The 123,762-nt window shown below is 41.8% G+C and overlaps 7 protein-coding genes across 15 annotated transcripts; 4 read left to right on the top strand and 3 right to left on the bottom strand.

Annotated features, from left to right (window-relative positions):
• Nucleotides 1-11,534: 11,534 nt before the first annotated feature.
• park7 (parkinson protein 7) lies at nucleotides 11,535-15,675 on the top strand. Of its 2 annotated transcripts, none has more exons than XM_085925168.1 (6): nucleotides 11,535-11,821; nucleotides 12,708-12,809; nucleotides 12,877-12,948; nucleotides 13,263-13,332; nucleotides 14,649-14,735; nucleotides 15,083-15,675. In XM_085925168.1, the coding sequence occupies exons 1-6, from the start codon at nucleotides 11,732-11,734 to the stop codon at nucleotides 15,241-15,243; spliced, it is 582 nt and encodes a 193-aa protein (XP_085781294.1). In that variant the 5' UTR covers nucleotides 11,535-11,731; the 3' UTR covers nucleotides 15,244-15,675. The 2 variants fall into 2 exon arrangements, with proteins under 2 accessions (XP_085781294.1, XP_085781295.1); XM_085925169.1 differs by having other exon boundaries at nucleotides 11,540-11,821; nucleotides 12,889-12,948.
• A 610-nt stretch (nucleotides 15,676-16,285) lies between these two features.
• Nucleotides 16,286-60,120, top strand: kcnab2a (potassium voltage-gated channel subfamily A regulatory beta subunit 2a). 4 transcript variants are annotated; one of them, XM_085923849.1, is made up of 18 exons: nucleotides 16,292-16,387; nucleotides 16,694-16,899; nucleotides 17,092-17,154; nucleotides 30,116-30,285; nucleotides 31,277-31,318; nucleotides 50,138-50,181; nucleotides 50,447-50,484; nucleotides 50,589-50,668; nucleotides 52,482-52,526; nucleotides 52,974-53,018; nucleotides 53,142-53,185; nucleotides 53,500-53,586; nucleotides 54,384-54,469; nucleotides 54,562-54,682; nucleotides 54,755-54,849; nucleotides 55,608-55,728; nucleotides 56,732-56,820; nucleotides 57,408-60,120. In XM_085923849.1, exons 4-18 carry the CDS (start codon nucleotides 30,209-30,211, stop codon nucleotides 57,495-57,497), a joined length of 1,104 nt encoding a protein of 367 aa, XP_085779975.1. In that variant the 5' UTR covers nucleotides 16,292-16,387; nucleotides 16,694-16,899; nucleotides 17,092-17,154; nucleotides 30,116-30,208; the 3' UTR covers nucleotides 57,498-60,120. The 4 variants fall into 4 exon arrangements, with proteins under 4 accessions (XP_085779974.1, XP_085779977.1, XP_085779975.1 ...); XM_085923848.1 differs by lacking the exons at nucleotides 16,694-16,899; nucleotides 17,092-17,154 and having other exon boundaries at nucleotides 16,286-16,387; nucleotides 57,408-60,119; XM_085923850.1 differs by lacking the exons at nucleotides 16,292-16,387; nucleotides 16,694-16,899; nucleotides 17,092-17,154 and adding an exon at nucleotides 20,131-20,349.
• Nucleotides 60,121-63,456: 3,336 nt separating this feature from the next.
• megf6b (multiple EGF-like-domains 6b) lies at nucleotides 63,457-97,298 on the bottom strand. Of its 3 annotated transcripts, XM_085923925.1 has the most exons (39): nucleotides 97,030-97,298; nucleotides 94,690-94,750; nucleotides 93,777-93,911; nucleotides 93,133-93,242; nucleotides 89,182-89,286; nucleotides 79,520-79,642; nucleotides 75,368-75,490; nucleotides 73,598-73,723; nucleotides 73,228-73,350; nucleotides 72,832-72,954; nucleotides 72,607-72,744; nucleotides 71,737-71,859; nucleotides 71,195-71,317; nucleotides 70,943-71,113; nucleotides 70,332-70,463; nucleotides 70,125-70,253; nucleotides 69,926-70,054; nucleotides 69,689-69,823; nucleotides 69,477-69,611; nucleotides 69,285-69,410; nucleotides 69,087-69,218; nucleotides 68,880-69,008; nucleotides 68,680-68,811; nucleotides 68,473-68,601; nucleotides 68,263-68,391; nucleotides 67,800-67,928; nucleotides 67,466-67,594; nucleotides 66,637-66,765; nucleotides 66,441-66,569; nucleotides 66,165-66,293; nucleotides 65,956-66,087; nucleotides 65,685-65,813; nucleotides 65,470-65,598; nucleotides 65,268-65,396; nucleotides 64,743-64,871; nucleotides 64,528-64,656; nucleotides 64,324-64,452; nucleotides 64,127-64,255; nucleotides 63,457-64,057 (listed from the first exon to the last, which is right to left on the bottom strand). In XM_085923925.1, coding segments are annotated over exons 1-39 (4,767 nt in total). In that variant the 5' UTR covers nucleotides 97,031-97,298; the 3' UTR covers nucleotides 63,457-63,992. The 3 variants fall into 3 exon arrangements, with proteins under 3 accessions (XP_085780051.1, XP_085780052.1, XP_085780049.1); XM_085923926.1 differs by lacking the exon at nucleotides 94,690-94,750; XM_085923923.1 differs by lacking the exon at nucleotides 97,030-97,298 and having other exon boundaries at nucleotides 94,690-94,952.
• On the top strand, nucleotides 96,222-99,150 carry akr7a3 (aldo-keto reductase family 7, member A3 (aflatoxin aldehyde reductase)). The gene is made up of 7 exons (XM_085923927.1): nucleotides 96,222-96,556; nucleotides 97,041-97,228; nucleotides 97,317-97,421; nucleotides 97,665-97,761; nucleotides 97,917-98,016; nucleotides 98,136-98,265; nucleotides 98,345-99,150. The coding sequence occupies exons 1-7, from the start codon at nucleotides 96,265-96,267 to the stop codon at nucleotides 98,504-98,506; spliced, it is 1,074 nt and encodes a 357-aa protein (XP_085780053.1). The 5' UTR covers nucleotides 96,222-96,264; the 3' UTR covers nucleotides 98,507-99,150.
• Nucleotides 98,738-101,551, bottom strand: mrto4 (MRT4 homolog, ribosome maturation factor). The gene is made up of 8 exons (XM_085923928.1): nucleotides 101,454-101,551; nucleotides 101,208-101,266; nucleotides 101,037-101,140; nucleotides 100,775-100,856; nucleotides 100,612-100,679; nucleotides 100,078-100,229; nucleotides 99,911-99,987; nucleotides 98,738-99,780 (listed from the first exon to the last, which is right to left on the bottom strand). The coding sequence occupies exons 1-8, from the start codon at nucleotides 101,479-101,481 to the stop codon at nucleotides 99,619-99,621; spliced, it is 732 nt and encodes a 243-aa protein (XP_085780054.1). The 5' UTR covers nucleotides 101,482-101,551; the 3' UTR covers nucleotides 98,738-99,618.
• Nucleotides 101,552-102,349: 798 nt separating this feature from the next.
• Nucleotides 102,350-117,170, top strand: iffo2b (intermediate filament family orphan 2b). Of its 3 annotated transcripts, none has more exons than XM_085924210.1 (8): nucleotides 102,350-103,108; nucleotides 112,424-112,484; nucleotides 113,243-113,338; nucleotides 114,230-114,400; nucleotides 114,584-114,723; nucleotides 115,039-115,255; nucleotides 115,326-115,424; nucleotides 115,765-117,170. In XM_085924210.1, the coding sequence occupies exons 1-8, from the start codon at nucleotides 102,639-102,641 to the stop codon at nucleotides 115,996-115,998; spliced, it is 1,488 nt and encodes a 495-aa protein (XP_085780336.1). In that variant the 5' UTR covers nucleotides 102,350-102,638; the 3' UTR covers nucleotides 115,999-117,170. The 3 variants fall into 3 exon arrangements, with proteins under 3 accessions (XP_085780336.1, XP_085780337.1, XP_085780335.1); XM_085924211.1 differs by having other exon boundaries at nucleotides 114,581-114,723; nucleotides 115,069-115,255; XM_085924209.1 differs by having other exon boundaries at nucleotides 114,581-114,723.
• Nucleotides 117,171-118,167: 997 nt separating this feature from the next.
• On the bottom strand, nucleotides 118,168-123,448 carry terf2ip (telomeric repeat binding factor 2, interacting protein). The gene is made up of 9 exons (XM_085924207.1): nucleotides 123,356-123,448; nucleotides 122,596-122,813; nucleotides 122,245-122,387; nucleotides 121,914-122,131; nucleotides 121,387-121,506; nucleotides 120,633-121,251; nucleotides 120,132-120,262; nucleotides 119,505-119,786; nucleotides 118,168-119,342 (listed from the first exon to the last, which is right to left on the bottom strand). The coding sequence occupies exons 2-9, from the start codon at nucleotides 122,811-122,813 to the stop codon at nucleotides 119,121-119,123; spliced, it is 1,953 nt and encodes a 650-aa protein (XP_085780333.1). The 5' UTR covers nucleotides 123,356-123,448; the 3' UTR covers nucleotides 118,168-119,120.
• Nucleotides 123,449-123,762: the final 314 nt, after the last annotated feature.

The following is a 123,762-nucleotide window of genomic DNA, read 5'->3' as shown; positions in this document are numbered from 1 at the left end:
TTTTTAATGCACTGCTGCCACTGCCAACATCCCCATCCTCATCATCCTCTTCATCATTATCCCCAACAGCCTCCTCATCCTCCATCACAAGAGCCTGCACGCAACTGTTCAATGGAAATTGAGAAATTAATATGAATCCAAGTGTACCTTAAAACATGTAGATACCTTAAAAAATAAATAAAATAATAACATATGACATTTATAAAAACATTTCATATAAACAAAAGAAAAAAAATCTCAAGAATTAAAAAGGTATTTATTATTAATTGTCCTAACACTAAGATTGAACATTTTAAATTACATATTTGAAAAAAAAAGACTAAAATTAAAACGTCCACATTATATTGGTGCATGAAATTAAGTCCGCATTCTAGGGCAAGGTAAAAATTGTGATTTTTTTTTTTTTGACCCGTCAATTATTGAGTACAATTTCAAAATGTAATTTTTATTCAATAAGGAAATGGCTAATTGCTACATTGACAAATCCAAGCTTGACTTTTCCCCGGAGAGTAATTGCTTCATAGTTGAATATATACATGTATAATTACGCTTTGTGATCGTGTGCGTGTGGGTAAGTTCGGGTGTTTGTGCACCACTATTTAGAGACGCCGTGTTGTGTAAGCCAATTGCCGTGCAGTTACTCCTGATGGAGGGCAAATTTCCACAAAAACATTTTTAGCCAGCGACAATTAGGGGAGTGTGCTGGGGGTGAAATGGCGATTTCACATATGCAGATGCAGCGTGAACCGAGGTGGGGAGGATGTAGGAGCCCCGTCTTGACCCTCCGAACTATGTTGCCCGAAGAGAGAAGGGAGGGGGGCTTAGCCAAGCATCAATCATGTGACAACCATACAACAGTGCTGTCATGGTGAGTTAATGTTGGTTTTACAAGGAATCAACACTTATATGTATGTTGTAAAAACATATTTACAGTATTACCTACTTTTCTTTTTAATGTTCAATATCCTACTACTTAGTATTTGCAACAATTGTGCAACACTTGTCCCCTGTTGTAAAAGTGTAAAAAGAAGCTAAATGCTGTTTGTAATCAAATGTAAAAACGACAATAAATGGTGTACTCACCATGATCGTGGTAATGTAAGAACATGTATGTTTTATATATATGTCATATTTTTATTATTATCTTGAAGAACTGATTTTACATAATTAAATGTCTAAAGTGAACATTTTGGAGTGTTTTTGTGCAAACTCTTGATTTGCAGGAGTCAAGAAATGTGTACAGTGTGTTGTTCAAATAATAATAATAAAAATGTATGAATATAATGACAAAGTGGAAGGAAGGCGTCCTTATTGTGCATTTCACAGTGTGCTACCAATGTTCCTTTCAAGTTCATCAATTCTTCAAGCATTCTTGAGCTTTGGAGTTCCTTGTAGTGTGATTGCGTCCACTAGTGGGCGACTGAATTTTTTTTTTTCTTCATCTTCCTCATGCACACAAACACTTTACAATCTTATCTTCATCTTCAAACGTTTCCGTCTTCTTATTTGCGTCACAGCAAATTAGCAAAGTTTCTTTTTATGCTTGTAGGTGTCATGTTTTATCTTCATAATGTTCGGTACAAAGCAAAGATGAAGAAAGACACCATGAAAAGACATCGCTTGGCTTTGTCTCCTTTGTGGGCAGATAAAAAAGGGTGGAGAGATTGTTTCAGTTTATTAACTGTCGTTCAAATGAAGGCAATGGTGGTTAATATAGAAATATTAAAAAAAATCAGTGGGATGATTACTCGGTGTGCTTCTGAGGTGAGTGTTTTCATAAAGACATGGCTCACTTTGAGGTGTAAATTTTAGAAGAAATTGACAATAAAGCAGACTTTGACTTTGACAATATGTAATTTGGAAGAAAAGTAAAACAATTGAGGACTGCATAATTTAGTTTAGACAAGAGCTGAACGATTAATCAAATTCTAAATCGACATCCTGGTTCATTTAGTTGTTTGGGAGGCTTTTCATGTGCTGTCCACATGTTTGATTGTTTCAAGTTGTAGTGATAAAGCCACAGATTTGTTTTCAATTTTGCATTATTGTTATAATCAAATTTATGACTTTCTGACTTGTTCGGTAGATTGACGTAGATGAGAAAAAAAAAAAGTCTTTCTTTTGTGTAATAATTTATCGCTTGTGTTTGTTAAATGGGAGGAGGACTTTGAAAAAAAATAATTGCATATTGAATCACAATTGTAATATTGAGGGGGAGGGGGAATATTGCAAATAGATCCAAAATTATCAAAAATTCTTCTGGACTATGAGGCAGACATGCTAACCACTAATGCAGTGTGCCGCTGCTAGGTCATAAACACTCAATGTTGCAATAATTCGCTTAATGTCCAATTCTATGGTATTAGTGTAGCATAGCAAGAAGCCCGCGTCCGCCCAAAAAAAACTAGTTTGAGTTTTGTCTTTATTTCAATGAATAGTTACCCTCAAGAGCTAATTCCATTTTTATGAAGGAGATAATTAGTGCTCCACATTGACAAGAAGAGATGGAGATGTGCTTAAAATATCACTTTGTAGCATTCCTCTAATAAGAGAGCACACTGTGGGAAATTGGCGCTCTTAAAAGACGAGACTGTGGCCCAGGTTTTTGGCGCTCTTCCGCAAACACGAGCACTAACAACCATACGATAGATAACGGCCAGACTCGTATGCACGTGTTGTGCTTTTAACTACCACTTCCTCTACATCCTTGTTAACTTGTTGAGACAACTTCACATCTGCTTGGAATTATCCATCACTTCCTTGTTGGAAATATTTTATCACGACATAAGGGAGAAGAGACGTACCAAGGAGAAATGTCACTTCGGGTTGTAATTGAATGAACGGGACATGATGGGAGTCGCGCAGGTGTGACGAGGGGGCCTAATGAGGGAAGCAATGATACGGACATTCCTCATTTGGAACACGTTAGCCTGTATCACTTGAGGTCAGTCGGGGTCAAAGCAAGGTTCACTCACTCTTTACGTACTGGCTAACTACCATATTGCTACCACCTGCATCATAAAATGACAAACGAGCAGAAACCACAGTGGAACCTCAATTTAACAAAGTAAGAATTAGTCTTTAAATGTATTGAATAAATATAAAAAAAAGTTTTAAAGTTGAATTTTATTCCGTCAAGCACCAGGAGAGAACAAAAAATCCTTGAGCCGTGCCTGTAGCCAACATGGCCGCCACCTTGACTTGTGTGGGAAAATTGTCCCTGCCAACATGGCCGCCCCGTTGGTCGACCTACATCTTTTACCATGTGTTCATCTTACTGTAAATCTGCGACAAAACATTTTGAGTGAACGAAACACTCTTTTCTGTCCATTAAATGCGGAAACTGTTTAATATAATTGAGATTCCGCTTTACGGCAGTAACTGACTGTGCCTCATGACCAAGTATTCTCCCACTGCTGTATAAACAATTTTATTGCATACCATTTAAGACGTGAAATTCCATTTGTCCAGACCGTCATAAATCAAGGAACCCCAATATGGAAAAATGTAGGAATACTATGTTCCATTTCCAGCGCTATGTTCATCATTATACATTATTACTCTTTTCTAATATCCTGTTGTGGGATCTCAAAAATAGAAAGACACACACAAAAAAAAAAAAAATTATCCATGCAGGTTTCAATGTTATAGGAGGAAAACCATGTATGAATAGGAAAAATATGCAAACAATAATTTTAAAGCTCTTCCTCTCAAACTGTTTGCAACAGTGTGTGGCCAAGGAGAAGGAACGACAGAAAGAGGTGTGAGGGAAAACAACATGTGCCAATTTGACATGTGAGTCTGCCATTTGACTTATGAGTGCAAAGTAGGGATGTCCATAACTCAAAGCGGTGATCAAACACAGTCAAAAGCTACTTAAGGGAGGGCAACTGCCTGCAGATCCCCAAGGAGAACAAAAAACGACAGAAAAATACAAGAAAACAGTTTCTCAACATTTTAAGAATATAACGTCAAACGGCTCGGATCTTTTGTTCCATGAATTCAGCTTTTGTAGTTTGAACTGACTTAACAGCGCCTCCGGTGGTTGCATATAAGTCATGCATTCATCCCGTTCAAAACGACAAAATTCTTATTTCAACGAATTGAATATTGTGCTAAAGCCTAATGAGTTTTTTTGTCAATACAGTTAGTGCAGGTGACATCAGCCGGTTGGGTGCAGGTGGGTCGGCCAGAACATTTGACACATCCTGCCGCTGTTCATTACGTGTGTCCATGTCCTAGCGAACAGGCCATGAGCACCATTCGGTGATGCAAAATGGAGGATCACGGGGGGAGGGGGGGGGGGGAAATGAAGTCTGATCTGCACCGGGAGGCAGCTGGAACCTAAAATGCTCCGACAAAACCATGCTCGGAGCATCCAATCAGAGTTTGCCAATGTGAACGTATGTCTTATGTGGAAGCCCGAAGGAATTAAAAGCTAACAAGTGGAAAATACAAGGCACATGATAAAGTTGTGATGACGATGGTCTGCTCTCGCTCCAAAAGAGCAACAACGCTCGTTAATGCCTCGCTAAAACAATGTTGTACAACTTGTTTATCTGTGTTGACATTTTTATTGAAATAGTCATGAGAGTCGAGTTTGATTCATAGTCCGACTGATCTTGTGTCTTTGATGATTCGCCTCACAAATGACAAAATGATCAAATATGAGTCATGGTCATCAAAATTGACCTCAAAGATCAGATGGCTGCATCTTCAGTGTCCTCAAATGGACCTGAGGAGTCGGGGGAAGCAAACAATTGGGTGTGGCAGTTAACCCCGTGTAGATCTCTTACAATGGAATAAATGACATTTGTCTCTATGTTCAACTGCAAAGGGTTATATTGATAACCATGGGAGAAGTGTCGGGGAACTTTTCCACTGGGAAAATCCCACTCTGGGCGCCATGCTCTTGTCTCATTCTCATTCAGTCACTCTTAATAGTACTGCGGGGAACTGCAATTACTTGAGACAAGATATACTAACAAGTGTGTAGATATGGAATTAGCCTTTTCTTGGATCAGTAGTGGGTTTGTTTGGAGAAGAATACTATGTGCGTACATGTCAATAGTGCTGACTCACAGCTCCAAACAATGACCTGTAGTCTTCCTCAGGGGTCACTGTTAGGCCCCTTGTTGTTTTTAATTTTGCGTAATGATCGGCGTATGATTTCAGAAATTCGACACTTTATTTGCCGATGATACAGGTATTCTGTTTTGCAGTAGAGTTGGGAAAAAATATTGGTGTGGTTAAAAAAAAAAAGGAAAATTTTGAAGGAATGGTTTCAAGCAAATTAATTGTCAATGTAAACAAATCTCAATAGGCCTATGTTATCTTTGCAAATTGTCCAGGTGATCATGACAGAAAATTGTCCTTTTTGTGTGAATAATAGCAAATGTAAGTTGGAAAAATATGTTGTGGACAAAATGATGTAAATCTCTCACAGTACCTTTTGAGTCTTATTTGTCGTTAAAAAGTTATTGAATGTGTGTGACTTGGCCACCAGTTGTGAAATTCTTCTTTGCTTGTATCTGTGTGTCTATATTACAGTATACTGCACCCTTAGTGGCCAAGTCACTCACATCTGGAACAAATAAAACAATCTGGAACAAATAATGCAATTTCTAGACTCATTCCAGTGTACCGAGAATGGTCACCTTTATGTTTACAATTGAAATGGTAATAGGAACAAAACACAAGACACGGTTCGGATCGGTCAAACCCGATCAGGATTGCGTTGAAACATTTCTAGACAGAATGTTATGCTGAAACAAAGACAATATGACAAGAATTGCTAAGTTTGAGGGCTGCACACGTTTTAGAAACCCTTCACTGTGATTGATAACAGAGTTAAGTACTTTGTAAACGTCATCAACTTTCAATAATTGTGTCGTGGCAGTTGATGCTTAACACAATCTGCCACTTTTGATCTTCATAAATGGTTTGGTTTTCCAGTTTCACAATTAGCAGATTCTATTATATTCCAATGAAAACAGTGCGAGCTAAATGTGACATGCCGCTAATAGATGTCGACTAAAGCGCATATTGTACGAGATTTGTAAAGAAGCTTTTGATTTGGTTATTACTTGGAGCATAATAAAATGTGTGACTAACTAAGTCCAAAGGGCGCTTTCCAGTGGCGGGTTTGAGGATGTACAATAGTTCTCTTATTCCTGTAATTGAATGAACACAATATATTGAAAGAAATCGACCTAAAAAAACTCGGGCACCATGTTTTTGTCAACGTTTACACTGATTGACTCAAAGATTGACTCCTGTCGAGCTCCTTGTTAAAAGGAAAACAATTTTGCTGGCATCAATCAAACACACAAGTTGCTCTTTTTTTTCAATAGTCATGAGAGGGGTCAAAAAGTTGCTGAATTAGCAACAATGACTGTTTTTGTAAATTAGCTCCACTTAGTTGGCAACCATTTTGTTAGCACAATCATAACAAGGATGACCTATAAACTCAAATGAATCAATAATGATTATCAACTAGTCTGCCTTATCAAAAGACATCCATTGCCTAGATGTCATCAATGTGCAAGTAATAAATCACTATTGCATTGTTGAGAGTATGTTTAAAGCACAAAATTGTGTTTTCAAGCTTTCCAACAGGCCTGAAATAACCATGGGGGCTTTAGACCATTAAAAATATACATTGGAGATCTTTGTATAAAAATGTCAAAGAGGAAGGTACAATGCTACTGCAACTCTCCAATTTGCATGTCAAACTACAAATATAAAAAAAAATACTGAGTTTCACTGGGGGTTTTCTGGCAACATTTTATTACAGCAGCTAGTGTAACAATCCATTTTACGCATCCAAGAATGTGCCTGCGTGTGTGTGTGTCATGTGACAGGGCCAAAATGTTTGGGTATCACGCTCTGATGTGCATGCCAAATCCAGTTGTCCTTTCACACAAGCTAGCAGTGTACTGCTTGGCTAGCAGAGGTTCAAGCAGAACACCGCTGGGATGGAGGTCACAACCTACCGCAGACGCTTTGGTTCTCGCACTGTTGCTGTGAGTTTCAATTCCACCTTCTGTATAGATGTTGAAGTTGAGATTGCAGTGAGAAGCTATGTATTGGGAAAAAAACAGATATTCGACTCAAATCAAGGGTTTCAACTCAGGGTTGGGGTTTTAGATTAAGTTAGTTTACAATTAGGATTTCAAAGTTATGTTTCAAAGTAGGGGATCGAGGGTTAGCATTTGAAGATAGGGTTTGAGTTTCAAGATAGGGTTGCCAGAACGGGTGTATATTTTGAGCCTTAGTCAGGGTTTCAAAAAAGGTTCAGGGTTTTAAAACAGGGTTACACTTTAAAAGTCACAGTCGAGGTTTTAAAGTAAGGTTTCAAAACAAGGTTAGGGTTGTCAGATGAGATAGGTGACGTTTGGGCCGTCATATTTTTGCCACTTTGTTTTGATTGACTGAGAAATGAGAGCACATGCTTTTCCATTCCCAAGAAAAAAAAAGTACATTTTTGCTTTAAGACTGCAAGGGTACGTACATTTTAGCACGAGGGAAAAATAAGTCTCTTTGTTAATGAAGATGAAAGTAATGTCACCATTTTGCATGCTATTACAATTAGTCTCACCACAACCATCTGAAAGATCCTTCTGGAGACGAGAGATCACTTGACCGCCCCCGCCTGTGACCATGCCCGTCTTTTTATTAGGTGCTCCCTGCGAGCAAAACATCTACCGAGCACTTGAGCTGGACACAGATGACAAGAGAAGATCGCAAGCCAGACATGTGATCAGTTTCTGTCAGTTTATGGCAAATTCCAGCTAGTTGGTTCCGTGTCCATAGAATTATGGTTCCATTGTATGCCCCGTATCACTTTTTTATTCTATTAATCCCAAATCAACTTAGTTTTCTTGGTTTCAAAGGAGCAAAAGTGGCAACAAAAACCAAAGGGTAAAGTTTGATGCACTCTCAAGGTGATGTTTGATCCAGTTAAATTTTAGGATGAACATTTCAGAATCAGACACAAATATTTTTGTACAAAAGTGTTAAAAAAACATTTGAATTTAACCGTTCCTCATAAAATGATTCTCCTTTTGTGGTTTTTTGGGGTCAATCAAAATAAACCTCAAGTAAAGGCACATTGAACATACTCGTTGCTATGAAAGCAATCAGTATTCTTCAGTGGCTTCACCAACTCTCCCGTTTGTCAGGCAAAACAATCAATTCAACACATTGGATGATCATTCAGAATGTGATGAGATTTACAGGAAAATGAAATGTATTGCTCTCTGGTTCCTTCTCTGGTTATTCATAGAGTGAGAAAAGCATGCCCACTGATTTTCTGTGATAATGTGCCTTAGAAAATGTGTTTGTTTGCTGTGGTGTAAGTAAGTGGTAACAATGAATAGCCGATTACCAAGGGAAGTTAAGTTAGTTCTTCAAATATTACGAGACCTTGGTCTACCTAAAGATCTTCGTTCCATCAAGAGAAGGCTTCCCGAATACACTCAAGTTAGCTAGCAAGCTGATTTGTGCTGGGTTTCTTTCATTGTTTTCTCTGTTTAAGCATAAACAGTTATTATTAGCGGCATCACAGATTTTCCAGTCTTGTCAGATGTGTTAAGATGTGCAAAAAGAAGTTATACTGTGAAGTGTACAAAGAATCTCTGGATGGATCGAACCAATATGATTCCCTCACAAATCTCTCGCTGCTTAACCACGTGGAAAGACAAACGGATGTCGAGAGTTTATATGTGAAGTGAGTAACTAAACCGGTATTGACATCTGAATGTTTTATTGATTTCATGTTTTCCTAGTAAAAGTGATTTTCATTTTGCTTATTTGGCCTTTGAGACTGCTGCTTACTTTCAAATATTGCCTGCTTTTCATTGTTTTATGTTGGAAATTTTTGAAGATTTGAACAAATAAGAGGCTGCCCAACAATCGATGAAACCAATACATAGCAACTTTGTTTTATTATTAAGAGTTCATGTAAATCTGTATAATAAGTAAACATAATGGAATTTACCACATCATATTCTAACATCAATCCGTCATAGTGTGATTTTCTTTTATTTATTTATTTATTTATTTATTTATTTATTTTGATATCCAAAGGAATATGACGTGACAGAGCCACAAGGGTTACAACAGGCACTTTGCTTTTTCCAAGTAAAATATCTGGTCATCTGAGCGTCCCTAACTGAGCTGTCACAGGCGATTAGCGAAGGAACAACTCTTATTGGTATCCCAAGGAGCATGGGGTACTCACGAGAGAGCTCTGGCCAAAGCTGGAATCAATGTCACCGTTCAGACCATCACGCATTGCAGATTCACCATGTAAGATGCATTTGGTGTGCTGCCTCGTCGTCTAAGGCCTCTATTCATTGGCAGATTTTTCTTTTTTTCCACAGAAACTTGGTCGGCCTGATAACGATACTTTTCCTCGGGGAACTTAGGCCCTTCCTTGCGGGCCCCGGAGTGTTGCCTGTGTCACGATGTTTGTCTGGTGCGCCAAAATGTTTTGCTGTTGCTAAACTCACCTTGTAATCTTGTTATTCCTTTTGGTTAAAATAATTAGACATATTCAAAATAATGTATAGTTTTTTTTTTTTATATTGTATCTTCTTTTTTGTATGGTTTGTTGAAGAAATGCTATGTCCAGTTGAGGATGGTGCTCTCAAAAGGCTTCTTCCTATGATGATATATATTCTGAGAAATCAATTAAAGAGTTTGGATGTATAATTGTAGAGGAACTGATTGATTGATACATCTATGTTCTATCTAATTGAGAGAAGCGGCGGTGGTTTTGTATGTAAACTATTGACTGGTCACATCATGGACAGGCAAACAATAGTGGAATAATGAGATTTAACACTCTGAATTTACACTCCTTGTCCAAGTGCCCAATTCTGATTCAATGCTTGTATCCAATATTTTTTAACTCTCTATTTCCATGTAAGTGGCTGTGGACAGTGACAGAATCAATAAGACAACTCATGCGCAATTGTTTCACAATACAAGAGTAAACAGTAAGATATAGTAGCTCTGTTTTCACAGAAGTTCTGATTTACAATGGCTGCTTTTTAATTGAATTGTATTTTCAGTTTGAGCAGATGTGGGCATATTCGATACAGATTTTTACAAATATATGGAAACGGCCTGATTCCAATCAAATTGAGTCACATCGTTGTATCTGAAGTTTTGGTGTCGTCTTAGTAAGACGTGAAAATAAAAACACAATAAAGCGGCACAAAATTCAATATAAAGATTTATATTTTATCATCCTGCTTGGCTATGTTTTTATATATCTGTCTCTACGGACAGCGGGATAGTTTGAGAATAACAAAAAAGGTCGCATCTCTTTGACTTCTCCTCACAGAAATTTGTTGTTGTCTCCACATACACAGAAGCGCATGCACACACACAGATGCAGAAGTACAAGGTTTACACAAGAGGAGTGTGAAATCAGCATGTTCCAAGACTGCGGGGGGAGCTCGTGGTGGGCACAAGTGTTGACATCAGGCACGCCGGTGACCCCTCTATTCACTGTCCTCAGCCTTATGAAAAAAAAAAGTGCCTTTCATTACCACCGAGTTTCTGGGAAGTGATTTAAAATGATATGTGCTGGTGATATAAGACAACACGAGGGGAATCAAAATGACTCAAAGGGTCCATGTTATATATTTAATACATTCCTCAGGGCCAAGGGTGGATTACCTTGCAACACTACTCAATTATATATTCATCAATGTATATTTCTGCTTTCCAGGAACCCAACCAGCACCACTGGACCGCAGGCATTTCCTATTGAGTACAAATTGACACTTTATGGACAATTGCCTCCAGCAATTAATTAATTAATATAGATACAAAAAAAAAAAGAAGAAGAAGGGTTTGTTTGTGAATACATGCAGGTACAAAATTTGCTCGCTGCATTTAACACATCACAGTTGTGAAACCCGTAAACACACTTTGCATGCAATGGAGCAGGGGTTAGGATGTCATTCCTGACCTGAAGGGGCCACTGCAGGACAACTGAGGACCATGGCTTTGGAATAGGAGGTGCTGAGGTTCATACAGACAATTTCGTTTTAATGCAGCCAATGGATCCACATAATCTACAAAAAGCAGCGACGTAAAAGAGATGTCACCATGCCTCCGCTGCATGGTGACGAATTGCAGTTGTACTACTAGGACACCATTCCATCCCGCTTCTTAAAAAGACCCTTAAAGCTCATTACCTCACTAATCATTAGGTAATGCCACCCTCTTGCGGATAAAATGTGTATCGCAATCACGTCTGACCCAAATATTTCACTTTTGTTTCCGTCTGCTTGCATATTTATAATGACTTTTGTTGTTTACTTATCAGTCCTTTTAAAAAACAACTTTTGCATGTTAAATATATTTTAACAGTGCACAAAAAACAAATGAACGCAATTTTCGTCCGTAGATAAAACGTGTCATAGAATAAAGGAATATGCTTGAATGATGCTAAAACAAGGCGTCTTTTTTTTTTTTTTTTTTTTTTAAATAAATTAGTGTACAATTTGTAATCAAGACTAGATATACTTGGTCACCATGTGACTTTATCCAAGGAAGAAAGGTTAAAAAAAAAAAAAAAGATCATGTTGACATCATAGAAAGGGGGATAGAGTGGCGTAAACTGGCAACCCTGCCCGAAGCTAACTTCGCACTGAAATTATCCTCCTTCCGTCGCGTCTTCTGTTGCACCTGACCAACTCCAAACGCAGTTATGTCCGGAAAAAGAGCCTTGGTCATCCTCTCCAAGGGTGCGGAGGAGATGGAGACTGTTATCCCGGTGGACATCATGCGAAGGGCCGGGGTTTGTGACTTTCAGGCTACTTTGATTCTTAGCTGTTAGCAAGCTAACGCTTGTATACGTATTCTGGAAGTTTTCCCGATTTGTAGCGTGACTACACTTGTAACAATGCACAGATTTGAACGTCTTGTCGTGTGTATCATTGCAACGCATATATTTTGCGTGCAAATGCCAGAGTTTACAGTGTCAAGTGCTTTCAAAAAATAAAGGACGGGTCAGCCAAAAATGTCAAAGGTGAACCACACGGCTGGAGCTATTTTACAGTCAACTGTCAAAAGTCTTAAATTACCATCCATGCACTACTGTGATTATTCAAACAAACGAGGGACTGTCACTTGATTTTATAATGCCACAGAGTCTGTGTATGCAAAATACTGTATATTAATATATCCATGCCACTTTTTGGTATTTACTGTAACAATGCTTTGAAGTCATATGTTCGATTATAATGCTGCGAAATCAGCGTAAGCCAGGGGTGCTCACACTTTTTCAGCATGCGAGCTACTTATAAAACAAGTCAAAATGATCTACCAACACGCCACAAAACTGCAAAACATAACTATTTTCAAATTTATTAAGGATTCTTTGTATGTACAATGTATGTTGATGTACTTTGCATAACTTAAATAGGCCAATATTGCACAACACACATAATGAATATTAAAAAATTTTGTAGTTATGTGATGACAGGCTGATAGTCGATCGCGATCGACCTAATGAGCACCCCTGGCGTAAGCCTATCCCATTCTAATAATGCCCTGGTCAGTGTATGCCACATAACAGTAGTAATGGGATGAACCCAGAAAGTTGATTTGTCACATATGTAACACTGAAGATGATAGTTGAAGCCACAGATGCCATTTATGATGTCTGCACAATACCATTGCAGATTACAGTGACGTTGGCAGGGCTGACGGGTAAAGACCCTGTGCAGTGCAGCAGAAATGTCATGATCTGTCCTGATGCAAGCTTGGAGGATGCCAGAAAACAGGTAAGACTGAATGATTTCCTTGATGGTGATGTGGAGACTTTTGAAACCTTGTTGAGTCTTATAGTAGTGTCTATCTCAGGGCCCCTTTGACGTGGTGCTTCTTCCAGGGGGAATGCCAGGGGCACAAAACCTTGCAGAGGTAAGAAATCTACAGAACCAAGGCATACGTGCACTTTTGATGGTGCATCAAATCCATTGAAGAACAATCAACAAAGAAATGTCTCAAACACAAACAAAAAGAAAAACAGTGAACACCAAATATCCACCAGATGGCGCCAAAATAATTACTTTACAAAAACTGCATTGACCAAATTCTTAGCAAATAAAAATAGCCCCCCTTAAAATATGTAAATATGTAAATTCACAAATGCTAAATTCACTAATTTAGCATATTTTGCCAGTGATTAACTGCATCTGCTTACTCCACTCATGCACTCTCGCTCTCTCTTGCAGTCTCCTGCTGTGAGCGAGGTGCTGAAGGACCAAGATGGCAGGAAAGGCCTTATTGCGGCCATCTGTGCAGGTGCAGTCAGCAAAAAAACAGATGAGAGTTACTCACACTCCTGCACATATCCCGCTAGTTTGTTGCTGTGTCAAAAGTCCTTACAAAATCTGCTGATTTGATTCCCGAACAGCTGCATAACTGTTGGATCAAATAAAATCAAGCAATCTATTTTTATATGCTATATTCAGGGGTGCACATAAGTGCGCACTTTAAACCAATTTAAATTGAATAATGTGCACCAGTTCAACTTTGTCACCGCGCTTTTCCTAAAAGTGACTGCTGAAGATGACAATCACTGTTTGAAACCATTCATGATCATATTTTGCAAGTTTCAAGTTTATATTATGCACAATATGGGCTTGCCCATTACAGTAGCAGAAATGGGCATTAAATCAGGACTGTGAACTTGGAGCAGCATTGTAAATCTAATATTTTATGGCTGTCTTTAAATGTTAAGAGGTTTTACTTGACTTGTGTTGAGAGAATAAGGACACCGGAAGGACATTATGACAAGAGACTACAGTGACCAATATTAAGGCAAAGTAGATTGAAGGATGTCCTAGAAAATGGCCGCAACACTCACAGGAACTGACAGTTTAATGAAGCTTGCCAGTAAGACGGTCCCTTGCCGGCATGTGGCCCTGACTTTAAAGATTTTTTTTTTTTTTCCTGCATGACCGATTATGTTTGCATCCATAAAAATTGTGATTATTCTAATGATAATGGCTCATCTCTCATGTCTGCCTTTTAGTAAGACTGAGTAAGTATTAGTCGTAATAAGAGTCGTTTGCAGTCTGCAGTCCTGCCAGGAGAAAGTAATAATTAGACTGCATGGGAAGGGCGCCAAGGGGCATAATCAATAACTTTCTATTTATTAACAGTTTTTCGATGAGCTCACTGCAGTGCTCGGCCTCTGCCAAAGGTAATGCAGCAGCATTCAGTGTCCTCCGCCACTCCCTTTTTTTGTTTTGTTTTTTATTGTCTCATTGTGGCAAGGCAGAAAAAAAGGGTATAGTAATTATATTTTGTTTGCCTTTTATTTCACTCAAGGTTTACAGGGTTAAAAAATGCAGAAATGAGCAATACAAGTATATCATGTTAGTTTTTATTTTTTATTTTATATATCAATCAGTGTGCTGTAATTGACTGTGTTGAATTTGGAGATTTGATTGTATTTGCATTCTTCAATCCGTACTTTCTGATTTTGTATTGTTATCCAAATGGCATTCGGACAAAACACTGGACCGATCACACATCACACAAATGACCCATGAGTCATTTTACAGCGGAACATTTCTGAAGCCTAACAGCCTTGCTTCCTCTTGGCGCCGCAGGTCCCACAGCTCTTTTGGCGCATGGCATCGGCTACGGCAGCACAGTGACCACACATCCGGCTATGAAGGACAAGATGATGGCTGGAGGTGAGATAAAAATCTAACCCAATTCCAAATGGCTAAAAAAAAAAGGGTGGCGAGTCATGCTAATATTTTTTTACATTTATACTTTTCACGTTGCTCAATATGTTTAGTTGAGAAAAGCTGAAACAGCAGGGGGCGCTGTCATACAGGTATACGCTATGGACCACTGAAGAGGTGAATTCAGTTGGAGAATTTTGACAGAAGACGGTAGTAAGAAACTAGGTTATTTGTTTTGGCATATGGCCACCCACCCTTTCAGTGTGGTGGTCTCCAGAACTTTTCGACCTGTTGCACGAGTTTCTCCCTCCCTTCCTCCTCATCCCAAGTGTTTCTCTTTTGTTTGTTTTTAGATCACTATAAATATTCTGAGGCTCGAGTGCAGAAGGATGGCCATTACATCACTAGCCGTGGGCCCGGAACCAGTTTCGAATTCGCCCTGGCAATCGTAGAAGAGCTTCTGGGGGCTGAGGTTGCCGCTCAAGTCAAGGCTCCGCTGGTTATGAAAGAGTGAGTGTAGCCGCTTCACATCCGCTCGCGGGCCGTAACTCTGGGCACGCCCGCGCAATCTGCTACAAGCTCTATTGTGAAATTCTGGCATTATTTTCCCATCCATTTTCTGCTACAGTTTACGGATACAAAAATGCTCAATTTGGGGTTTAATTGTTGCGGTTGTGCCCGACTGCTCTGCAACTTCCGTCTCCTACGAGTTCCCCTCCCATTCAGCTAATTTAGAGAACAGAGATGAGAAACCACTCTTAAGTTTGAGGACTTCATGAAAAAACTGAAATGGCTCCTAAAAGGGAAAAATATCCAGATTTACCCGATGATAGTGCTCCTCATTAAAACCAACATCAATTGTCTTTTCACTGTGAATTATGAGATGACTAATCACTGCACAGAACAGAATTTCTCAATAACCTTCAATAAAGTAGGTGTGACAGCATTTTGTTCCACATTGCTCATTCTTTATTTGGGTTACTCCAGAAGTGTTAAGTGTTTTGGGGGAAGAACACTTCCACAAATCCCGACCTGGTTGGTCGATACTCAAACCACAGCGACGAGGGAAAAAAAAAGTAAGCTCTGACTGAGAACATAAATGACATCATCAATCTAATTGACCCTGACCATGGGCAGAATTAAGGTAAATCCTCCCACCTATTTGTTTCATAAAATGCTTACCATTAAAGATTTGAACTGGATGAGTCATGCATTGCTTGTTTTTCTTGCAAACAAAAAGGAAATGAACAGTCAAGTTTTCAGAACACTCTACCTCTTATAACTTGATGTTTTGTATCGCTACAATAATACGATTGCCCTCTGCACACTGGAGGTCATCACGACTTGAGTTGTGAATTGCCTGCATTGGCCCACTGGCTGTTGACGCCTAAATATAGTCTGCAGAATGCAACGTATTGTGGGTCACCACTGAGAAACGCGGGAAGTGGAATCCGAATAGACTGACGTGGAGTACGATCAATAGCGAGCCTCGCTGTGGCTGCAGTCGTTCTCATAATGGCCAATGACTGCTCCCCCCGCAGCCTTAACCAGGCGGAGCTCTTCACAACGCGTGGTAGTTGTGTCAGGAGAGCAACACAAACCAGGAGCTCATCGTCACAGTGGGGCATAAAGACAAAAAAGGGATAATCTCGCCAAAGGTAAACACATTTAACTCATTTCTTCCTTATGCTGAGTGTTTTTTGTGCAATGCATGTAATGCTTGCATGTTTTGCTCCGCTGCAATACGCCATATGATTGAATTTACGCCGCGTTAATCACGGCAACAGAAACTGTCATGCCACTGTTCGGCAACTGTAAACATGGTACACGCGTGTTCGTGTCATTAAAACGACGATCGTTGCAGTCTGAAGTCTTTTTATTTTTTTTTGCTCCACCATTCCGTGATGAGCTCACCGTGTGGTTTCAAGTGGCCACATCGTCATCGTTTGACAACCTCTGCTCAGATCAGATGTGGGCAGACGGAGCGTAAACGGGAAAGCCTGAGGTGGCATCCACGTCCGTGAAACTAAAGGTGCTCTCGACGTGATGCCCCCCTCATTTCCCGTCAACCGTGTGTTACCGCGGGGGGAGAGTTGGCGTGCAGATGTGAACCGACGCGGAGACGTCAGCTTCGGGAGGTTTCAGTTCTCAGGACTGCAGAGAAGCCCAGGTGACCAGTTCAAACGTCACCTTGACAACCAGACAACGCGCCGTCCACGTTGTGCACCAAAGCAAAATAGCAGAAAATCTTTAGTGGATGAGTAAGATTTATATGATGTCATAGTTCCTGGACTGGTGCCACTAAAAATATTTCAAATGGCTACTACACATTTGCCCTTTCTAAACTAATGCGCTTTACCAGAGGTCTTCACCTCAAAGTCATCTTACGGGATCCTGCAGAGCACCGTCGTCGGCCACTTACAAGGTAAGTTTGTTTAACCCATTGCTTGATAGATATTTACAGTATTAATGAAAAATACAACGATTAATAGCTAATTAATGGGTGCAGAGGTCACAGTTATGTACTCCTGGGTGATTGAGTTAGGGTTAATTGAATTTGGCATGTTCATATTTTGGTGAGAAAGATTTGTTGTTGCACCAGTCCTGGGACTTTTCTGACATGATTTGTACATCGTGGATATAAAAGGTACACCGTTTTTCAAATGGAAGGTTACAGTGCGATGTAAAAAAAAAAAATGTTCGATGTCATGTTTTATCTATAGTTTATATAGATAAGAATTAAATTCAACAGCTTCTGTGAGCATGGCAGGAACCATCATTTGTCTTTTTCAATGTATTCTTAACAAGTAGGAATAAGGCAGAGTTTTTAACACGTCACTCACAGGAAATGAAGTTATCTTCTGTGGTTTGAGTTGCTGGAAACAACCTTGATCACTAAACGGAGAGTTTTGCTGAGACATTGAACCCTATTTCCTTTTATCGTCACATTAGGTCAATTGCTTGGAAGAGAGACGGAACCAAAGCCTTGTAATTACGTTTGATTCGATTATTTTTTTGAAAATTCAGGCATATTTCTCTTTATCTGATTACCTTGTTGATTTTTTTTTTCTGTTCCTCTGGTAAATGTTTATTTTGATCTATCATTTACTGAAAACCTCCTTTAATTGTTTTTGTGCTCTTGTTAGCATTAAACGAACTTTAAACACAGCATCGTAGAAAATTGTGTCAAATCCAAGTGATAATACTCATTAGTTGGATATTTCTGGAATATTAACATTTGGCACTGTTGCACACAACATGTTAGAATTATTCTGCTTGAGCACCCATACAGGGAAGAGCTGGAGGCTTGACTCCCTATTTCTGGATGGGGCAGGGTGAGTAGAAGGGGGGGGGGGACAGTGTAAAAGTCAATGTGACTGAGTCATGGCTTTAGCTAATGATGCAATTAGAGCAGCGCTTGGCGTTTCCTGATTAGATCACCTACTTTCATAGGCCCGCACACGAGGAAGCGAGGGCTCGCTTCCATTCAGCCGATGCATTTCAAAAAGTAATTGGCAGTTCACAAGCCAATGGGATTTCATCAAACGTCAACATTTTTATTGTCTTGCGCCGCAAATCGGTTCTTGACATTTTAACGCCTCGCCGTTCTCGCTCACGTAGCAAATGCATCACCTCAACCCACGCGGCACGTCAATCATCAGCTGTTTTGAAGATAAGGATTCCAAAACTAGTTGCTGACGTCAATCAAGCTACACTTCTTTAGACAGCAAACTAAACTAGGAATGTGATCCATTCATAAGATTTGATTATTTAGCGTTGAATTATGTCCATTGTGACCTTTCTAGTGGAGTCGCTGACATGTTGTTCTTAAGACCGCATCCACCAAAAATAATGAAACTTCAACGAGGTGTCTTCCTTGACTTCTCACAAACATTAAAGTGAATATGTTAAAACCAAAATGTTTAAACTGCTACAGTTAAATGAAGGATTCATAGTGGCGAGAGTTTGACCCTGGAACTTGCCCTTTTTCCACGTAACCCAATCTGCCCTGATACTGATCCTGCAGATCACAGCGTACCGAATCGTGCGCGTATCTCTGTTCCCCTCCCGACCTTGAACAACCTTCGGGCCAAAACCGTGCTAGAGTTTCTTGAAAAACATGTTTATGCTTAAAATAACAGTCCTGTCACTTTAGTCGTCTGGAGGACAGCAACTTGATTACCTTTCCTTAAGCATCTTTGTGCTGAGTCATGGAGACGACGTCATAAAGCTAAGCGTCCCACCGTTCCCTTTGATTGTACCGGGGGGATATTTGAGAAGACTCATCGTTTCAAAATAAACATTCAAAATGGAATTGGTTACCATAATAGAAAGCAATTGCAGATCAACCTTCATTCCATTGAATGATTTTCTAGAATAAGAAATGCTCTCTGGCTGTATTATTACTCCATCATGCATTTTCTCAACTGGGAACGATTTTTCAATGCACTGAGGACTCTTTTTAAATTTGATAAAATTGGAGGAAGTGACTGTAAATATTGTCCACCATTTAAATCTTAGCATCGGTGCATCTTGTACATCTTAAACCACTAAGCGGGATACGTGTTGTGCTAATTAGTTTCTAGCTTTTGTAAGTGCTTCTCCCTTTACGTACAAACACACTCTTGGTTATAATGGCACAGAAAACTAATGCTCAAGTGTTTGGTAATATCTTGTTCGAGTTGATGCTGACACGGCTTGTTTCCAGAAGAGGAAGTTGAACGCAAGGGCAGAAATATGAGTGTTGAGGGCAAATGTGACAAGCCTTTTCTGGCAGGAATTGTTTTTTTTTTAATTCCAAATCAGCATACACGCTGGTGCGGTCACTATTGAATATTTTTAGAATTTATTATTCTATCGATTTAACCCAAAAAATCTGATAAAGTATGCGAATATAAGTTTAATGATTGATTTGTCACTATTGAATATTTTTAGAATCGCTCACTCCATCGATTCAATAGAATAACTGGATAAAATATGATACATTTAATGATCGATTTGTTGACAATTAAACGATTAATTTCCAACACCTCCAGTATTTGGTAGACACAAACCTGCTGTTTTTCTTAAAAGACAGAACCGGAACACGCCACTCCTACTCCCAAATTGTATCTCCACACGTGCCATTATATGCTAACATTGTATTCAAACTTTATTAATGTGCTCAACGTCCATTGAGTTTTCTCACGCTAGTCAACTCCTCCAGTCCAGTGCTGACTGTGCATAGGGAGGTGTGTCTATGTGTGGGTGTGGGTGTGTGTTGTGAAGGAGGGAGGGAGGGGCATTTCCTCTGCCCTCAGCTCACACATTTCTTCATATTTCTCCTTTCACCTCTTTCTTTCTTACTCATTGTTCCGCATCCTTGTCACTTGTTTCCATCTTGCTGCTGTCAGATGCTCAACACACTCGGCTACACAATTGCAGTCACACGGCATCACACGCCGCATCCGCTAGAGTTGTGTCATTCATCCAGTCATTCCACCTCACGATCTTCTCTCAGTGCCTGGGAATTCTCCACTGGTACTCCTCCATCGCTATTAACTGTTTTTTTTTTTTTTCTTTTTTTTAATATTTATTCCTCGCTTCCACTCACTGCGTCAGGATTCCGCTGCAGACTGAGGTGGGTATTTATTTATTTATTTATTTTCAAGCATCATTTCTGTCTCAGAGGTGCATGCAGCCGGTGTCTGTCTCTTGCTCTCTCTCTTGCTCACTCTCTCGTTGTCTACTCCTTCTTCTTCCGTCTTTCTCTTGCTTTCTCTTTCTTTAAGTCGAGAGTCGGGATGCTCCCGCTTGCCCGTGCTACATCTGTACACAGCAATTCTGAGTTGCTATCTGACTGATAGGACTGCTGCATTGAAAACTGTCTTTGCATACCGTATTATGCTGGTATGTACTCCTCTCTCTCTCTCTCTCCATTACGTGCCGTTGTGTGAATATCGGTCATGTTTTATGCATGCGCTACAGTTTGAATCCTTTTCTTGGCTTGTAAGCCTGATTAAACCTACAAAATAGACAATATGAAAGTCCTTATGATGAAGCATCAGCATTCAGGCAAGAAGGCGTGATTCCTTTTCACCTCAGCTGCCCTGCTGATACTGCTTGCTGCCACTGCTGCAGTTTTAGCTGTTGCCAGTAAAACCCAGAAGAGAAGCTCAAACTATTCCCAGTGAGAGTGGAAAAGTCGTTTTTGCTAGGATAAAAGGGTTACAGTGTTTATGTTTTGGAAAATATCAGAGGCTGGTAGAGAAAAGTGCGTGCACAGTCTTGCAATGTGCATTTTTACTCACGTTTACAAGTTTCCCCTACCAGCCTGCCTGGCTTCGTAGGATGGGCTGTGATCCAAGTAGAACAGGGAGGTTGCAGTGGTTATGTTTGGTGCAGTAAGCTACTGTATGTACAAGATCGGAATGTTACTTGACTCCAAAATTGTGGTCGTAGAGTTTGGGGCTGTAGTTACGGCTTTAGGTGTTGGCATAAATGGTTAGGTATTGGTATTAGGCGTAAGGGCAGAGGGGTAAACGTAAAACTTGGGTTTTTGGAGTTGTGTTTAATGTTGTGTTACGGTCCTTGTGTATTTGGTTTGGGTGTTAGAGTTTAGCTTACATATTTGAGTTGAGGGGATAAGGTTTGATATTGTGTTTCAAGACAGGGATTATGGTAACACAAAACCAAAATGTGGTTGAAAGGCTAGTAGAAAAGATCATCAGTAGCAATTGATCGTGACTAAACCTAGCCTAAAGCTTTGGTAATTGTTTTTCAGCTAAATTGATCTGACATACTTCAATTGGTTTGCGAGCGACACATTTTGCTGCGCATCAGAGTTCAGATTTGGCTAGTAGTAGTTATTGTTCATTTCCCGCAATGAGTGGTCAACACAAAGAACAACTCTCCAGTCAGTTAGTCATTTTAAGTGACCACTTTAATGCACAAGAGGTTTCTTTTATTTGCAAAACCTGGAACAGAAAACATACCGTGTCAGATGAAAGCAGAAAATAGATGTACTGTACACGTGTGTGAAGATGTAGCAGCTGTACTTTGCCAGCAAAATTGTTTTTGGCATTTACTTCACGGGTGTCTTTTCCCGTGAGGTTTGTTTAGGCTAGACTCCTTCACTCGTAGCCATTTCTACATGCGCCTGAAACTATTCATGCATACTTCATGAACGCAAGACAAGGCATTTCAGATGACTTGTGTGTGGTTTAAAACAGATTAGCAATACGATTTGAAAATAGCATCGAGTTAACTCTAAACAGATTACTTTTGGCTATGCATCGACAGTCGGTAAATTTCAAATCGTCACGGAATGCCCTCTCTCAGGAAGAGAGGAGATTTTTTTTTTTACATTTTTAATGCAAAGTTCCACCCTTGCTCACTGCGGTGTCTTCACTGTCCTTATGGGACATGTTGACCGGCAACATCATCCGAAGCCGGCTAATCAAATGTGTAGTCAGCTAAAAACTACCAACAGTCAGCAAACGTATGGTATTGCTTTCTCTTTCTCTTTAGTGGTATAACAGTCAGTTTATTTTTATTTTTTTGTGTAGCCAGCCCTCAAAATTCATTCAACCATAGTTCAGTTGTACTATTGCTCATGCGCTCAATGCTCAAAGTCAAGTCTGTTATGGGAAATGTCTAAAAATAAGTCAGTTGCAAGCCGTTAGCGACGTTAGTCGAACTTCCCTTCGATTGGCGAGTGACGAGCGTAACTGAAACGCTCGGGCGGCAGAATCACTGGACTGAGAGGCTGACACTGACTAGCCACTGGCATCTTTTGACATTTTCACTCATCTCCATGCTACGCTAATGTAGGTCCTGACACTCTTTATGGCTGTGGTCTGTTGGATGCTCAAGTGGGGGTGATTTCCTAAACTGAGCTCAGTAATCATTCTGCTGGTGAGATTTAGTGGCCTGTTTAGCTTCATTAGCCTGCTTTTTAGTCCCCATGCGGCATCATACACGCGCTGGAACCATATTTTGTCGCACTTTAATTGGACAGGTGGGCTTTCTAGTACTTTCACATCTTCAACACCTTGTCCTACCGGATAGGAGCCATATACTCTACTTGACGAGTATAGTCTTAAATTAGCTGTAGATGTCAAACTCAAGGCCTAGGGGACAGATCTAGCCCGCCACCTCATTTTATGTGGCCTGCCAAAGCAAATTATGCGTTATTTCCATGATCCTTGCAAAAAATCTGTACTGAATTTTTCAAATTCTTATGGATAATAAATAGGATAACGAGATGGATTGATACATTTTTTGATACCATTAAGATCTACTCTCAAACTTTAAACATCGGTACGGTTGATACTTGTCATTTGAGGCACTGTATTTGCAGTATCATAACGTAAAGGAATTGGTATCGGTACTGGTATCGATTAGCAGACTCAGGACGACACAAGCAGCCGAGCGGCAGTACAGTAAATTCCTTGGGTCCCGAACGTATCGAACTCTTTCCCGGATAAGATATTGATGGTTCACGATTACAGCAGTGCTCCTAGCAATAGTTCTCACATTCCGGCTGTTGGTCTCACATTTTATCAAGGTTAATGTAACATCACAGATGGCATCCATCAGCAGTCCGTGGCATGACCTGGACTCGTTGCCCAGACACGGTGGATCAAAGTATAAATGCTATAGCCACGGTTACCCCAGGGTGGCATGAAACAGTCAACAAAGGCATTTTTTTTTTTCTTCTCAACATTGATTGGTTTTGACACATATTGTGGGCAGGCCTACGGCAAGAATGTAGACATGAATAAACAACACGATGTTAACCCTTCATGCCTCAGGAAACCTGGCGCCCGCCATTCTCTTGCTCGGCCGCACAGGCACTAAGGGGCTTCTGTAGGTCGACTGATGTAATACGGGTCTCTGTTTCCAGAAGAAAACGGAATTATCAGATCTTTTCTATACGTCCTATATACTACCACTCAGTCGTTGTGCAGTGAATGTGGCCATTAAGTTTGTCCTACTTTTGACAGAAGGTTTGGTGTTTTTATCCGCTGCACTACAGCTGCCCCGTTGGCACCGTTTGAGGCTATTATTCCACTTGGACAGTATAGCGCACAACAAATACGTATTAGTAACCAGCCGCTGGAAACTGGAGCTTTGTGTTCACTAAGGCCCCGTTCAGTAATATGCCATCAAACTTTCTGTCACTCTGTCCCATATAAAGGGCATCTCTGCCATTGCCAATCAATACGCTTGCTGATTAAGGAGAAACGTGTTAGAAAAGAGCAGCTGCAAGATTCTCGTGCAAGTGTGGGAGATTCCGCCACCCTGCTAAGTCGAGCGTGAACGAGTCAAACCGCTGCACGCGCACACACACACACGTATGCTGGATGTGTTCAGACGAACGCAAGGAAGCGTGTGGAACTGATGCTTCTGAACTAGAGGATTTCTTCTGGCGTCTGCAACCCGATCCAAAGGTTGGACTTTGGAGCATTATGATATGAGCAGCGTAAGTGAGAGTGGACAATTGAACGTTATCACTAAAATATTTCTAGGGGAAATCTGTCACGTATGTATAAATCTTGTTTAGTGGGGGAAAACCCAAGGTCACTTATAATTCATTCAGTGAAGCTGGATGAAATTTTTTTTTTTCATATCTACAACATAATCTTCCCTTAGGAAATTAAATTAATCCATATTAGAGTCACGCGTCTTGTCATCGTTAGAAATAGAAGTTTAATGAAAACAACAACATTAAACAGTGTACAATGAATCTGTGTTCATCGCCTGCGTTATGTGAAAATCTGTGATTTAGAGAGACTTGTAGTCCTCCCGAAGGCTTTAAACACATTCAAATTTATTCAAACACAATTTTGAAATGTACGATAGTACCACTCGACCAAGTTGAGTGTGTGTTTTTTTGTTTTCAACCTTTTATGTGAGCATCTCTTCTTAAATGAAAACTCACTCAAGTTTTGGTCACTTTTTGGCATTATTACAAAATGTTAAGAACGCATGACTGTGGTTTTCAAATAATAGATTTTTTTGGGTGAATTTATCGACATTTTTCCCCCCCACTTAGAAATGATGCTAAAATTTCTAAATTTACAATTCACAGGTTCCACTGTGTGCATATCGTTGTGCAGTTCAGTCGGCTTCAGCCTTTCAAGCATCAAAGTAAAACAAGGACAAATGTGACTTTCAAAGTATAAAGCTTGTCTGATTATTAATGTAGACTGGTGAGTATTGAATGTCCATATATTTTGTGCAATGTACGGCGTGCGTGCGTGCGAGCGTGCATGTCGGCTGCCCTTGACAGAATGACCACTTTAAGTGAGCAAAGTAGCACTGACTCTAAGTGAGGAGTGCTGCGAGTGGGCTGATGTACAATATTGTAATTTGCCAGTTAATCACATCACTTTCATACTGTTTTACTCTGCCAGAGCCAATTTGGAGTTGTCGCTCATGCACAGAAATGTGTCCTCTGCACTATTTTGCATGCACAAGAGCCTTCTTTTGAATTTAAGATAGTAGCTTAGTAGTTGAATTGTGAATGTTCCGGTGAATGTTCTAGTTTTATTATATAGTGCAGGGGTGTCAAAGTCATTTTTTTTCAGGGGCCGCATTGTAGTCTTCTTTCAAAGGGCCATTATGACTGTCAACACAAATAAATGTATAAGCGCCTCATATTATATACAGTTAAAGCTACAAAACAAACTGACAACTAACTCGTTTTCAAATCAGACGAGTAAAAACTGGTCAAATATTTAAAAAAAAAAAAAAATTATTAAAAATGAAGACAATTTGCAATTCTAGTAATGACACAAATTCAATGCACAATTTGTCTTTGCGGGCCACAGAAAAAGATGTGGCGGGCCGTATCTGGCCCCCAGGCCTTATGTTTCACACCTGAGGTGCCTTCCTACAGCGTCGGCGTGTCCCGAATTTGTATACAATACAAAACAATTTCATTCATAAAGTGCATTTCACAACCTAACCATTAATATGAATCATATAAATCTCTCAAAATTGATTAAATTGTATCGCAGCAATTTTCCATCATAAAATGCAGGTCACAGTGTTTTACATGAATTCAAATCTAAATCGGAGTTTATCTCTTTGTATTGTTTGACTAAATCGCCAGAACTGAGCTACTTTTGTGTGCTACTTCTGTTTGTGTTTAACAAACAGATTTTATGACTTCTCATTTATCATTAAGTGGAGTGTTTAATGGGTGTCTTAATGTATTGAAGACACTCGTTGGAGACTCGTCTAAATGTTACATCATCTTCCAACTATTAAAGCTTTATGGCGGAGGTTTGAAAACCAACGTGTCTTGGCTCACCCGGGGGCTATTTTTTCTGGCTTATTCAGTCGACTGTATTGTTTACTACTTGTTTTTCTCTTCAATGATGGTTTTTATATTCTTGCTGCAGTGTGGGCTCTTGGTGGACTGCAGCACTTTGCCCTCTCCGCAGTGATAGGCAGCGGCTTACACAGTCATAAAGGTTGGCCTGTTCAATTCCACGGCCGTCTTTTTCAATGGTTCTTGCGTATGAAGTACAAAGTATGATTTACGCAAGTATCGAATTGTGTTTCTGTTGAAGCGCCAGTTTGTTATGCTGGAATAGGCTATAACTCTGCACAAGAGCTAAAGAAAGCGGACACAGGCGAGTGCTGATTCATCTTCCTACTGTCAGCGATATGAGCATCATGGGATCGTTCATCTCGTATTGTATCATAACCAGGAAATTGTGCACTCAAATTCCTGGTTGTATTTTATGCACACAAGTTGACCGCTTTTTTTTGTTGATGTTGTTTAAATGACGCACATTTTTGTCCCATTTTTCGGATTCATGTGACATCCACTCCAAAACACAGCACGTCCTATGCAGACTCCGAAAAGGTCACCTTTTCAAAAGCACACTGCAGCACCTGCAAGAGTGGTTTGTGTATACTCGGCAGAAATTTCACCAGGTATTTTTAACAGCTTTTTTTTTTTTTTTTGCCGCATCAATGCTGTCGTAACAGTAGATCCGGGCTTTTATACAGAACCCACTTGGCTATTGTCTCGCTTTGAAGGTGGTATCAGAGTTGTAGCAGGCACGGCATTACCTGTGTGATATTCCGTGACTTGTCCCGTAAATATTTTGGTTCACCATCAGAGTCTCTGTACGGATAAAGTTCTCGTGTGACAGATAGGATTAGTACTTTGTTGTACAACATGTTTTTTGTCCTCTTGTCGAAAGCAGCACTAATTCCGAAAGAGTCTCCTTTACGACTAAAGAGAGCGACACAAAACAACAAACCGAAGATTAGAGAGGCACTTGCCACGGATTTTTATGTCAACACGTCCGACTTTGATCCCTAAAAATTTCCCGGATTGTGACGATGAAACATGCCCGCCGCCGTTGCCCGACTGAACTCCCGTGTAGGACATCCCTGGCAAATATGGTTGTGTTCTTCGGCAGCCATCTGCTCGAAGCGCTGCGTGTTTACCGCTGCTGCCAACATACTACCCAACACCGTATGGTGCTTTCCAGGCCAGCACTGCCTGCCCGCCTCGCTCACGTAAGCCCCGTCTCGAGAGGGAACTCACTCAGCCTGGGTGTGGGTGGATTTAGGGATGGGGGAAGCATGTGAAGAGCAACCTTGTGTGACTCAATTTTGCATTTCAAGCGCAGGTGTATGAGATGATTTCTGTAACTGTGTTTTGTGCTTGCCAAATAGACTTAGTCTCACTTGTTTCCTCATTACTGATCTTTTTTTTTTTTTTTGGGTTATTTGCAATGGTGTCACAATGACCATACTGAGGGATGTTTCTATGATTTTGTTGTGAAATGTGTAATTAGTTTGCTTAAATGTGATGGCCCTCTCTAAATCTGTACTAGAATTCAGTTCGCCATTTACAAAATTGCACCCACATATGCAGTTTGTGAACAAAAGCTGTTGGAGCCTCAGGCCTTCTTTAGGTCAACAACACCGCTGTTTTAAAAGCATGCGCGTGAGCAAACACACACACACACACACACACAAAGGCGCAGTGCTGGTGTGGGTGTGTTAATACTTTCTTTGCTTGGAGCTGGGAAAAGCTGCTCCAGATCAGTCATCGCGCTGATACTACCGCCAATGGTTAAAAATGGCCGTGTCAACTTCAAATTAGAGGTTCAAACCTGGGTTAAGATTTGAATTTAAAATTAGGGTTTAAAGAATCATTTTTTGTTTCAAACCAGACTTTGGGTTTCAAAATTATCTTTGCAGCTAAGATGATATATTTATTTTCTCTCTGTTTGTTTATTTGAGTGCATGTCAACAAACTCCCATGTTTGTTTGTTTTTTTTAATGTTGAATATAGATGATAATTGTTTGATAAATGGATTACTACAATGCACGCAGTTTAACTCCAGTATCATTTCCTGTCTTCACATTTTTCTTTGTGCCAAGCGTCTTTGTCAGTCTGCAGCTTTCAATTTAAGAAAGTGCACCATTAGTGCGGTAAATCTGAGCCCATCCGACTTGGACCAGGCTGAGTGTGTATTGTACCGCAGTGCTGCAGTCCCAGCAGCAAAAGCAGCGGCAGCGGCAGCAGCCTGTCCACCTCTGCAGCTCACTTCGGGCATGTGTGCTGACATCTCAATCAATGAAAACACTTGAGAAGATACTAATTAAACTTTCAGGTTCTTGCTTTTACCTAAATGCAAAAAAAAAAAAAAAAAAGAGCTATGAACAGTCAGTCACCTCAACTCACCTCCGAGGCGTTTATATTCTTTTATTATTTACAACCAGCAGTTAACCGAGTTGTGACGATGGATGAATAATGAATTCACCGTAGACATTCAAATATTTGTATGACTCATGTGTAACAACAAACAAGTGCAAGCTTTTTATGCTTTTGATGTTTGTGGAGTATTTCTGCCAAAATGATGAAGAAAAAAAAAAAACTTCCCAACTGAGCGATAGACCCCTTCTGCCAAAGAGCCGGCTTTGATTTCTGCCAACACAACCCACTCCAACTCCTGATGCCTTGACACTGACAGATGACTTTGTAGTCCTTGTAGTAAATCTGCTCGTGGGTCTTTTATCCATCAGGGTCACGCCATCTTCATCGCCGCCGTCATCACCTGATGGCTGGGCTGGCCCGCCGTTCCTTTTGTGCCGTGATTGAAATGAATGGGAAGGGAAGGTTAAACGAGTCCTTGGGAACTCGGGACGACGTATTTGAGAGATTGATGGGAGTGGAAAGTCACCTTTTGTGCTTTCGTTAGGGATATGGGCCAAGACCGGGTTGAGCTCAGTCACCGGTGAAATAAGGTTGCGCAAGATACTCATCCCACGTCTTTGTCAGGGTGACGGATGCCACTCTGCTTTGTCCTCTGCTGTTCACACAAAACAAGTGAGGTGTCCTCGGCGGGAATCTATGTCAGTTTAGACATTTTTAAATCAACATCAGAAATACGTGAAATGACACACAAGGCCATCTCTGATTGAAATGAGTCATATTCACTGTGATATTTGAATTACTGTCACAAGTCGAAGCAGAAGTTTGTATTGTAGAATGTTACTACCCCTTCTGCTTAAAGGTGACAAGAATTTGGCAGCTAGCCATTTTCGGCCATCATTTATACTCAGTACTGTTCAAACCTGCGCAAATGGGAAGGGGAAATAATAGTTCCCTAGTGACATAGATCCATGTTGAAAATGTTTACCACAATAATGGTGATTTTTTTTTTTCCCCCCCTATTTTACGAGCTTTGAGGTGCTGAAGAGTTGACGTTTGAGTGCATGAACTAAGCCAACACTACCTAAGCAGCCAGTGGAGCCGCCCTCTCAGCAGCACTGACCTGCTTCTAGGGCTGACACTTTGAATTATTTATAGAATTGTGTCACCCAAAAGCAGTGGGTTAGCTGTCGTTTTCTCTCAAACGCACCACAAGTAAATTATAACAATAACACAGTGATGAATTTATACGATTCCTCATTGCATCGTGCCTTCTTTTTTTTTTTCTTTTTAGTTGCAATATAGATGCTTTTGTAGATGGAATGTTCTTAAGGCTGTATAGATGTTCACGGTATGGATAAAATGAGAGCCCATTTTTAATCCAGGTAATTCAACTTGTATTGTGGATGCACAGCCAAAGCTGATGTCTAGCAGGTCCACTCAGAGCTGCAGTGTGAGGAGAGTCCTCCATCTAGTGGGAGAAATATGTTCCTGATCATTTATTATTTTGATCAAAATGAAGGGAGTCTTGTTGGCAAATATTTTCATCGTGAAGTCAACTGACGGATTTTAATTGTTTTCATGCTGCAAGGTGTTTGTGTGTCAACCTTTGCAATGTTTTGGTCCAAATACAAAACAAATCTGAAGTTGAATTTAGGTATTATTGGAGATGTACTAACCCTTTTTTCTCCTTGGGCTCTTTTTCTGGTAGAGGTCCACGTTGACGCTCGACTGTCTCTTGTGGTTGCGGTGAAAGAACATCACCCCTGGCAGGCTAGCGCGGCCAGCCCTTCCTCCTGCCTCCATGTATCCTGAATCGACAACAGACTCACCTGCGCGCCTTTCCCTTCGACAGTCTGGTTCGCCTGGAATGATCTACAGGTGAGTTCAGAGCTGAGGCCAAACATCCTAACATTTCTAACACATCAGGTTTCTAAGATATTTTTATTTTTTGTTTTTAGGTTTGACTGTTTTGAAAAAACCAATATTTAAAAAATTATTATTATTATTATCATTATTATGAAAGCCTGGCATGCTAGAAAAAAATGAGGGCATATTTGTAATCAGAGCAAAAAAATTATCTAGAAAAGTTTACTTGATTCGCTGATTTAGAAAATTACTAAATATTTTGTTACCCAGTGTAATAGGATTGATGGACTATCCTAAAATACAAAGAGAGCTAATGAAAGAATAGTGAGATTAGTAAAAGACAAAAGAATTGAGGATGCTGTTGTAATATTTTGTAGTAACTCCATTGCACTTGTAAACAACGATGAAATTTCCAATGTGGCATGATGGCTTTGCTTGCTTCTTCCTCCCCCATCATGGTGATGTAATAACTCAAATTTGACATATTTGGTGCAGTTGCTGTTACTTATGCTGAGCACAAATCCATTACACCAAGGAATGGGATTCAACTGTCATAAGCACTTTTTCAATTAAAAGCAAAACATACAGTAAATGTGTTATAATGCGCATTACTTCAAAATTGTTTTGTCATTAATTGTGGGTCAACGTCACATAAATATGTACTTTGTTCATATAAGAGTTCACTAAATCATAACTTGTACTCTCATATTTGGACAGCAAGTGGCGCCATTGTTTGCAAACAAACATGTGAAGATAGTTGAAGTCTCATCTTATACTGTTAGAAAGATCATATCTAAAAAGAAAGAATTTTGATGTTGGTTAGTTCTGTAAATCTTTTGAGCTGCTCTATTGCTTTCTGTATTTCCGCTTGGATCAACTATGCATCTTCTATCCCTGCACGATTCACTCCCAAACACACGCTGCCACCATTACTAACCTCTTCCCTTCCGTGCTATCGTTAACCAGCGCCCTCACTTGTACTCTTGTCTCTTGATGCCTTCAGTGCTCGCTATGGAAGTCCGAAACGACAGTTGCAGTTCTACAGGTATTTGTCTTTCTCTGTCTCTATCTTTCACCCCCTCCTACTTATCTTCCATTTACATTCTAAATCCAAAGGTAAAGTCGATACTCAGGCGACGACACGATATGTACCTCGATATTATTCGGTACACTTTAAATCCCTCATAGTGTCAGGGAGAAGTCTCGATTTTATACTTATGTTTTATACCTATCAATATTTTGAGCAAACCCCTAGCCATTAGATTTGACCTTGGATTCAGTTGAGATTCCGCTCACAAAATCTGTTCAAGCAGCAGTAATTGGTTTTGCAATCTTCTGGTTTTCCTGAAATCTTGAAGTATCACAGATGTCCCTTTTGAGTATTTTTACTTTGCAAGTGTAAAAAGAAGTTAACCTCCAGTGAGGTGGCTCCATTGAGTGAGAGTGTAAATTTAAATGTGTCTGGTTTTTAATTTTCTAAACCGTTAGTTTCATTTGCTTCAAATCATGTGTGAAATATGTTCCTTTTTTTTTTTTCTTTCTTGTTAATGTTACGCAATAAAGCGATTGAAAGTTGACTGCCACAGTTTCGATGGATTGGAAGAATTATAATTGGTTCTAATTAGCGGTGGTAGGCTCTAATACTACGTTAGCCAACAATGTTTCTTTTATGGTGGATGTACAGTAATTTCAATGGGCGTATTGTGCTTTGATAATATTGATGAAACCAACACAAAGTGCAAGAAGTGAACTTCTATTTGGTGACGGATGACTTTTCACATCTCAAAGCTTCATTCTGCTGATCTGAGTGATAAAAAGTGCAGACCATGTCAATGTGCTGGTAATGAGCTCATAATGATTTCTAGCCTGGCGCCTTGCATTTGCACTTTTCTCTCCTTTTTATATAATTTTTAAGTGCAAAATTGTCTGCCTCACCCCCCTTCCTCTACACGAGGCCGATCGATGCAGCCTCGTTCTCTCCGTTGTGCCGATGAGTATGGCAGGCCTAATGTTTACTTAATCTGATAACGCAGTGTTTGTGTTGTGCTTACGGCATCATAATTAATGTCCCATACCTTACATTAAACTTAACCTCAACGTTACTCAGGACAAAGCACCAGACAGTATGTATAAAGGGGTAAAAAAAAAAAAAAAGTCAATGCTCCGTGTGTTATTGTGCAGGTTTACAAAACTGATACAAAGTTCCACAACGTGTACACGCCAGAAACCGCGGCCTCTGAACTGTGCGGCGCCTTAACCAGTCATCAAGGCACTCTTATCTCGGTTATTGAATTGATGCTTCCACACTCAATGTGAATCCAAACAAATTGGATCTGACCTGAAAATATGCAGCCATATTCACCAGTATGGTTTTCACGCGGTTAGGTAGTGATTTGCAGGTTTGTCGGTGTCTAGCTACACATCCTCATCCGAGCGCCGCTGAGGTTGCTCAGCATTTGTGTTTGTGTCTGTTTTCAACATGCTAGCTGATTATCGCGCTGCTCTAAGTAGTCTTTCCTGTGCAACAACAATCAGAGGCTTTTAGCGCAAAAAGCTTTGGTGAATAATTCAGTGCTGATATTATTTGCTGAGGCTAGCAGAAAACAGGACAGAGCTTCTAAATGGATTTCATCCACGAGATCTCCTCGGGAGGGGATGAGGCGAGGTGTTGCTTGCGGTGGTAGATGGCGGTCCGAGGAGTGAGGGGAGAAAGGAGAGGGATGCGCTCCCTTACTCACTAATTGGTTTAGACGTTTCCAAGTAAGACACTCCCAGTTTGGGTGGACCCACTCGGTCGGTCGGTAGTGCAGTGTGGCTTTATAAGCTCGGACTCGCATCGTTTCGCCTTGCTCATGAGCCGACCCCAAAGAAACCGGGTGAGTTTGTGGAAAGATCTTTCCAACGGTGGCCCATGCATGCGCAAAGGATGAACTTTTCCGTGTGGAGCGTGCATGCTACCTAGTTTTCAAGTCCACTACTTAAGTTTGTCCACTTGGAGAAAATCTGAATTATTCCATCACATGTAGGAATTGTCTTAATGTTGTCGCCACGTTCCTTAGCACAGAATTGACATTTCCGGCACTTTTAATGTAATGATGAATGTTTGATTGGAGGTTACTCGATAAGTTGGACATAAATACATGGTTCTACCAAATTATGAACTATATGATTGATTCTGATATGTTCTATGGAGCTGTAAAATTTTCCCCTGAAGTCCAAATCTGGTCGAGTAAGTGCTTTTTTGTATAACTGCAAGTACGTTCATTAAAATTCCAGTCGAGGTGCGTACATGTTGTTCCCTTGCATTATAGCCGTAATCAAAACGGTGTTGCCCTCTGTTGATATCTGTTGGACTCCTCTGGAGAATTACAGAGGAATGCTAATTAAATAAGCGATTAAGAGACGATGGTCTGTTGCCAGATTGGGAGACAAAAGATTGGAAGCTTTGCTGATGTCCTAAAGAACAAACGCTTCAATAATTCTGGGTCATCCTGGTGTTTGTGTATTCAAATGAAGTGGCGGTTTTCCCTTTTGTTGTCCACTCCGAGTGGGATTGTGTTCACGTCTTGCTAGTTGCATGTCTGGATGTCTTGAATGGCATGTGTCTTGTTTCTTGAGCACTTGAATGCGGCCTATCAGTGTCACCCTGCCCGAGACGCACCTGTCGGGGGGGGGATGGAGAGGCGGGTGCGGTGGGCTCGGGCCCGTGTTGATTACAGGATGCATGGCCATTGTACCGCCCGGAACACGAGAGCTCCTTTCAAATCGGAGAAGGTTGCTATTTTAGGAGGGTGGACCCTTAGCTCCATCAGTGTAGCTTCTTCATTATTTGTCAAGGAAGCGAAAGAAGGAAGGGAGGGGTCGGCATGTTTACGGGAGGTTACGCCGGTAGCCCCCAGGGGCTTCCCAGCGCGCTCAAGTCCGGTCACTGTCCTACTGAAAACCTGCAGATCCCCAAACCGTCAGCGCCGAGCAGCGGCGTTCGCAAGAGCAACAGCAGCAGCAGCGGAAAGATGCTGTCCATGACGTACAGCGAGAGCATCCGGAGCGGTATCAACCGCTACCACTCGGACCAGGGGCTCAACCAGCCCCCGACCAGGCCCGCCGACCAGGGTGAGCTGCAGCGGCTGCGGGAACAGAGGATCGCCGCTCAAGTCAAGAATTTGGAAGATTTCTTGAAGATGAACGGCCTGGCCCTGGAAGAGTGCGTGTCCTATCAGACAGGCATGAAGTACAGGTAAGAAAGCACAAAGGGGGAGCGGTGAAGTATGTGCTCGGAGGAGGCTGGATGTTTGAGACTTGGCTGGGTGGAGATGCTAGAGTTTTGGGTGGTCTTCTGGTCTGGACTTATGGAGGAAGGTTTCATTTCATCATTGGACAAGTTCATATCTCCGTCTGGAGAAGTTATGTGGCCCATAAAAAAATTGTTGTGGCTTGCTGTGTTCATAAGAACGTCTCTACTGGATGGATGAAGACCAATCTGAAAGTGCTTGCAAAGTCAAAATGGTCGCGAAGATCTTTTGTAGCTGTTACTTTGCACCTCACTTAGCATCTTTGTGAGTGGGACTCAAATGGTTACTGGTTGCAAAGTGACTGAACAAAAAGCAGCCTGGTGCCTTTTTGCCGTGCAATTTGATTCCATGATGGGATCAGGGGAGGGAATTAGTCTCGTTTGAGAACTAGATTGCTTCAGGGTGTACTTCAGGATGTGCCTTTCCCCCGTCACGGTGCGACATATGTCAGGGAAAATGCAATTAAAAGTTTTTCCTCATGCTGTTTCCAAACTACAACTCTAACAAACTCTTTTCCTGAAATCAGTCCGCCGCTGCGGTGACAGTTCGAATTACAGCAGTTTTCTACTTTCATGTGACTTCAAACTTTGTAAACGAGATCACAAAATGGCAATCAGAGCGTACATGTGCTGGAGTCTTGAGTGGTCCTCTAGGCTTGTATGTCACAACGCCGGTTTTATCTTTCACGTTTTTAAGACGACAAATATACTGTATCAGTATGTTAGTGGCATTATAAATCATTTACTCTACTACTACTCTACTCTCATTTACTTACTTTCATCATTTATTCAGCGAGACAAACCGTACCCTCACTGGCTGCAGAATTGGGAACGAGAAATTTTCTTGAGCTTCTTTACAGCAGACTTTCAAAAAAATTTGAAACAGGATGATGTCTGGATTATCAGTACAATAAGAACAACATCATTTCACATACACAAATATCGATGTTGTGTATTTATTTGTACTCAACAAGCAACCAGATCATTAACATTGCAATGTCTGCAGTTCTGTTGTAAGAGGTCACATTGTTCAATATGGCTGAGCAAAAGGAGACAGTTTGACTTGCGTGAGGCCAGACGGGAAGCAGCGTGTCTCCAGTTTGAGCTACGGACTGACTGTATATGGAGAGTGAAGTATGGATCTTCAATGCTACTTGCACTAATGGACAAGATAATGCCCCCCACTTGGTCGCTCATGCGAGCATGCTATACGTAGGTAGCTGTGTTTCACCATCATCCTTTCTCTATAATCAGTCAACTGTTTTTATGGACTCATTATCAAACTGTTTTACTTACTGAGTGAAAGAGGTTTGAAAGTTATACAATTATATTTTGACTCCAGAGCTGGCTGGCACTGGTACCCTAACCCCCCCCAAAAAAAAAACAAAAAAAAACGTCAGCTCCAGCTTCCCTGTGATCCCAATGAAAAAAAAAAAAAACTGTGGAAAAAAGATGACTGATTGAATAGAATGAATGGATGAGATGCGATTCAATTTTGGCACGGTTCTGGCAGTTGCAAGTAGAGACCATGAGAGGGAGGTAATGTTCCATTCCTCTTTCAGCTTTTTCTTTGTATTAATTATTATTATTATTTATTATTGACAATTGGGCAAAATCTTCAGGTCTGAAGGCTTCCTTGGCCATTTTTTTTCCTTGTGTTTGTATCTTTGTTTCTTTGTTTGAGAATTTCAACATCATTCCATTTTTAAACATTTTGTAATAGTCCTTGAATGAAATGGCTAGTTTATTTTCTTATTTATTTTAAAATAATTTGTAATTATTTTTATTGTAGGTGAATCATTTTGACAATCATTTTATAAATAGCTGGCATGCTGAAAAAATGTGGGCCTCCTGAACTATACAGATTTATCTTGGTAGTTTTTTGTTTTTTTTTAAGTCCTTCTCATTCTTTGTTAATACATAATATGCTAAAATGGAGTGCCATGGGGCTTGTCTTACCTTACATAATTGCATTATATAAGGACAAAGGGCTTCCCTGTCCTCTTTTTGCATGTGTCAGCACCCCTCCTCTGTTAGATGTGTCATAGGGGACAGCGGCGAGTTCTCGTGTGCTTTGCTGCACACATCTGCAGGGATATCTCGTATGCTCTCCACAAAAAGTCACAAATTGACGCAATGGCTGCTCACAGATGTGACTTGCGTGTCTCCCTTGCATCATATCAGGAGTGCCCACATTTGCTGTGTTATTTGTTATTTCTGTGTCAAGTCTTTTTCACTATCAGATGAACAATGAGCATTAACATTTTGTGCCATTCACTTTTTTTTATTAAATCAAAAGATGCTTTGGCTGGCTTGAATGAAGGAGAGTGTTTATTTTGATAGCCTAGAATGCAAGCTACACAAAAAAATGGACATGTGACTTTATCATAACATTCTTTAATGTTAGAGTTTCAATTTGGATGGATGCCTACTTTTTCACATCCAAACTATGAAGAATGTTTATTTATTTATTTATTTATTTATTTATTTATTTATTTATTTATTTATTTATTTCAATCAACATGTAGAATGTTGCTATTGATTTTGATAAATCAATGTTGCTTCTAATTATGCTGTTTTACCAAATTCACTTCTTTTTTTGAGGGGGGGGGGCACAGACTGATTTGGCTTGGTACTCACAAGCACCAATTCATGTGAAATTTTCAACCATATTATATTTGGTTCCAAAGCAAGAATTTCAAAGTTTTTACTTTACGAGAGTGGAAGAGTTGGCGATTTTCCATGGTGCTGAAATGATTGTCCTGGCAGATATTAGGAATGCTTAGGCCCTTCAGGGTACATTACAACATCTGTCAATCATTGCTGTCAATCTGTCGGACTTCACGTCACTTTCCTTTAACTCCCTTAAACTCGCTCACACTCTCGCTTCACATGTACACGCACACGCGAACACACATCCCATCCCCCACCTCAGTGATTCTATCTTGCAAGGTTTCCTCAAATCCTGGTGAGAAAGTATAAGTTAAACCTTCAGTTGACAGCTGGCAGACGCTCACACATGATAGGGCTTTAATCCAGAGTATGTGCCGCACTAGTAATCACCTTCTGCCACACTTGATGTCCTGGCCCATTAACTCTGCCGAAGCTATCTTACAAATGGATACAGAGCTACAAGATCGGCTCAGAGAGAGTATTAACTAAAGCAGGTCAAGTGCACCATACACATAATAAAAGAAAATAGCAAATTATACCCATCCATCCATCCATCCATCCAGAAGAAAGAAAATAATATTTTTAGCATTGTCATATTGTTTCTCTATATGTTTTGCTGCACTCTCGGTGTTCAAATATGGCTGCACTACTGCAACAATAATGCTAGTTTTGTTAGCCCGTCAAAGATTGAAGATCATACAACGCTTCTGCCAATACATTGCTAGGGTGGATACACAAAGCTGCATTGTTTCTTGTAAATAATAGTTTTCGGACCAATTAAGTGAAATTGGTTCAGTCCCCACGACATTCCTAATGGTCTCTCTCGACACAACAGCTCGGAATCACTGCTGTAAGCAACTTTTCATGCTCTGGCATGCAACAATATCAAATTTGGTTGCATTTTTTTTACTGCCCATCTTCCATTATGACGCCGTGGGTGCTCTTTGCATCAGGCCCACTCTCGCTTTTGTCAAACTGATTCAAAGAGCCAGTGCCTATTTTTAGAAATAATGCTGCTGTTGTGCTGAAGGATGACAACTCGTGACAGTGCTCCCTCTGTGGTCAGAGTGCCTTCTAAACACTTTGCCAATTAAAGCGGCCATTCTCTCTCCGCTTGCCGCTTTGCCGCTTTGCCGCTTTGCCGCTTTGCCGCTTTGCCGCTTTGCCGCTTGGGTTAGGAGGGTGTCGTTCGTCGGAGCTGTACCTCCTCCTGTGTTCTCCAGTGGCTTCATTATGGTACGGCATCATTGATTTGTCAAAGGGTCATCGTAGCGAAGGGAGCCTGGACGCACGGTGGAATGAAAGAATATCCATATAGTTGTGTTTATTGCCATACTGTACACTGGATAAACAAGGCTTTTAAAACCATAAAAATGGAATGAAATAGGGAATATATTAAGTTTAACTCTATTATCTGCTATTAGAATAGGGAATTTGACTCGGCAAGGTTTCTTTTAATGAGCAAACATAGCTGGCCTCCCACAAATGTTTGAAAATTGATGTATTCATACTCCCTCACACCCTTAGAATTTGGGTCTTATGTTTTTTTTTTGTGTTAAATCCTCCTACACGGTGACACTGCACAACCTTGCAACTGTAAGAGAAGACTTATTCCATGTGTGAATGTGTAGGTGTGTTGTCATCAAAGTATGGAATTTCTTATTTCACTTAAACTTACATTTGAGTATTAATAAAAAGAGAAAAACGCTTGAAGAAAATGAACTGTTCTTATATTCCATGATAAGAAGAAATATCAAGGCAGTCATGGAGACGTTATTATGCGAGCAAAAATAAACAAGTTAAACTCTTCCATTCAAATTGAGTATTTCACTTTTGTATGGTTTATTACAATATTTGATTCGAGTTCTATTTTTCTTAAAACAACACATTTTGAGGCTGGAATGGATTAATGGCATGTTCATGTCAATGGGAAAAGATAATCAGCTAAACCATCGTTTTGAGTTACAAGAATGAGCCCGCAAAAAAATTCAACTCTTATCTCAAGTAATTACTGTACCAATCATAGATTTGAGTTCTTTTGTTGAGATTTGCAGATAAAGTTTGGACTGTGGATACAATATTGTGTAGCGGTAGTCGTGATGGAAAAAATGTGTGTGTTCGCGTGTGTGCTGGCACATGCACATATATGCAGCCTGTTCCCTTCTCTTCCTCCTCCTCCGCACTGTGAATAAATCGAGGGCCCTATCGGTATTCTGCATTGGCTCACATGATTGTTTGAGAGGGATTTTAGCAGCACAGTAGATTTTCAAATAACCAAACAGACAGTTAAAATAAAAAAATAAAAAAAATACAGGTTGGAGGATTAGATTAATGGACTCCAAACTGAGAATTGTTTTGTATTCTTTTTTTTACTTTTACTAAAAATGTAATATTGTGGGCTTGATAGCAGTTGCTTTGTTCCGTTGTTGCATTGATATAAAGTGAATTGTGCAGTGGCCTGGTAGGAATTCTGAGTCACCCAAATCACGTGTGTCTCATTAGCAACTTAACACATGCACTCTAAGCGATTATGCAAAGATCAGAATAGCATGTTTTGAATACTCTCCTGTTAAACTATGAATTCATTCCATTTATCCTGCAGCACTCGAAAGCATCTTTATTACTGGGTGTGAAATAATTTCCCAATAGTGGTGTTGTAAAAATATATTTTATTGAAGGGTGCCCAACACTATCTGGATTAAAAGAGAGGAAACATTAATTTTATTTCAGGAGAGGATTTTATTATTACTATTAGTGTGTCACTGGTGTTGTATATTTCATTCGCCTAACTCACAGCATGAAAGGCCAGCAAACAGCAAGTCAACAAAGGCTGCCAAGCTGGCCTTTATTGACTAACTGCTTAGCCGTTGAATTTAATGCTCATTTAAACGCAGCGCGCTTTCACACACGACCCTTTTATTATCAATGAATATTAAAACTGGGGGGAGGGGGTTCGCGACAACGATTGCTTTTTGCCGGCGGGAGTCAAATAGTCGAATAAAACACCCAAAGGAAGCGCCAAATGAAAAATCGCTCTTCTGTTGATTCATTTAAATGATGGATTACTTGACGGTCACATGACGCATTCTTGTATTGATTAATTTATCCTCTATTGCGTTGCCGCTCAATAGAGGTGAAGTTTTTCAGATGCAGATTAAAAAGGGTTCAACGTAGGATTTCTAGGAATGACAAACTGACTAAATCAACCATCAATGGGTTTAGTATACTGTGTGTGGAGTATATTGCGATTCACAACTAGATTATCAACTAAGATTAGTCTCGAAGTGATGTGTCTTAGATTCCAATGTATGCCACTACTGTATCTGTGCCGCCTTTTGCTCTTGTCCATGACCCCCCCCCCCCCCCCCCCCTCCACAACTTTCTCATTAAATCCCCTCCATGCGCCGACTCCTCGGGCCCTGGAGCTGACTGGAATGGAACGTGGCATCACATTTCCACTACCGTTGTGGCGACTCTGAGCGCCGAGCTCTGATGCTTAACAGCCTTGAGAGTGAATGCTTTTTGTTCTCTAGAATTTGACGTTGATAAAATCTTTCATTCAATCTGATGTTTGCCACCCATTTTATGACTCGAAGGTAAGCGTAACAGAACATGCACCCCTGCCGTTTAGATTCCAAATCCGAGTTCAGTCGAATGAAAGCCTTCAAACCGGATTTCTATCTAAGGCTAGGCGACCCAAACAAAGGTCATAGTTCCAAGAATAGAGCTGTCAGTTAGCAACAGTTTGTCTGCCAGATTCCATTGATAGAGGTGGCCTCTATAAGTGCTTCACTCTCCACATCTGCTCCTTGATCCTGATGGCATCTTGTTTAATTATCTGCTTGCCACACTAGCTGCTCTACTCAGATAAGCTCCAGTATTAGATTACTGGCAGCGCGCAGCTCATCCACTCGGCACGTCAATCTACCGCCTCGGTTGCATCCAGCCCAATTACGCCAGTGTTTACGTTCAACATCCAAGCCGTTATCGTATTCCAACAATTTAATGGGGTCCGAGATTACTTCTATTGTTTTTCAAGATCAATTTGTACTTGCCGTTTATGGCAAGGTTATGGATTACTTGAGCTTCATTTTCCAACATTTGATATACTCTTCTCACAATGAGTTCAGTTCAATAATTCAGCTGAATTTGCTTTGTTTATCTTTATGTTCTGATTTTGGACCATATTTTAGCCAATTTTGGTTTTCAGAAGGTTTAGTTCCAAATCCGTCGAATTTGCTCAGGCCTGAATATTCAGGTTTTCTTTTCCTTATTTAGTATTTAGAATTTAGTATCTAAGCACAGTTTATCCAGTTTGATATTATCTCAACGACCTCGCTCAAACAGAATGACACGTTTCTTGTCTGTCACCATCTTGCTTTTGGCGTATATTGTTACAGATACAGTTACATAATGAATATTTTATGGGCAGTTGAACAGTCCCTCGTGAGGGAAGTGACGGGGCTGTTTGTTTTCAAACTCACTGTGGGGCAATGCTCGGACCCAAAAAAAAAGTCTTCATGAAAATAACGCTGCACCCTTTCTTTGAGGAGATCTTGTCAACACAACAGATTTCAATGCCTTGCAGTCTCACGCTGCCTTGACTGTTCCTCCTCATATCCCTCCCACCACGTTCCCGCCCTCCCTCTCTCTCTCCTTTCCTTCCCATCGCTTGTGCACCGTGCCGCTTCACGATCAGCACAAAGCAGGGAGATGTAAGTTGAATCGAGGCGACGGTCAGAGAGGTGACAATGAGGTCGGGCGGGGGAATGAATTTTCAGCAGCCGGCCCGACTGTCAAGGTGGACTCGGCAGATGTGAGGATCTTGCAAATTTCTACTTTCGTCTCGTAATTTTGGATCTTTACATTGCCATCTTTTTTAAAGAGCAGGCAGCAGGGAAGGTGTAAAATTCCAGCTTGGAGCTCAGCCATGAAAACAAACTGAGTATCTGAATAAACGGCACGGACGAAGGAATCAAGGAAGACCCTCAAAGAGAAGATCACCTTTTCACTTCATACTTTGTATACTTTTGTATCTGCCTCAGGAATATTGCGAGCTTGTCAGTCCATTTATCAAGCGGGAAGTGATTTCTAACACAAGCAAGGCGTGTGACACTTGCCCCAGGGACAAGGCCACCTTTTACAACTAAACTCCGTCCCGGACCAGAAGAAGCCTCACTCTCGCAGCTCATCCACTTGCAGTTCATCCGGTCGTTTCGAAGAAAAGACATCCAAGATGCAAGTCTCACTGGTGTGTACCGACCACCGCGGCGGAGTGAGCCGCACCACGGAGGACCGGCTCAACCGGCAAAACGCCAACAGCCCCGGCACAGGGACGCGAAGCAAATTCCGAGCCGTGGCCATGGTGGCTCGAAGTCTTGGTCAGCTCTCTGTTCAGAGTGTGCCGTCTTCAAGCGAGCAAAGTATGAGGACCGGCATGAAGTATAGGTATGTTTGCTTGGTTGTCCGTCAAAACCGAAGTCGAATCGGGGTCACCAAGAGGGCTTCCGTATAAACATTCCGGAAATGGTTCCTCGTGATGAAATAATGTAGACAAAATCCACTGTTTCCTTTTGCTGTCACAGTTGATTGCCGCACGATGTAATTAGCATTGCCCCAATACAAAGAGACCATCCCCATAGCATAGCATTTCTTTGTTGACTCAGTTCTGGGTCATCATGACGGATGCTAACCTACATTTAAAACGGTATGCCATAATTGATCTGCAACGTTTGTAGTACAATGGCCAAATAAGAGAAATGGCTTCTAATTCTATTCACTCTAACCTTTAAGGCTAATAACAGGCCTGACAAAGTGCTTCAGTTTGTTAGCAAGTGTTTTGAAAACTCTGTCCACGAGTACATGAGATTGCGTGTATTTTTAAAAGCAGCCAGGAGAGTCTTAAAGTTGTAGCGTATGGCAGTTTGTGTTATGGATGGCGCGCAAAATAAAACAAGCAGATGTATGCGCAGTGACTGCCGTACGTTTCGGTTCTAAGGTTGGTTCCTCAAAGGCAAGTTTTATCGTGTTTGTGGGCAAAGGTGGTGGTATTCAGTGCAATTTCACTTGATCGATCAAGAAAATATTTTGTGACTATAGGGCTGCTGCTTTGCTATTGAATATTTTTAACATTTTTTTTTTGTAGTGATAATTCCATCCCACTAATTGAATAATTGGATAAAAATGGATTTGGCATTAAAATGTATTGTAATTTATTTTTCCAGATTCTAGTTTATTAACCATTTGTTGTTGATTTTGTATTTTTTAATGCTTAAATAAATACAAACAATTGCTGAGAGAGATTTTACAAACATACCTCATGAATGGTTTTCTATAGAGTGATAAATGTTTTGTCAAATACGTTGCGGGTCAAATTGAACTATTTTATTATATTGTCTATTGAGGATTCCTTTCGACGTTTTTACAGTATGCCGTCCATTTTAATTTAAACAAAATATTGTTTAATAGGCTGTTGTCTCTAAAATGCACATTAGTTATTCTCGCCAGGCCGGCTGAAGACACATCACCCTCCTTTGCATTTGATGCGCTCGGGGGCAGTGATGCCATGTTGGCACAATCTAATTATTCAAGCTAATGATATTGAATGAATAGAAGCGAGTCATCCCTTGAGGGTGCTGTCCGCTGTTTGTGTGCTGTTTTACTTCTGCGCTTTTGTGCAAAGCACTCGGCGTTTGCACGCCGGGGCCGGAGTTGAATGCAACGCAGGCAGCCTTGTGTAGGCTGCTCAAGGTTGCTTGCGCACTGTGGGTGCTGCGCTGTGCTTATAAGAATGAAAGAGCAAGGATGAAGAGATTGAAAAGCAAGTGTAGGCACGATGCTTAGGAGTCATCTGTGGTCTTTATTAGTCAATTCATGTGTCAGGAGTTGCTGTTAACTTGACTGTCCTTTCTTAGTTTGTCCTCGAGCATAAAAGACAGATACGTGGACGTATTGGCAGATATTTAGTATTGCTGTTTGTGAACCTCACTTTTTGTTCATTTTTGTATCATTGTGTTTTCGCAAAGTTTTTTTTCCACTAACATTTTGTTCCATTAAAAAAAAAAAAACACGGCAAGTCTACCAAAAAAAAAAATCGTGACTCCCCACATAAGTTTAAGACCCCGTTTATAGACCACCTAGAAACGTCAATAAATTTATATTATATTTATTATTATATTTTATTTATATAAATTTTACTCTGGGTTGTGTAAAATTCTATTCATTCTCTGTAAAATGTGTCGTAAATGTTTTTGGCTGCCTGTAATAAATTCATTGGATTCACATTATTTTCTATAGGCAAAGCTAGGTGGGCATCAATCACTTGTGGATTTTACTATTTTTGGCAAGGCTCAGTTCAAAAAGTGGGGATTCACCATTCACCTTTTCCACAGTAATCCAAACTGTATAATAGCTGTGTGGAAATCAGATGTGCCTCATTTGCATAAGGTCCTTGAGCTGCCTTGATTGTGCCAGTCAGGCTGCATTTACGGGCGAGAGCGCAGCCTAACTCGAAAGGACCTCCCCTGCAGGATTGAGGGAGAAAATATCAAAGTGAATGTCTTCTCAGGCTCCAAGGGGGTACCTCCCTGGAGACAGAAGCATTCTGTAACGTGACACTGGCTCTTTTTGACATATGGGCTCAAGAAATGCACTTCTCCTGCAGAAGTAAATAAAATGCCCTCTAGTCAGTGCTGAATTAATGACGCACAAAATGGTTTATGATTATGTAAAGTGATCCCACTCGGGTAATCGTAGAGTCGTTCCTGTGATGCTCCTGCGGTTTGTCCCTTTCAACCCGTGTCCTGTTCAGTTCAACCTTTCTGAAGACATACGACACACGTGTACAAGAAGAGCATGGTAATGGTTTTTCTGCTTTTGAATTCTGTAGAACTCAACTAAGATCTCAGCCAGAAACCTGAGGCAGATCTGAATATTTTCTGTCAAAACATCTCATTACTCTTTGTTGGCTACGGGGGGGGCATATAAATTAGACTCCTGCCTCACTTGGTGCATAGTACGTGAATGTGTATGCGTTACTCATTTAGTGTGCTGCTCAAGGCTAACTTTAGGAGAGAATGATCTCATAAGAGCAGGATTTGACAGGCTTTCTTTGCATTTTAGACGACATCAAAATGATCACTGTTGACAGCTGCAAAAAATGCCACACATGGCTCTCATTTCACCCTGGAGTCCACAATTTTCCAATAGGTGTTATTTGAATCATTTCTATACCACGTCATTCGGGTTCCCTGGATTGTTTATCAGAAAGCCGCAGGGCTTATATCTGGTAAATAAACAATCATCTACATTAAATAACAAGGGACAGAGTGGGAGAATTACATTTTCAATGAACCCAACAAGCATGGTTTTTTTTTCAACGTGAGAGGAAGCCTAAGCACGACAAGAAGTCCATAAAAGAAGGCCAAAGTGAAAATTCCAATACCTGAATCTCTTGACATACCCTGTGCCACCTCTCGTCAAACAAGGAAACTTTATTTGAGAACACAAATGTTGTCCTTCAGAGAACATTACTAAGGAACCAGAAGTCAAATGTAATCAAAATAGGACAAATAAGCCCACAATGAATTTTTGACCCACTTATTGAGAATCATTGCTCTAATGTGCTTGTCATCCCGAAGCTTATTTTTGTACCCAGCATTTAATGACAATTATAGTTACGAGAGAACGTCTCCATTGGTTACTGTAAACACTTCACGAGAGAGGCTCATTATATCGAGTGGCGCGCACATAGCAAATGCCCGGTTTTCTGCCATTGTTGTTGTGAATGTGTCGTTTTTGATATTTGTGAAGGTTTTTTAGGGCAGGAAAATTTGACTCGACGACTCGTGATTTTCTTGTCTGCCTCACAGTTGTGCGCTTCTGGGTTGAATTTTATTCTTCAATTTTCTTGTGTGGGGTTTCCATGTCGTTCCTGTACTTGTGGAATAATTCAATTGATCACTTTGCATGTTCAAGGGGTCGCCAACCTTTTTGAAAAAGAAAGCTACTTGGCTACAAATGAGTTATGTTACCACTTCCAAAAAAAAAAAAAAACACATGTAGATAGATAGCACCTTCATTTTGAAGTTACGAAGAGGTGTGTTTCTATCTATTATTAACTTCTGTTGCTGAGAATGACTGCTCACACAAAGGCAGCGTTGTAGTGACAAAAAGCCCGTAGGTGTGAAATTTTGGCCATGGTGAGTGTGGGTGCATGCTGGGACATTTTCCCCGTCATCAAGGCTTTCCGCCTGCGCTCCCACAGTTGAACACGCCGGCCGGCTACGCTGATGTAAATACGCCGTGACTCTTACATCCAGAGTGCTCATTTCAAGCCTCCACTTAGGTGCCATCTTAAAATGTGCACACCATTTTCACCATCTGTTTGCTGTGGGCATTTTGTGAAGTGGGCCTAGCCATGTTTAAACTACTTTTCGTTTCTCTAAGAAGTATGATTATTGTGGCGCATCGGTAGTTCCCTCAAAAATCGGTTCCTACTTTTGTCTTTCAGATGCGTGAAAAAGTAAATGCCTTTCCCCCAAATAGACACCATTTTCTTCACTTTCAAGAACCAAAACAGACATTTTCGTGTTAACTTTGGAGTCACTGCTGACCAAAACAGCAGCACCATTGCACATAGGCTTTCATCAAGAACAGGAAGTTAATTAATTCAGGTCAGAGACTTGATTGTTCACATACTGACATTGGAATCTGTATCATTGAAATAAATGTCTCCAAAATTCAATGTACCACAGAAAAAGAGTGTTGTTAACAGCCCTGACAAAGTTGAACGGTCCTAAAAATTTCATTTAACATGTATTTTTTTATTCCCAAATGTGTGTTCAGTACAGCGCACTTTTGCAGTTGAGTAAATAAACAACAACTGATATGAGGATGCCTGCATGTGACTGAAACTAGTCGTGTTGTAGTGTAAAGAGAAACCGACACAGCTGTTCATTTTTTGCTTCACTGTTTAATTAGTGCGCGTGTGTGCGTTCAATGTTGTCTTGAACGCACTACAAATAGCTTCTGCGTATTTATCATTGCTACTTTTCAAAGCCAATAAGCTGTTTGTTCCCCCTTAGTATTGCTTTTTGTACTCCCAACAGTTTTCCCCCATGCTAATAATTTGTGGACTTGATGTTCATCATAAAATAACTGCAGCAGTTTACGGCAATCTGAAGAGATTTTAATGGAATGTACTAGAAGATGTTCAATTGAAGCAGCTTGAATATAAACACCTTGACAATGTTCAAGTGTCAATTAGAAGCGGTACGAGAGCTGCTGGCATTCTGCATTGTTATGTTGAAGACACCTCTGAGGCTGTGATAATAGTTGCTTGGCAAGAATCGCTCAACATGTTCCTCCTTGTGGCTTTGTTTCTTCATTTATCACTCTGTCTTGCCACTTTCAGACATGTGTCATTTTTAACATGCTTTTTGTAAGGGTTTGTTGCCAATAGGGATCATTTGTGAGTAATGGAATGCCCCACCAAAAGATTTTTGTTGCCAATAGGGATCATTTGTGAGTAATGGAATGCCCCACCAAAAAATATTTATGGACCATCCATCCATCCATCTTCTTCCGCTTATCCGGGGTCGGGTCGCGGGGGCAGCAGCTTTAGGAGGGACTCCCAGACTTCCCTCTCCCCAGCCACTTCATCCAGCTCATCCCGGGAGATCCCAAGGCGTTCCCAGGCCAGCCGAGAGACATAGTCTCTCCAGCGCATCCTGGGTCGTCTCCGGGGTCTCCTACCGGTGGGACATGCCCGGAACACCTCCCCAGGGAGGCGTCCTGATGAGATGCCCGAGCCACCTCATCTGGCTCCTCTCAACGTGGAGGAGCAGCGGCTCTACTCCGAGTCTCTCCCGGATGACCGAGCTTCTCACCCTATCTCTAAGGGAGAGCTACTTTTGGTGCGGCTGTTCTTTTGACTGGGCCTGTCTCCTTCATTATTCAGGAGGCCGTGAGAGCGATGACTTTACTGTTGTGATTCACTTCTGCTGAGGCTCAGCGGGAACCTGAGCCCAATCTGCTGTCGTGCGGGCCATGCCGAAGGCTCTGTTCAAGGTCGCCCGAGCACAATTATCGAGCATGACGATGTGCTGACCAAGGGATAACCTCGGCTTTGTCTGACGTTCTTCATGTTCTGACACGGGGTGCTTCAAAATGCTGGAATTTTAATCGTGCTTTGTCAAAGTCCAAAAACAACGACTACAATTTATTTTAAGTATGCAGGTTTGGATTTAAAGCCGATTAATATTGGTTTCTATGTACATTTCAAGTGGCAACTGTGTTTACACTAAAATGAAATTAAACTGCATTAACATGGGTGGAAACAAGCAGATATAATATTATTATAATATATTATAATATAAACGCTGTATTGAAGGTTACAAAGGAGTTACTGGACTGACTCTTGCCACCATTTATTGAAATGAGGTTGTCTTGTACATCACCCCATTGGCCACATTATAATAAATAACTTAATAACTCCAGTCAATTTTCATTGAAGTACATTTTTCCCCTCCTTAATGTATGTACATACATTTGCATTTAACACTAAAAAGCTCTTTAATCACACAGGAATTTTAAATTTAGCATGAGAATATTTTAAAGTGAAGACAGGCTACAGCCTTTTTGCTGCTTATTTAAAGGAACACACAGAAATTTAATGGAGTAAATAGTTAGCTTTAACAAAAACAAACATCTCAGTACATCATCTCAAATATGCTACAAAAACAATTATGGCCTCATAATCTGCTTTTGGTTCCCTTTGATAATGATGCTGAGTGCAGTGTCTTCCACATTGAAATAAAAAGGAAGCTAATTAAAGATTAGCTACGCTTTGCCGGAGGGGATCGTGTTAACCTTGTCACTGCACGCACCACAAAGGTTTGCGGTCTCTCTGGATGCTTTTGTCCCTTTTCTCTGGATTAACTCCTGTCAGCTACTAAATGTGACGCCGTCAGATAAGATAACCAAGTAGGACATTTTTTTCCCGATGCAATGGAAAACCCAGCAAATTTCTGACTGCATATCTTTTAGACCTGGGCTTTCAATATGGATTTAAGTGAGCTAAACCAGAATTTAATTAATTTCTGTTGCATTACTAAAGCAAGAAAGTCTTTATCTTCTTCCAAACGGTTCCAAAACCTTTTAGCATTAAAATCACTTCGCCAGCCACTTTGGGAAATTGTAGCTAATTTAGATGGACCTTCTGATGTCACCGTGACTTAAGTCTTGAATTGTCTATTTTTTAAGTGTTGCATCGCTGTATATTTCCATTTTATACACTGACAATTGCTGTTGACCTTGAACAAATGTCTTTGGATTGCGCCCCCTACTGGTAGAAATAAACACTTCTCCCTGACACTCGAAATTTTTCGTCCTATCCGTATAAGCGCAAAGAGGCAAAGGACCATTCATTGTTATATGGAGCTTTCATTTTCCTTCTGAATTCCATCTTGGCTTTACAACACTCACAAAAGCGCCGTTAAGCTTCGTTGTCTGTTCTACTATTGTTTCTCATCCACCGTACTTCCATACAAACTGCGTAACAAAAGATATACAGTAGTAGATTTCCTCCCCCACAATCATTTCGACTCCCGCACACGTTACATCATCTCTGATGAAACTTTTTTTCCTGCTTTGCCTGCTTACATTTTCTGAAAAGGCGGACCAGAAAACCATCATTGTTTGATGATGTCTAAATCTAAATTACACTTGAAATCACTCTTCAGTGGGTGATACATTGTAGCTTTAACTTCTAAGACGGGCTCTTTTCCCAGTAGTCAAACTACTGTTCATGGATTTCATAATCAAGGCTTTTCGAGTGCAAAAATAATCTATCAATGGCGTCTTAGTGTAACATTAACATTCTGTCTTGTGTCCTGACAGAAACCTTGGGAAGTCGGGTCTGCGTGTTTCCTGCCTTGGATTAGGTAAGAGCCAAACTGCAAGAGAGGGGTTGCGGTGACCTGGATTCATTGTATAACCGAGTCATGGCGGGAACTCTGAGTTCTCGCTCATCAAGTGGCGACAAAAGACGGTTATTATTTTGAAGTCTCCGGTGGAAAATTGTAAAAAGGTCTGAAGGGGATGTAAATTGGCTTTTTTGGTCTTTTTTTTTTTTTTATGGATGGATAGGCACTCTTAGCAAACCCCATCCACGGGATAATCGCTACTAATCTGTTACTCTCTGTACAGGAACATGGGTGACGTTTGGCGGACAAATTACAGATGAGGTGAGTCGATTATCTGTAAAAACTTGATTTGCGGTGTGGCCTCGGTGATCTTTCATCTCTCCTCCGCCTTTGGTTTTTTTTTGCCTCTTTTGCTTTCTCAACAGATGGCAGAGCAGTTGATGACTCTGGCGTATGAAAACGGCATCAATCTGTTTGACACGGCCGAGGTCTACGCTGCTGGGAAGTGAGTGTGCGCCTTCGCCTCCTTTCAAAAGCCGCTGCCGCCACGTGACTGATTAAGTCGGCGAGGCAACAGTACAGCCTGATCAAAAAGTAGCCTTGATCTCGGTGATTCACCCCAGCGAGATACATTTACCATCTCTTTTTTTTTTTTTTGCTCTAGGTGATAAAGGAAGTCTCTGCATCAATATAAACTGGATATTAGTATTACACGCGGCGCAGAGGCTTTGAGCAAAAAAAATGTGCAAAAATCAGATGACATGAATGCAAGCGGATTTGTTTATCTTGCAGTGCGAGACTACAAGTAAATTCACACTGTCATTGTCAACCCTTTTTATTTAGGCCATCTAAAATGAGCAAAGACAGTGTTATTATTATGAATATAATCTCAATTTAACGTTTTAACACTTTTTCTCTCACTTGTGGGGATTAATCTGGTTGTAATCCGGTTGATGTAATCTGAAGGATTAACATTTCCAAATGGTGTCTTTTTTGTTGTGTTTTGTTTTTTTCTTTTATATATATTTCCTTAGGAATCATCTTCGTAGAGTAAACAAGCTAACGTTGACATGGTATATTTTAGTCCGTTTGTATCCGCCACACCATTGTTAACCTCCATGAAACAAAATCGTATTTTTGCACCAAGCAAACACACAAGATGCTATCTGCAAGGCAGGTGGAAATGTTTACCACAACTGACTGTGTGGTGTTGCACAGGTATTAATCCTGACAGCTTCAACTTGCAAAGGTAGCATAGGGGGAGCTTATGTTGCACACACGACACATGCAGCACGACTGGATGGAAAAAGCGCTTTGAGTTGTGCCGTATATTTTATTACATTGTTATTCGCTTTTGGATGTTTTTCCATATTTTTTTGCATGACACAAAACGCTCACTGAAAGTAGTTTTGTTTCACTGGAATGCAAATTAATATGCATAGTCACACGAATGATAAACACTCCCTCCGCTCCGCTCGGCCCGGCTCACCGGGGCTGCTGTTATCAGCAAACACACGTGGCGCTTTTTTTTTTTTTTCTCCCTTCAGATGCGTCATAATTGCATGATATTGTGTGCTGAGCCAGCGACAAATCGGATGTGCAGCTACAGAAAAGCAATAAAATATTATAAATTCATGGCTAATACATTTTTCCCTCTCTGTTTTTCTGTGGTAAGTCATAAGAAGATATAATGTGGAAGGGGGGGGGGAATAATTAATGGACTGATGGAAAAAGGCTATAAAGCTGATGTTTAGGCCCACAAATAACTCATTTCAGGGAAGGCGTAGAGGGTTGTATTGCGTAGGTGCGAGCACGCACATACACACACAAACACACTATTTGCGTTTGAGCTTGCAAGGGTCTGACAGTGAAGGATCGCCCACATTGTCTCTGCTCTCAGCCAGTACCACAACACTATAACTGGACAAAAGCTGTGCTACTGACACAATAAAAACAATATATCTATATTGATCATATTTTTTTTAACAGTCATTCAAGTGTAAAAATAAGTCAACCGCTGAACTCGTCTCTTCATAAGCACCCACGTGGTTGCTAATGAGTGACACGGCGGCCGCGCCATTGCACAGCTGGGGCCGGAACCTGGCAGCGTTCTCACACATCGCTCGCATACAGTATTTATGTCAACATTTACACTCTTATTATTTCCTGCCGTTCAGTTTTTGTGTTTAACCTTTGACTATATTTACCGCACATAGGTCAAATGTCCCGGTGATATTTATTTTTTTTTAAAAAAGGGAAGAGCATTGTTTTTAGGAACATTATTAGCCACAATTTCACCACGTTTTTATGTGTGGCAGGGCTGAGGTGGTGCTGGGGAACATCATAAAAAAGAAAGGATGGAGGTAGGATGCAATTTTTTTTTCTCTCATTTCCGTCTCACCAGCCTACCTATAATCTTGTCATCTAAGATTGCACATATTGGGAAGGCAGTGTGTTGTGTGAACTGGAAGCATAAGGTAGGATGATGAAAGATCAAATGCGGCATGCCCACACGGCCGCGTGCCTCCTATATAGACGTTGATAAATAAACCGACTCGTAGGAGCCTTGTCTTCTGTTCGGTCCGCCCGGGCCTGGCACTGCTCGAGCTTTGTCAATTTATACCCGCCTCCACCTCTCATTCATGTAAGCTGGCTGAGTTCCGGCACTGTGGGTGCATGTGACACTCAAAGGATGAGGTAGAGAAGAGCGGGATTTTTTTTTTTGTCAGTCTGTCCGTCTTCAGCGATCGCCCACTCGCACGGAGCAGGCTGTAACCTTTGATGCTCTGCTTTCATTCTTCACTTTGCAGACGCTCAAGTCTGGTGATAACAACAAAGATCTTTTGGGGAGGAAAGTAAGTCTTTCATTTGGCGCTGATGCTCCGGATAGTAGGAGACTGTGACATCCACGTTGTTGTGCTTCACTGCTGAATCACATTTCGAGAAACTGATTTTTATTTTTTTTGCTCTCTATGCAGAGCCGAGACTGAAAGAGGTTTATCTCGAAAACATATTATAGAAGGTGAGTTCTGACGTGAATAAACAGAGCGTCCACTGTTTTGAACGATCCTAAAATAGGTTATGAGGTTACCAAAGGCAAAACAATAAGCTAGTTTGCATTGCGGTGTAAAAATACAGAACAATACTTGAGTTAACCCTTTTTTTTTTACTTCTCAAAATAGAATTAATAAAGGTGTGTTTTTTTTTTTAATGATGGCAATTAATTGGCTTTTATTTCGGAAAAAATAATGCAAATTGAACATCATGAGGTTTAAGAAATTGCTAAGATTTTTTTTTTTTTAAATCATACAAACTATCACTATTTCTACTTTGCAGGTTTAAAAGCTTCTCTGGAGCGACTGCAGTTAGACTACGTTGATGTAGTATTTGCGAATAGACCGGACCCCAACACGCCTATGGAAGGTAAGGCCATTTTGTTTTTAATCATTTTTCTCCTCCACAGTGGGAATGAGGCTGTTGTGGCTGGAGACCTTTTTGAAATGGCAGAGTGCAAAATGTTTGTTTGTGTGTGTGAGGAAGGGAGGGAGGTGGGGGTGGGGTGGGGGCTCAGATGGTCGCTCGCTCTCCATCTGCTCCTGTCAAGAGCTTTCTCTTTGGGAATGAGTTCAGTCAGGGGTCGTCCGTCTGCCTACACTTGGGCGATTCTTCCGCGACTCTGTGGAGGTTGGAGTCAGAAATCATCGGTGAAGTTCAATTGAACAAAAGAAATAGGACTTTAAAAAGTCAGTTACAGAGACCAATCTGTTGGAGGCAGAAAATATTTCACAACAAAGACAAAAAGCAAATAAAATTAAAAAAAAAGAAGTGTCCAGTTACTTTGATTCAATATTTGTGAATTACTCGGACTTTGATGACTGAGAAACTACATGGAAAAAAAACACATTCAGACCTTTTTTAGAAATGGGAAGATGACAAAAGAAATAACTGTTTAATTTCATTTTTGTTTGATTGGTTGACACTCTAGAAAAGTAAATTTTCCTTATTGATTTTTTTTTTAATTTGTATGAATTTCTCTCCTAAAATAAAACGTTTGTCATGTTTCCATTCCCCCTTAAGCGAAAAAATAACGTCTCAGTATGAATTAGCTACAAATTTATATAACTTTTTTTTTTTCATTCAAACAAATATAATATAATTCTGAATGACTGTAAGTCATTGGCAGAAGTCAGCGACCCCATTTCTTTGTGTCTTCTGTGCAGAAACGGTTCGAGCGATGACCCATGTGATAAATCAAGGCATGGCTATGTACTGGGGGACATCCCGCTGGAGCCCCATGGAGATCATGGTGCGATTGGCCACGCTCTAGAAAACGTATCCATGCTGTTACGCTACACTTCATCTTGTCTATTTGTTGTTATTGTTTCCCCCCCCCCGAAGGAAGCATATTCCGTGGCACGACAATTCAACCAGATCCCTCCGATTTGCGAGCAGGCCGAGTATCACATGTTTCAAAGAGAGAAGGTGGAGGTGCAGCTACCTGAACTATTCCATAAAATAGGTAAGACTCCAAGAGTTCTACCTGGACTGGATGTTTTTGTCACCATGATGACGTTGTCTTGTCGTCGTGCAGGTGTCGGGGCCATGACGTGGTCGCCGCTGGCCTGCGGGATCATCTCAGGGAAATATGACGGAAGGGTGCCCCCGTATTCTCGGGCCTCTCTGAAGGTAGCTTGTCGTGGTCCCTGTGCTGTGCTGGTGTTCACCTCTTGGCAAGCTTTTGTCTCTGGTTGTTGGTCTTTGCAATTTGTTTATTGTCTCGTCACAGTGGTACAGTGGCGTGGTGTGTCCTATGTGGCATGTTCCAGCAGTAGCACTTTTATTTCCTTTGTGGAATGTGCATCTTCATGTTCGGCTAATGTCTGTGGTTGTGTATTTTGTATTGTTTGAATGGTTGTCTTGTAAGATCACAAGAGCCACGGTACTGAATTGGATTTTGCATTGGTTTGTTGATCTTTTTGTTTTTTCCTTCAAGGTTTCAAGGATTAGGGTTGGGAATTTTAGTATTTGTGCAAGGCTTTGGGCTTAGCTTCAAGTCACAAGTTGGAGTTTGGGCTAGAGTTAGAATTGGAAGTCTTGCTTAGAATTTCATGTCAGGGTTACAGTTTATCAATCAGGTCAAGAGTGAATTTGGGTATCAGGTTCAGCGTTAAAAGTAAGGGGAAGAAAATTCGGCTAAGGTTCAAGTCATGATATAAAAAGCAGGATTTGTGTTTGAAGTTAGGGTAAAGTTGAATTTACAGTAGGACCCACATATATTTTATGAATTAGGGGGTAGGAAAAACTCAAGTATGGTCAGCAGGTGAGGTGTAAGCAGGGAGGAGACAGTCACGTGTTTAAAAACAGGCCCTGGTGACACGGGAGGCGAGGCGGCCGCGGTGTGAGCAGGGCGGTGTTTTTGAGCAGGTGTGCTGTGTTTTCGACAGGGTTACCAGTGGTTGAAGGACAAGATCTTGAGCGAGGAGGGTCGGCGTCAGCAGGCGAAGTTGAAAGAGCTGCAGGCGATCGCGGAGCGGCTGGGCTGCACTCTGCCCCAACTCGCCATCGGTACGCAGATGCCATTCTGCTGCTCTCTCTTTTTCTGTCTGTCTGTCCGTCCCCTCTGGCTCGGAGGGGCCGAGGTCGTCAATTTGTCCGTCTTCTCCACACGTGTGCTTGTTTAGGTCGAGGTAGTCAATGACATCTTGAACGTTGAGTAAAAAAAAAAAAAAAATTCTGAATCTGAGCACCCTTCGATATTTATCATGTTTATCAAATTGACATAACTATCTACAGACTGTATCTGCAGGGATGCCAGCCATGATGGAAATTCTGGAACATTCCTTTGAATGCATTTGTGTTGTAATTATCAACATAAGGCACGTAAGCGCCTCCTCATTCATACATATGCAAAGTCGCAGGAGAGTGCTTAGTGTCAACATGCATTTAGCACTTTCTGGAGTTAGCATCAAGTTGGCATGCCGCACATAAATTCCACCAGTGGCTCCATATTGATTCTCCAGGAAAGTCATCCTGCACAACAACAACAACAACAACAACAACAAAAAAGCCAAACTGGCAGCGCCTCCGATGATGGCTGTTAAAGCATCCTGACTAATCAACACGAGACTTCCCTCTCATCGTGCCGTAGATTTTTCACGCTGGCAGGAAGACTGCGTTTATGGATTAGCTTTCACGGCCCATTAACGCACGCTCTCGTCTCTCCCAATTACCATAAATCCTCCGGGCAGTCCTACCAGGGAAGCGCGCGGCGATTTATGTCCTCCAGGTGATCATCTATATCATTGTGACACTCCAGTATTGAATATAAAGTCTACAAAAATGACTTGCTGCACACCCCGCTGCTTTGGGCTACACCCTGCGGTGCTCAACGCTCAGTGGCTTCTTCCATCATCACCAATGTGTCATCCCCAGTTTAATTTGGCAATTTTTATCCTCTTAGATTTTTCAGAAGTTGCACTCTGGCTTACACCAACTTGTAGACTTTATTTAACAAAAAAAATAAAAATAGGTCAGTATATTTTCTTATCTGGATGATATGCTCCTGCAGCGTGGTGTCTACGTAACGAGGGCGTCAGCTCTGTCCTTTTAGGGGCGTCCAACACTGACCAATTGATGGAGAACATAGGAGCCATTCAGGTGAGCGTGATCAACGTGAATAAGTGCGCGGATGTGTTTGTGTGGATACGTCTTTGAGTTTTGTGCTAGTTTAGTGTCCAAGAGGCTAGCGTAGCCTCTCTCCTGGGAACACATGAGCCTCTGGGTCACTTTTCTACTCCATACTCCACTACTCCACCGCGCCACTGCCGCCTCTTAATAAGGTCAAACACTTGCCACAGGGGGTGGGGGCTAAAGGGCACAACCCTCTCCTGCTGATAAGATGCACCCCTATGGATATATCCAATTGCATCCTTTTCCTGATCTACACATTGCATGAGAGTTTTCCCATTTTGAAATGTTACGCTCACATTTCCAGAGGGGCTCTGCACATTTCCTTAAAAAAGACACACTATTTTTTGTGGTGAGGTAAAATACATTTTATTATTTTATTGAAATGACCCCACCATCGCAAAAATTTGTTGAAAGTTGATCAGGTAAATTTCGAGATACATGTCAATATTTAGAGCATATTGATGAAAATAATCACACAAAAAAATGTTATGATGCACAATGTAGTGGTACACTTGTTAGTAGGGTAACTGATCTTTCTCCATCTCCCTCTTCAGGTTCTCCCCAAGCTGTCATCATCCATCACGCACGAGGTGGACAGCATCCTGGGCAACAAGCCGTACAGTAAAAAGGACTACCGCTCTTAACGCCCGGTAGCCTCAGCGCGTCTCGCCTTTTTGCCTGATCCTCCGTTTGCTTGAGCTTCAACCCTTGAGCGAGACCCCCCCGCCCCCCATTGCTCCCATACCCCCTTCCCTCAACCTGAACCCTCCTGGCGCATGAGTGTGGTCGCACCAAAAGGCCACCAGGGGGCTCCCTCGCTCATACTTCCAGGGATATAAGAAAAAAAGAGGAACAAAACTGGCATCTTTCGAGAGGTTTGCAAGTCAGACTTTGATTAAGAAAAAGAGTGAAAAACAAAATAAGCACACGCTGGTTTGGGTGCTCAGATGTTGTTCTGCCACGCCCAGCAAGCTGATGGTCATACGTGAAGAACACGTGTTCTCGTGTTATCCTCCACGTCGTCTTGTGTTTGTGTCTTTGTCTGACAACAATCAGCACTTTAGTATGGTCAGTGTCGGTATCCTACCGCATTCTTAGCCCGCACACATTGCACTAGACAAGAAGAAGAAGTGGCCTCATGGTAGTTTCCTCAAATTGACATACAACATCTCTACCATTTTTTTCTAATTCTTTTATTCGAGATGCTCCACACTCCTGTTGCCTCTTTCAATACCCCCCTGAGGCTCCTCCATCATCCTCATATGCTTAATTAACACACTTGTGTCTTTAGCTTTAACGTTAGCATTTGCTATACCAATTAGTTCAAGGAAGCAGGCATCTTTAGTTTTAATGTTAGTTGGATGAAGCAGACATGTGACATTTTGATCACTATCAGACAGTGTTAATATGCTTGTCTTAAGTTTTTAATATTAACGTCAGCTTTAGCTTTAAAGGCTTCAGCTTTAGCGTTAGCTAGAGAAGCAGCCATCTTGGATCCTTGTTGCCATTAATGGGCGTTAACTTACCTCGGTCTTTGACTTAATGTGAGCTTTAGTTTTAACGTTACCTTGAGCAAGTAGCTGTTGTTCGCCATCAAGGGTGTTAACATTTATGTGTCTTTAACTTTAATGTTAGCTATAGGGAGTTTGGCACCAGAGCGGAACAAACCCTAAATATTGATTTGCAAGAATACATTGTATGTGTAAGCGCTTTTCGAAACTGGTTAATATCACAAACATGGAATAAGAATTAAACAGAATCTAATGAGGGTAAAGCGGTTAAAACATCATGGGGTTTCGTGGCCATGTTGGCTGTTGTTCACTGTCAGAGGCTATTAACGTGCCTATATCTTTCATGTCAACATCGGCTTTAGCTTTAACATTAACGTAGAGTGAGAAGCTGTCTTTAGTATTGTCCATCAAAGGCTGCTTATGTGCCTATGTCTTTTTTTTTATGCTCAGCACAATATCAAACTCGGGACTTGCTAACGAGAGCTCGGGTCTTACGCTATTTTAGCTTCAGCATGTTACCAACAGAAGTAGCCATCTAGGATCTTGCTCCCCATCGGAGAGTGTAATATGACATCTTTCATGTTAGCTTTAGTCATTTTGACTCTTGTGTTGAATCAGAGAGTGTTAACGTGCCTGTGTCTTTAGCATTCATGTTAATGCAAGGACGCAGCATCACAGGGTGCTACCACACCTATTTTCTTTGCTTTAAACATGAGCTAAGGGAAGCAGTCATCTTGACACATCATGGGACAACGATGCCGCACATGCTTTTTTTTTTTTTTTTTAACCTTTAACATTGGCTTTTGTATTAATGTTAGCGGAAGTGAAAAATATTTCTCATCAAACCTGAAGAAAAATTGTTGTGTCTGTGTGTGCTCTATACGCATATGGAGGATCCCCAGTGGGGTACATTGGGGCCATTTAAGATCCATCACGCTCGTCTACTTCGTTGCAAATGTAATCTTGGCATAACAAAATCGCTATGTCAGCAAGTAGTCTGTGTGAGGAAGAGACATATTTTTGCTGTGTGTGTGGCAACAGTTCAGGGAAGCAAGTGGGTGTTTTTTGGGTGGATTTGTGCTTAACCTATTTGCTCAGTGCACTATCAACGGTTCAATTATAATTACAGTAAACACAATTTGCATATACAAATGAATGTTTCTGAGTAGAGAAGTGTGGCTTGGATCAAAGTAAAAAGCCACTTCCCAGTTATGTTCCTGTTTTCAATTGAGAAAATCAACACAGCACTGGTAAAGAGCTTGGAAACAAAATCCACTTTTAAACAAGACCTAACCTTAATTTGAAAAATTAGAATAATGGATGAATGGCACAAGACTCATTGTCATCCTCATGGTGGAGGTGACTTCAGAAATGGAAAAGAAGAGAATCTATTTTTATGTTTTCGCCTGTAACAATTCATCATGATTCATCACTTGGCTGCGTTTTTGTCCCTCTCCATAAGACTGACCAGTTGTTGTGATTGTGGAGAAAAACGGTCGAGGGAGACAAAGATCTCGTGTACATAATGAGACCTGTGTATATATTATATATACATTCTATTCCAGTAGTGCTCGCCTCTGCCTTTTGTTTATTTTTATTAATTTGAAAAAAAAAAGTTCTTTTGCAGGCGTTGCTAACTGCACTGTGCTTGAATCTGAATTCTAGACAAAGATGTACAGCTTCATCATCATTAAAAAAAACTTATTGAAGAATGGCAAATGAAAAACTGTGTGTGTCTGTCTTCAACTACAATTCAATATTTAGATTTACAAAAGATATCTATTCTTGTTCTATTATTATTATTATTTATTGTTCTATTCTTTTTTTTAGTTAAAAAAAGACCATGTATCTTAAGTAGTGTTGGCTCGTGAGTGAACGATTCGTTCAAAGGAACTAATTTATTTTAGTGAACGAGAGTGAACGAATCACTTTTTTCAGGTCATATGACTTCAACCAATAAGTAATAAACTGGTGCCACCTCGCCGTAAAACAAAACAAAGAAGAAAATGACGTAACTTTCCGTTCACGAACGGGTCGTGAATTGCATTTCCCGTTCACCAACCAAACGTATCAGTGAGTGAACGAGTCAGTGAGTGATTTGCATTTCTTCGCGAGAACGGATCAGTGAGTGAACGAATCCTGACATCCCCGTTCGCGGACGAGTTAATGGGGGAACCGCCTTCCCGTGACTGATCCGTTGTCAGTCAGCAGTGAACTATAGAAGCCAGAATATAGATTGACGATTTGTCAAGGAAAGAAAAAAAACACTGAAACACCACTTTTTTATGCACGTTATTGCATGAAGGGATGCGCCGTTATGCAACAACGGGGAGATTATTTTTGGGTAATCTTGATTTTATAACACTTAAAGTAGTTTTTAAATAACGTGTATGCATATATAGGCCTAAATATTGTTATCCAATATATCTACTGCAATTTCACATTAGATTGCTGGTTTGAAATTTACTTTTAAAATTTTTATTATTTTTAAATAAACATTGATTTTACAACGTGTGTTGTGTTTTGTTCCTTGTTTTTATATTCCCCAATTAAAACAAAAATCTGACATCTGGTTAACTCCTTAATATGACATTATTGTATGTTTTACGTTGTTATATGAGTTGGTGTCCCCAAAAATAACCAATGTCGGCATAACGGATTTTTTTTTCAACCTTTTATTCAAACACCAATAAATTCGGTATAATAATACCGTCAACTACAATCCAACAAATACAAACATTAAAACATTAATGTCGGCATAACGTGTGTCGGCTGGCATAGAGCAGCAACGCTGTCAATCACTCGTGAATCGTTGCAAACAAACCTGAAAATGATGGTGTACCTAAAGATTCAGTTCGTTTGAGAACTGGAATGCACATATGCACAGTTGCATATACGTACGCATACAAAGCGAGGTTCCAATTCTAAAAGCAAACATATTCACACCTGGGACCGAACCAAGTCCTTTCCGAGCAAGAGCCCATGTCACTAACCAGTCGGCTATTTCTGACAGTTCATGCACTCTTGTGTAGTAGTGATGTGCATTCCAGTTTGAACAATTAGAATGCACAAGATTTGTTCAAAAGAGTCGTTCACCCAATCGTTCGCTACACTTTCTCATTTATTTATTCATTTATTTATTTTTACCTGAGTGTCCATGAGGTGCACCTAATCACAGGCCACTTCATTAGGGAAAAAGCTTTATGGAAAGTGAAAAGTGCCACACCCGCCCTCACCCCCACTTTCTGATTGGCTGTTTGATCTGTGACGTCATTTGGACACTATTAGGTACACCGCTATTTTCAGGTGTACCTTATCACAGGCCACTTCATTAGGGAAAAATCATGGTCAGAGCTTAATTGAAAGAGAAAAGTGCCACACCCGCCCTCACCCCCACTTTCTGATTGGCTGTTCGAGCTGTGACGTCACTTCGACACTCCATTGGGTACGCCGCCATTTTCAGGTGTACCTAATAACAGGCCACTTCATTAGGGAAAAATCATGGTCAAAATTTAAATGAAAGTGAAAAGTGCCACACCCAAACAACCCCCCACTTTCTGATTGGCTGTTTGATCTGTGACGTCATTCAGACACTCTATTAGGTACACCGCCATTTTCAGGTGTTCCTAATAACAGGCCACTCCATTAGGGAAAAAATCATGGTCAAAGCTTAAATGAAAGTGAAAAGTGCCACACCCAAACAACCCCCCACTTTCTGATTGGCTGTTTGATCTGTGACGTCATTCAGACACTCTATTAGGTACACCGCCATTTTCAGGTGTTCCTAATCACAGGCCACTTCATTAGGGAAAAATCATGGTCAAAGCTTAAATGAAAGTGAAAAGTGCCACACCCAAACAACCCCCCACTTTCTGATTGGCTGTTTGATTGGTGACGTCATTCGGACACTCCATTAGGTACACCGCCATTTTCAGGTGTTCCTAATCACAGGCCACTTCATTAGGGAAAAATCATGGTCAAAGCTTAAATGAAAGTGAAAAGTGCCACACCCAAACAACCCCCCACTTTCTGATTGGCTGTTTGATTAGTGACGTCATTCGGACACTCCATTAGGTACACCGCCATTTTCAGGTGTTCCTAATCACAGGCCACTTCATTAGGGAAAAATCATGGTCAAAGCTTAAATGAAAGTGAAAAGTGCCACACCCAAACAACCCCCCACTTTCTGATTGGCTGTTTGATTAGTGACGTCATTCGGACACTCCATTAGGTACACCGCCATTTTCAGGTGTTCCTAATAACAGGCCACTCCATTAGGGAAAAAATCATGGTCAAAGCTTAAATGAAAGTGAAAAGTGCCACACCCAAACAACCCCCCACTTTCTGATTGGCTGTTTGATCTGTGACGTCACAAGGACACTCCATTAGGTACACCGCCATTTTCAAGTGTACCTAATCACAGGCCACTTAATTAGGGAAAAATCATGGTCAAAATTTAAATGAAAGTGAAAAGTGCCACACCCAAACAACCCCCCACTTTCTGATTGGCTGGTTGATCTGTGACGTCACAAGGACACTCTATTAGGTACACCGCCATTTTCAGGTGTACCTAATAACAGGCCACTTCATTAGGGAAAAATCACCGTCAAAACTTAAATGAAAGAGAAAAGTGCCACACCCGCCCAGCCCCCCACTTTCTGATTGGCTGTTTGATCTGTGACGTCACTCAGACACTCTATTAGGTACACCGCCATTTTCAGGTGTATTTAATTACAGGCCACTTCATTAGGGAACAAGCTTTATGGAAAGTGAAAAGTGCCACACCCGCCCTCACCCCCACTTTCTGATTGGCTGTTTGATCTTTGACGTCATTCAGACACTTTATTAGGTACACCGCCATTTTCAGGTGTACCTTATCACAGGCCACTTCATTAGGGAAAAATCATGGTCAAAGCTTAAATGAAAGAGAAAAGTGCCACACCCGCCCAGCCCCCCACTTTCTGATTGGCTGTTTGATCTGTGACATCATTCGGACACTATTAAGTAAGGCTTTTTTAGTAAACCCATTTCATTCACACTAGTATCCATCCAGGTGTATCACCTTACAATCTTAAATACAAGAGAATATTGCTTGAATTGTCTTTTTCTTTAATGAATTGAAACAAAAAACATAACTGGTCCAGAATGTGCAAACACAAACAACCTGCTCTCTGTGCCAGACGAAGGTATGAAACAAAGAATGTACAAATGACATATTCAAAGTGCAAAACATTTCAAATCTTTTTTTCTCTCATCTATTTAAGTTTATTTAAATGTACATTTTGTCACAGAACTATCAGACAGAGAAAAAATTTTAGTTGAAGAAAATGAAGACATCAGCTCATGTTGGATGTGAAGAGTTGCAAAGTAACTACGAATAAGGACAACACATGGCGACACATTTTCAATATAAAAAATGAATTATTCTATATACAATCACTGCAAAAGATATTTCAAAGGCAAAATATTTAACACAAAATACCAATGTGCAGTTAATAAAAAGATGCCATTTTGTTTTTGCTCCACTTGTTAAAGCTTGTGTCCCAAAGTGGAATCTTATCAAAGTCTTTTTCCACGTGAAATTGTTCCATCCTGCTCGTGAACAAACTTCCACAGAGTGGGGGGGCGCTATAAGGAGTTTTCCTGCATAAAGCGTCCCGTGCTGTTCCCTGGAGTGAGGTGTGGCGGTCCTCCTTGAGAATACAAGTGTGAGGATGCATTCAGCACATTTGAAGAAATTTGACTTTAAGAATGGAGCTCACCTTCCTGACAGGAGAATCCAATCCACATATGCGTGCAGGTGCAGCGGCCATTACGCGGGTTGCAGCGAGCATCGTGCTGGCATTCGCACCTCTGCGTGCAGTCGGGCCCGAAACGATCCTCTCGACACTCTGTCACAAATTAAAAACAATTCAAATCTTTCTTAACTCACTCAGTATATACATATATATTTACTCACGGAGGTCGCATCTTTGTCCGGTCCTCCCCGCCTCGCAGAGACATCTTCCGGTGACAGAATCGCACGGAGCATCACGTTCGCAGTCGCACACTTTAGCGCAGTCGTGCCCGTACGTGCCTCGTTCACAAGCTGATCGTAAAGAACCAAAACATCGATCAGCCGCAAGGGGGCAGCCTTTACATTGCGTTCTGTGACGAGACTTACGTTTTTGACAGCGAGAGCCGTGACGCCCGGCGGGACAAACGCACTGACCGGTCGCCGGCTGGCAGGAAGCTCCGGCCGCGCAGTTACATTGCAGTTGACACAGCGACCCATACAGACCCGCTGGACACGCTGAGGAATCCAACAACGTCAAGAAGTTTTGATATACCGTCAGTAGTTAAGTAAACAAGTGTTGTATTATTGTGTTGTTTTCTCACCGTGTTCACACACATGTCCATAGTACCCAGGGGCACAGAGACAGGCGCCGCTCACTCTGTCGCACGTGCCGTTGTTTTTACATTCGCACACCAGCCGGCAGTCGGCGCCGAACGTACCTGCCGGGCATGCTGGAATGCAAGAACACGAGAATAAAGAGTGTCAGTGTGAGCACTCCCTCTGGAGCAGGGGTGTCAAACTCATTTTTTTCGCGGGCCGCATTGTAGTCATAGCTTCTTTCCGGGGGCCATTATGACTGTCAACCCAAATAAATGTACGAGCACCTCATATTATATACAGTAAAAGCTACAAAAAACTGACAAATAACTCGTTTTCAAATCAGATGAGTAAAAACTGGCCAAATATATATATAAAAAAAGATATTTTGAAGACAATTTACAATTCTAGTAATGACACAAATTTGTCTTCGCCGGCCACATAAAATGACGCGGCGGGCCGTGTCTGGCCCCCGGGCCTTGAGTTTGACACCTGTGCTCTGGAAGATTTGGGAGTGTGCAATGTGTTACCTTTGTCGCAGTGTTGTCCGCTCCATCCCAGGCCGCAATTGCACTTGCCCGTCTCCGAGTGGCACGTGGCCCCGTTGCTACAGTTGCAACGCCTCACGCAGCCAGAGCCGAACCAGCCCGGAGGACAACCTGATGTGCAAGACACGCACAAAAACACACTCATAACGTGTGCACACACACACTGATGTAAGGAGGCACTCACTGTGTAAGCAGTGCTCTCCTCTCCGTCCAGGCGGGCACACGCAGCGACCAGTCACCGGGTGGTTCCGAGCTCCGTCTCCACAGACGGCCACCTGAGCGCAGTCTGCTCCGTAGCGTCCATTGGGACACGCTGTCGTCGTGGAAACCATACGTCATTTATCACTTTATGATGATCCACCAGTTATAAAACAGTTGTTTTGTTCTTTCCGGACTCACTGTTGTTGCAGCGCGCGCCGATAAATCCTGCAGGACATTTGCAGGCGCCGCTGGACGGCACACACACGCCGCCATTTTTACAGTCGCACTCACGTTCGCAGTTTGGACCGTAACGGCCCGCTCCACATGCTGAACGCATGAAAGTAAATGACATATATACAAAGTAAGGAAACTACGACTTTGTAAAAGCATATAGTTAAAAAAAGAATAATTTAATCAAAAATGTAATGTAAATGAATCATTTTAGAAATATGATTTTTCTGAGTTTTACCTTGGTCACAATTGGGCCCATGGAAGCCCGGGGCACAGTAGCACAATCCAGACACCGGGTGGCACAGTTGGTTGGGTTGGGAACACTGGCAAACCTCATTGCAGTTGGGTCCAAACGTCCCAGGGAGGCAAGCTGACGTCAGAAGGAAAGCGACAGGTTGCCATGTATTTCCTCAGTGCAGCCTCCAGGCGAAGCCGATGAAGACTCACTTTGCTCGCAGCCGTTGCCGGTGAGTCCCGCCGGGCAGCCGCACTGGCCCGACACGTGGTGGCAGGACGTGCCCGGAGAACAGCTGCAGTGCCCCATGCAGCCCGGCCCGAAAGAACCTGGCAGACAGGCTGCAAGCAAACAAATAAGGATATTAGGGTTTGATCTTTTTTTTTAAACATTAAATGTCCAGTGCAGCTTTTCATTATCACAGCCACATCCACAGTGATAAGAGGGTGTGCAAACTTATGCAAACACTTTTTCTTCTTTTGCAGTACCTTTGTCGCAATGTTTTCCTCTCCAACCAGGTGGGCACTGACAGTCGCCCGTGACGTGGTGGCACGACGCCCCGTGTGCACACTGACACCTCTCCTCGCACCCGAGACCAAACGTACCCGGCCCACAAGCTGCGAGTGCAAATGAAAGTCACAAAAGACACACAACAGACACACAAAACGTGGATCAAGAACTAACGTTGTTGGCAGCGTTCTCCCATCCATCCTCCGGCGCAGCTGCATCGTCCCGTCCGTCTGTCACACTGGCCGCCGTTCTCACACTCACACTCGCGCTGGCAGTTGGCCCCGAAGCGTCCCGCCGTGCATTCTGTGTGGAAATCATGCATGACGCACACATCGATCATGATAGAACGCAGACGGCAGAAATCACACAGCATTCACCGGGTTGCTGTTGACGGCTGCAAAATCACAATCTTCACTTAAAACTAGGGTCAGGGTTTCAAACTAGGGTTAAGGTTTCAAGTAAGGGTTCAAAACTAGGGTCAGGGTTTAAAATTAGGGTTAGGGTTTCCAACTAGGGTTTCAAACTAGGGTTAGGGTTTTAAGAAACTGTTCTGTACTTTTTTTTAATGATTTATGGGGTGTCATTTTTTTAAATTAAATTATGACTGATCCACAAGGATATCTGAGGTCATTGTTTTAAAAGATTTTTGGGACAGAAAAATCTGATCTGAATTTTAAATCTAAATTTGTTTGCCTTGGAATTTCTGCTGTATTTTTTGTTTTTATTCTCCCCTTCACTTGTTGCACATGTTTCAAATAACTAAGTAGCAACTGATATTAAAAAGTGTAATAAGTAACAACTGCTCGTAAATTTTAACTGTGCAAGAACACACACACACACGGAGTGAAGTAATGAGCTGAGCCTGAGGAGCTTCTGGCGGTTGTTGCAAAGAGCAGCCACACTTATTGGACGTCCAAAGATCATCCAGTCGAACAGAGGGCGGCCAAACATCCCAAAATAAAATGCTAATAAATCTCACATCTATTTGGAGACTTCCTCTTACCTAATTCACAGGCGGTTCCAGTCCAGCCACTTGAACACCAACACTTCCCGCTGTTTTTATCGCACGTGGCTCCGTTCTGACACAAGCAGGGGTGCCGACAGTCGGCGCCAAAGAACCCCGCCGGGCATTCTGGAAGGAAAACACCCAGCTGTTATATTAAAAATAATTTGGGATGTTTTTTTTATTTTTATTTTTTTACATACTGTGTGTAAATTACACAGAGTATACAATTACTTTTACTTTAGAGTTGAATCCATATCGATACTTCTATTTAAGTATTTCGTGTCAATGTTTTTAACCACCATTGCTGACTCATCACTTTACGTGCACTCACCTTGTGCACAGTCAGGTCCATTCCAGCCCGGCGAACACGCGCACAGCCCACTAGCTGGGTGGCAGATGCCGTTGTTATGGCAAGTGCAGGTCAGGTTACAGCCGTCGCCATAGAAACCGCTCGGGCACGCTGCCAATGAGAATGTATTTAAAAAAATAAAACCATATCAAATTGGTAAATCTTTACGGTCAAAGTTCAAATATTGTCACGTGACAACTGCTTTACTAAATTGATTCAAGTCACATCTACTGTAAATATTGATTTAAAAAAAAAAATGGGGGATGTTGAAAAAATATTCAAGTCTTTACTTCTGAAATTGATTATATTATTATATTAAGAGTTGGATAATTTAAAATTATTTTATCTCCAAAACATGACACAAAATACCCTGTAACAGCCAAGAGCAAATTCATTTTTAAACTAAACCACTTTCAAATAGTTCACATTGTGTGACTTGACTCACTTTGGTTGCAGAATGCTCCAATCCATCCACCGGGACAAGAACACAGCCCGCTGATAGCGTCACAGCGGCCACCATTATGACACGCACATTTCTTCTGACAGTCCAATCCAAAGAAGCCCTGAGGACACGCTGAGACATACTGTACCATGATTGACACGTACGCTCTACAAATTAAAAAAAAAGTAAAACTGCGAGATATGAGTCGCTTACGCTTTTCGCAGAAGGTTCCCGTCCATCCCACTTGGCAGGTGCAAGCGCCGCTCACGTGGTCACACAACGCCTGATTGTCACACTGACATCGGTAACGACAACCCAGACCAAACATTCCCGCTGGACATTCTAAGAAATTGAAGAACACAAATAGATTTATCAACACAATTTAAATATATGAATGCATATATCGCTGTCCACACGTACTCTCATGGCACCGTGTCCCGGTGTAACCGGCCTCGCAGTTGCACCGACCCGTCACCGCATCACAGCTGCCGTCTCCGTTCTGACAGTCGCAGCTCTCGACGCAATCCGTCCCCCAGTGGCCTGTATCGCAAGCTGGCACAAAAAAAATATATATCTCTTGAGTTTGATTTTATTATGATTATTTTCTTCGGGGTTGCTACCTTTCTGGCAGTTGTGGCCAGTCCAGCCGGGAACGCAGATGCATTGCCCGCTCACTGGGTTGCAACGGGCGTTGTTCTCGCACGTGCATTTTGACTGGCAACCTCGACCGTAATGACCACTTGGGCATCCTGAGGTGAGAAGAAATCAAGTTGCTTCCAGAATCTAAAGCCCTTTTGTTTCTTACTTCAATTAAAAACGATACTTACGATCATGACAGAATGTTCCCATAAAACCGGGAGCGCAGTTACATGAGCCGTTCAGTTTATCACACACGCCGCCATTCTCACAAACGGGGCAGCTTTCTGAACAGCCCACACCCCAAAAACCCTCTGGACACACTGTCGGGAATTTTTTTTAAATTATTGTTGTTAACTAGGTGACATTGTGGTGTTTGATTGACTTACCATTCTCACAACGCGGCCCAGAAAAACCAGCAGGACACCTGCAGTGTCCCGTCACTTTGTCACAGGGGGCGCCGCTGCAGTTACAAGGATGCACGCAGGAGGTTCCGAAGCTTCCTTTGGGGCAGTCTAACGGACAACACATGCAAAGGGTTGATTCATTTGAATGAGTACAAATCACTGAAGGTTACCCACCTTCTTCGCAGCTGTCGCCGTGACGACCTGGCGGACACTTTCGTCGGCACTCTCCGCTCACGTGGTCACACGACACCCCGGCCGGGCACGCGCACTTCTTCTCACAGCCACCGCCGTACGTGCCTGGGCTGCATTCTGCAGCAAGAAAACAAAGCTGCTCACATATGGGAGCAAGGCCAGTAAGATCTATTTTACTTCAACAAAGCACTCACCTTCCTTGCAGGTGTTGCCTCGGTAACCGGGTTTGCACACACACGTGCCGTATCGACGGTGGCACTCCGCAGTGTTGCGTTGGATGCACTGACATTCTTCGGAGCAGCCGGCGCCGAAAGTCCACTTTGGACAGGCTGGAAGAAGAAAGCAACAGTTGATGGCAATAGTGGGTCTGAGTTTGATTAGATTTTTTTTAAGGATCTTGTGGAATTAGATCTATGAGTCGGTCAACTTACGAAGGTGGCAGAAGCGTCCATACAGCCCGGGGTCACATAAGCAGGCTCCATAAGTGCGATGACAGCGTCCGTTATTGGCGCAGTTACACTTTTTATGGCACTGCTTGCCGTAGAAGCCTTTCGGACAGCCTGCAGATAGAAAACCAAATTATTGAATTGTGTTTTACCTGAAGGACTGAGTCATGAAGGTACAACTCACCATCTTGGCACAGGTCCCCGCTGACGCCTGGCGGGCAGCGACAGCTCCCGGTGATGGGATCGCAGCTAGCGCCATTCTTACACTTACAAGGGTAGGAGCAGTTTTGACCAAAGTAGTCCTCAGGGCACGCTGTGGCAGTGAAAACACAACAGAATGAAATCTCCATTTTTTTTGCAATTAGAAGAAAATGCATTGTTGTGTTCTTACTCTGGTTGCAGATTATTCCCGTCCACCCGTCGGGACAATCGCAGCCGTCCTTCCGAGCGTTACACATTCCTCCGTTAGAACAGTCGTCACATGTCAGACTGCAGTCGTTCCCGAAAGTGTCGTCCAAACACACTACAAGTCACCAAACAAACTTTAGTGGAGTCGAAACTTTTGAACTTCCACTGACACATGTTAAACATCAACACAAAATAGAGTCTTTGCCTTCCTGCTCTTGCTGTCAGGGGACGAAATCCTCAGCATTCCTGTGTGCGAGGTGAGCATGAGGTGCTCTAATTTAGACGACTTGGAGTCAGCATGGTTGAAAAGGGTTGTGTGGCACTTTTTCAGTGGACTTATTACAACTGAACGATGTGTGTGGTAGAGGGGGTGCACCTTCAAAAAATTATAATTAATAACATAAGTAAAGCTCGATAGGTAGGGCGCAGTGTAAATACGTGCTATTTTTGCAGATGCACACATATTGGTACATTTTAAAAGGGGGGTTCTGCGCCGTTGTGGGTGTGAACACAACCGACGTGACATATAGACTATAAGATATATGACTTAGGGCCGTGGATTGGCGGAAACTCAATAACTTGAGAAATACGAACCGAATTTTTCAGATAGATTACTCTCGGCCCTCAGGTCGCCCTCATCATCCTCGTAGTCGTCGTAGCGCTCAAGAGGTTGGCTGTAGTCGTGCAGCAAGGTGAGCTGGGGGCGAATCAGGGGCAGCTCGGCGGCGCCTCCGCTGTACAGGGTCTCGACTGCGTTGTCTAGAACTGCGGGGGAGGAAGAGTTTAGATTCGGGTTTGGCGTGCTGACGGGGGGGGGGGGGGGACACTTTTTCAGACAGTACTCACGGATACAGGACAAGCGGTCCTCGTCCAGACGGAATCCTCGTCGGCAAAAGCACTGGTAGGAGCCGCCGTTGTTTTGACACGTGTGATCACAACCGCCGTTACCTGACAGACACTCGTTGATGTCTAAACAACGAGAAAACTACAGCTGTAAAGTTGCTTGTTAACAACATTAAACAAATTCTTAAATTCAAGTATTAAATTCGATAGTTAGTGTACATATACATTTTGGGCTAATCAATGTTGTAATTGTTGAATAGTTGCTGTAACCTTCTAGGTTGTAATTATGTAACTTTTTAAGTTCTGGAAAACTTTGCCTTACTTTTTGGAATTCTGCTAACTTATTTTTATAGTTTACCTACCTACCGACCTATTTTTAACTGTTTCAACTTTGCAAGAACTTAACGTCAATGAGATCATCGTCCAAAATCTTGCCGAATAAATATTGTGTCTGGAGTCTAAATGACTGATGCGTGAATGTGAAAGTGAGAAAGACAAATGGGATATTTCTTCTTTTTCATAAATGTGTGGAATTTTAAACATACCGTCACAGCTGCATCCATCTGAGCTAAGGCGGTAGCCCGCTGAGCAGTAGCACTCGTAGCCTCCGGGATAGTTGGCGCAGTTCTGCTGGCAGCAGGAGCTCCGCTGGCCACACTCATCCACGTCTGCCAAACGCAATACAAGCAGTGAGACCAAACTTTACGATCTGTTGCCTTGAGGCCCTTTTTTTTTTTTTTTAAAAAGGATGAAATAATGCAAATTGTGCAGTTTGAGAAGTCAAATGTGAGTCGGGTGAACCATGGGAAGTGACTAAATCTTAATGACATAAAAAACAGGAAAAGCTTTTGGAGGAAAGATGTATTTATTATCATACTTGATATCAAACCTGAAATTATCAATCAATCAATCAATCAAGTCAAGTTTATATAGCCCTAAATCACAAGCAGTCTCAAAGGGCTCTGTCCTCTGCATTTAACCCATCCCCATGTGATTTTGATCCATCCCGTGGGGGAGAGGGGAGCAGTGAGCAGCAGCGGCGCCGCGCTCGGGAATCATTTTTGGTGATTTAACCCCCCAATTCCAACCCTTAATGCTGAGTGCCAAGCAGGGAGGCAATGGGTTCCATTTTTATAGTCTTTGGTATGACCCGGCCGGGGTTTGAACCCACAACCTTCCAGTCTCAGGGCGGACACTCTACTACTAGGCCACTGAGCTGGTTAGGAATTAGGTTTCTTGTCAGAGCTCCAATTCTAAACTGTTGCTTGGCAAGCTAAACGCAATTATTTTTATTTGCCATAGGGAGAAACCCAACTGATTTTGAAAGCCATCTAAAACAGGGTGGTCCAGGTCGCCGAGGTCGTATAAAATTAAAAACTCCTTAAAAAGTCCACATACAATTCATTCATTCTTACCAACACAGGTTTTAAGGTCCTCATGGAGTTGGTAACCTTGGTTACAGGTGCAAACTGGGCCGCTGTTGGAATGCTGGCAATGATGCGAGCATCCGCCATTGTTGTTCTCGCAGCTGTTCACAATCTCCATCTCGATTCCTATCGGAATAGCCGGTGTATTAATTTATAGCCTCATGGAGTGATTTTTATGTAATGATTGATAGGTCACATGATGGCCAAACTCACTGTAACACTGTTTGCCGTCTGATCCAAGCTCGTAGGCGGCGTTACAAACGCAGGCGAAGGAGCCCGGCGTGTTGTGGCAGCCGTGAGGACAGTTGGCCTTTTCCGTCTGACACTCGTCAATATCTTAAAAAAAAAAAGAATCACTTTGTAAAATGCATGCAGAAGTTTTTAGAATAATTAACCAGACAAGTTGTATCTAAAAAAAAAAGAGAAAATCCACCACTATATGAGTCTTGAACAATATTGAGCGTATGCCAATTGCTATGAATAATGACAGAAATTAAACCAACCGACCTTGTTTCAGACTCAGGAATTGAAACTCAACAGATTCATATCATATTGCAATATAATGATGTCTACTTTAAAGGCTTCTAATTTTGGGGGCAGCGGTTTTACCTTCACACGTGTGTCCGTCTTCAGCCAAAATAAAGCCCACCCTGCAGTCGCAATGCGCATTGCCGCCGTCGGCCCGACACTGATGCATGCAGCCTCCGTTGTTTTCGGCGCAGGGATTCTGCACTGTCGAGACACACGGGGAAGCATTGACTGGAAAATGTCATGTGATTCAATCATGGGCCAAACACACCAAAGCACAGCCTTCAAGTGTCATCTCTTTTTTTAATTTGTTAGGAATGACAACCTTGTGTTCAGCGTATGCAAAGTGTTGCTTTCATTCTGAGTCAAGTGTCCACAAAGATAATTACTATTGGCTTTTGGTGCCAGGTATACTTTACATTATTTTGACTTCCCAGGTGCGGGCACTTACATTTGCAATGCTTGCCATCCTCTGTCAGCTCGTAGTTGGGCTTGCAGCGGCATTGGAAGTGAGCGGGAGACTGCTGGATGCAGTAGTGTTCACAGCCACCATTGCTGAGGGCGCATGAGTGGACGGCTACAAAATAAAAATTAAAATAAAAAATCTTTGTATCATGTTGCAATGTGTAAATTATTATTTTTTTTAAATCAAGCTTTAATCGGCTGATTTTTGCCGATTTTAAAAGCACTATATCCTCCGATTAATCAGTTCGGTTCTAGTTACATTTTTTCCTCGGAGGATAAAGAACATATGCCTCTGCATATGTCATTGTCTCACCACATGTGTTGCTGCACCATTTGTATTAAAGGGTTATAAAACCACAACATATTTGTAGTTTTTTGTGTTAGTATTTAAGCTAGCATACTCACAAAGTGTGCAATTCTCTTTGTGTGTTTTTTTTTGGTAAACTTTCCCAGGGAGGAAAAAAAAAATATCACTGCCACCATATGGCTCTCATTACCCAAATTGAGACAACTTGAGACACAACAATGGACAGAGCGACAGTGTACTTTAAAAAACTCACAATTGGGAGATTTGCAAATCCACTTCATGATATAAATTATTAAAGGGATGATCTCTGGTTTTGGTCTGAATTTTGATTGCACTGAAGGTTGACGTCACGGTTCTCATAGTAATCGCTGGATTGACATTCCTTTTATGATGGTAGCGTGCCATCAGCAAATGGGGCAACAATCAAGGCTTAAAGTCCACATCATACGCTGATGAGGTTGCGAACGTGACCATTCCAATCATCTCACCAGGCTGAACTCAATCACTTGAGCCAAAACAAGACAGCACTCTATGTTTTTTGTTGTGCAAGGCAACAGTCAAGATCCATCCATCAAAGGGCACATGACAAACCTCACAAAGCTTTCCAGTTTAAACATTTTGGGCGTGTGGCACGGGTCTGACCTCAGCGGTCAGATCCAGAACTGGATAAGATAAGCAAAGCCGAGATCGGATTCATTCGAGTACGTGCGTTGTTGTCCTTTTCCAACCACTGATGTACTGATTGGAACATTTTGCCCTTTAACCAGCCCTGCGTGTGATCACTCTGTGAAGGGGGAAAAAAAAAAAAGAAACCCTCGAGATACACAAGAAATGTTCCGTTTATTTGTGAGCATACTTTGGATTTTTTCCTGAAGGGCATCTGCACAGCTTTACCGCATCAGACCGCAAGCCTGCAAAGTCTCACGACGGGGCTTCACCTGGGAGTCGATCCCCACGTAGACGCTGATTATCGCTGCAATCAGACTCGCAAAGACAGCGAGGGGGGGGGCCTATGATGATCTACAAACGCTAGCCGGGACCACTGTTGATTGTTGAATCCAGTGACCGGTTCATACTCCTCAAAAGGAAACGAAGCATATGTTCCGAAAGGTTTCCGACAAGTAGAAGACTGGCTTCAATCCTAATCACAGGTATTCTTCAAGCCAATTCTGTAGCTAACAATGTGCATCAGGATTGTGTCCAGCTGTCATCAATGAGCAGGACAATTCCCGCCGCTGGATGCTGAATCGATGCAGACGCTTTCATGCTGTGTGATTTCACGGCCAACATCTCCTTGAATTTATTTCAATAGGACCTGCCGACTAATACAGTTGAGTCTGCGCAATCCGTTCCCATTTGCTGATTTGATGCATTCAATTGCATCGGTTAAAGTTTGTAGGCACACAAACAACCGTTAGATGTCACGCCGATACATCCACATGTACTTACGAAGGCATGTTCGTCCGTCGACATGCAGGCGAGATCCCATTTGACACTCGCAGTAGTAAGAGCCCCTGGTGTTAACGCATCTGTGCTGACAGCCGCCATTATGGACCTGGCATTCATCAATATCTGCAGGAAAGAGGATGACGGTGAGTTTAAGATGGGATACGGAAGCAGGAAGAGAGAAAAAAAAAAAAAAGCCTGTCATTATGGCAAATTAAATTCCAGTTGAGCCGCCGGGCTGGATGGACGGATTACGACAGGGGAGTTGAGGAGATGAAGGATGAGCAGGCCAAGTAAGCAAGTAACTGCGATGCAAATGAAGCACAACAAATCACAACATGTGGTAGCAACTAGTGTACAGTTAAATTCTTTCCCCAGTGCGGGCGAAGCCAACACATGGAAGTATCCACATTCCGCTTAGCCACGCCACGATATTGGAAAGACAATAAAAAGAAGTGAGGGAAGTCACGATGAGCCAAACATGACCGCAATTAGTTTCCTAAACATGTCTTGAATTAAAGGTCAAAGATTGATAAATTGCTAGTCATATCAGAATGCCCTCCAACTTTCTGTAAAGTCAGCAGAAATTTAACTGAAGGACGTGAAGGGAGAAGTGAGTGAGTTCATGACTGACAAATGCAGGTAACACATCGTAAATGACAATTTGGACTATTCAGTCGTGGGAAGCAATGTGACCTCACACACAATTGTATTCCTTTTTATTTGTAATCTGGTGTCAATTATTCTAAAGTGCTGTAAATGGTGAAAAGAAATTGGCTAAAAGAGTGTTTTTGTCACTGTGCGGGACAATGTGGCAAGTGGACAGGAGCATCTGGACCTCATCGAGCACTTTGCACTGCACATGCGTCTTGTCTTAATGTTCACACGGTGCACGGGAGGACACGCTGCAGCCAAAATATTAGGGACACTGATGCGTGATGCTTTTCACCGACCAGAGTCCCTCGGCAATGCATATTTCTTTTGGAGAATGCATGGTAAACTGTCTCGGGTGCCGGGTTTGAGCCAGAATTGTTTCAAGAGTCAACATTTCATGAAATAAAATGCACAGATATAACAACCTTGTGCATCACACTAATAATACAAGTAGGAACACAATTAAGTGAAAATTTTGCTTAGTTTGCTAAATAATGCTAAGTTCTTTGCAGTTCTTTGCTCTTGCAATGATTGTCTGGCTAACAGCCAATCAGAATGAGCAATCGTCACAGACTGCTGATCGATGGCTCATTCATTCAAATTTTATCGAAGAACCACAGTGACAATGACAAAACCCTCTTTGAATTCTTCACAATTGCAAACGTTGCGTTAGGCTTTGACTTGTTTTATGGTGGTGAAAATAATAATAATAATGACAAACACTTTAGTGAACTATTTTTTACAAATGCTAAAATATCACAAATTTATGGCACTTTTGTTGACCTCGCACCAACGCTGAAGATTCTGTTCCTCCATCCCTGCTAACAATGCAAGCTGTGCTTTCAATCATATAAACTCAACACATGGATTTTAACATAGCCAGCCAAAACTTGTCTTGCTTGTTTCCAGCAAAAGCGTTAGACTTCAGATGTAATCCTTGACTTGACCTCGTCTACTTGTTGTCGTGTGTGTATGTGTGTGTGTGTTGGGGGGCACAAAGGGGTCTTTAAAACTTGTGTTTCTTTGTCTTCTGCGGCCAAACGTCAGCCTTGCTCTATGTGCAGCAGCTGGCAGGAGTCACTTAAGCGCTTTTCTTCCCTTTTTCCGTGCGTGCGGTTCGTCGTGATTAGGGGGAAAACAAGTCCCGCTAACCGCAAGGGTTGATGGCACGTTAGCGCTTTGCCCTCACACACAACACTCTTGTCGTCAGTGTTGAATTTATTATGCACGGAAGAAGTGAAAAATATGTCTGAATCTCATTTGACGTTTTTCTGAGATCAAAAGGATGCTTGTCGTTATTTAAAACATACTTTTGTTCTTGATCAATGCAATCGTTCTCGAAAATAGTGATGATAGCATGTTTTCAATGTGCATTCATCTCATGTCAGAATCTCCAAAGACTCCCAGACTGCTCCGATTGCCCAATTTGGAATTTGACCAGGAAGTCCTCACTTACCTGCAGCCCCGTGAGGTGGGTTGTAGCTATGGTAACCATAGAAACAATGTGGCCTATAGCAAACCCTCCTGTAGAAACCGTATGGGTAGTTTGCAGCAGATGCAAAAAACGGCAACGTTTCCACAAATATCAGGAGGAAAATCCACCATCCTGATGCCAAAACCATTTTGCGGTATTATCCCTCAGGGACTAAAGAATAACTACACGATTAATCAAACTTAAAAACTAAGTGAAAACTCCAGTTGGAAGATTGGGAAAATCATTATGAAAAATGGGAGCGTGCGGAATGCCGGTGGGGTTATCTCTCACTCAGTCTAGACTGCCTCTGGAGTTTTGTGTCCTTCCATCTTCCTCTCAAATTCTCACCCTCCCAAAGCTCCAGTTTGTCCGTCGCAGGAAAGACCCGCCCCCCCCCCCCCCTCTCATGCACAAAGCACCTACAACTGCTGACACTTCAGCAAAAATTGAGGTGTATGCTTACAGTTGACATTTTATGTACTAAATTACATACTTGAACGAAACTATTTCTATGCATGTATGAGTTATGACTAGGGAGACTATCGAGACTAGTAGAGGCTGCCGATACCAGACACTGATACTGTTCAATTGATATCATTTTATACATCAAAAACGGTACTTGTGACTATTGGTTGGAAAAAAAAAAAGTGGTGTTGAACATCCCTTGTTGTGACAGACTTTTAAAAAAACGGGAGCGCAGTACGAGGTTGTGACCAGGGGTAGCAACAATTTGCGACAGAAAAGCCTGGAAAGGACAGAGAGCGTGATTTGAGCATGAAATGATACTTTATACTTTAAGTATGCATGTTTTTGGGAGGGAAACCAGCAGCCAGGTGTTGAGAAGCGAACACATGATGAGCCAATCCATTTCTGTCTTTGATGCTGACACATATAAGAAAAAGAATGTGGGCTTTAAAATTTGCCAGAAGTCCAACTCCATATTTCCAATCCAAACATCTGACATAGGAATGAGACCGCCTGTGTCTACTAAGGTCAATATGCAGACATATTAGCCCGCCGGGCCAAAACAGTACTCTAGTAAACAGATCACAGAGCAAACGTAAACCGCCACACCGTCTGCACTTTTTGGGGTGTGGCTCAGCAAAAAATGAATTTTCAAGTCTGGTACGGTAGGTCGTTGTTTGTACACTAACATACAGTCGCAGCTCGCTGTTATTTCAGCTGCTGGAAGGCTGGCAGAGCATCAGTCCTTTGCATCGATGCGAGCCGTAAAGCTTCTTTGGCGTGACGACTGAAATGTTAAACTCATGGCGGCATGATGGAATCCATGCAAACATGATAAAAACCGACCAGGAGGCTGTCTTAGAAGTTTCCCTGAACAAAAGATGAATTGTTGGTTGGCATCTTAGTGATCCCTAGTATGTACCTAATACTTGCTATTTTGAAGTATTTGTAAAGTGAATATAAAAATGTCTTCTAAAATTGATACACCAAAGAGTGTTGTTAACAAGGCTGCTAAATTTGAACGATCGATTGCCACGTACCAATGCAAATCAAGCCCTTGTCTCTGCTCTCAAATGATTTGGGCGCTGCAGAATAGATTCTGATTCTGTGAATCACTTAACAGGTCTGAGGTTTCACTCTAAATCGCCCTGTAGCAGTTTCCTTCCAATGCCTATGATTTCCATCTGTGACAATTTTCCCAACCACTCTTAATTCTAATTACCATTGCGTGGATAGGATGTTTCAATAGTCCTCCAGCCTACTATTACTGATCATTTTGTCTGATCAAACCAACCACATGTTGGCCTACCGTCGTCACAAACATCAAACAGTGGCAGAGAATGAAAGGGAAGATGTCAGAGAAACAATTTGGGTTTGTCGTGAGCGGAAATTTGGAGAAAGAACATAGCTTAATAATACATTCTCCATTTTCTGTGGACAAAAATCTGAGATTCCGTTTTTAAATGAAAAATGGAAGCCAAGATTGATAACAGCATAAAACCTGGCCAAATTGTGTAAACCTACTTTTCACTCGTGCCAAATGCTAAATAGTGGACTCTCACCTTGACAGGTTTTGCCATCTTGGCTCAGTTGGAGTCCAGCAGGACAGCGGCAGTAGAAACTTCCAATGGTGTTGCAGCACAGAGCTTCGCATCCGCCATTGGACTCCTCGCATTCATTCACATCTGACAGGAGAAACAAAATGAAAGGGTTAATGTCCTGCTCACTAAATTGCAAGCAGATAAGCCAGAGTGCGGTTAGTCTATTTTTTTGCAGCATGGGCCAAAGTTTTAGGGTCAAAATGGCTGCGCCAATTTTAAGAGTTGATTAAAAGAGCTACTGGAAATCATGAGCAACTATTCCAATATTAACACAAAATTACCAACCAAAGGAAATAAGACACTTGTAAATGTTGTTTCTGTAAAGTTCGTTGCAAAAGTGTCCTTCCAAAAATCACGAGAAGCCCCCTTTTTTTCAGTCCACCAATATCACGCCAGACTTGTCATCAAGTCTACCAGATCATATCTTTTCCCTTCCAGACAGCCCATAATAACTATCTTGATCCAGGTGCTGACAGTGAAGCATGCGCCAACATTGCACATGGCAAATTACAACTAAAGACAGGAGCCATTATTATTTATTGAGACCTGTGAATGGAAAAAAAAAATCTTTTGAATGAGTAGACTTGATGAAACGTTATCAAAAGGGGATCTTGAACTGAATCCTGGAGCGCATGGAGTCAATCAGGAGGCAGCTTCCACTCACCAACAATTAGCCTGAACATTTTCTCAAAGGCAAAAGAAAAAGACAAAATTAGCCGCCAACTGGCTAGTGGAGATTATGCCTTCGGTTTGGGACATCTGGAAGCTAAAAAAATAATAATGATTCCAACTAAATCTGTCACGGGAATTCTATATATAAGCTTGATTTGAAGTTACGGTTTGTAATTGAGACAAGCAGTTGCATCTTGTTATACTTCTAACATTGGTGGAGTAGTGGTTCACACGAAAGCTTTGTTTTGCTTTTACTTTGACTTTTTTGTCCAGCGATTAGGGACTATGATGGCAGAAATATCAAACAGAAGATATCAGATAAGGGTAAAGTGAAACTGCCTCATACAATCACAGTGCAGCTCAGCTTAAGGTGAGAGGACATCATGGCTAGCGATATGCATTTAGCCGAATGTCAAACACGTGAATTACAACAAAGGTTCACTTCATCATACAAATGGTTGAAGGTGCATAGCATTGTTCTGGATGAATAGCACAACATCCCAAACATCATTAGGAGTAAGTGCTTACTGATGTTGTGTCTTCTTTGGAATGAAACGCAAAACAAATGGGACTGAGAAATGGCTACAAAAAAAGTGCATTTCACCACATTGTACATTGTGTTCTGGAAAAGAATGAAAAATAAATAAGCTGGGTCTAAAGATTTGATTGCACGAAACTGCGCCCCCCCCCCCCCCCCCCTTGCACAGTCAGCTGCAAGCTGAGAGGGTTTACATTCCAGCGCTGCATTGTGCGACTTCCTGCGATAAGGACCAACGCCACTGTTCCCGGGAGGATCACGCTAATATCCCGATTGACTACGAGTTGCTAAGAAAGAGCTCCAGAGCAGATATCATCTTGGGAGCCACGGGGCGGAAAATTGCAGCATTCATGCGGGATGAGGAGTGCGTTCTGTGGGAAGGAGGAGAGGGGTGGGGTGGGGGTGGGGGGGGGCGCCATGGATACCACAAACCAGTTTCCTCTTAAGAGTCTAATCTGAAAAGATCTGCTGCGAGTCTTGCATTTCGACTTGGCGTGACGACTATTTCCTTTTGGCAAGATACGTACAAATTTGCAAAGTGACAAATGATGTTATATTATTAAAACATCCTGCCTGTTTAAATAAATTATTTGTGAACGGCTTTGGTCGACGTTTAGCAATTATTTAAGCACGCTAATGACCCTCTTTAAGCAGTTGTGGTCGGTTGGTCGGTCGGTTGGTTGGTTAACATCCACTCATTCATAAATTTTCTAGAGTCACTCGTAACTAGGGCCTAGTACAGCCAAGTTTCAGCGATACAGTTTGGACTGGTTGTCAATCACCTTCATATTCATCTGGACAAAATCCTCATTGAACCGAAAAAAACATGTAAAAAAGCAGTACCCAAAGAAAAAGAAAGAAAATTGCATTTCAATTGTGTCATTTCACACTTGATGGGTGGGCAGGTACTCCAGAGACCTAACTATATGTAGACAAGCCACTAAAAAGTCACATCTCCCGTGCCCATTATGGACCAAACCATCCGTGAACTACAGCTGGGAATTGGATTGCATCTCTCTCAGGAAGCACATCTTCACATCTGACCTGCCGTGGAAGCGACCCAAGAAAGGTTTATTTCAATGGACACGATTCCTTACATTGCATTCAGCACTTTGACCTCAAGTACTGAAGTAATAACATAAATATATAATTCAATAGACTTCACATAAGGAGTGCATGAATATCAACTCCTTTGTGGATAAGCAGATGTTGATGACACAAAACAGAGCAGCCACTGGAAACTACTGGCTACGCTTTTTTTTTTTTTTTTGTCCCAATATAAGAAACACACTTTAATTAAACATTGCCCCCTGCTGCTATATGAACACACATGCAGGGTACAGTAGAATTTCTCCTTCACTGTTGTTGATGACAGCAAAGTATTTATCATGCATAATTGTAAGACCTAACTGATGCTGTCTTTAATTCTTTATGGGTGCTGACACAATTTAATTGTGGATTGAGCTCTTGTGAATTGGTGTTATAGAAATATTATATGTGTATAATATAAGGGCATACATGTGGAGATGATGAGTTGGCTTTTTTTTTTTTTTCAATTTGGAGTTGAGGAGAACAGGAAATGTGGACATTTGTGCTGAAGCTCCACATGGTTTGCCAACTAAGCACTGAGCTATCAGGTCACCGGGATAAGCAGAGAATTAAAACATTCTTATTTGCGCAACTCTTGTTCCCAACACATGAGTGGTGTTAAGTTACAGTGAGGAAGCACTTCATGCGACGAGACTAGAATTTTACCCTTTAATCCATTTAGCTGCAATGGACAATTTTGATTCTGCCATAAGTCTTCGAGTAATAGTCATAGTCGCAACTTAACAGCTAATAGCTGGTAAAAATTTTCCTCCGATCTCAAGCATGTGTATGAACGTCATACATGGACATTTGTATGTCAAAAGTGTTTCTGTTCCTAACAAGCAGCTGTCGTTACCTCATGTCATTTTTTTTTGTCTCCCCCTGTAATTCCGCTCCAGCTGGATAGATGCTTTAATCCTCCACGCACAAGTTCACATCACCTTCTTCATCTCACACATAAGTTAGAAATGTGTGAGGTGTTTTCACTACATTGCAAAACTATGCCCTTTAAAAAAAAAAAAAGATTCCCCAAAGGTTCCTGACTTCTCGTGCTCATTTTTACGGTCAGTGAAAGTGAAAGAATTTCATGATGTGCGCAGTTGAACAAATGCCTATGGACCTCGCGGGGGTTGCCCTTTGACCTGTTGCGTGTGCTGTATCAACACTGTACCTGTCAGGACCTGCTGCTTCTGACTCTGACCCTGTAGCAGCTTTTTGGAGTGTCCGGGACACAAAACACAAGCTGAAGGAATCCAGAAATGATTTGTTATAAACCTGGCTACATCCGTAGACCGGCTATATACGTAAATGAGATGTACTGGGGCGACCATTTTGGTGGATGGAAAGTGGCCTGCGGCCATTTTGGCAGCCAGTCGCAAAACGGACTGTCATGTCCAAATTACATAGAGGGAATAAACATGGAGACATGAAGTCTCGCTCCATATCTCCACGTGTTCTTCTTCGCAAATTTACAGTTGTTCCGCTCTATTTTAGAGACATACGTTTTAATGGTCTTATTATAAACTCAGCCTTATCATTTGCTTCTGTTAAGATGCTTTGATTCTTGCTTATACCAGCAAAGTCAGCACATCAAAGATGCGGAATGCGTTGGATTTATGGTCGTCCATACGGCCCAACGACAGGGGGTCTTCGGTTGACGACCGGTTTGTGTTCAAGGGTAACAATGTAACCTGAATTTATATTTAGGTTGAAGCATGCCGTGGTTTATCACTAACAGAGACGTAAAGTCAGAATTGCAGAAAATGTGGAAAAGGCCAAATGATTGCTTTTGATTTCTTGAAGAGGAGTGCACTCTTGATTTTGTCACAAATAGTTTGAGGTATGGCTATGAGCAATGGATGTAAAGCAAACCCCCCCCTCATGATAGAACTGAGATTCCAACGGGTGTTTAAAAGGACTTGTGACACGTGAATCTGTCTCATCGCATTTCTGTCAGATTAGCATCTGCTTTTTGTGGCTTGTGACGCCGGTAAAATTTGCCCTGTGGCGACCTTCCCGTGCCAGGATAACACGGCAGATAGGTGAAGTGCTTAGTTTGAGGCTCTAATCGGAAGACCAGAAGACGATACATTGGACGCCGCTACGGATGTTTCCACTCGCCCTGACTGATGACTTCTACCATAATGATATTTTGCAAACCGCTGCCACGTCCGATTTGCACATACTTGTAGGCGTCGACGCCTGTAGCATGACCGAGAGCGACCTTTCATCACCGACGGAGGCTAATGAGACAGGGCGGGAGCCCAGCGCACAATTATGTCAGATTAGGCTGCTCGGCGGGAAGTAGCAGCAGGTAGAAAGGCAAATCGTACCCTCAGAGCAAAAAGTGGTTCTCTCTCATTAGCACCTAACATCACAGGACGGTGAGTGTCAGGTTGGAGACACAAAACATTGAAGTGAAAATTTTAAATCCTTAGTCCCCCCCCCCCCAAAAAAAAGTAAGCCCTGCACACACCCACCTCAACATCCCAAAATAGGAGGCGTACCCCTTCCCTGAAGAACACATAAATAGTAGCAGCAACCAGGTGGAAAATAAGAATGCGAAAACGCCGGATCGGCGCTGACTCAGCGCCTACAGTGCATCTGCTTGCTTTCAGTTGCCTTGCCAGTCACGCTGCGCTGCTTGCTAACAATATGCAGATTAAAGCTCCTAATGTCCAAAACAGACAAGAGGTCAGTGACTCTGAATGGTCCATTTACGCCGCGATTTATAACAATTGCGCTCGCCAACGTGAATAGTTACGAGCTAACGACATAAATTCTCACCCTGACCTTGTCCGGCATTCACCCTCTGTTTGTGTGTTTATAATTAGAAATCCCAAATGTCATAACTCAAGCTAAGTAAAAAAGCAGATGTCTCAGATGGAGCCTGTTAAAGTCATTCCGATGAAGCACAATGCTTTGGAATTATTCCGTTATCATTTTTGTTGTTTTTTTACTAACATACAAAAATTATAGTCAAGTTCGGTCGTCATAAGACAAGCTAACGTTCGGATGTTTTGGCCTTTCAGCAGCGGATGGGCTCGTCAATCACTCGTGACAAAGTTCTGGAGAGCTTCACGGGTTTACAAAGACTTTCATGGTCACATTAATCCCGGGTAGAGGAGCAAAATGAAAGCACACAGTATTTCTCGCTTGATGCAAGACAGGAAACATTTTCGATGCATAAGCTGCCATCCCGCCTACGCACTTAAGAGCTGGATATTCATCATAACAGGAGAGTAATGGCATTTAACAAATGGCAACAATCAGACATTGGAAGAAGATGCACATGTGGCTTTAATTTTCTTCCTAATCCTCAGTCAAGTGTTAGGCTAGCACAGCATGAAGGTTCCGTAAATGTTTTTCTTGATCCCAAGTTAAGACAATTCAAGAGGTTTGGGGGTGGGGTGGGGATTTATTTTTACAATGGAGAGGGTTACAGAGGGCATGGATCTCATTACATTCCTTAATGGTCCTTATTTGGGGCATAAACACTCAATAACTGATTGAATAAATATTTGTGCATGGCAAAAATTTGACTGAGCTCACAAACTAATGCGGAAGCTGATCTTCTAACTAGGTGCAATTTATTTTGTGCGTGATGTCTCAAACCTGAGACAGACTGATAAAACGTACAAAATAAATGACAATCTTATCCAAAATGATCAAAGCCAGCGATTTCTTTTCTAAAATGTTTTTTGTTGGATTTTTATCTTCCGCTAACACCATTTCCTTCAAAAGTTCATTTTGTGCTAGGTCTATTCTTCTATATGACCACACGAGGGTCACTTAAAAGGCGCAACTTAAATCCAAGCAATCACAATCCATCACTTGATTATTCCACCCAATTGCAATGTGTCATCATTACCTTTGGAACTCATGACAGGGAGTGACATCACGCACCAAAAAAAGACACAATCCTGACCCAGCGTTCCTGAACCGTCTTGTCGACGAGGCCGCGACAGATGTGAGGTCACGCTGACCTTGACGAGCCACCTTTGACCGCCGGAAATCTAATCAGCTCATCCTTGAGGTATGAGTGGATGTTTTAAGAGATTCTTCGACCCTCGAGAGACTGGGATAGGCGACTTAAAAGAACGATGCCTCCGGCCACGGCGGCCGCAAAATCACATGCCTGAGCGTCCCGAGGATTCATCTAGGCGAGAAGTAAGCGAGCATTACAGGACCAGTCCGTCTGTCTGCATTGTTGAGTGGAGGGCTGGTTACAACAGGTTGAGGAACAATTTGACCGAGGAGAGACCACTAGTGAACCCTAAAGTAATTGCACAGTAGAATGTCTATTACAGGTTGAATAGCAAAACATCTGAAATCAGACTGCAGTAATGACACCTAGAATCGTTCGGTCTTAAAAATTCTTGTGCTACGTTTTCTTTTGCCTTGCTGTTTGTGACGTTTCAAGTGAATGAATGCCATGAATTGAACCGATGATCCTTTTTTCAGATACATTACTTTTGAGGACAAACAGGAAAAATGCATAAATCCTTTCTGAGATACACATGGAATGCTCTCTCAACATCATCGGCGTAACATCTCAATCGGAAAAGTACCCCCATTTGCAATAAAAATGTCAGTCAGCAGCTCATGTAAGATATCAACAGTAAAAAGGCATTCCATGAATCTGAACCCATAAAAGTAAGTATAGTCAGGAGGTAATTCACTCCCAAATTCACTAAAGCTTGAAAGATAATGTGTTTTGTGGCATCGCAATGACCCCGGCAAGCGGCCCAAATAGTGATTCATACAGCCATAAATGGCATTATCAAGAAACAAAAACCTGTTCAAGACGCAGCTATGAGAACAGTATCGGGTTACGTTGTCTGTCATGATTGTAAATGTCTGCTGTCAACTTCGGTATCATCGCCTCATATTCGTGTCCCATAACATTTGAAACAATAAATCAGTTTCCTGTTTTAAAGCGCTTTTAGTTTGCTTTCCCAATTCGAACGCGATGGTAGATTTGTAGCGCTATTACGTCTTTGAGTCTGAGGTCTAAAGGTTTTGGAAACTGTTGACAAAAAAAGGCCTTATTTAATGATCTGCAGGTTGCATACAAAGGGCTGTTTCAATTGACTACTTTTAAATTGATGCAAAATAAAGAAAAACAAACAAATGTGATTTATGCCGAATGGTCTAAAGACAATCTGCTCAACAGATGACTGAAAGGATTTAAGTTTGAAAAGTTTCGAGACGGTTAATCTTTTAAAAGAAGCAGGATTTGCTGCCTTTAAAAAGTCTTAAGAAGCCCACCAAGGAGTTGTGTCACCACAGACTTAAGGCACAAAGCGGTAATTATTCCACTGCACTGTACATCACTTGGACAGAGTGACAGCCTCACATGACTATTGAAAGCAGCAGCAGACTAATCGTAGACTTTGAAAGCACACGGGCGCACATGGCATAAACAGACGTACATTACAGCACGCAAACAAGGGAAAACCACATTAAAAAAAAAGACGTCAAACAACAACACGCCGTTGCATGACAGGCAGCGACTCTTAATGGACAATAGCCGCATCATTTGACAGGTTTAGCTAAGTGACCACATCTGAGAGACATTTTCAGTTTCTCGGTAGGTGCTGCTGTTTTGGTTAGCGACGGAGTTCAAAAATGAACTGAGAAATTATAGTTAACACTCATTTTCTTCCTGAAGGGAATAAAAGCTAATATCTTTGGTGGCTAAAACTATTAAGGCAATATGTTTACCATCAATGGGAAAAGTATACAGTGTAGCCGAGTACTAGTACTTCATGTGTCAGAGAAGTATGCCTCCACCTCCTCAACTCAAATGAGAGCGGGAGATGACTTACAACCGCGACATTCATGGATAGCAGGCACGTGTTTACTGGAAATAAATTCAGCACCCATATTCTATATCACCCCTTCGCCATATGCTGTGTCACATTAAAGAGGAGTCATCAGCGTCGTGCCTTCCCGTGGATAATGAAGCGTGAAGTAATCGGAAGCAACTCAGCTCGGCTTAGGTACCGCTCACGACTCTGATCACATAAACGGACTGTCAGTGCCGGATTGCCTTGGCTTGATCACGAGCGCCTTAACAAGGGCGAAGGGGGGCGAATGTTTGCGGTATGGTGTCATGAAGACACATGTGCTGCACGGCAGAGCTCCTGAGAAAACAGAGCAAGGTGGATTTGTCGCCTCAATGTGATCCGAGAATGCAGGGGGATCATTCTCGGACGCTGTCGACATTTGTAGGAATTTCCTGTCGTGTGGTGCGCTATCAGGAAAAAACAACAACCGAGACCTCCGCTGGTTCAGTTCAACAGCCCAAATTCAACAATGCGGTCTCTGTAGATAAAATGTTTGCTCTTTTGGTCAAGAAGCCAAAATGCTGAGGGGCCAAGAATTCCATTCAAGTAGAGAAAGAGGACATCCATCCAGTTGATTTTGCATTTATTCTTTTTTGGGTCGCGGGTGAGCTGGAGACTAAACTACAACCTGGACTGGTCAACATGTAAACGAACAACCACTCACATAATTCCCTGAAATAGTACTCTTAAGTCTGTGGGAACAATACAGTGAGGAATTTAAGACTGTCTTTGTCTGATCTATGCACTAAACTAAGGGCCAGAAAGAGAAGGATATCCTTTCCTACAAGACAATATTGCCACTGTTGACCTGGGACCTTCTGCTGAAGATGCAAAATGTCATCACTTCATAATTTTGACAGTGTCATGATCAAAACATGAGTGATTTGATCCACAAACATGCATGCTAGATTTGAAGATTTGAAATTGTCAATAGTCATCAATAGACTTGGATTTAACGACTCTGCAATGAAATTTAGAGCTTGAAGTCAACGAATTGTAAATTATACGTTTTTTTGCATTTGGTTTTCCAGTGTGTCAAATCTGTTACTGACGCTTGTAAAATGTAATTCGCCGGATTATAAATCTCTGTGAGGTAAATGTAAAGATGAGTAGTTCCAGGCTGTGACTATTATCTAATAAAAGACGTAACTGCACATGTTCTAAGAAATATTTCATATACTGCTGTGTCTGTATGAATAATACAGTGAGGAATTTAAGACAAGGTGCACCCTGTCTGGTTTTGATATAAGACGATTTTTTTTTACACCACAAGACAACATTGCCTCTGTGGACCTGTGACCTTCTGGTTGCAAAATGTTCTCACTTCATCATATTGTCATCATAAACACGAGATGATCTTTCACCGTCAGCTTCTCATTAGTGGGATAGAAAAAAAACTTGTGCCCGTGCCCAATTTTAAGACACGCGATAGATAAAGTGCAATGGAATTTCAACTCTGGAACGTCACTCACCATACTGGCAGCTGGGCCCGTTAAAACCCGCAGGACACTCGCAGAGCTGGGTTGACCCCTCTCGACACTGGCCCCCGTTGAAGCACACGCCGTAGCTACACACAGCTGTGTGACAAAACACAAAAACAAGCAAGGTAGGTGAAACACCTGGCTGATGTCACAACAGTCTTATCGTCAGCCTGTTGACTCCTCACTAAAGCGGGACCTGGAGACTCCTCCAGAATTTTCACACGTTACTTCCACGTGAAAAAGTCTTGCCTTCCCACAAGGAGATTAGATATGAGCTGAAATTTTAGATGAATGTCGCTGACCCAGTGGTAATGCTAACATTCTAAGAGATGAACTACAGGTGTGCTAAGCTCCAAAAGCGGTGCTACGTGAAATATCCAAAATGTTCTTATTAAGGCTTGACTAACTATTTGGATTTAGAGAGACATCTGTTTCTCTGCAAAGGGAGTGTAAACGGTGCTTTAGGGTATTAAAAACACACGTTGGATGAGGTGTCTTCACAGCCGGGCTTCAGGGGTATTCATGTCAGCCGGGGGGGGGGGAATCACATGGCCACACACCGGAAGAGGACACGACGTGGAGGTCTCTAACAAGCGCAATTGAGTGCAGACTTTGCGAGGCTCCACAGAGTTCAAGATTTCAGCCAGCCAAAACATCCGCATTTAAGCAGGCGTCAGATAACGGCTGAACACTCGAGACGGTCGTCATCACTCGGACACAAAAAGATTCAATGCTATTGGTTAGCCTGTCGTTGGTGTTTTGCATTATGTGTTAGCATTAAGCTCTATTAAGCAGAGAGAGAACATACTAACTGCATGTCAGAGCTGAGATTCGAATGCACAACAGCTTGACTGTGAGGCAGATGTGCCAAAGACTCGGTCATGGAATTGCACACTTGACTTGCTTGAAGGTTGACTGCTTTCCAGCCAATCGCAAATTAGACAACCATTCACACTCACATTCACACCTATGGGCAATTTAGTCTTCATTTATTTTACCATGGATATCATTGGAATGTGGGAATCAAGTCAGAGTAGATGCCAGAAACCCACTTGCGACTACTTTGGGTCTTTTTTGGGGGGGGGAGTGGTCGGCTTGGCCCCCATCCTGATTAATCTCCCCTGAATTAAAAGCCTAAATGTGGCATTCAACGTGGCATAAAAGTCACTCTCATCCGTCACAGGGCAAATCTGCACTTCACTACAAAGACACCTTCTGCGAGAGGATTAGCGGCGTCCGCAGAGAGCGGCAGCAGACAAAGCGGGGGCAGCGGCTCGTGCTGAGCAAACCCAAAAGCCCGAAGCAGGTGTCGCTCTTCCAGCGCACCAAGGGGATGACCACATCGTCACAGTGGCAGCTCGGTGTTTGTTTAGGCCCCGCCGATCTGTTTAACCCTCAGAGAGCGGTCCGGGCAACAGGCGGGGGCCAGTTTCTGAGGCCAAGTGACAAGAGAGAAAAACTCTTAAGTGGTGCCCTACCCTGTACTTTGAGTTTTTGTGAAGCTACATGTGAACGCCAACGTGCTTCTTTAAAGCTTTTAAAAACCTGTAGTTACAAAAATGGTCAGTCTGGTGAGGGTTCGAAAGTGGCCAAGGCCATTCTTGACGATTCTTCAGTGGTCCGCGGTTGGTCAGTTGTAGCCAGACTGTACAATGGGTAAGGTGGATGTTTGGTTTTAAAGGACCTCATCTTCATAACATACCTGTGATGTATTTTAGTCGAAATTACCCAACGTTAACAAAAGTTAAAGACGTGCCCATTTTTTTGTCTCGAGTTCATAACATTTCACCAGAATACACACGAAAAAATTCAGTTTAGGCACACAAAGTGTTAAAATTTCATTGTAAAAATTTGGGACAAAGATACGGATACGCGGATTTGACGAGTAACTAAACTGTATATTCTCGGCATTACATTCAAAGTGCAAATATTCTTCATTTAATCAGACTCATGACATGTCACGTATGTATTGTTGAGTTGGGTCTGTTCATTATTTTTCAGAAATTCCAGTCACGCAAATTTCTATGCATTTGGGTCGGCGCCTATTTGCGTTCAAGTACGAGCGATGCCGTCGCTCCGAGTGCCAACAGACTGTTCTATGATACTCACATAAAGACCACCCATTGCTAGACACCGTACCATTTCTTTTGTTGGGACCACTCGACCTGTTTCGCATGTACTACCTCTGCCGGCTCGCTCCTGCCACAAAGGAAGGCCAGTTCCCATTCAGCATTTAACCAGAAGGACAAACCGGTGGAGCCATTGTTCTGGATTCCGCCTACCCCATGCCCGGCCCCCTCCCCAATCACCACCACAAAGCCATTGTTGCAATCAAACAACGTAACCACTCGCTTCCACTCCTGGTTGACCCCGTTTATGCTATCGCGGGCCCGTGGCTCCGGGCAGAGGCAACTCATTTAAAACTCTCAAGTGGAGGAAGTCGCCATCTCAAAGTCAAGTGCTTTTCACTCTTTGTCAGAAGCACATTGAGCAATCGAGACAATTGGAGTCGTCGCGGAAACACACAAGAGTCACCTCGGTGATGTTTAGAGGAACCTCGGGGGGGTCTGCACTGTGGCCTTCAAATGTTTTAAAAGTAAGAGACAGGCCTATAACATCTTACGCATCTTAAGACCGAAGCTGCATTTTTATTTTTATTTTTTAGATTTTTTTTTTTTTTATGATTGATTCAGCAAATTAGATTTTATTTAGAAAGTTTCTTTTAAGTCACAAAGCAAAAGGACTACAGGGTCGATGTGTAACACTACGCCAGGAAACCTACATTTAGGCAACTACAATGGGGTCAAAGATAAGAAGGAAAATGGCTAGCTAATGACAGATGTTACTATGTGACCTTCAGCCACTTCTGAGCCTTTATGGGTGCTGGACCTACAACGTGATTAGCCAGCCCCTCAACTGCCTCTCAATAACAGCCCGTCATCTGCCTAATGAGCTCACACTGATTGTTTGGGAGGTAACACGCACACACATATACATACACGGAAAAAAGAAAATATCACAAAACAGTGGGAGGATCGCAAGGCAATCTGGCATTTATCCTGGTTCAGCGGCTCGGAGAAAGAGACGATTAGTTCGTCCCGTCTCCGAGCGCTGAAACATATTTGGTTACTGGGATAAAAGCCCTTTTGGATGGGGCAGCCATTGTACCGCGAAAAGAGAAGATAACCCCCTCTTGACTCCTCGAACGAGGGAGACACTGGGAAGTCCCGACTCTCCAAGAATGTCTTTTAAGATCATTTGTTGGTGACTGTTAAAACACATTGTTCCCACAATAGCAGGCTTTGGCTTTTAGCAGTTGCTCATTAGCCTTATTTATACAGAACAGATTTAGTATATACAGGAAATAGGCAGGAAAATTGGCTATTGCCTATTCAATGCAAATTCCGATCATTTACAAACACAGTGCTCCTTTTCTCAGAAGCAGGCATATTTTCACAAAGCAGATAATTGTTGCCAGACAGCAATAATGGCTTTCAAAAAAGGGTGGCAAAAGTAAGTGTACTGTCAAGTATTACACTTCACACCTTTGCCCCTGGCAATCTGGAATTTCCTTAAAGACATGCGGTGCCGCCTTTTTTGGCAGGCAGAGGATTGAATTTGTCCTAATTCCATTCTGTTTTGGTGCCGTTTATACAGAAGGGCGGTTGAGTTAAAAACAGCAAAAGACAAAGGGGGGTGGGGGGGGGGGGGGGCGTTACGATTCACCAACTTCATCTCAAACGAAACGTGAAATTCGTAAATAAGAAGCGCGGTGAGTCTACGTGCGAGTGTCTAGGCGTGAGCTGCGGTCGACAGCAGTTCCTGCACGAGTTGATTTTACTGTCGTTCACCCAGCGCTAAATGGCTAAGCACAAACCATTATCTAAAAACTGATCAACACGATCGTTAAATGGATATTTTTCATGTACACGTCGTACTTACGATAAAGGCAACCGGCTTCACCATTGAGTTGAGACCATCCGGAGCAGCACTTGTAGACGGTGTTTTGATCCTGTCGGTACACTTGTCTGTACGCGGTGTAGTACGCCGTCCTGTCAACATAAAAAAAAACACAAGCACTCACAAAAGTGAAGAATAGAACTGCTATAAATCAGTCAATAATAAAAGAGTTGTTTTCTCAATGCTTTTATTCGCCACACATTTCCCAGACACGTCTGATTCTTCTTTGGAGAATGGTGTGGGATCCCCTCTACTTTTTGGGACCCCTCTCATTGCCGCACCGCCACGGTCATTAAGCCTCGTGACAACATGCTTTTGTTTACAGCAAGTAATTATAGCCCTCAGCGGACTTCAAAGCAAGGAGTGAGAAACTCTGACGTGGGATGACTCAGAAACCGTGTTACCATAAGGACTCTTTGTGGAATGTTGACTGTGGAGACTTTTGTGTTTAATAGCTGGTTGGGTTGAGTGGGGGAGGAAGGAGGGGGGGGGGGGGGGTTACACCTTGCATTTAAGTGTAAGACGACTGTCATTAGAGAGGACAAGTCTGTGAGAGAAAAAGAAATATAGGAAAAAGATGAAGGGAGGTGAAATGATGGCAGGATTAAAGAAGTGATGTTCCTCACCTCCTCTCATATCCTAAACACCACGACTGTCCCACGCAGCCTTGTTTCCACACTTTGACCATGCGTGTGAAAGCCTGCACGCACGGCTGCCTCTGGGCAACCAGCATCATCTCCTGCTCCATGCAAACATTTGGCCTGCGAGGAAAGGGAGGAAAATTGTTAAGGTGTCAAAAGGTACACTACAAAGTCATCAATGAGTTGGAGATGAACCCACACTTGCTGTGACCCCCCTTCAACTTTCTTTTTTTTTTTCCTAGCGCACACAGCAAGTAGGACAGGTGGCGGTCTAAAGTGAGATAGTCAAGTCTTTTTAAAATAGCCGCGAAGCCCAATAAGGAGGACTTAGAAGATGCAAACGTCACAACTTGACCCCAGAACTTTACAATTGTGAAACATGACATGCAGATTACTAAGATTTTAATTGCGTTTATCCTTTTTGAATATTTTATTTTTTTATTTTTTTATTTTAAAGCAGTATACAACATGTTGCTTAAAACCTTCCCTTGGGCTTGGCTAACTTGTGCTTGAGGGGCACTTTTTTTTTTTTTTTACTAGTTTTAAACCAAAACAAATGCAAGATTATTTGAGATTAATTTAAAAAAAAAAAGCCCATGTTTGTTTTGATTATGTCTCATGTTATTGGCCATAATTAACGTAATTCTAATTAATAGCCAATTAAAATCAAAGGAAAATGACATTTTTGCTCGTTTTAGTATTTTGCTGACATATTTAATTTGTTTGTTGGGAATACATCAAAAACTTTCAGATTTAATTGGCTTAATGAATGCATTTGTTGCATTTGTTAGTGTTAAGAAAATATAATCAGCGAGTGGGTTTGGACAAACGCACTACTCCAACAGGAACCTGTTGCATATGGTGCAAAACACAATAATGGAGTGTACCGATTACTTACATGAACGGCTGAAGGCTGTTGGAGTTGCCATACAGCTCGACGTGGGCTCCTTGAACAAACACTAAAACCAAAATGAATAAAAACACACTCTCCATAATCCTCCTCCTCTTTTTGGTTTTAAACACGCGATTCACTCACAGGCGTACTCATGAGTGTAAAAATGACCAATTAACGCTCCAAAAATAACGGTTGAAATTTAAATTGGTTCTGTCTGGAAATGAGCCAATTATTCCAAATGATGACGTAGCCAATAAGCGCATGGATCAGCTTCCACGCGTGACACACTGTGTGCCAGAAACTAGACAGCAAACAGAAGCGCATCCACACTTGCTCCCTGCAGATGTTTCACGAGGGGAAAAAAAAAAAAAAAGAAAAAAAAAAGTCGTGGAGGAGGCTCCCTCCATTCACTTGGTAATGTGTGTGTGCGTGTGTCTCACGCGCACAAGCGCACGCACACTGCAGTGCGCAAAATGTACGGCAAACACTTCAACGTGTTTATTTAGTTAGTAAAAGAGCTTTTAATTCTTTAAAGGGTAAATAAAACCCTTAGGGACAAAAATTAAAAGTATTCAAACAAATATTTAAATCAGTGATTCTCAACTTAGTGGGTCAGGACACAAAAGTGGGTCAAAGATCCATTTCTGGTGGGCCCAGGCAGCTATTCAAAAAAAGTGACAGATTTGTATTGTGAGTTTTTGAGAACTGTTTAGAGGTGCACCAAGTTCGCACAAGATATGTGGAATATTGGGTAAACATAAGAACTGTTCTTAATCACCAGCAACTCTGTAAACAAATATGCAGCTCAGCCTTCAGACATTATCAATAAAAAGAAAATAGCAAAAATAATTATTAAAACCATCTACAAAGAGTTGGAAAATCCTAAAATTTTACATGTGACATTATTATCAAAATGCCATACAAGAACGTTTAAAAGTCACAATTTAAGTAGCTTTAAAGTGGTTTTATAGAATTATTTTGGCACCCTTAGATGAAAGTAATTCCGAGCTTTCCATAAAGTCCTCTAATGGCCAGTTTGTGGCGTGGGGGCAAACAGCTGACTGTGCGGTCAAGAGGTCGGCGGCTGCCGCTGTTCCTGTAAACAAAGCTTTCATTGCTCACATGTGTGCTCGTGACCCCCAAAGAGTGGTGGGTCACTGCTGAAAGGCCCTCAGAGGACACAGTGTTAGCTACATGACATTCGAATTAGGACACAAGACAGCTATTTATACAAACTGAAAGGTGCATCCATGTAAACATGGAAGGTCCACACTTTTCCCAAACAAGTGCATCCATGTAAACATGGAAGGTCCACACTTTTCCCAAACAAAAAACAAGAAGGCACACTATATATGACAGGTAGCCCCAAAAGTGATGGAGATGATTAATCCAAGGTTATGATGGCCAAAATGTCAACTCAAGACGACTAGCAGGCAACACTATGCCGAAATAAAGATATTTGGCTCCCTCTAGTGAGACTAAGTGTAACAGCAATCTGCCGAATCCAATGGAGGCGGGGTTACGCACATCTAGTCGTTTCAACAACGCAGTGCCAAACGAACTTTGAACTAAACGACCATGCAGTGCGTAATAACAGCGCGACTCATCTCGCCACGCAAATCCCATTTTATAGCGAGCGCGCTGTGCAGTAAGCTTACATTTAAGTTTGTGCCTTGGCGGAACATGTCCAGGACGCGACCGGTTACTTTGCTCGGCACCATGGCCTTCGGAGGCCGGGCGGACGCCGAGCAAAGTCTGGAGATGACCAAGACGTTCCTGGACCGGGGACACAAACAATTGGACACTGCCTATATGTACATGGACGGAAAGTCGGAGACCATCATGGGAGGCATGAACCTCCCCAAAACAGGTCGAGTAGAAGACTATGATGGGATTGTTTCGTTTTGCGCTTTCCTCTTTGTCTGCTGCAACCAAACGTAGCAAAAAATGAATGCAGACGTGCCAAACACTAGAAACAATCCCATAAGTCATTTTAAAATATACATTGTAGAAACTGAATAGTGTACATTGTTGTTAACTTATATTTATCCGTGCAATATATGGAGTTTATTGTGGTTGTCAAAGTTTTCCATTGTTTTGATTGCAAACGCGCTTTAATATGCAAGTGGCATACATATTTTTTTTACTCCACTTGCAAAATGACAATATTTCCTCTTAGTGTTTGCTGTACACATATGCAATTTAAAAATACAGCATGCATTTCTGTAGATATTTCCACAAATTAGATAAACTACTACTACTTATAAGTTGCAAAACTACACTACTGCAACATGAAACAAACAAAATAGGAGGACTGAAATAACTTGGGTTTCCTTTTCTTACTTTAAATGCAGTCAGCATTGCCACTAAGGCAAACCCATGGGACGGGAAGACGTTGAAACCGGAAAGTGTGCGCTCTCAACTGGCGACTTCCCTCAAGCGTCTGCAGACAGACTCCGTGGACCTCTTCTACCTTCACGCACCCGATCACGTCAATCCAATTGTGGACACTTTGCGGGCTTGCGACGAGCTCCACAAAGAGGCAAAGAAAAACGTTTTTATTCAGTATACAATCATTGTGACAGTTCCCCTGTGCAGTTAATGATTATCTTAAAAATGTCTCCCTTCAGGGGAAATTCAAGGAGTTTGGACTGTCCAACTATGCATCATGGGAAGTGGCTGAAATCGTGTGCCTGTGCAGACAGAATGACTGGATTGTGCCTACAGTGTATCAGGTCTTTCAATTTAGCAAAAGATTTTGTTCGGCTTAAATACGGACCCCCCAAAATCGATTGAAACACAATGCGTACACCAAGAATGCAACTCTAAAAATCTGGCCGGCTGTTATTACTTTATCTGTTCACAAGAGGGCGTTGTTTTTCCTGCTACCGAAATGATTGTCACTTTTTGTTGGATAATGAGTTATAAAAAGTATCTGGATCTTTTCGGATAGAATTTCCAAGTGCTGTGTTTCACAGGGGATGTACAATGCCACAACCAGACAAGTTGAGACAGAGTTGCTACCCTGTTTGAGGTACTTTGGGTTGAAGTTCTACGCCTACAACCCACTTGCAGGTATACTACTAGTTGAAATAGAGTCTGACATTACCGTTTTTGCATTTATAGTCCAATTGCAATTTATAATCTTTTCCCATAAAACATTTTCTTTCTTAAAAATGACTTGGCAAGACATCATGGAGTTGATGAGATGTTTGGATTCTCTCTGCTAGGTGGCCTTCTGACTGGAAAGTATCACTATGAGGACAAAGACTCATCTCAGCCAACAGGGAGATTCTTTGGTAACAATTGGGCTGCACTTTACAGGGACAGGTAAATTTCAAGGAGTTGAAAGATTTAATGATTGTTAAATGTTGCCACTTTAAGAATTAGAGAAACTTTGTTCTAGTTAGTAAAAATATAATACTTATCGTTTTTCATGATGTGTGTAGGTACTGGAAGCAGAGTCACTTCCAAGCTATAGAATTGGTCCAAAAGGCCTTGGAGGTGGCATACGGGCCAACGTCACCCACCCTGTTGTCTGCCGCCATGCGTTGGATGTACCACCACTCCCAGCTCAAGGTGCCGCAGACACTCGCGGATCACTTCAGGCGCGTACAACTACCAATTGAGTTATCGTAACGTCTTACTCGTTTTTAAGGGCGAATTTGGTGACGGCGTCATCATCGGCATGTCCACGATGGAGCAGCTCCGAGAGAATCTGGCCGCCACGGAGGAAGGGCCTCTGGATGAGAGGGTGGTGAAGGCCTTCGAGGACGCTTGGAATCTGATCGCTCATGAGTGTCCGAAATATTTCCGCTAGGATTAGGAGTTAGGGATGTTGGGCTTTTGGGTTAAATTTAGAAAATGGACGGAACATTCACTAGAAGCTTTACAGGGGAAGTTAAGTGTACCTTTTGTAAGTGTCATCAGCGGGTTGCAACAGAGGGACTGGAATACTTTCAGAAAGTTAAAGTAATGGTTCAATTAAACTCACTTGTAAAGAAAAAAAAAAATCCCACCCTAAAACCCAACATCTCAGACTTTTTGAGAGTTTTTCTTTTTTTTTTTTTTTTTTAAAGTGGAATGGCCTTCGGCGGACATTATAATAGTTCTCACTTATTTTCAGATCAAACCTAATTTGACTTTTCACACGTTCTCCTCCCTTCCCACTTTGTCTAAGCAAATTGTAAAATGAATTGTACAGCACACAGTTTAGTTTTCATTTCATTTTCATCTTTCATCTGAATTGTAATGAAAGATAGAGCAGTCGGCGTGTATAATGTGAAGCGTTTCTCCGAGCAAACCAGTGCCATATTGAGCCATATTTCAGTCCAGAGCTAAAAAGGTCAAGGCAGAAGATTCAAGTACATGTTTTGGGATGGCAATCAAACATGTTCCAGATTATTTCAAGATCCTGATGTGAAGTATAAAAATAAAAATAAGATGAAGAAACAAAAAAAAAAACGTACATCTTTCAATTCTAAGATCTCAAACGCGCTCGTCACTCAGAACTATGCCATGTCGATGCCTAACAATTTATATGAACAAAATGATGTCTTTTGTTTTCCATAAAAATAAATCTACAATACAAACGATCAGTACTAGGTGCAGCTTGTTTTAAAAGTAAAGTTCTTCAACACTCATAAATACTGTATAGCAATATCACTGCTGGTATCCCAGAGTCTCCAAGACACTTAATTTTTATGATTTTTAATTAAAAAAAAATGTGCATTTGAAATAAAAAACATATCTCCAAAACAAAAAATCTTATTTTGAGAATATTAGTCCAGACCTAAAAAGTTAAGTTGAAGGATGTGTGTACATGTTTTGTGGATGAAAGAAAAACACTATGGTCCAGATGATTCCGAAATCCTGATATATTTATAAAAAAAAAAGAAAAAATATGAAGGAAAAAACCTGCACAATCTCCTTTCAATCTCCATCCTCATCCTCCTCATCTTCTTCGCTTTTGTTGTCCTCGATGTCCTGCTTGGGCTCTTCCTCGCCCTCAAAGATCTCGAACGCGCCTGTTTCAGAGCTCCACATGCATTTGATCGTCACTCGGAACTCTGCCATCTCAATACCCAATAATTTCTGTGTACAAAAACAATAAAAAAATGCCACGTTTAAAAAAAATAATAATCAAAAAAATCTGTAATTTGGCCAGGTGATTGATGGCTTGTTTGTTGCGGTACCACCGTACCATATTCTGTCATCAACTCACCAGAATACGCGCCTGTTCAGGGGTAAGGATATCGCCACGCTTGCACACTGTGTGGTCCTTTAGTAGTGTCACCACACCTACAAAATAATCATGAAAACAAAATACATTCATCTATCCATTTTTATGGCATATAAAGTCCATCCGTGTTATTTCTTGCATATTCCTACCCTTCTTGAGCGCAGTGGGGAGGCCCAGCTGCCTCAGCTGAGGCTCCATTGAGTGCGTGAAGTGCTCCAACGGACCCTCATCCAGACTCACGTCCATCTGAGCCACATTACCTGACCGGGCATAATCCATCTCTTTGTGATGATTGAAATACCTGTGAGGGGGGAAAAAAACCCATACCCACACAAATTATAATCAGCATTAAATTAAGTCAACCTTGATTAGTACAGTATTATTCACATTAAAATATGCAGTCCCTTTTATTTACTATACCAGTAATTCTTTTTTATTAACAGCGTTTTACAATGAATGGCTCATTTTAAAATATACACATTACAATCATTATAATGTAAACAAGTATTCTCTGCAAATACTACAAAACTACTTAATTGTTTTTTTCTATGAACACTTAATTGTTTTCAAATACTTTCCCACTTATATCTAACTTTGAAATATGATCCAATAATAAAAAAAAATACTGTATTGCATTTTGCACTAGGTGTCATGTTTTAAAACTTTTTGTACGATTTGCTTACTCATGCACCTCCTCCTTAGTTTTATTAGTGAAAAGAACTCCCACTTCGCCTCGTAGATGCTTGCTGACCTGCAAAGATGACACAAGGACAAAACCCTGAGAATAAATTGTCAAGCGACAATTTTAACGTTACCATGACTCTTATTTCGACTGATGATTCCTACCTGACATAAATTGTCCCTGTATTCATCAGTTTGTCCTTTCCCAATGGCAATTATCATGACTTTGTTTTTTCCAAAAAAGAATCTGTTGGGGGGAAGAGGATTTTTTTAACATGTAAAATGTCAATAACAATTTAAAATGAACAGGATGACTCATCTCTTAATAAGGATGAATATTTACAATTGAAACAATTAACGAGATTGCACAGTTTGTCCATTTACACCCCCCCTGCTTCACATATATTTATGGATATATTTGGGTTACCTGCTGTGTTTCCAGGCTGTTCTGATGTCTTTCAGTTTATTATTCCTCATGTTAGCCACGGAGAAGATGAACAAATATTTGTAGGTGTCGACACATTTCCGTAACTAGAGGGACAACGTAAAGCCAAATCAGATGGCAGCGTACTTACAGAACAGTCATTGAATGATTTACCTCTTCTATTAGTTTCTGTTTGGATTCGAGTCCCTTCTTGGCTGTTTGAGTCAAAGAAACTGTGGGAAAAGAAAAATCAAGTAAATGTCATTGAGTGAACCAGAATGTAACAATGCTTACACTACTAGCTCAAATTAGCATGCTACATTCCTTTCTATTCACACTGAAGCGTTAGTTGCTCCGCTTCCAAATACAGTACAACAAGTTTAGACATTTAACGACAAACGTGTTGTTTTTGTATTTTACTTTTCTTGTCCCTCTTCGACTTAGGCATGGTTGCTCTCCTCAACGCGCACGTGAACGTAAAGGACCCCAAATGTTTCCCTCAAGTGAAGCTTGCCCACAAGTGCCTGACTGAAAATATATATTAAAAAAATAAAATAATGTTGAATTTTAATGTGCAGCAGATTCAATAGTTAGCAATTTGTTCTGCATGTTCTGTTTTCCTATTCCGAGCGAGCATGTAAATTCAACGGCACTATGTAACTCACTTTGCTCATTTAAGTTGATGTGACAAGGGGATGCTGTCGTCTGCCTGAGCGAAAAGGAAATAAATGCTTTCACTATCGCATTGAAACGCCAGGGGGAGCTCGACTACACGCATTAACATATGCGCGGACGCGTGCGTGTAGTACAGTGTACACTGCAGCACGCCCGTCAACCGTCGTGAGGATGAGTGGTTCGCAAGATGAATTAATAATTTGTTTTAGATTATTACAATGTCTGCATATTTAATTTGGATTGCAATGCTACTAAATGTAATTTATTCAATTAGAATGCAGCGAGACTTCCACATATTGTCAAAATCCTATAGACTTACTTATTCATTGACACTGTAAACATGACTTGTCTATACCTCAATTCAAAATTAAGAGTTAAAAATTAATATAATATAATGTAATGCTTTTTTTAAATCAAAAGAAAACCCAAGTAAATTCATACTGCAATTTGCGCTGTGTTACGAAAGTAGCTCCCAAAAACAAAACATCTAACAAAAATAGGAGCTACATTCAAGAAACTAGACAGATTTTTATTTCCAATATTCTACGCGTTCCATGCATCAGACAGGAAGTGACCCGAGGACGCGAGGAAGGAGGCGGAGGGGGTGTGGCCTGGATGTGTGTGCGATTGTGTGTCCTGTATATATGTTATTTTTTTTCTACCAGCGTGCAACATGATCTTTGCACGCAGCTCAGGAGAGGAGAAGCCGGCTTCTGCTCTGCCGTGGTGTCCGCTTCTAAGCGCACGGCAAACGGTTTAAGGAGGAGAATGTGGCCGGTAGTTTTGTGACTGATGACTACAAGCTGGAGGAGCAGGACGGGGAGTAGTCGCGCTTGTCTGCGTCAAATGTGTCGACCCTCCACTGGATGGTGATGGTGATGATGATACCATCGGTGCCTCTTATTTGACCTTTTTTTTTTTTTTCTCGACATGAGCTCGCTATTCTTCCCTGATGGTGCACCCGCTCCGGTCGGGCACTCGCCCCCGGCGGGCACCAGTGCCCTGCGGAACGACCTGGGCTCCAACATCCACGTCCTCAAGACGCTCAACCTGCGCTTCCGCTGCTTCCTGGCTAAGGTCCACGAACTGGAGCGGCGGAACCGGTTGCTGGAGAGCCAGCTGCAGCAAGCGCTGCAGAGGCCGCACTACCGCGGGCTGTACGGCCGTGACGTGACCGTGCAGACAGACGGCGGAGTCGAGTCCAAGCTACCCGGCACCATCTGGTCCTTCACCCATGTGCGCAAACAAGGGGAGCGCCTGGAGACGCTGCGGGGGCCCGGTGTGTCGTGGACGCACCCGGACGGGGTGGGCGTGCAGATAGACACCATCACACCGGAGCTGAGAGCGCTTTACAACGTTCTGGCTAAAGTGAAGCGGGAGAGGGACGAGTATAGGAGAAGGTGAGTGACACGCCAGTGAATGCGCTGACCAGCATCCAAAGAATACCACATCTACGTGAACTACCTGAGCTTTCTATGTGGGAACGGATAGCTCGTGATCCAAAGACATCACTTTTTTTTTTTTTTTGTCAATTAACTCACTGCCCTGGGTATATTAAACTCATGAAAAGTAAAGGCTTCCCTCAAATAGACTAGTACTAGTCAGTGAAATTACAAAACCTTTTGGGTTCTGATGGAAAGCAAATAAAAAGTTAGAAAAAGCTTGCTAGAATATCCCTCCTTCCATTATGTGAACCACTTAAACCCAACAACAGTCTCGGGTGTGTCAGCTGATTTTAGGCGGTAAGCAGGGTAACACCTTGAACTAGTTGCCGGCCAATCACACGGCACATGTAAACAAACCAACATTCACACCCAATGACAATTTAGAGTGCTAATTGAACCTACCATGCTTGTCTTTGGAATATGGGAGGAAAGCGGAGTGCATGGAGGAGGCATGGGGAGAACATGCAAACTCCACACACCTCTGAACTGTGAGGCGATATGCTAACCAATGGCAGATTTGTGCTGTTTCCCATTTCAACCAGTTTGAATGTTCTGAAGACATTTACATCCCAGTTATAAAAGAGTGTGCCACAGTGTAAGCACTTTATAGTAATTGTGCAGACTGATTTTGTTCTTCCTCTTGAGGGTGTGTAGCAAATTGGAATTTGGAAGAGCAGATTCTTCTCTCTATATTCAAGTCAAAAGAAGACATGATTCCTCTCAAGGATTTCCTTTACAGCCTATTTGTCACAGGCCAGTCGGGAAGTGTGCCAAAGTGGCTTTCCGTCCGTGCTGTGCATGTGTGCCGCCGTGATTCAAACAGAGAGGCATTTCCACAGTCTGTGAGGTCAGCGATGACCAATGCTTACTTCCCTAGTAAGACTTTGACTCACTGACACAGAATGTATGAGCCCCCCTCCTTCTTTCCCCCCCTTTATGGGAAACTGAATATCCTGTCCAGACCACTCCCTGAGTTCCACATAATATTCTTACTGCTGAATACTCCCTCCATGACCAAAAATGTGAGCCTGCTGGTGGAAACATTTTGTGCTGAGTAGTGATCATTCCCTTAATAGACGTTGGGCCTGTCAACCACAAATATTTGCCTCCCTCAAGTACAAGGAACAGAAAGACAACCAACTATTTAATAAAAGTGCCACATTCCATCAAAATGTCTGTACAACGCATCAAATTGCCATTGCCTTAAGAAAGAGCAGAAAACCAACCACTCATGAACACAATGGCATTTACTGCTGAGCCATTTGAAATTTATTGCTAACCAAAACAGCAGCCTATACCAACACATAAATGTTTCCCAAATGCCGGAACAACTGCACAATAAATTAAATAGACACCTTGATTATTACAGTCCATACAATTATCCGTTTCAGCCCTGTCCTCCCTAAAAAATGTGTGAGAAGAAGTTCACAGGTAGTGTTTAATTTTATTCCAAATTCATTCCATAGAGTTAAGCAGCAAGAGCCCACCGCCACTTTCCAGGAGCCAACAATGTGTCTCCTCTGCTTCGTTACTTTACTGCTCGTTTTGTCCCGTCGCCTAAATCTTTTTAACTGCCGTCACGTTTCAGCCTTCACTCCTGAGAGACCCCACCACCCACACGCCCACTGTCTTCCATTCCGTCGAGGCCCCGGTTCTTTGTGCTCAGCCATTCCTTCATTCCACCCCCCCCCCCTAAATCCTGTATTATGCGGGCTGTTTTGTAAGGCACCCTCTGTCCCATTGCCTTATCCCCACCCCAATGATTTATTAAAGCTTTGCTATGTGCAACGTACCAATCAAAAAATGGATTTCGGCACTCGTTCGTATCGTGTCCATTATGCTGAGGAGCCAGGAGAGGAACGGCGGGTTTCATTTTGCTCCGTCATGCTATGTAGGCACGCACGTGTTTTCGCACAGTGGCAGGAGAGTCGTAACCCACATGATTTTTTTCAAGGGCTGACGACAAAGCCGTTGATTTACAACCCTCATATGCAGCGACACATGCGCAAATGGCAAAAAAACAATGACACAAGTTAAAAGTGTCATAGGGCGAGCTTTGTATATCACACAGCTCAGCACATACTTAACAGGGCACATGCTAGTGTGTGACAAAATGGAAGACGTGTAATGAGAATGTGTGACAACGTGCACGTTCCATGTCAATTTTTTGACATCGCCGTCAAATGTCGCACTTGGCGGTCAATGGGTTTTCCACTTTATTTTCTATCCAAGTCCAAATGCTCTTTCCTTAGACAGCAGAAGAAACAATACATCTGGGGATCGTTTTTTCCACATGGACTGAACACTGCAATGTAATGTTGTCTCTTGATTCTTAAAGGGCCGGTGATATTTTATCTTATGTCTAGGAATGAATCCAGTTGCTTTTAACATGGCTGATGTAGCTGAGGCCAAATAAGTGTGACTTCTAAAAAAAATGTTCATTGATTGTCATCATTTTCTGTGGTTCGTGTCATATATGGAAAGGTTTCAAACTACTCTACAAAGCATTAAAAAAAGTGCTGCTGTGTTAAAAAAAAAAGTGTGAGATGGTAAAATGTAGGAAATGGTGGATCGTGAACTACAGAGTCTGCCCGCCGCCTGCATGAATTATTGAACATGGCTGATTATAGCTATGGATGTGTGCTGATCAATATTGAACAATTGACCGAAGAGACTCATTTGCCGTTCTTTTCAAGAGGTTAAAGCTCAGCATCTGCTTTTTGAAAAAACAGACAGCTGACTGGTTACAGTGCAAAGTGGTCCAAATCTGATGTTGCTGCAACCCTGCCAATAATCCAGGCGGTTCTATTCAGGAAAGAGATTTTCTCTTAAGCCTTCGCCTCGTGTTGGAGGCTCCGACCTCCGTCCTGGCAGGGACTGGAGCACTTCCTGCCTGCTACAAAGCTGAGCTCAAAGTACTGTTTATGTGTGTATAAGTTGACTATACATGCGATTTTTACAGTAATCGCCTGGTGTGCGGGTGTGAGTCGCTGACTGTAATTTGTTTGCGATTTTCCGGTTTGGTCGTATTCGGCCACACTTCTCCGTGTGCCGCAGGCCTTAGATAAGTTGCCCGACGATCTGTGAAGGTGAGAAAAGGTTAAACCTCCCAAATGAGCTTATCTGTCTGGGCTACTGACCTGCACGGGACCACATGTCGACTATCAATATGAAAAATTTATTTTTGCATCAACACTTAAATATTCCTCATTGTCTCAATATATCTAATATATAAGCCTTTTGCGAACCAAAATGGCAGCACCTACTGAGGTATATCAACAGTCTTTCAGATGAGGTAAATTTATTCATACATTCATCCTCGTGCTTGTCTTTGGGAAAGTAAGCGGGGCACACCCTAAACTGGTCACCACCCACCCACAGAGGAATGTAAAAATATGTTATTATTTCCTAAAGGTAAAAAGAAGTTTTAAAATCGGAATAAACTTGGAAGTGAACTAGCTTCCACCACTAACGTTAGGAGTGTTTCTAATTCTGATATCTTTTGCCGGGTTTTTGACCATTAAAGTATGTTTACACTACCAGTTGTAATCTTTGACATGTATAAACAGTTTGACAAGTGAGAGAAAGCAAGACACATATATCATCTGTGCTATTTGAAAAGCCTTTCCTGTGATGCAAAACATTTTTTCCGAGATGCAAACACACAGCAATTCAGTTCATTGTCGACTTCAGCTAAATCCAGCCGAGTCCTTAATCGGTCTTAATTCTGGTTTAATAGGCTGTGTTTGGATGTGTTTGCGTGTAAAAGCTGTTGATCCCCACGTTGACGATGCATGCCGTCTCCTGAACTATTATGTTGTAAAATCTTGTTTCTCTCTGGGAGATGCTGCTGCGCAAGGCGTGGCAGTGATTGTGTTTGGCAAATGTGTAATGTCATACCAAGATTGTGTGTGTATGGGTGTGTGTGTGTGTGTGTGTGTGTATCTATTCATTTTCCGTAGCTCTATTTCTCATTTGGGTTGCGGGCAACCGAAATGCACAGTTGCAGTCCGTAATTAGACCAAATGGTCACAGTTAACAGTCTCTCAAAATATACTCACTCTCTTTTACTATCACTTGTTTCCATAGCAAATAAATTCCTCCTTAATTAATTCTTACTATAAATAATGTAACTTTGCTTATCTATCTGTCAGCAATATAGAGAGACACTACTGTACATCAACTTGGTGTACTTCTCTATTTTTTGTCAGATTTTAGTTTGGCGGTGTTCCGTGAGATTTTCTTTACGTAGCGTAATATAAGCGACTTAGTTCAATAACGGTTGGGAAACTATGAGACTGTTCAGGTGTACCTAATACAGTGGCCAGTCAGTGCCGGTCATTTTCATAGGAACATGTAGGAACATTCTGTGCTTGAAATAGTTGCGGTCATGAAGTAAACATCTCCTGAATGGCGTTGCTGTTGCCATGTGAAGTCATCCACAGGTGTGCGTGCCACACAAAAAAAGTGTTTGTCTAGCTGTTTTATTTGTCCGTAGACATCCATGAGATTTATGCCAGCCGTGAACATCTTTATCTTCTTTTCACGTGCTTTAGTTGAATGCGGCCCTGACAGGCAGGCCTTTTCCTGTTTGCGCTTTAAATTTGAAAGAACAAGGCACATTTCTTGGAAAAGGAAGACTTCCCCACCCTCTCCTTCCCCAACTTGATCTTTCATGTTGCAGCATGATAAAAGTACTTAACACACTCAAAAGAGTAACATCCGTAGTTTTATGTAAAGAGAGAAAAAAATACAAATAAAGTCCATATCAAAGTTTTAAATGTTATGTGAAAGGACGAAACTGAAAGTCGAACACCATACTGTAATCATGATTAAGGGTTGACTGTAAATAAACCATTGGTTGGTTTGTCTGTCTGTCCCTCAAACGTTGATGATTCAGTAACACTTTAAAAAGAGGTGTGTTGGAGATAATTACCCCACGCACACCTTACTGGATGTGTTTTGGCAAACTCCAGTGCTCACTAGGTAACACTCACAGCGTGCCCTCAGGTGGTTAACTTCTTTTTTTGTAGATAACATCATTCAAAAGTGTTATGAATGAGATCGATTTTTTTTCATTTTGCTATTAATTGTTCAATGACTATATTTAAAACTCAACCAATTTCAAACGTGTGAATGATGACATATAGAAGAAATGACCTTTTGTTTTTTTTTTGCATCTAAATGACATCAAATGTAAGGATTTTTTTTTTGAACTCACCATGATAAGAAAAGGCAACTTTTTCTTTCCCAGGCTCATTTTGTGGTGTAGATGTGTGACGTCACCATCATGCGGCTCGTTTCTTGATGAAACAACATTCCTGCGAAATGGTGAAATTAATGACACACCTATTCAGCCAAAGTGCAGTTAAGACTTGTAGTTGCAAGTAATTTCCAGCGATACAATTATCACAAAGCTCGGAAGAAACGTTGTGGTCTCAATCCACAAAATGGGTTGGATTATTACCACCATTTTGTTGGGTTGCTATGGGACCCTCTGGCACGTCATTGTTGGAGGTCCCAATGCTTCTTTATCCAGTCTGCGGTCACGTTCTAACCGCGCCACTGTTTGACGTAATCATATCTGCGAGGTGTCTAGACTCGACGAAGGAACTAAAAGCTGAGTAGCCAGATGTGCCCTTCCTGTGCACGATTGACTGAGCTAACATTGGATGCAGGCCAGTGATCTTCACTTCACATGTGGCGAGAGTGGAGGACGGGACAGTAAATGGAATGACCCTCCCCCCATAGTCCCTGGACAACCTCACCCGACCAATTAGTGCACGTCTCTCTGAGGTTGTTATAGATCATGCAGTGTCCTGACACTTAATCGATGACCCACTTTTGTCAGGGAAAGCCTCGCGTTGCTCTGCGAGAAGGTCGGGAATCCGCATGAAGGACCAGCAATAAATGACAAGACTCCTTGTCGTCTGTGCAAGTTAGCTGACTTCAAGTTTCCCAAATGAATTGTGGTATCGAGCCACGCTTGTTGTCATATGACACTTCCTCTGCTTCCCGCTGCCCTCATGAGAATCATGACATTGGAATGATAACATGATGCAAAAAAAAACAAAAACAAAAAAACAACCTGACCCATTTTTCTACGCCGAAAAGCAAAGTACCTAAGAATGTCAAATGCTCTGCATCTAATTCACATTGTAATTGTTGTAAACATTAAGGGATGAAAATACTTTTATTACATATGTATTTTTCATTAATCTGATATCCCAATTTTATTTGGCCGAATGTCGGGATAAACATTGGACTCAAAAACGTCTCTACCAGTTGGGCCTTAGTTTAGCATGTTGACACTACATTTATGTGTTAAGCATTTTCTTCTTTATCTGACGTGCTTATGTACTCTGATTGTTTTTTTGTTTTTTTTTATGAAAATCTCTGTAGGAATAGTGTCTAGATAGGAATAAAATGCTGCATGCTGTTATTTTTCAATATAATTTATTGATTATAGATTAACGAGTTCATAATGTCTTGGTGCACATTTTACAGTTTAATCAAGGACTTGTCTAAAAGAATGGTTCACAACCACACCTCTGTGTGTGTTCTATTGTTTTGTGAACAGAGGATGTTAGATAAGCGTTCACTAACAACGCAGTACAGACATCAAGTGAAAACATTTTGTGCCATATCATTTTGATTATGACAAAACATGAGTGATGTTTTAGTGCTCGGATCATAACAGCAGGTGTATGATTAAAAAGAAGCACGCCTAAGAACATCAGCTTTGGATGTGCGCTCTTTGCCAAGACGTGCGAATCCTCCTGTGGGAAAACGACGTAGCGCGAATGTTACTCCCAGACACGCACACATGTGACCCGGGGAGTTTTTGTGCTGCTGGAATGTTGCTGCTGGCTAGAGAAGTGCGTGGAAAAATTATTTTCCCATTTGAAACACATTTTTCAAAACCTCCTTTGACATACTTTGTTGCAGTCTGTTGATAACGGCGCATCTCATTCATTGTAGCTTACAGAAATGGGGGTACTGTACATTTAAAAGCTAACTGCTAGCTAACAAAAGCTAAGAAGATTTAAGATATATAAAATATAGTATATACACACATATCTATTTATTTAATCATTATAGTATATTAGACAGCCAAATGTGTTTGTGGTTCTAATTTATTTTCACCAGGCACAGCAGTAGCACACAGATGTTGATTTATAGGATGCGAGTGACAGAGAATTTGAGCTGCGGTCGGTAAGACGGGCTCCGAGCATCCTGCTGCTTTGTCCTTGTAAGGGGACTCTACTTAGACGAGTCACAAAGTTTAGCTGAAAGGGTGTCATTGACTCAACAAACTTGAAAGGTTTGAGAAATTGATGCTTTTCAGTTGGCCAAAAGGACCAGAAACTTGTATTGTTAGGTCCTGGAACTAAAATGGCCCATTGTCTTGCATAGCAATCCGAAGTGATGGTAATATTGAAGCAAATTGGATGACACGGGAAAGAAACAAGTAACTGCGCTACTCCTCCAATCCACTAGGTGGAACAGTGGCACAAGCCTGTTCATTGGGTTTCTTGTCCAAAATAATAGACAGGAATGTCAAAATAGGTGTTGAGGGAACAGGAATAGATCCAGAAACTAAGAAAATGACGCCAACACCTCTCTAAGAATAATTATTTACTTCTAAACCCTTTCTCAAGGTATTACCTCCCACTAGCAGCACCTCGATAAATTACACTGGATGTAAAATTCAGGCCCCACTACTTGGAACTTCTTGCTACATTTATTCCTGGAAGTCCAAGGTTTCTGTGGCCACGATTGTGTTGTGTTCACATAGAATCTTAAAGTCCCTCATCCAGAAAAAATTTCCAGGAAGTGAATTGAGAAGCAGTTCTGTCTAATCCTGCAAATAGCGCTCCAAAATTCAGAGCTCCGGGGTAAAATCCTGTAGTCAAACTCCATCGTCTGTGTAATAGATTACTCCTAAAAATCTAAAAATTAGTGCCACAAGTTGGCTTTCCTTCTGTCCATAGATCGTTTTAAATGACTTTTCTGGGGATCACAGACAGGATTCAAAAATAAGATGTCTTGTGATGCAGACTGGGGGGAGGGGGTTCTGTGGGTTTCGTGAAGCCGCGCTGCCAGCATATTTTTTTTTTTAAAGAAACCTTCACACCCTGCCAAGGAAGATTTCTCCCTAATTAGACAGAGTACATTGAAATGGGGAACAAAGTCGAGGTTTGTTGAGAAAGTGAATAGCCACTGACGCATCTTGTGTGGCCCAAAGTGACTTCTCAGCGTGTTGTTGTTGTCTCTTAATGGCAAAAAGCCTTTGGGGTTTTTCCAGAATCCAATGGTGGTCTTAAAAACATGGACTGGTAAATACTGGTAAGGATAATTTTCCACCAGTTGATACGTACCACCGAAAGACGAAAGACAACACTAGAAGGGCTACCAAAAAAGCTTCTTTATACACATGACTTCTCTGTATTAATGATAAAATCCATACTGTATTCCCTTGGTGGGTTCCCAAAGCTGTCATGTATGACCTAGTACTTGCGTACACTTCTGGCTCAATGAAGCCATTGTCCATTCTCAACCTCCACATCTTTGTGTGTGACTCAGCCTGTGAGCTCACATCACACAGCATTGTAATATGATGCAGTCGTCGGTCTAAATCCACAAGTATGCTGCAGGGTATGGCCGCCCATGCTGCAGTTGATGAGTGATAGGAGGTGTCAATGCAGGGGCAAAGAGACAAGCGCTGCCATATTTAGCACGCAGCCACCGTGAGGTCTACAGCGTTATTTTTAGGTACTGTATAACTGTCGGCCAATGCCTCAGTGCATCATTAAGAATGGGACTGCAGTTTGAAAGCAACCCGATGACCTCAAAGCATCACTGCTAGCGATAGCAGTAGCATTTTGTGGTCAACTTCACTTCTAGTTTTTAAAAAGAAAGACCAGACCAAGTCATTTATTCAACTTCTTTCTACACTTCTTTCTTCTACTTCTACCAAGTCTAGGATCATTTAGACGCACAATTTATAAATGTCAGTGTCTTGTAGTTGAGCTAGCACAAATGGAATTGGGTGTGTTTAAAGTTAAATATCATGTGCAGATGTACACACGTTCAAAAGACGCTTTGCCAGTTGTGAAATGACTTAAGTCTCCTTCAGTGAGGCAGTGGGGTGTGTCAAAGGTATTGTGTAATCAGAGACAGCGGGATTATCCAGACATTACACCTCGGTCTCATTACCCTCAGGAGACCCTGGATAGTAAGTGACCCACCTTTGTACTGTCTTCACAGGTGGGAAGAGGAACTGTACAAACGCGAGAAGCTGGAGTCTTCAGTGGAATCCCTACACCAGGTTGGAAAAGAAATGTTTTTTCCTCAAGCATATCAATGCATGACATTGAACAGTGTGTGGTAATCCAATTGGGACTAAAACATCCGTATAAATTCAACAATTAGTAAAGAAAAATATTACAAAGATGTCAAGTTTGTTCCTCACGTTGTGGCAAAAGGCCGTTTATGAGCGAGCTCAGACTAGAATGAGGCAGTCAACATAAAACACAAACCATAAGTTAGCTAGCATTAGGATAAAACCAATGGGACTAATGTTAGCTTTTTGAGGCAGGGGGTACTTCCTGTTGAATAATGCAATGGGTAAAAAAAAAAGCAAATAAATTCCTCTATCTGCCTTTTATCAGTTCTCTCTTGGTACATGTGTCACTATTCCATAAAGTTTCACAGAAATCCAGTAAACACACCTGGAGGCAAAAGGTCCATGTCCAGATGATACCGTTAGCACGGTGACCTCTTTCCGTGTTTGCTCCGACTGACTGTGCATGTTTGGCTTGGCGGTCAGCAAAAAAAGAGGCGGAGTGGCATCCCATGGGGGCAATAACCTTATAGCACACAGAATGATGCGTTGTTGTGTGGGAGACCAAGTACATTGAGTGCAATGACTTCAACACGAACACCAGGAAAATCAATGTGATCATTATCAAACTACTGTAATGAATGACGACAAAGGTGTCGACATCATTAAGTCCGCACGGTACGCAACGGTATTGTTAATTAAGCCTTGTTGATCTTCATTTTAATTCCCCGATGTCTACGCAGCGCGCCAAAGAGTCATCCGAGATTCAGGATGACCTAAATGACAAGGTGGAGAGACTAAAGGCGGAACTGGTGGTCTTCAAAAGCCTCATGAGCGACGTAAGTACTGATTGAAGTGCTGATTAAACCGTCACGCCCGTACTTTTGTTGTTACAAGTGCTAAACTGGGAAACCCTTTCGTCCTTAGAAGAATTTAGAGGCAGATATCCAAGAAATTTTCCCATTGAAATAAGTGATGTAGAACTTTAAAGGCCTTTTCCTGTTTTGTGTAGTGCTTGTATTGTTCCGTGCCGGCTGTGCTTCCCGGTGATATAAAGGGTTGAGGTACTGCAGTGGGCCGCTCCCACCGTATGCTTGCTCAGGGATAGATAGGCCTAAATTCTTTTGTTCTTCATCCTGCTTGTTCTTTCAGACTTTAATTTTCATTTTTTAAACAAATATCTGTTTTTTTTCTGTGCTTTTCTTCATCTTGTTCTAATCCAGAGACGGGTAAGTGGTATGGAAGTTTTTGTAGAGGTCTTTTTTTGTACTGATTCTTAGACGTGGTCACAATCATTGGTAGTCGTGTTTGTTTTGCGTCCCAAAAAACTAACCCAATTAACTTTGTATGACACACCCAGTCCCAGGACGTGCCTCATCAGCAACAGCCAATCGGTGTTGAGAACATTTTCATGTCACATCCAGGCGGTTTCAAATTTGTACATATTCAAGCCCCCAAAACGCCATGACCATCTAAACAAAAGACACTTCTGATATATATTTTGGCGTTTTCACCCTCAAACGTCCTCGCAGGGGTTCACTGCGGGCTTTTATCTTGTCTTAAACATTCACCCGATCTGCATTTGTGACCAATCTTAAATACAGTGTCTATTACAAACAATCAGATCTGTGTAGTGGATGAAGTACAAAAAAAAATAAAAAATTAATAGTAATGATTGAATCGTCCCACATGAGATGGATTCAAACACAGTGTTTCCCCTCTCCATGTAGCAAATGTCTGACCTGGATTTCAAGATTCAGGAGAAAGCACGACGGGTGGACATGGACATCTGCAGACGCATCGACATCACGGCCAAGCTATGCGATGTGGCGCAGCAGCGCAACTCGGAGGACATGTCCAAGATGTTCAGTGCCAGCTCGGCCAGGTCGCTTCCAGAGAAGGTGGGTAGTAGTTCCCTTAAAAACGGAACGATTCCAACAATGACGTCAACATGAAAGAATTGTTGGTCTGTGTCTAGATCTCAAGTCAAGAAGCCATTTTACAAACATGCATTTCATTTTTCGGCTTTTCCCGTTAGGGGTCGCCACATTAAACAACTGTTTATTCATGTGCGTTTTTAGCAGAGTGCCTCAGTGAGCTGTAAAAGGAAAGAGCGTAAGGCGGTGTCCAACGAGGACGTTTCCGAGATGGACGCGGAGCCCAGCCCTCTGGAGGAGGACACGCTCAACATTACGGACGAGATGAAACGCATGCTAAACCAGTTGTAAGCGTGACTTTCACACACTCACACCCAGTGCAGCCATGTGATCACCTCTGCACCAAAACAAAAAAGTGCTTTTGTAAACCAAAGCTGGTGGATTTGTTGACTATGGCACCTCAACTCTCTCTAGTGTTCCCATGGAGTATTGCACCCTTTGATTGTCAACCTGTTTCTTCCCTCATTGTTGATCCTAAGAGACTAACCACTAACGTTTCTTTACGTCTTCTCTGTATGTCATCTTTGCTTAACCTTGCCTTACTAGTGTTCTCTCTCCTCTTTTCTTTTCCCCTTTTCTGTCTCTCACTTCATCTTATACAGCCACTGTTCAGATAACTCCTCTGTTGCCAGGCGAGAGACGTTCGACCTGGACGACGACTGCGACAGTCTGACCTGGGAGGAGAACGAGGAGACGCTGCTGCTGTGGGAGGACTTCGCTAACTACAACGTGCCATGCGGCATCATGACAGCGGCGGCGGCGGTACCGTCCTGTGCAAACGCATTACCGAGCGACGGGGGAGGCGAAGGCACGGAACCGGTGAGTCCCCAACCCACCCCACCGACTTCGGATGATTGAGCAGTCTAACCTCCTTAATGTTCCCTCCAAGGACTCCCATGACAAAAGTCTCGGCAGCCTCATCCACGAAACAGAGTCGCTTTTTAAGAACCGAGAGGAGGAGTACCAGAACACCATCGGGCAGATTGAGGTACAGTGGATTCAGTCACGCTATTGTTACAATAGCTTGAGGTGATGCGTAGTACGTCTGGGGAGGAGCTAAGTTACGCCTGGGTTGTTTCGTGAATTTTTTGGTAAAATGTTTTTTTAATCCCAAACAAATCAGATGTGAAACTTTTTAAGAAAATTGTAGGGGGATAAATTAAAAATATTCTGGCTGCAACGAACGATTGAAAATATATATTTTAAATTAAGTTTGACAGGTAACTGTGTGAGCTCTTTAAAAATATTGAGTATTATCGATACTTCTTATGTGAACACCCAAGACCTTTACTCATTAACAGGAATTTCTCTTTCTTTGATGGTTTCAGATGGAGCTGGCCACGGCCAAGAGCGATATGAACCGCCACCTGCACGAGTACATGGAGATGTGCAGTATGAAGCGAGGCCTGGATGTACAGATGGAGACTTGCCGGCGTATGATCAAAGGCGGCAGGAGCTCGCCGTCGTTAAGCTCCGCCGCCAGCAGCGACTCAGGGAACACAGACGACGTCCAGGACGAGATCTCGGACAAGGACGTCAATGCCGAAGTCCCCATCAGTTGATGACTGTTCGGGGACGCGGTGGTGTGTGACGACAACCACGACAAGAAAAACAAATGCTCACTGAGGTCGGCTCAGAATCTTGGTGCTTTTGTTACTATTTAGTTGAGTCGGAGGTGAGGGTTGTCAGAGAAAGGGGTGCTCTTTTCCTCTTGGGCTATTTACTCGGGTTATAGGTCATTTTGAAAGTCTACACCCTGTGTAACCGCCATTGAGCGGTCGCTGTCTGTTTGTTTGTCAGGTTAGTAGGATTACGACATAATGCAACAAATTCCCGTCACTTTTTGAAAATGCAACAAGGTTGTGCCAAGTCAATCCCATCTTTGAAAATCCACGTCATACCGTCCATGATACTGGCATTGTTTTACACCGTGTACCAAAAGCAAATATTGGTGGAATAAAGTAAAACGACTCACCCTTTGAGGAAGCCTGAGAGTGACATAAGTTAAAGTGTTAGTGAACGTGTTAAGGTTTTGTGGCGTTAATGCTTTAAATGGTGTAGCATGTCGGTTTAGCAGTTAGCACGTGTAACTCACATTTATGAAGTCGTCCGTTCAAATCTCAGCTCAGGGCTCTCCGTGCTGGCATTAATTTTCTCCAGTGAGAGCAATTGCTTGTTTGGATGTAACTGCCCCCGTGATTGATCCAGGGTGTGCTAGCCTTTTGCCCAAATCTGAGATAGGCTCCATAATACCTGGAATCCTAATGGGGGAAGCGCATGGATGAAAAGGATGACTACATTTCAAAAATAAAGTAATACTACTCACCTTTTGAAAAGGTCAAAATGACCGAGATGGAACAGCTGGGAGTCAAATGTCACCTAATGGCCAACAATATCTGACCTAATTTGTCTTTATCTCTTTATTGAGACCGGATACTGTGGATATGACTGCATTAAAAAAAGGTAACTTGACCTGAGATAATTTGTGACTAGACCGGAGCCAAGACTAATAACTGAGGACTTGTTTGGGACTTGAATCTTAAGACTAAGAGTTAGGATTTACGAATCCCAACTCTGGAAACTCTGAGGCCCTATTGTGTACCGATAAAATCAGACTACGACCCGGCTACAAATTACTTTCACTTTTAGATATTTGGATTGTTATTGCCAGAATGTTTTGCTGTTGAAAAGGGGGAAAAGAGCACAGCCCTTTTTTTTTTTTTTTTTTTTTTTTAAATGCATCAGTGCACTACAGAAGTTCTATGCAATGGGGCTGGACTTGCATATAGACGAGCTTCTTTATTTCTCTCCTAAAACCGATACAATTAGCCTTCTAACCAAAGCAGGTGTTTTTCTATAGCGCATAACGCTTTAATTCAGGTTTGTCTGTGTGTCTTTCAGTCGCATTTTTTCTCATTCAAGAGTAATGCCTTATATTCACTAACAGGAAGCACATTATTTGCATCCTAACGTAAAATGCTCTTCTCTAGCCTTGTGCAGCATATATACATGATTCCAAAAGCAAAGAACACCGCCCTCATTACACAAACCCAGAATATGATTAAAACCAAACAGAGCCCTTGAAGCTCCTTAGCAAAAACCAAAGGTACCGTCCAAAATCGCCTTCATGTTCTTTCTTCTAAAGTTGCTTTTGCGCGTGTTTGTGTGTGTGTGTGTTTTAATGCATTGCAACATCAAGAGATCATCTGTATTGTACATTGCATTAGCCCAGAGGCCTTTTAGCTAAAACAGTGGATGCTTCAAAGTGGAACACCGGTTCCTTCATGTTGTTTGACCTCTCGTCCCAACACTCAAGCATAAGAGTAAAATAATTTCTTCTAAATCCTTTGAATTCCAAATTATACCACCATTGTGGTGCTCCACTTTAGAGCTTCCATTGTACATTACAAATCTACTTGTTTTTCAGTGCTAACGCTGCTAATTCCGCGTCAAGAAGAAACGACGCACGCGGGCAGATGTGATGTTTCCGCAACGTGTTTGTACTCTAATGTATAATCTGAAATAACTTCCAATTAAGCAGAATGTTATCAAAATACTTTTTTTCCAGCATGTTTGTACTGGAAAAAAGTTAGTATTTTTTTGTAGCATATTTTAGAAACTTGTGCCGTTTTAAACAAAAAGGCACCGATGCTAATGACATATTTGCTTTTTTTTTTTTGTGTGGTATTCCTTTACTTTTGCCATAATTTGACAAGATATAATACCGTGGATTATGTTAAAATGAGAGTGAGCACCACTCACAGTAGCAGTACACTGTACATCGTATACGTATAGTATGTCGATGTATGCATGTACGAATTATGTTCTACATCAGGATCTTAATATTTTACGTTCAATTAAAAACGAGCCTTTGTAACAAGGCTGTTCATTTACGCATTAAAACTGTGAGTGGCTGTTAAAAAAGCAGGGATGTGTGCTTGCTTGACATGCAAGGATGTGAATATTTCATACTAAAAATCTTTTTTATACTACTTTTTAAAAATGGTTGTTTGTGTGTATTAGTATCCCCTTTGAATGACTTCTACAATGCAGGCGGTAGCAAAAGTTGCATTCATGGCCATGTGAGGTTCCTTTAATTTTGTTTCCATCCATTTGTTATTTTTTTTTCTTCTTTATCAAAACAAGTATTAACATAGTCATGTGGGTCTGGGGCAAAAAAAATAATGAATGCGCTCAATGTCGGGGTAAGATGAATAAACAGTGAGAGGGAAACATTCGTTGACTCTTGTCATATTGTGTGAATACTGAAAAAATGATTCTCCCATAGAAAATATTGATGACCTAAAATTAATATTTCTTACTCGTACAACACAGAAAAGTAAATGCTGTTCATTGTACAATACAAAGAAAATAAAACTATTCAGCCTTTGACATGGAAAGAGGTATAGAAAAGTATTTGCTAAGCGATACGGTCACCTTGTGTCACTTACCTGTGTCTTGTGTGCAACCCCATGAGTAAAATCATGATCCCGCCATGCTAAAGAGATCAAGTACAACATTTGTGGCTTGCGAAGGGTCTTTAATTACTTATTACACATCTTATATAAAACAACTTTCACACATTCAGAGGGAAATTCAGGCTAAAACGACCAAATAGAATATGAAAGTATCCAACTATCTATGAGGAATGCTTAACGGAAAAAAAAGAAACAGTTCCCCATTTTCACCTGTCTATTTTGAGGAAGACTAACCGCTTGGCCAAGGCCACTTCGCCGTGCTTCCTTTGAAGTCGCTGGAGGGCGGCTGCGTCGCCCAACCGCAGGAGGTCATCGTCTTGGCGGGTCCAAAGCCGCGTGCGGAAGGCCGCGGGATTAGAAAGGAGGCGTAAGGCGGCGGTGAAGTCGCCGCTAGTCTTCAGCAAGGCTTTAACCACCGACTGCAAGTCCTAGCAGGTACGACAGAAAAACATCAGCAACTAAACAAAATCAAATAGTTTTCAATTTGTTGTTTGAAGATCACCTAACAAAAACATACATTCATAAAGACTGTATTAAGCTGTAAACAAAGTATATATCATTTTAAGCAAATAATAATTCATACGGTGCACCTGGTTTGTCTGCTTCATCAGTTCTCTGATACGCCGCTTGTCCTCCTCTAACTGGGCGTGCTCTGGAGGGCCATCGTCGTCTTCCTGGACACCATCTTCTTCCTGAGATTCGCCATCCAGTTCGGATTCAGGTTCCTCCATGACCGCACAGCTTGGTCGCTGAGACAGGGTCTGCTTTTCACCGTGTTCTTGTTGAGTGAGCCGCGAATCGGCATGGGACGGTGAAACGTCCAAGGAGGTCAATTGTTTTACTGGAGCCGTTTGGAAAACGTCTTCAGTAGACTAAGGGATGAAGAGAAGACCTATGAATCTTCATGGTGCAAGTTGATAGCAAAACGTTCCTTCTCGAGCTATGTTTGTTGCACCGAACATTGTTCAATGTAAACAGAGAAAAGTGCCTTTTGAGCTCAATGGTACTTAACAGTGGTTGCAATTGAAAAATGCTATTTGATATTCCCTGAAGTTGACTGAAGTACATCTCTTTGTTTTTGGCACTGGATGTGTTTACTGGGAATTAATAAAAACCTAGCAGCCTAACAAGTTAACCTTTGTAAACAACTTGTCGAATGCAAACAACGAAAATATAACTTTAACCGCCCCAAAGATGTCCAAAGTACATCCAGCTACCTCACTGTCGCTGTCGCTTGAAGTGGAACTGGAGCTGGAGCTGCTCAAAAACTCCTTTGTGGCCCTCTCAATTATTCTCTGGTTCCGGCTTTTACTCTTCTCCTTCTCTACCTGCTGAGGCTCCGACTCAACTGGAAACAAGAAAATGAAGAAATAATAAATCAATTAAACAATTGAAGGAATAAACTCACATTTTGTCCTGTTTTAACTGTTACTATGTACTACTCCAAATATTTATGGTTATTTGGCTTCCAAATGAAATTTCAGGATGAAACTAAAATGCACGCGAGTCTCACAGCAGGTTTTGCACAGCCCTAAGATGTTCAACTGCTCTTTCCTTAAAGGTTTCTCAAAGTGCAGCCAGCAATTCATGCTAACTGCTAGTAAAGGGCTTTAAGTGGTTAGTGGTTAAAACAGACATGTAATTCTCTTAAATTTGTTTAAAATACCATTTAACTGCATTTTTGGTTGCATTTCAATTTCAAATTTAGGGTGCCTTACTTGGCTGGTTGTCATGAGATGGACTTGCTTGTGGTGGCTGCTCAGCATCCACTTGTTGACTCTCTGCTTCTTCTGCTGCTGCTGCTTCTTCGTCTTCATCATCATTCTGATCCGCTGCTGCTGAGCTTTCTCCTTTTGCTCGCTTAGAAGGCGGCTCATCCTCGCTGATCTCTTTTTGAATGGAGAGCGAGGCTAACTTGGTTTTCCTGAGGATGCGAGGGGAAGACGCCAGGTGGCTGCCACAACCTGCTGATGCTGATGATGGAGCGGATGAAAGGAGCGTTCTGCTGGACTGTTCTTCGTTCTCACAATCCTCAAAGTGTTTGCGCATCGAGCGGCAAAGCACACGCAAAACCTCCTCTTCATCATCACTTGTCGGGTCATCATCTATGCCCTCGGGTGATTTATTCAGAGGTGATGCCTTTGCTTGCGGCTGGTCTGTTTCCGGTTCTGGTTCGATGCTCTCCTCCAGCCGCAAGGACTCGCGCGTTTCATCTTCAACAGACGCCTCTGGTTTGCTCTCATCATTTAGCGTTTTTTTCTCGTGCTGGAGAGGGATAGGCGTTAGAGATTGGGTATCACTCGAAGGTCCTTTTTCAGTTGCAACGAGCAGGTCACTCTGTAGACACAAGGGAGTATATTTAGCAAGATTCCAAAATATATTAGTGCGTAAACTTATATTACCATACCTATTATACACATAATATATTACCATACTTCATTGGTTATGGCTATATGAATGCACCTGTCATACCATAGCTAGATCTTCAGCCGGGTTAGTCGATGGCGAGTCTTTTGGCGTTGAGTCCATTTGAGGATTAGCAGCATCATCTTCAGAAGACGAACTGTCTGGCACTTGAGCTTCTTTGCTGTCCTGCACCCAGATAATAGAGTTCATATGCAGGGCTATGTTAAATCTTCAGTCTCAAATACTTGATGCTTTGCAGGCCAATGAACACTATCTGGAGGGAAGCATCATCGATGCCAAGAGACTTGTAGAAACGTATAATCTGCATCAAAATGATTGTTTCACATGAAACTGTTTTCAAACATTTTCTTCCGTTAAGAACACATTCAAAGTAACCGGGTGTGTTTCTCATTGTCAATGCTTGTGAATGCATTTTGTTTTACAAAACACAAGCATTCACAAGAACACAAGATTTCTGTGTCAACAGTTGAGCAGATCTGTACTTTCTATCACTGACATGCATGGCCAAATCTGAGTTTAGTGTTTTGCGCCCTCTACTGGTAAGGGAGAAGAAGACAACGTGTTGAAGTAACCTGCACGTTTTCAGCAGTTGCTTCCGACTCCTCGACGTCTTCTGCGTGTTTGTGAATCAGGTGATCTTTGTAACGGGCTTTCATCGACTGCCAAGTGTGAGTGGTTACACACTCTTTTTCCATCTGCTTCCAGAGAGTATTGCCCTTAACTTCCAACTTTCGCCGGCTGACAAATTTCAGAATGGCGGCGTCATCCCTGGGGCTGTACGCTTGCCTGCCTGATGGGAAGCAAAAGGATTTGATTGCAGGAATCGCAATGTTGAGTCGTTTATGTCTTTGTGAAATTCGCATATGCAATGACCGTATATCAAGTGTAGAATTTTGAGTATACCTCCTGGATTGCCGGGAAACTTCCTCTTGTCCTTGCTAGATGTTTGACTTTTCAGGACTGTTACAGGTTTCATTCTATAGTCCTCGAGGTTCAGCAGCACATTTTTTTCCACACAATCGTGGATGAACTTGATAGATACATACCTAAATAGAAAATATAATGAATATGAAAAATGTACACACCCTTGCACAAATGCCACATTAGACAGTTCTTGGTCATGTCTCATTGCTTACTCCATGCAATAACGTGTTCCTTAACATACTTAATATCTTATCCAAATCTCTTGACTGGACATAAATCTGCCATTTGAACAGAGGTGCTGCAGATCTTTCACATTCACTGCACACTTACCGATGAGCTGTGCCTGCTGTAATTCCTTTTGCCTCCGGGTCAATCAGCAAAATGCATCCAGGCTTCTGGACATTGCACATGGTGCCTCCCCTGGCTTTGATGAGAGGGTGGAGTTCTTTCTTGATGGGACCCGGTCGCAAATAGAAGGACAGAGGCTTTCCTTCAGCAGTCACGAAGAGTCCTGGCGAGACGTTGACGTCTTGCGCTTGGGATGCCATCTTTGGAAACATAAACAGCCAATTAAAGAAGTTAAAGTGTTGTTACGCCAAAGACCATTAATAGGCAACCAGGTTTACTCGGCAGTTAAATAACTTATTTCCATCTAGGCCAGAGATACTTTGTCAGAATAGTTACTTCATCACCAACAATGATATCCTTTGCTGTCATTCAAAAATCAGAATAGGTCACGTGAGACAACAGTGCTAGTGATGGATACACGTTAGAAAAGAATCAAAGAATTGATGACTTAAGAAACCTCTGACCCGGGTGAGGGTCCTACGACAAGTCGTGGTTCAAAGAAAGCCAAAAAAATAAATAAAAGTGTGCTCAAGACGATTCAACGAAAGATATCTTTCCTTGAGATTAATTTTTACTGTCGACCCGAGCGAGCTGATTCGGTTATGCTTGGTGTGTGGGGAAAAGCTGTCCAACAGTGTTCCAAGCAAACTTCAACGCCATCTCCAAACAAAACAGCAGTCATTTCCAAATAAAGTTGTATTTCTTTTTCATTTCTTTTTTAACTATACTTCAGCAAACTTACCGTCTCATCTATTCTGCCATGTCTCCCGCTCTCCGGAACAAAACAAGACAAACATCCGGTTGTGTTTTCTTCTTCGTTTACTTTTTTCTTCTTCTTCCTAGATTTCCCGCTTTTTTTTGTGGTTCAAAGTGTAATTACTGCCCTCTTGCGTATTCGCCTGGACTCTGTGACTGTATCCTACTGTCCAAAACTATTGATGTCTGTCTTTAAATGTCAATATGTAAAGACATGGCAGCTTTATTTACATTGTACATTTAAGTTAACTCTTTTGTGGTATGGGAATTATTGTGTATTGTATTGTATTGTATTGTATTGTATTGTATTGTATTGTATTGTATTGTATTGTATTGTATTGTATTGTGTTCATTTGAAACCCAATCAGCTGAAACAATATGACCACCACTGAT

This window comes from Syngnathus leptorhynchus, chromosome 11, assembly GCF_054491065.1.
Source record: "Syngnathus leptorhynchus isolate UIUO chromosome 11, UIUO_Slep, whole genome shotgun sequence".
NCBI lineage: Eukaryota > Metazoa > Chordata > Actinopteri > Syngnathiformes > Syngnathidae > Syngnathus > Syngnathus leptorhynchus.
The sequence above is the reverse complement of the archived record's forward strand: the minus strand, read 5'-3'. Positions and strand labels throughout refer to the sequence as shown.

Excerpts from the sequence above, each read along its gene's own strand:
- iffo2b (XM_085924209.1), top strand. The coding sequence starts at position 102,639 with ATGAGCTCGCTATTCTTCCCTGATGGTGCACCCGCTCCGGTCGGGCAC. Across the intron at positions 103,109-112,423 it reads AGGGACGAGTATAGGAGAAG|GTGGGAAGAGGAACTGTACA; the intron begins GTGAGTGACACG and ends CTGTCTTCACAG. Across the intron at positions 115,425-115,764 it reads ACACCATCGGGCAGATTGAG|ATGGAGCTGGCCACGGCCAA; the intron begins GTACAGTGGATT and ends TGATGGTTTCAG.
- akr7a3 (XM_085923927.1), top strand. The coding sequence starts at position 96,265 with ATGCAGTGCGTAATAACAGCGCGACTCATCTCGCCACGCAAATCCCAT. Across the intron at positions 96,557-97,040 it reads CATGAACCTCCCCAAAACAG|TCAGCATTGCCACTAAGGCA; the intron begins GTCGAGTAGAAG and ends CTTTAAATGCAG. Across the intron at positions 97,762-97,916 it reads CGCCTACAACCCACTTGCAG|GTGGCCTTCTGACTGGAAAG; the intron begins GTATACTACTAG and ends TCTCTCTGCTAG.
- megf6b (XM_085923923.1), bottom strand. The coding sequence starts at position 94,784 with ATGGAGAGTGTGTTTTTATTCATTTTGGTTTTAGTGTTTGTTCAAGGA. Across the intron at positions 70,055-70,124 it reads CGGGGACCTGTGCCAAGATG|GCTGTCCGAAAGGCTTCTAC; the intron begins GTGAGTTGTACC and ends TTCTATCTGCAG. Across the intron at positions 67,595-67,799 it reads TGGACCTGACTGTGCACAAG|AATGCCCGGCGGGGTTCTTT; the intron begins GTGAGTGCACGT and ends TTTTCCTTCCAG.
- park7 (XM_085925168.1), top strand. The coding sequence starts at position 11,732 with ATGTCCGGAAAAAGAGCCTTGGTCATCCTCTCCAAGGGTGCGGAGGAG. Across the intron at positions 11,822-12,707 it reads ACATCATGCGAAGGGCCGGG|ATTACAGTGACGTTGGCAGG; the intron begins GTTTGTGACTTT and ends ATACCATTGCAG. Across the intron at positions 13,333-14,648 it reads TATTGCGGCCATCTGTGCAG|GTCCCACAGCTCTTTTGGCG; the intron begins GTGCAGTCAGCA and ends TTGGCGCCGCAG.
- terf2ip (XM_085924207.1), bottom strand. The coding sequence starts at position 122,813 with ATGGCATCCCAAGCGCAAGACGTCAACGTCTCGCCAGGACTCTTCGTG. Across the intron at positions 122,132-122,244 it reads GTTTCCCGGCAATCCAGGAG|GCAGGCAAGCGTACAGCCCC; the intron begins GTATACTCAAAA and ends GCTTCCCATCAG. Across the intron at positions 121,507-121,913 it reads CAACTGCTGAAAACGTGCAG|GACAGCAAAGAAGCTCAAGT; the intron begins GTTACTTCAACA and ends ATCTGGGTGCAG.
- kcnab2a (XM_085923849.1), top strand. The coding sequence starts at position 30,209 with ATGTATCCTGAATCGACAACAGACTCACCTGCGCGCCTTTCCCTTCGA. Across the intron at positions 55,729-56,731 it reads TCTGCCCCAACTCGCCATCG|CGTGGTGTCTACGTAACGAG; the intron begins GTACGCAGATGC and ends ATGCTCCTGCAG. Across the intron at positions 56,821-57,407 it reads AGAACATAGGAGCCATTCAG|GTTCTCCCCAAGCTGTCATC; the intron begins GTGAGCGTGATC and ends CTCCCTCTTCAG.
- mrto4 (XM_085923928.1), bottom strand. The coding sequence starts at position 101,481 with ATGCCTAAGTCGAAGAGGGACAAGAAAA. Across the intron at positions 101,267-101,453 it reads GTCGAAGAGGGACAAGAAAA|TTTCTTTGACTCAAACAGCC; the intron begins GTAAAATACAAA and ends CTTTTCCCACAG. Across the intron at positions 100,857-101,036 it reads ACAGCCTGGAAACACAGCAG|ATTCTTTTTTGGAAAAAACA; the intron begins GTAACCCAAATA and ends TCCCCCCAACAG.